Source organism: Gossypium hirsutum, chromosome A09, assembly GCF_007990345.1.
Source record: "Gossypium hirsutum isolate 1008001.06 chromosome A09, Gossypium_hirsutum_v2.1, whole genome shotgun sequence".
Lineage (NCBI taxonomy): Eukaryota > Viridiplantae > Streptophyta > Magnoliopsida > Malvales > Malvaceae > Gossypium > Gossypium hirsutum.
This window is the reverse complement of record NC_053432.1, coordinates 83,928,968-84,061,849: the sequence shown is the minus strand read 5'-3', so window position 1 is coordinate 84,061,849 and position 132,882 is coordinate 83,928,968. Positions and strand designations below refer to the sequence as shown.

Below are 132,882 nucleotides of genomic sequence, written 5' to 3'. Positions count from 1 at the left end.
TGGCAAAGATGTGTGATCGAGGAAAACGCCCGTTTGAACCTTAGGAATAGATTAGGATACAAGTGACATGTCACTAAGATGTTTGGGCATCCGAACTCGTTGAGTTGAGTCCGAGTTCACTTATGGATGCGAATGTCCGAACTCGTTGAGTTGAGTCCGAGTTCGAGAGATGTAACTAGGCATCCGAACTCGTTGAGTTGAGACCGAGTTCACTTATGGATGCGAACGCCCGAGCTCGTTGAGTTGAGTCCGAGTTCACTTATGGGCGGGTTACATGGTAGCTTGACTACATGTGTAGCACTTATGTGCAAACTTTCCATGTATCCGAATTATATTCCGATGTGTTCAACGGGTAAAATTCTACTCAAGCGGAGGAATACTCGAGATGAAAGGGACGTATTGGTAAGTGTTGTGAAACGAATACTTTGAACAGGTATGTACTTAACCTTCGCGTTGAAAACTCGATATAACAACAATATGGTAAGATGATAAATGAAAATGTGATATGAATGTCTCGGTGATGATTATGCAAATGATGTTTTATGTTTGCTTATATAGTTATGTTACTTGCTATTTTCATGTGAACTTACTAAGCATTTATGCTTACTCCCTCCTTTTCATTCCTTGTAGTGTTGACAAGCCAGGTCGGAAATCGGAAATGGTCGGAGGCACACTCACACTATCCGTATACCATCTTGGCATATGGCTTGTATATTTTGAGTATGGCATGTATAGCATTATAATCATTTTGTATATATGGTCTTATGATATGGTTATTGAGTGGCATGGAAATGCTTGGTAATGATTAGCCATTGGAATGGCTAATCATGATCATATTTGGTGTTATGTATGCTAAATTGCTAGTTAATCTATGGAAACCATGAAATAGGTAAAATTTACCATAAAATAGATTCAGATAGCAACAGTGATATGAGTTTGAAAAATCATTAAAAATAGTAGAGATACAATTAGATGATGAATAAAATATAGAATTGAAGAATTATGAGTCTATTTTCATATGGATGGAACAAAACAGGTATATGAGTTATATTTTATGAGATGTTTAAATTTTTGTGAAACAGGTCCAGAGTGATTTCTGGATCCGCTGTTTTGACTTTGGAAATTCACCATAAATTGTTCAAAGATAATTATAAGTCATGATTTATATGTACAGATTCCTTATTGAGTCTAGTTTTATTAGAAACAAACAGCATAGTCATTGAAACTGTGTACAAGAAGATATCTGATTCGTAATAGACAGAGGTCAGAGCAGTCGAACCCTGAAACAGGGGAGACTTTAACTAATAAACTGTACTAATTTGATCGACCAAAAATTCTAGAAAAAAATTAGTAAATATATATATGAGTCTAGTTTTAGGGAAAATTTACGGAATTGGATTTCGAGTTTTGGAACTCGAGATATGAATTTTTAAGCGACTGTGACGCAGATTGCTAGTTTGACTAAAAATTTTAAAAATAAATTGTTTGAGCTGTTTAAGTAATGAATTAAGTCTGTTGACACCTCGTGTTCGACTCCGGCGATGGTCTCGGGTACGGGGCGTTACAGTAACAGCCAAATTTTTCAGTAGTGTCAGAAACAGTGATTCGAGATCACTAAATCCGACGAGTAAGTTTAGAAATTTTAACAAATAATAATTATAGGCCAAGCGCGAACTTAAAAGAATTATTTTTAATTTGTGAATTTTGCGATTTTAAAAGAATTAATCAGCTAAATTAGGTTAAAAACTAGGTATCGAGACCTCGGATTCATAAACCGAGCCATAAATATTTTTATAAATACTTATGGAGTGTTATTAAGTTAGTATTAAAGTTTCGTTAGAAAATTTTAACGTTTGGTTAGTCAATTAATTAAAAAGGACTAAATTGAAAATAGTGCGAAATTTATTAGATTGTGATTAAATAGTTTAAGTGATTAAAAAGGAGGGATTTAAAAGGCAATTGGACCCAAATTGTATGGGCTGGACGGTTGGGCAAGAAAATCAACAAAAAAAAGACAAGGGGAAACAAGGGCAAAATGGGAAATTTTATAAATTAAACATATAAAACAAGACAAATTTGAAAATCTAGAGATATCATCATTTTTCTTCAGCAAAAACGCCATGGGAGGTCTGAAAGCTGCTGATTTTTCATACTTTGACATATGTGAGTTCAATTCTTCCCCTTTTCTTTGAGATTTTTATGTTTTTGTGACTTCTACAATTAGGTCCAAGTGTTTAATTCATTAGTTTTTGATTTTATGAACAAAATTAAAAGCTATCATTGATAAGCGTTGGCTGTTTATGATGAAATAAAATGAATTTGAAGCTTTGATTTTGTTTTTTTTTGATGATTTTATCAAGTAATTTCAATAGAAATTGATTTTAGGACCTAATTGTGAAAAAGTTGTGAATTAAGGTTTAGTGTTAAATTATGATTTTCAAAGGTTGTGTAATAGTTTAGAATGATGGAATAAAATGTTAATTGAGAAAAATTAGCTCAATAGATGGGCTAATTGAGCAAGGACTGAATTGTATGACCTGTGAAATTTAGAGGAAAAATGGTAATAAACATTTTGAACTAAAACAGTTTTGGACAGCAGCAGTAGGTTGACTTTGAAAAATCACCATAAATTGTAAAAATCGAATTAGAGGATGAATAATATATGAAATTAAATCTTATTGAGTCTAGTTTATCATAGAAAAAACGGTGTAAGCAATTGAATTGTAAATTATGAGATATAATGAATTTTGTGAGACAAGGTTATAATGAATTCGGGTTCCTGTTTTGACTTGGAAAATCACCAAAAATTGGAGAAAATTAATTAGAGGCTCAAATTTATATTATTAAAATCCTTAATTAGTCTATTTTCAATAGAAATTAATAAGAACATTATCCGAGTTCTGTACTATGATATAATTAATTTTTAGTGAAGAGAGGTCAGAAATGTCGGATAGTGAAATAGGAGAAATTTAAATGAATAAACTGTACTAATTGGCTAAGCTAAAAATTCTGAAAATTTTATGGTGGAATGATATGGGAGTCTAGTTTCAGAAAAAATTTACGGATCTTATTTTGGAGCTCTGTATCTCGAATTATAAATAATTGAGTGACTATGACTCGTGTGAACAGCTTGATGTGAGCATTAATAAGTAAATTGTGAAATTGTACTCACAAGAATGTTATATACATTAAGGATGTGGAATGGAGAGGAGGAGGAGGAAAGAAAATGATATATGTTTATAAGAAAACAGTATGAGAATGATACATATCATGACATGTATATATATGACTAGTTTCAATATGATGCTTGTTGGGTATGAAGTTGGATTGAAATGTCTAAGGCAAGTATTTTATTCCGCGCATCTGAAATGTGGTATTTTATAAAGATATGATCTAGCTTTAAATATAAATGCTTGATGATTAAGCTGAAAATATTTGGTAAGATGATAATCATGGTATAAAAGTATAAGTGGTACCATAATAGACAAGGTAAAATGAGTATGAGAGACACATGTATGATGACATACAAATGCTATGTTTGTAGTTTAATTGAGAATGTTTAATCATTAAATGAATACCATGTTATATGCTTTTGATTTTGTATAAGTGTGAAAGAGATTAAGATTGACCAAGGCTTGGAAATAGCTTAGATATTGACCACACAGGCAGAGACACGACCGTGTGTCTGAGCCGTATATGGAACATGACTTTAGGACACGGGCGTGCGATGTGGCCGTGATCCCCTAAATTGATGATGATGTCATAAACAGAAAGCTCCACGGACAAGGGACACGAGCGTGTCCCAAGCCACACGGGCGTGTGGAATCCACACGGCCTAATCACACGGGCGTGTGGGTATTGTTCACAAGTAAATTTTTTTAAAAAAAAATTAAGCGAAAAATTTTATGAGAAATCAGTTCAGCTCCGACTTGATTTTAATGTTCATGTTGGGCTTCGAGGGCCCAAATAAAGGTCGTTATATATATGATCTCAGAAAGTGAATAGTAATGTTTCGATTAATCTGTAAATGTTCTGTATGTATTGGTAACACTCTGTAACCCTGTTTCGGCGACGGATACGGGTTAAGGGTTTTACAACCTTACCAATGGCTCAGAATACAAAAGGCACCTTACTTAACAGCTTGCTTACATACCTGCAACATCTCACTTAACACATGAGTACTTTTTCATAATATAGGCATATTGCCAATCATGTCATAAAGTGTCACAAGCATAACTGAAAACTCATCACTTACGTAATACTTGATAATCTCAATTACTTACAATCTCAATATTAAATAAGCCTTAAATGCATACCTGTACTCTTTCTTCATGTTCTCACCTTGTCGTTTCTTTGACTTACTCTTTGGATTACTCGGGAACCTTTTCCTTTTTAAACTTACCATTGCCATGTCTTGATATGGTCTTGCGTGGTATCATTGCCTTATGAACTCACCAATGCCATGCCTTGGCATGGTTTTACATGAGACCTTTGCCTTATAGTAACTTATCAATGCCATGTCTTGACATGGTCTTACATGATTTCCTTGCCTTATAGAACTTATCAATGCCATGCCTTAGCATGGTCTTACATGGGACCTTTGCCTTATAGTAACTCATCAATGCCATGTCTTGACATGGTCTTTCATGATTTCCTTGCCTTATAGAACTTATCAATGTCATGCCTTGGCATGGTCTTACATGATATCCTTATCTTACCAAATGCCATGTTCCAAACATGGTCTTACATGGCATCCTTGTCTTACCAAATGCCATGTTCCAAACAAGGTCTTACATGGTATCCTTATCATAGTGCCAATGCCACGTCTTGATGTGGTCTTACATGGAGTCCTTAATCAATGCCGATGCCATGTCTTGACATGGTCTTAGACGGGATCCTTGCCTTACCAATGCCATGTCTTGATATGGTCTTACATGGTATCCTTAACCGTCAATTCCTCCTTAAATGACATGTTATGAACATGGATTTTTCCGTCAATTCTTCCTTAATTGCCATGGTACAACCATGGACTTTGAGATATCAATGCCTTGTCAAGTCATAGCTGAAACATACTTGCTCAAATTCCCAAGGTTAGTCGCATAACTCAATAATAACAATACTAATAACAATAACTGCATAACAATAAAATGCTACTCAACTTACATACTTACATTCTCAATCTCATCATATCATCAACTTAACTTATTCTCATCAAACTATGCTAGTCAATACTTTCTTGTTATCATACAAATCCATAATACAAAATATGGTCTTACATATAAATTATACAAGTTCTCTTTCCAATATCGAATTATTATCGAACATTAATTATTATATCTGAAACTCAATACTAAATTATTTATGGCCAAAATATCAATTTATCATTCAAATATGCATAATTAAATGCTTATTAAACATATGAACTTACCTCGATACCAAAACGACCATTTTACCAACTTTCCTGATGTTCAGTTTTTCTCTCGTTTTAGGTTCAAATCTCACTTTCTGGGATCTAAAACATCATATTTTAATTATTTAATTAATGTAATATTCAAAACATTCTCTAACTCAAACTTTGGTAAAATTACAATTTTGCCCCTAAAACTTTGCAGAATTACGATTTTACCCCTAGACTCGGAAATTAAAATTTATCCATTTTTCTTATGTTTTATGACATGCTGAACATTTTTTTCCCTTCTATAGAAACATCAAATTCCCACTCTATCATGTACTTATGAACATTAGGTATTTTTACCGATTATGTCGTTTTACTCGTTTTCACTTAAAATCGCTTAACAAAAGTTGTTTAACATAATTTCAAGCTTCATATTCTACCATAAAACATCAAAATAAACACATTTAACCTATGGGTATTTTTCCAAATATGAACCCTAGCATGAATTATTGCTAGAATAAGCTAAATCAAGTTACCGGGACTCAAAAAACGTAAAGAACATTAAAAACGAGGCTAGAACGGACTTAGTATTGAGCTTGGAAAGCTTGGAAACCCTAATCATGGCTTCCCCCATGCTATATTTGGCCTCCATGAAGAAGATGGACCAATTTTGGCTTTATTTTCCCTTTTAATTCTTTTAATTACTAAATGACCAAAATACCCTTAAAGGTTTTTCTTTCAAATTTGTCATATTCTGGCCCATTTTTGTCCAAACTTAAATATAATGGTCTAATTACTAAATCAATTAAATTCCCTTTATCATCTAGAACACACATTTTGCTAATTTTACAATTTAGTCCTAATTATCAAATTAGGCACTTATACATAAAATTTCTTCACGAAATTTTCACACAATTATTCAATCAATAAATAAACCTTAAAATTTAATCGGAATAAATACATTTTTAGGCTAAAGGGCATCCTATGAAGATTGGAATGCCAAGTCTCCCATAATCTTATTCAAATTTTTATTAAATTTAAAATTAAATTGGATAATTTTTTTTAATGAGATAAGTTATTTTTTCCATTTAAAAAATTGAAATTCAAAATTTTATGTAGGATAAATTGAATTTTTTATCACTTGATTTACGAATTTGATAAAAAAGAAGAAGATAAAATTAACATTTATTTTTTGAACTTGATAATTTTTTCACCTTAGCCCCTAAATTTTTTTTTATTCACATTAATCTTGAAACTTGGTAGCTTTCTGAATTTGCTCCCTAAATTTAGATTACGTTAAGGTATAATAGTGTGACATTTTACCATGTCATTACCTTTGTTAAAAAATTTTAAATGATTTTAAAAAATATATTTATATTTTTAACAATCTGTAATAAATTTTTTTATATTTTTTAGGTGATGATATGACACAATCTCAAATTTTAACAAAGGTAATGACATGGTAAAATGTCACACTATTATACCTTAACGTAATCTAAATTTAGGGAGCAAATTCAGAAAGCTACCAAGTTTCAAGATTAATGTGAATAAAAAAAATTTAGGGGCTAAGGTGAAAAAATTATCAAGTTCAAAAAATAAATGTTAATTTTTTAATGAGATAAGTTTTTTTTTCCATTTAAAAAATTGAAATTCAAAATTTTATGTAGGATAAATTGAATTTGCTATCACTTGATTTACGAATTTGATAAAAAAGAAGAAGATAAAATTAACATTTATTTTTTGAACTTGATAATTTTTTCACCTTAGCCCCTAATTTTTTTTTATTCACATTAATCTTGAAACTTGGTAGGTTTCTGAATTTGCTCCCTAAATTTAGATTACGTTAAGGTATAATAGTGTGACATTTTACCATGTCATTACCTTTGTTAAAAAAATTTAAATGATTTTAAAAAATATATTTATATTTTTAACAATCTGTAATAAAATTTTTTATATTTTTTAGGTGATGATATGACACAATCTCAAATTGTCACATGTTCAACTTTAATAAAAATCTAAATTTAGAAACCAAATTGAACAAAATTACCAATTTTTAAAACTATTGTCAATGAAAAAAATTCAAAGATGAAATTATGAAAAAAATACTAATATTTCTTGAATTATTACACTATTATTTATTTGGCCAATTCTAAAAAAAAAAAATAAAAGAGATTGAAGACTCAAATGCCTAAAAACTTGTACAATTATGACCACTTTTTTTTTCTCCTTTGGAAATGCAGTGGAACTAATAATAATAACAATAATAATTATACTTTAATTCTTGATGCCCTCCAAATTTGCTTGGAGAGAAATAGAATGCTTTAGATCCCCAATGTATAAGCTATGTTGACCTATCGGAATCCTTCGGATCCCGAATTCATCGACGACACTAAGGTGTTTGCAAGCATGAATATCGATCTTCACTCGTTGTTTTAACCCAGCAACGACATGAACTCTATGGAAACTTATCAATTGCTTGTTCGGTGACCATTTTACAGAAGTGGGCGGTTCGGAGAAAAGGAGCAAAGTGTGAGTCCCATCCATGTTGCCAATGTTTTCAACATCAATGTGGAGGGGTAATGAAAGTGAATCACAATTAGTATGTTTCACCTTAATGGCATTGCTTGATAATGTTGAGTAGTTTTTAGTGGCAAATAAATTGGTGTTAATGAGCACTGAGAGATCAGTTGGAGCTAAGGCTAATGATTGTTTAAAGTTTGTGTAGCTCAAGCCGTGACCGAACGAAAACACGACTGGACCTTTGTAGAACCGGTAGGTTCTTCCGGGATAGCCTGGGGATGGCCTCATTCCCATGTTTGTCATTGGTACTTTAGCTACGTAAGATTGTGGATACCATGTCATTGGCAACTTCCCACCTGTGGAATTCATTGAGTTAGCTTCAAAAAGTTTGATATTTTCGACATTGAGCAAGTGAATCGAATTTACCGGGATTTGTTGTTCCAAATAGAATATCCGCAATTGCTGTTCCTCCAGCTTGGCCTGGATAACCGGCCCATAAAATGGCACTTACTCGACGATCGTACTTGGCGAACGAGACATCAATCGGGCCACCCGACATTAATACCAAAATAGTAGGGCCTTTCGATGCTTGAGCCACCCTGGTAACTAGCTCTTGTTGGTATCCAGGCAAGAGCAACCCGGTCCTGTCCTTGAATTCTGCTTCTATCGATTGGTCAAGCCCCATTATGAGAACTGTCGCATCAGCATGGCGGGCAGCGACCTCGGCGAATCCAAACAGATTGTTTGCTTTGCAAGCAACGTTTGAACAGCCTACTTGATGAACAGTCCTCACGTATCTTGAAATGCCTTTCAAGGGACTCGTGTAATCGCATGCCACCCCTGCATAGTTTCCTATCATTGTTTCCGTGACATCTGAATTCGGCCCAATAACCGCGATGGTACGATGACGTGAAGTAGACAACGGCAAAGACCCAGAGTTCTTCAACAAAACTATGCCTTGCCTAGCAGCTTCCAAGGCTAGTTGTTTATGATCCGGGGTACACACATGTCTCGGACCAAGATGCCCATACGGTTGAGCCGATGGTTCACCATCGAACATGCCAAGCCTCATTTGGACAGTAACGGTATTCGCTAAAGCCATGTCAACATCAGTTACAGTTAACAAACCCCTCCTTATAGCCAAATCCGTATATATGGCCAAAAACGGCCCGCAATCCAAATCCAAACCTACAAATCAGATTCAGAACATACGTAACAGTTCAAATCTCGGTATCTACGATTGTATTAAAATCTCGAATATCGGGACCGAACCTGCTTTAATAGTAGCTGCAGCAGACTCTTCTGGTGTAACAGTGAAATGTTGAGTATCATACATTACACCAACCGAATCACAATCTGATACAATATACCTAATGCAAATGAAATCAAACATCAAAAACATAGTATGTATGTATGTATGTATGTATGTATGTATGTATGATAGGAACGAACCCATTAAGGTGCCATTGGCCACGAATGGTGCCTTTAAGTAAGTCTGGGTCAGCACAAGTGGGCTTGCCATTGACTTGATTGTAAGAACACATAACACTTGCAACTTTCCCTTCCACTACACATGCTTTGAATGGTACATTATATGTATCCGCCAGGTCTTGTTTGCTAACCTGCATTCATTTATCCATTTTTTTATATGTTATCGAACTTATTTTTCCTTGAGTTTAATTTAACTTGATCGAGTGATTCTGAGATTGAGTTGAATTTTTTTTTATTAATTCGAATAGGACTTGAACTTAAAATAATTAAAACTTTGTCGAGCTTGAATTAAACTTTGAGTCAGAGGTGAAGCAGGGTTTTTTTTTAGGGACATCGAGATAAAAATATAAATTGATTAGGGGCAAAGTTAGAAGTTTTATACTAGATAAAAAACTTAAATTTAATTATTAATTTTTAGAAGGACTAAAAGTAAGGTTACACCATTTTATTCAAGGGACGAAACACCAAACAGTTACAATGTACTTTTTATATGCTTTTAGGGGAAGAAACAAAAAAAGAATTAGAGTTAAGTTATGTATTTTTATGATTATTAAAAAATAATTTTGTTATTATATTAATTGATATATTTATAATTTTATAAAGGGTTAAAATAAAATTTTATTAATTGAGAGGTAAAGTGGTATTTTCCCATCTTAGGACCTAGTTGTAGGGGTGTTCAATCGGTTAATCGACCCGAAATAACATTAACCGAATTAACTGACCTTTTAAAATTTTTAACCGTTAACCAAACTGAAATTCTTTTAAAAAAATTAACCGAACCGAAATTTTTTCGGTTAACCGAATTAACCAAAAATTATATTTTTTTTAATTTTTGGTTAAAATAAGTATAAAATAAACTTAATTAATCGAATTAATCGAATTAATCAAATTACCCGAATTACTCAAATTAACCAAATTATTTGTATAAAATTATATGTTTTATTTTTATTTTTATTTTTAGTTTTAGTTTTAGATTTTTATTTTTATTTATTAAATTATTTGTAATTTTTATGATTGGATTGGGTTGGGTACTTGGGTTAATATATATTAGATTGGCTATTTGGGTTTATATTAGATTGGGTTTAAGTGAATAGTGGGCTATTTATATATTATAATTTTATTTATTAATTTTTTCAGTTAAACCGAAAAAATTTGGTTAATCGACCGGTTTCGAACCGAATTAACCATTAACTGAAAACTCAAAAAATTATTAACCGACCCCTGACTGAATTAATTTGGTTAACTGACCGATTAACCGATTTTTTTTTGTTATACCCGAATTTTGCACACCCCTACCTAGCCGAGAGACGCCCTTGTTTGGTTTAGAGGTTAAACAAATTATTTAATTAGATTATTGGTTAAAATATGGTACAATATAGACTTTGTATATTCGGAATTTAGTCATCAGTTATTTATTTTTAAGAATTTAACTCCTGTTTTTTTAAAATTAAAAATGTAAGTTTAATTGTTAGCACTTTTAAAATTCTTGTGTTAAATTGAAGTTCATTATAATATCATTTTTTGTTATACATAATACAGTTATTAAGTGACTCTTTTTTTATTTCAAAATATCATACCGGTAATTTTAACAAAAAAAATTTATATGTTAACAATTAGATCTCAACTTTAAAATGTATAATTTCAAATGAAAAAAAATATAGGGATTTGAAGAGAATCTTAACCTAATTTATTTGATCTACAAAAGCTTGTAACAAAAATAGTTGGGCTCTAAGTTTCTTACCCTAGCATTGAAATGGAATCGATCCACACCCTTCCAATTATCAAGATCATAAGCAGTGTAATGTTTACAGCAGGCGGCAACTTTAAGGCGGTTCCCGGTGGCACTTTGGAGGCCGCTGACGTAGCTGGCCGCATATTTTCCGGCAAGAACGGGGTCTTCGCCGGGAGTTTCTTGGCCTCGGCCCCACCGTGGGTCTCGGAATATGTTCACGTTGGGGCTCCAATATGTCAAACCAGCCATTCCTCCATTATACATTGCTCTTGCTTCATCGGAAACCACCTGCAGTCATCCCAACAGTATATAATTTATCAAACAGTAGAAAGCAATGTTGTAATAACTGGATCCATAGTCAAATTGGCCGGAACATTTATTTTCAAAACCAATTTAATCGTCAAATTTTTTTTTTGTCTCGATTTCTAATTTTTTATCGATTTTCAATTCCTATATTCAAACCAACGTATCAACATTAATTTAATTAATTTATAATTGAATTCTAAATATTCAAATCTATTACCACAAATTAATTTTATTTAAGATAGGATTATTGGTTTTAACCAATTTATAGAATAAATTTTTTTTAAATTCGGGTTAGATTCAATTCTTTTTTAATTACTATTTATTAATTAAAATGATTTTAATAATTAAAAATGAAAAAAGATAATTTGAGTTTTCAATCAAAGACAGAAAAATAAATTTATTATTGAGCGCTTGTAAATTGACATGAGTAGTTCAAATTGGATTCTTAATTATAGAATAATAAAAATGATTGAATCCAAGTAATGGAAATATGTTATTGACCTCAAAAGTCACTTTCACTCTTTTTTATTTTCTACATGCTAATTTTCGCACTCAACTTTTATATATTGGAAAATTTGAGTTCCAATGGTTGGCCTTTGAAAGCTCTTTCATGGAATTTTTAAGTTACAGACAAAATAGATAAGAAGAAACGACAGCAAATTAAGAAAAAGAAAGCTTACCACTTGTAACAATATTTATTAATTACGTTTCTTTTCAATATCTATAATTTTTCTAATGTCACCAAATTTAATAACCCTTTTATTTGTTTTTAATATTGTTACACTTTTTGTCCAACTTTAAGCTTTCAATATTTAGTTAAAGAATATGAGCTCATATTTTTTAAAAAAAAAATTAGTTTTCGGATTAAAATATGAATGAGTTAAAATTATATTTGAATATTCTTTCTTTTTGTACATATATTCTTTATTTTATACGCTTTCGTCCAAAATCATGGGTCTATATAAGTTAACGAAATGAACTGACAAAGTGACAAAAGCTTACAATCCTTTTAATTCGGTTGGTTTATTTTCTTATTAGGAATAAATGATAAATTAAAATTGTTGAAACAAGTTCAATATTTTACCTGTCCGATACGTTCCCAGAGCGATTCGTTAAACGAAGCGGCCGTGGTTATAACTTGAGGGAAGCTAGTGGCGCCCGGGAACGAACCACCGAACTTAGTCCCGGGACCCACATTGGACACCCCATGAAGCGCCTCGGACCACCACTCGTACCCTCGAATCCCAAGCCTTGGCACATCTATCGCATTGTTAACCAATAACCTTATCTTCTCCGGCAGCGTCAACCTCCCTAACAAGTCCCTAACCCTCACGTGGATAGGTAAATTCGTCCGGCAAAACCGTAAACTCCTCGTCAACCCGTTTCTCGGGTCGCAGGCGAAAGGCGGTCGGCCAGACTCCACCGAAGAAATGGAGAGGATAGCAATGAGAAGCAGTAGGAGAAGTATAAGAGAATCATGTTTTGTTCTAGACATGTTTTCGAAAGCTTATTCTGTGAGTGAAATGGGTGAGGGCCTTAATGGTGTTATATAGAAGTGAAAAAGGTTTCGGGGTTTATTGATTGGATTTCCACGTCAATGAAAGCTAAAGCTAAAAATACCATGAAAGCTTTTTGCTCTTTCAGAAAAAAGAGAATCTAGTTTTAAGTTCAACTCTATTTTGCAGTTATCTTTTAAAATATATAGCTTCGAATATTTTAATAATTACCCTCTTTTTTTTTATAATTATATCTATAAGTAATACAAAATGAAAGAAAAACTGATATATAGTCGAACAAAACGTACGAATTATGTATGATTTGATTAAAGAATGAAAACCATGCATGCTGATTGTAATTCATCTGATTCCAATTAAATAATTAATTAAAAATTCATAAATATATATATATATCCCCATTCAATAACCCACATAAACTATTTGCTTTATTTTAAATTAGTGTAGTGAATGCAACCAATTTAACTTTAATAAGATAAAACTGTAACCTAAAACATGAAAAAGACAAAAGCAAAATATAAAGTGGGGTGGGGGATAACTATATCTTACTTAGTTATTAGAGCTTTGAGATGCTCACGAGCTATGCCACTGTCAGAATTTGTGTTTTCTTATGCTGGAATGGGCAAATTAGTTAAATAATTCATTTCTTTATTAAAATTAATATATTTAAATAAACTAATATATTACTAATTATAATTCGGACTGAAATTTTAATTAGTCCGGTTGAAATTAAAATATATATTTTATTCATCATCGATTTATATTTACCATACCTACCAAACCAAACGAGTAATATTTTTTAATATATTAAATTGTAAAATGATTTGATTTTAAAATTTTAAAATTATTCAAATAAATAAATTGAAATGTTTTGATCGAAAAATTTCAATTGATAAATCCAAGTCATCTTAACATAATTAAATTTTATTATAATATTAAAAAAATAATAATACAATTTCACTGTTTAATAACTTATATCGTTATATTTTTTATTATTTTTAGAGGTCAAAGTATAGTTTTACCATTATTAATATAAAACTTAATAAATTATAAAGGGGTTTAAATGAAAAATTTTCTATTTTTTCTCTTAGCAATTTGTGGCGCTGTCTATTTATTCTGTTAGCCACGTTAATTTTTAATAGTACAAAGGGTTAAATTTATTAATAAAAATGATAAGTTTACTTTTTAATTTAACGTAAAAAATTTATATATTTATTTTTTAAATAAAAATAACAAAATATAATAAACTAGTATTTCTACGTAAATTTTACATATTAAAATGGAGAGAGTGGGTCACGGACCAAAGAATCTTTTATTTTTATTATTATTATTATTTTTTCTGAACTTGGCCATGTAAATCGCACTTTCAATGACTGAGATTTAGGGGTATTTACCTTCTTGTTTAGTTGAGGTCATAAAAACAAATTAATACTACTTATTATAGGGTTATGAATTTTTATAATACATCCAAAATTAATCCCTTTTCTAGTCTTAGCTTTTCGTGTTATACATATTAAATTATGAGGTAATTCATAGGAATTAATTATGCTCTTGTTTTGGTTACACAAAAAACGATGTGTGAGTAAATTAATATAAAATACAAATACGATAAAATTTAAATTTGGATATTCAAAAATTCGAAGATAAAGTTTCAAAAAGTTGTAAGAGAATTAAAAATGATTTATGAGTTTTTAGAATGGTTTACATTACCTTGTGATTATGGAAATTTTAAAAGGATTAATCTATAATTTTATTATTTTTAGAGAGTTAAGAGGACAAATTTTAATTTTAAATATTAAGAATGGAGAAAAAAATAATGAGAAAGTAGAGAGTTTACCTCTTGTTTAGAATTTGATTCCAACTCAATTTATAACTATTAAATATTAAAATATCTCGTAAAAATAAAATAAAATAATTTTATCCCTAACGACATAAATTTTTTTCCTCTACAATTATTAAATAATCACAACAATTGGTGACATTTCGTGTAATTAACATCTCTGACTCTTACTGAATGATCCGAAGAAAAAAATCATGCAATTTGTCTTTGGTTTGGTTATCTTTTAGGGTCAAAATATATTTATTTATTAATAAATATATAGTTTCCATTCTTACCTAATAAAACATTAAATTTTCTCATCATTTTATAGACTTTATTTTTGAAAGTTCTGAAAAATTATATATGTTAAGAAGTTTAATTATGAATTCCAATTTTTTTATATAAAAATTGAAAACTTTTCATTACTTTAGTTTATACTTTATGAAAATTGAAAAGTTAATAAATTGAATAATATTAGTAAACCTTACCTTAAACTGGTAACTTAGAAAATAAAAATTCAACAAATTATATACAAAGAAATAAAAAAATGAGGACCAATTATAAAATTAATATAGTTGTATAAAAAGAATAAGTTTAAGGTGGGTTCAATATATCAATTATTCATGTCATGAAAGTAAGTATTTTAAGAGGTGATCAAATATTTTCTGGATATGGTTGGTGACGTATAAGATAATATTGGTTTTGGGACCCATAAAGTTGAAGAAAATTATGAAAAGACATAATACCAATTAACCTACGATTCGCTCACATGCTTTTACGATTATTAATTCATGCATATAATTTAGTTTCGGCTTTTTATGGAATATTATGCGTTTTTCAAATCCAGACTGTTTTTTGGATTATAAAATTAATTAATTATTTTAATTTGATATACTGGATTTTCTTTTTACCTCACTAGAAATTACACGTGTTTTTTCTCACATTATCAAATCTAATCTAATCTAAATTTATAGTTTAGCAAAAAAATTAAGTGATTTCGTTAAAAGATAATCTTTAAAAAGTTTCATGAAGCATTAAATTGAGATTTATTATAGTTTCAACTGTTCAGAGGTTTGTTGTGTTAAAGACCCTTTTAGTTTTACATTAATGGACTATTGTTTTTATTTCATTTATGGCCATGGTATGGAGAATAGCGCACAGTTGAATATAACCAACATGAATAGCTATAAACCTCACCAATTCCAAATTAATTCCATTGGTATGGATTGCAAATAATCTGTAATATTAGATCATCTCTCTTATTATATACAGCGATGAAACCATAAATTTTATTTAGGAGCCTGGGATCAGATTATAAAATTTGGGGATTAAAGCTAAATATTTTGTATTAAAAATGTATTTATTTATTTATTTTCATATGGGCTAAAATTAATAAAAACTAAATTTTAATCTTTTAACTTTGAGAAAGGGTTATAAAGCAATTTTTCCATTGAGCAAAGGGGCCAAAGCCCCTGTCTGCCCATTTTAGCTACGTTACTGAGAATGATAGTAGGTTGGATATTTGTATTTTTTATAAAATCTGAATAATGGATATCTAAATATAAACCCATTATTTGCAAAAGTAAATTAGATTCAAACATATGCGGGAATCGGGCTCTTAAATTGAAATTTTAACTATTACTCCTTTAAATTTTATAAATTTTTATGTTTGTATCTAGTAAAATTACATTTTTTTTCTAAAATAATAAAATTTTAATTTTGTTGTTTAAAAGCATTATAAAGATATAAGCCATTAAATAATAAAATTACATTTCAACTCTTATAATACAACTTAATTTTAATACCCATTTTTTAAAATTTTATCCTTATTTGAAAATCATTATTTACATACGATCAAAATTTATTACAAATATTAATTTAAGTATGAATACCCAAATATTATTCAATCAAAATTTATAAAATATAAAAAATATATCAAATATCCAAAAATATCTAAACTGGTGTTAATCATGATCATCCTCTTGCTTTCCCAAGGATGAAAGGCACCCTTGTGAAATGGAACTTCTTTGTGGACCATAATGTCAACAACAACATCAACCAGCACTTGCAACTTGATTGCCAACCAAATATATCTATATTTAGAAAAGAGAAGAAAAAAGAAAATTCAAAGTTTATTTTTTACTCATTGAGCTTAAACACCTAAAAAAACCCAACAATTTAGATGGTTAGTACGTGATGTCAAATATTCCAATACTATTAAAGTTTTAATGCATTTAAATTTACGTTTTTTACACTAATAACAATATCAATACCAATACTAATATTATTAATTAATTCTTTTAAAATTATCATAATTTAAAAAAAAAACAACAACAACTCAATTAATTCATTCGACGATTATCTTTAAAAATTAATATCCAACACATATTTCCAAATCCTTTTAACTTGTCAAATCTCTTCTACTTCCTCTTTTTGTACTATTGAACATGTGAAAACGAGGTAATTTCTAGAAAATTCATGTTTTATTAAAAAAAAACCCACCAAAGTTGAAAAAGTTAATCAAACATATACACATTGGACATGTTTAAAGAATTTAATGCACTTTAACTTATAAGGAAAAAATCATATTCATTGTATTAATCAAAATTGAGTTAATTTTGGTCAAATGCAAGGACGAAAGTGGTTATTACAACTCAATTCTTTCAAAAAAGAAAGTTAAAAAGGGGATAAATCCAAAGAAAACAATTCGAATTTCCTCATTCCATGTACAAAAAATCCATATATTTCTGCCATAAAGATTCTAAAACAAAACCAATTTGCAATACCTGGGTTAATATACTATTTAGTAGCTGAAATTAGCTTCGACGTTCAATTTTTTGCTTAAATTTAACTTTAGTGTTCAATTTAGTACATAGATCAAACAATCAAATGAATGTATTATGCATGTACTCTAATAAAAATAAAAACATAGGTACTTAATTGAGACCAAAAAACATAAAATAAAATAAAATAAAAAAACAAGAATCCTTGGGTATCAAAGTAAGCATTGAAACAAAACTTAGATACTAAATTAGGACAAAAAAGAATTAAATATCAAATTAAATATTAAAATCAAACTCATATACCAATTAATATATTAACATGCAATAGTTCAAGAGATTCACAATATTATTTTTTTACTCTTTCGAGTCTAGCTTTTTCTTTCAAATTTGGGTAGATGAAAATAGAGTTTGGATAGGTCTAGTCCAAAATAAAGCATGTGATATTCTTTTAACCCTTGATTTAATATCACGAGTCAAGTGAACATTAATTTAATTAAAAAATTATTAAAATATCATTATATGCAAAATAATTTATATTATATTAAGAATGTATTTCTCTTCTTTTATATTTTCATATAATATCAAAACATTTTGAAATATATATTTTTACTTAGTTTTTTAAACTCATATTGTGAATATTCTGTGAAGCTGCAGGGTGGCAAGGTTTTAGTCTTTCTAAAAATGATTTTTTTTAGTTTAGTCCTTTTAAAGTAATAAATTTACAAATTAATCAATAATAAAATTATATTTTGATAAAAGAATTTATTTAGAAAACAACAAAACTATAAAATAACATTTAAAATTTTTATAATTCAATTTATAACCTCTAAAAAATTTGTGAGATAATAGGTGATATGAAGGTATGGTTTTGCAGACATTGGCAGCCAATCCCAGCTGTTTTCTTGCTAACATCAAACTCTAATATCCCAAAAACATAATTCAAAGCAACATGTATTTTATGGATATTGTGGGGTTTAAATAATTAGGTTTTAAATTAACACCCCAAACGTGACACTTGACAATTTGCATGCAAAAGAATGGCTAACGATTGGTTCTAAATGGGACCGGCATTGGGTCTTTAACTACCCTAGAAAATCTGAACAATTTTAGGATGAGAATGAATATACATACTTTTATTATAATATTTAATTAACTTATCCAACATTTACTTTAGGGTTAAACATCCCCAATTCAGATTTTAATTTTTATTCTCACTTTAATTGGATTTCCGATGTCTAATGTTAACTTAAATTTAACATCTACAAATCAATTATTTATATTTATCGTATAAACAACTTGAATTTATCTTCTTAGATTTGTTAAGATTAATTATATTTAATTTTTTTAATACATTAGACACAAATTGCCTATGTAATAAACATATATATATATTAAAATTTTGATTTACGTGTTGTAAATATACTTCATATTATATTTGAGTTGACATTTAACTTCCAAACAATATTAAGTTGATAAAAAAATCTAATTAATATAATATTTACGTTTTAATAACTCAATTAAAACGTTTCAAACTTCAAAAATTAAATTAAAATTCAAACCATAAATTGAGGACATAAGGTGTTATTAACCCTTTATGGAACTAAAATCAATTTAGATGGTATCATCATTTTCCTTTCAATTAGGTGAAAGATTGATAAAAATAAATGTTTTGAATTGAAATTTGGGGAATTGAGATCGACAATAATATTCACATAAAAAAATATAAATTATATAATAATTAATAAATAGAACATTCTTATCCTTAAAATAATAATAATTAAGTGACGTACAGAAATGGCACTCTTGACTCTTTGAGTCTTTGTCTGCTTATTTTCATCAATTCCTATCTTATCTATTCTTTTTTTCTCTTAGAATTTTTTATAATAAAAAAATAGTTTATTAATAAATAAATTTAATCGTATGAAATAATAATTCATATATTTTATACACTGTTAATCGAATTTATGTTGTCGTCTGTGTGTGGCTTTTTTTCCTTTTATAAGTAAACATGATAATATCCTAAACCTACAAATTGAGTGTTTGCTTAAATTATAAGCATACTGTTCTTTTTTAACATACATAGCCACACGCATGGTCATTTGTTAGTGAATTAAATTATTAAAATTTTTAAAAATAAACAGTGATAAAAATGGTTAAAATAAGTCATAATTTTTTATATTTTTGAAAATTAGGAATTTAGTTAATGTATTTATATTTTATGGAATTTATTTTTTTTACTTTTAAGATTTCAAAATTAAAGTCTAATTGTTAAGAGTCTTTTTTTTTTGTTAAAATTGTTGTTATGATATATTTCAAATAAAAAAATACATATACTTGGTAGCTATGTAATTAAATAAATGACTTTGTAATTAAATAAATAATAATAATAATATTAACAATTGAATATGAATTTTGAAATCTGAAAAAGTATAGAGACTAAATTTTTAATTTTCAAAAAAATACATAACATTGTTATTCATTTTAGGTTTAAACTCTAGATGAAAATAAAAACATTAAAATATAAAAAAAAATATGAATATGATATAAATATACAAAAACCATATCTACAATTATATATATATTATATATTTTATATTATTTTCTTCTTTATCCTTTGGTTCTACTAAAAGTTAATGTGAAAATGAAAATAATTATTAAACTTGACATGCCACGTCTGCTTGTATATATCTTTGGCAATCATTAACAATATTTAGTTAGGCCATTGAGTTCAACAGATTTTTGAATCAGATCTAAGTAGGAATATAACGGTAATTATTTTTTATAAAAAAATCGAAATCATAAATTTTCGAGAATAAAATATGATTTAATTAAAATTTCAGTTATATATTTGAAGTAAGTTATTTTTTGAATTAAGTAAAATGAATAACATATTGTATATGTTATATGTAAAAGTAAACAAATGGTTGAGCATTAACATTCTCCTTTTCTTTGAATCCAAAAACCGTAAATTGAATATCCGTAAATATTTGAATTTGTATTCTCCATTCTTATCTTTACTTAAATTTTAGCTTATAACTCGAAGTTAGATATTCAAGTATTCTTAATATGGTTAAAATATGTCATAAATTTTTTTTCTTTCGAAAATTAAGAATTTAGTCTTTTATATTTATATTTTATGGAATTCATTTTACATGTTATCAATTGAATTTTTATCATTAAATCAAATCAGAAAAGGGATTAAATTTATTAGATTAAAAGTAGAGGGGCTGAATTTTAAATATGCAAAAAATAAAAAAGTTAGGGATTAAAATAATAATTAGACCTATTGCTATAACATAAGTGAGAAATGACAACTAGAATAAGATTCTATCAACAAGCAAAACTTTCAAGCAAAACTTTGTTCAATTTGCGTACAAGTTTAAATCTTATCAATTTTATCTTTCTTCTTTTCTTAATATTATAATGATAAAGAAAGGATTATCGGTGGGGGCAAAGCTAGAAATTATTTTTGGGGATAAAATTGTGTTATGTAATTTTATAAGAATTAAAATGTAATTTTATAATTACATTAACTTATATCATTATAAATTTTAAATGATTAAATTAAAATTTTATCATTTACTAAATTATAATTTTATAAAATTTAAAGGGACTAATGTGATATTTTTCCCATTTAGGGAAGGGCCGACCCCTGCCGCCCCTGGTTACGGGCATGGTCATTAGAATCCGATTCAATTGAAAATCGGTGGTCCAATTAGTTCAATCGGTAGGAGGAAGATTGAATTGCTTCAATATTTGTATTGGCCTATAATGTTTGGGCTTCAAATGAAAAGCTTAATAAACATAAAAAATAAGCCCGAAAATTTGAGGGCAATTTCGTTATTAAACATAAAAAACTAGGGTTTCGAATTTTTTTCCAAATGAAAGGGGCAAAAATTTATTTCTTTTGTTTCTTTTCCATTCAAAAAACCCAGTTAGTGCCGCAGCTTCTCTTTACTCTGGTAAGCTTCTTATTGCAATTTAATGTGAAAAAAATAAAAGCATTAATTTCTCTACAGAAATCAAGTTAACAACATCTTCTTTGTTTTTGGATATGGGGTTTTGCAGTAATGGCGAAGTCAAAGAATCACACGGCTCACAACCAATCTTACAAGGCTCACAAGAATGGAATCAAGAAACCCAAGAGGCACCGCCACACTTCCACCAAAGGGGTATTTATTTAGCTTTTTTTAATTGATTTATGTGAAAATTTTGGTTGATTTCCATCAAATTTTTTAATAAAAGATTGTTTTTTTTTCATTTATAGATGGATCCTAAGTTCTTGAGGAACCAAAGGTATGCAAGGAAACACAACAAGAAGAATGGAGAATCAGCCAATGAAGAAGAGTAGGCTTTTAGTGGGGTAAAAGAAAATTCTAGCCTGGGTTAGGGGTTTCTAATTATGGTTGTTTTGTTTGTTTCAATGGAAATTAGGGTTTTGTTTTTTTCAGCATTAGCACTATTTTGATTATTATCTTTGTTATAAAATATTTGAAGCTTTGAGCTTATCAATATTGAGAACATGTTTCGAGTTTACCTACTGTTTTTTTTTCTTTTAAATGTTAAAAAGTACCAATTCATTGAATTGGCATTGGAATTTGGGTTGTTTTAGTTGTGGATGATCATGATGTTTGGTTTACTCTTCAATTTTAGTGGATATATAAATTTCATTTCTGAATAGGGGTATGGGTTGAAGTTGTTGAGTCGAAAATTGAAGATCAGTTTAACTAATATTATAAAATTGGAGAGAGATTGAATCGGAGTAAAAACCAGTTGAATCAAGCAAAAATCAATTAAGATCTATTTTTAATAAAATGAATAACTATGATGTATTGATAGGATTGGGAATTAATGGTTTGATCAATCATTCTGATTGATTAGAATAATGTTGTATTGTTTAAATCCAGAAGTTGTTTTATCAGCTTCACTTAATAACATGGTTAAGAGATATGAAACTAGGTTGTTGAATTGATTTGGAAAAAAATTAATTTTCAAATTAGATGGTAAAAATTGAGTTGTTTGAATTTTAGAATCAATTTGAAAAAATGATTTGAGTTAATGAATTGTGAGTTGTAATCATTTAATTGGAATACTGGTTTTCTTTTTTTTATGATTAAAGTATTTTTCATAATTTTTTTGTGTGATTAATCTTTTAAAGTTATATGGTTGTTTTTTCCAATAATATTTACATGAAGACTAATTCTTTTTATATTTGTGATTGTCGTTTCTATTATCTTATTGAATTCATAAATTTTTCATCTAACAATGTATCTTTAAGATTTAAACTCAAACCCTCTTACTCCAATATATCTTATTACTATTGCAACCAGCTAGCAACTCTAATGCAACTTATATCTCGTGCATTGTACATTGTAATATAGAGAATTGACATTTATGGTTAGTCGCAGGCCATGAAGCAAAACAAAACAATTTTTGTTGATTTCTCAATACAATTAATTGGATCAATTGAATTAAAAATTGATTAGAGTACTGAACGAAGAAAAGCATTGAATCAATTAATTTAAAAATCAATATGAATCTACTAAACAAAAAAAAAACCAATTGAATCGAGCAAATTGTATTTTTCTTTTTTTATCTTTATGAACAATTTAATAAATAAACTAATCAAACCGATTGAATTGGCAAAACAATAGCTTGACCACAAGCTTTTCAAAGCATTTCATTTGTTCACCAACACAAATTAGATTTAGAACCATTTGGTAGAATTGTGCATGGCATGAATGCAGGCATTAGGTTAAATCAAATGTTAAAAAGGCTAGAATTAATTTGCAAAGACATGATATTCAAATAAATTGTAAATGCAAAAATCCTTTCAAAATGAAAACAAAAATTTAAGTATAATTTATTTCACAAACATCAAGGAATAAAATTTTCCAAAACGGATAAATAAAAAATATCGGCACAGCTATATCTGCATTGCTTTTGAAAATAACTTAACAAACGACGAGACTATGTTGTAAAAAGCTTCGGGCACAACGATCATCTTAGATTTATAAGTAAATTCCTCCATGATGTTTCTTGACAGTCCCTAATACAAGCAAAGTTCTTCAAAAAATTTATACCTATTTTTTTTAATCCGAAAACTGTCGATTAAGGGTTTAGACTGCAACCGGTTCACTTACTGGACCGTGGCTCGAAGCAGCAGCTTTAACCTGGTTTGAATGTGGGGAAAATATGAACTTGCCGTGAAATTGAAAATGGTTAACGGGAAAAATATATATCAGAAACTCACTGTGGCTGATTTAAATAGTTCGTCCAGAACTTCAGAAAGTGTTGGATGTGCGTGAACGGCGAATTTTATGTCCTGCGTGATGGGAGGAAAGGATCTTAATTACAAGATCGAATGTGGTTTAAAAATGAGTTGGTTTTTGTACCGAAGACAAACCTGGATACGTGTTCCTAAAGCTATGGCATTTGATGCTTCATGGATGAGGTCTGCTGCATGTAAGCCAAATATATGAACTCCGAGTATCTCGCCGTTGTCGGGTCTGTATATCAACTGCATGGATATATAACATTGGTAGAAGTGAGCAACTGTATTGATAGACAACGATGATGTTTAAGAGAAAAGAAAAGGATGCAGAGAAACCGTGTTTTTTTATCGTTTTAAAAGTTTGATAAGATATTTGTTTCAAGCAATTTTTGTAAAATCTGGAGACCAACTTTTGTACAACAGACGGAGAACCTCATGGACTAAAAGAAAACAAGTCAATTTTGATTATTGGTTTAGACAAGTGTGAAGAGAAATAACCTTAGCAAGTCCCTCCCCTTCATTTTCGGCAAGTGCCTTCGTGTTAGCCTTGAAACTTGTTTTGGCAACGCCTACTTCAAATCCTTCCTTCTGGGCTTTCTCCCTTGCTTGAGGCTGTGAATTAAAAGCATGTCAAGATTTGAACACCATGCACACAATCTTTTATCCAGCAATTTAAACTTGATAATGAATAAAAAGAACAAGGGTGTTTGTAATGCTTACCTCTGTTAACCCAACCATACTTATTTCAGGGTGAGTGAAGCAGGCTGCGGGGATGCTAAGGTGATTAAGCACATGATCTCGTCCTGTCACTTGTTCCACCACTGATAAGATAGTTTTAAGGGAAGAAAAAATGAGGTGGATCTAAACGAAAATATTGTCTTGAATTAGTAAAGAATAAAGTTAGCAGGCACTTACCTGAAATTCCTTGCGCACTTGCTGCATGAGCAAGCATCATTTTACCATTTGCATCACCAATGCAGTACAAATGAGGAACCTAACACTCAAATGCAAGATTAGCATTAACTAGAAGTCATACGGGAGAATATATAGCCGGAACAAAGTTTAAAACTAACCAGATTGCCGTTTGTGTCAATTACTCGCAATCTCTCATCAACAGGCACGAAACCCCTTTGTGTTACTACATTAACCTGGAAAAAAAAAGATTACGAAAATTTTAATCCACTTCCTTTTAGTGGACAGTTTCATATTACAGTATTCATCAAGAAGACCTACATTCTCCAAGCCGAGACCATTGGTGAATGGTGCCCTTCCGGTTGCAATTAGGGCTGCATCTACCTGGAGTAGAACCGGGAAAAATGTCACTTTAACAGATGCCATTGAGTAAGGCCAAGCAGGTATGCTACTTAAAAAACAGGAAAAGCATCATAAGCCGACAATTTTTGTGCATGATGGCATTGTCTACAGAGGAAATATGCTGCTATAACTAGCAAACAAGAAAAGGCAGATACCGGAGTTTCCATTGAAAAGTGTACAATGGACATACCTCCAAGGTGTCCTTGGGCTCCTTGGTCTTGGCATCAATAAGCTCAATAATGACAGGTTTTCCATCCTTTGCAGGAGTGATCTAAATAAAAACCAAGGAAACTCAGTAATCAATTAATCTAAAAGCCACTCAAAGTACACACAAATCTAAACAATATATTACCTTTGTTGCAAATACTCCTGTATGATAGTCAATTTTCCTAGGGTTGATCAACACCCTTTGAGCTAGCTTACCAATCTCAGGATCAAATCCAGGCATAAGTTGATCTAGAGCTTCAATAAAGGTGACCTGCATAAACCTGTTATGTAAACTTTGTTGCCTTGGAATAAAAGAACAAGGACATATTGCAGTAACTTAGGAATTAGGATAAAACATAATGAAGGTCTGTAACTAGGATAAAACAGATGGTGTGGAAACTTAATGTGAAACATAACGTAAATTTACAGTATTTTAATCCTCAAAGCAAGATTCCTATATTCATTTCATATAAAATAAGAAGAAGAAAAAAGAACATGGTCTCACCTCACTTCCAAGTGCAGTGTATACATCACTGAATTCAAGACCAATATAACCACTTCCTACAATCGCAATCCAATCAGGAACAGACTCCAATTTCAGGGCATGGTCACTGGTAATAACAGTCTTCCCTGCAGGTTATCACTGAATGATTAGAAAAAATCCTAGAATACAAATAAACAGAAAAGCATTGCCATATGATCACATCCTTCTATAAATGTTAAATTCAAAAAGTTTATTTCCGGCTGGTTGATAAACTCAAACTACATGTATATTTGGCAGATGCAAATTTCCATCGGTTTGACTGTAATTGAATAACTAGGAGTTTGTTATCTAAACTTTATACTCACATTTCACTTAATAAAACTGATGCACATGTCTTTGTTATGTGACATATGACCATCCAAAAATCTCATGCAAATTGCTTCATCAAGGGAGAAAAGTGTAAAAGAAGATGATGACAGACAATAAAAGGAGTATCATGGGTAGTAAAACTCTAACAAGTGCCTGAGCAGTCTTGAACACCCAGATTTCTTTTGATCAAACATTTAATGAAAAAGTAGACCATAGAGACAGATTAAAGAGAAGAAAATGAAAAAATCTCATACCATCAACTTCAATGCCCTTGGGAACAAAGGGGACAGAACCCGTGGCAATGATTATATTTTTTGCAGTTACTATGTTATCAGGAAAACCAACCTTCCCATATTTCACTTTTTGAGGACCCTGAGTACACATACAAAATGTAAGCATACCAGAGATTACAGAAAACTGCAGAATACACATTTAGTTACAGGATATATATGTTAGGCTTTACCACAATGGTACCAACACCGGTCAATATGTCTACTCCAAGCGCCTTCATTGAGTTAGTCAAATTGCTTCGAATCTTCGAAGCAAGATTATTTGCATGGTCAGCAACTCCCTGTCTGTCATACCCGGCAGCAGACACCTACCAAGTGTAACATGAAGATCAGGAGAAAAGGAAATGATAAGAGGTTATTACAGAATGTGAAAATAGTCCAGAAACCACAGTTTGCGATATTATAGCTTAAGAAACTTCATGACATGGAATCTTGTTGGTCAGCAGCAGAGATACATGTTAGTCATTTAGTTGCACCATAAACACATGCTGAACCTAGAAACTAATTTTAAATGCAAACGCTAATTTCTTTCAAACTAATGTTGTGTGCTTCGGCTTAAGTTCTCAAATAACCGATCACAACAATTCAATCCTATTACCTGCAAACCCAAAGCCTTCATGTGATGCTCACTCTGGAGTTCACGCATTTTACCACTCACAGCCAAGAGAGCTTTCGAAGGAACACAACCTCTGTTCACACACGTTCCTCCCACCACATCTCCTTCGATAATAGCAGTTTTCAATCCCTGCAAAAAGCAAAGCAGAAAAAATAAAAATTCCATTTCAAACATTGAGTACAAACCGCATATTACTACAGAATAATTACACTCAAACGAAATCAATGTTTTCTAAAAACGAGTATTAATTGCTTGAAAGACCGCTATAAACAATACATTCACAAGGAAATCCACCATTGATCTTCACTTAACGCAAGTAAGCCAACGATTAATAACTAAAAACTAGGAAGCTTCTTTAGATTCTGAAGTAAAAATTAAATGACAGAATAAGCAAGCCAAACTTGAATAATTACCCACTTCTAGAAAAAAAGACAGAAATATGATCTCAGTAAGTTTCAGCTGAAACTACAAGGATAAATAGTTTCAAATTTAAGTGAAAAAAAAAACAAAGGATCAAACTACCTTCTCGACGGCATGCAACGCAGCTCCATGTCCACCGACGCCGGCACCGATGATAATCAAATCATAATCGAACGATTTTGGAGGACTTCCGTTGCTTTCAGCGGAAGCAGAGACTTTCTTAGAATGTCCACGACTCGAGAAATGAACTCGGCCAGAACTCGAGTGAGTCAAACCAGAGAAACCGAAGGCTTCCTTTCTAAGTCCGCAGAAACGGAGATTGATCGGCTTGGATATAGCTAAAGCAGGAGAACAAGAATCGAAAATGTAATTCGATCCAGGAACTCCAGTAGCTTGAAAGCAAATAGAATGCATTTTTTTAACCTGTTTGGCAAGAGGGAAAATGAGAGAGAAATGGAGAGAAAAAAGAGGGAATGCTTTATTTGGGTGAAAGAAAAAAAGAGAGATCTGAGGAGAAATATAGAGACAGTGAGAAATGTGTTTTGCTTTGTTAAGTCCGTTGGCAAGAAGAGTTAGGAGAGGGAGGCGGATTTATCAAAGTCTGGGTTGATAAACCACCTATTTTTGGTTTAATTATAGTTTTAATCCCTCTAATATGTTGAAATTTATGAGTTAATTATAATTTTAATCCCTCATTACTTTGAAATGAAATCTTTTTTACAATGTTTCGATGCTCGAACCAGCCAGAATACTAGTTGAACCTTTGGTCCAATAATAATTAAACAAAAATAAAAATTCATAAAAATATTTATATATTTATATCTTAGTTCATCGGTCAATTTTTTTGTTTTAGTTTCCATTTTTTATTGGTTTTGAGTGGTTCATTTAAAGTTTAGTCCAATCCCTTGTTCAGAATTAGACTCATATATCAATTGATTTTCGATCCAACCGATGATTTAGTCATATTCCAATAATACTTTTTTCGACTATTTATAGGTTGAGTGTAATGTTATCGGTATTGTATCAATAAATGTATCATTTTTTTTTAATGTAGATAAGTAACAAAACCATTGTATTTTAATATGTTGTTTTGAATTCAATCAAAATATATAAAATATATTAAATATATAAATTAATAATATTCATTTGGCTGAATTAATCGAAATAAAACTACAAAAAATGTATTATTAATTATTAAGTTTGTTTAATTTGCTTCGAACAGAATTAAATAATAACTGAGCTTTCAAAAGAATATTAACTGACTTTCACTGAATTAAATTAATAAACTTACCGATTAACCAAATTAGATCGATTTGATGGGTTAATTTGATGTTAATTGAAATTTTAACACTCCTACCCTCCACCATCCCATCCGCGGTGATGTTTGCTGTGGGTTGGGGTCCTGCCCGAAAAACTTTTTACTCTCCATGCTTGGCACCCTGATTCTTCTCCGTGGAAACACCTTCCTCCAGAATTATCCGGTGTGTATCCAAGTTTGTTATCTGTCTGGTCCTGCACTGCTCTGCTGCTCGTTCTCAACTTTGATGAGGCGGCAAGTGTTCCCGACCAATGGTTTGCTAATATCGACGAACATCGCGCTGTTTACTGCTGCTAACGCTGGTATATGCCGTAATTTTCTAAAAATGTAAATATTTGGAGAACCTAAAACTGGAATAGATTGAATCTTGACTTCGAAAACATTAAACTGAAAAATTCGAGCTGCTGAATCTAAAGTTTCCAAAGTAAAGATTCAAGCTGTTATAATTATAGTTTCTCTGAAAGATTCATTTTTAGAAAATTACCACATATACCAGCTTTAGCATCAGTACACAGAACGTCATGTTCGTTGATCTCAGCAAACCATGTGTCAGGAACACCTGGTGCATGATATAGACACGCACTGAATGATGATGGCGGAAAGTGCTTGCAGGAAGAAGAATCGAGGTGCCGGCCATAGACAGTTAAAAGATTCTCAACATAGGATCCCAACCCAGCACAAACATCTACACGAATGGAATAGTCGAGGGCAAGAAATCAGACACCAGCGGGGATGAATCCTGAGCAAAAGGCCGTATATGAAATGTTGTTAGCTAACAACCACATAAGCTGCAGCAACAACGTAGGAGTAAATAATTAACGCAATCCCCACAATCATTTTATTGCTTCAAAAAGGAATTAAGAAACAAGATTAGATAACAAAGCGATTAAAAAAGAGAGCACATTACGATTAAAAAAGAATAAACTTAATAACAATAGCCTTATGGGTATGGTAAAGATCATTGTGTCAAAAAATACAATTTCAAAATCTAATTTCTATAAATTGAATCCGTAAATATAAAATGTAAAGATTAATGAAATTATTATGAAAAAATATTAAAGTTTAGTTAAGTAATTTAATCAAAAAATAATTAATTAATGTTCAGAAATTAAATTATAAAATTCAATCGATATTGAATATTGAATAGCACTTATCTAAAAGGTCAAAATGATTATTTAACCATTATTTAACATGAATTAATGGATGATGATGGTTAATTTCATTGAGATTGAATTATAATTAAAATAAGCATGATAATTTCTTAATTAACTAATCGATTAAGATTAATTATAATATAATCTAAGAATATAAGTTAACTTAGTGGAGATGACAACATATCATCTTCCTCTTCAAGTGCTCAACCGTCAAAACAAAGAAAAATCACCATTTTTTAAAGCTCTCATTCCACCATCAATTTGTAAGTTAGTTAAGTCATTTTTCTTGTAATTTTCATAAATTTATAATTATGAGTGCTTGATTTAACTAGTTTATGTATCAATTTTTCAATTATTAAGTTTTTAGCAAATTACCATTAGAAAGAAATTTTTAATTTTGGGCTTAATATGAAGGAATCGATAGTTATTAGGCTTAGATGGTGATAAAGACTAACTTAAAAAGTAAATTGAACTTATTAGAAAACTTTGTAATATTATGGACTAAATTAAATAAATTAAAAACCTGTTATAAAATTATGCTATGAATAAAAAATATAAAGTCAATAAAGAAAGAATGTGAAATTAAATTTTGATTCGATAGGTATAAAAAATTTTGTTTCTCAATCCATTGGATGGAATAGGAAGATGATCGCAGAGATTTTTTTTCTTTTTATATTGTTGCAAGGATAAAGCCATTAAATTCTTTTAGGGAGTCCGAAATTAAATTATAATTTTTATGATAATAAAAATATAATTTTATCATTTTAGTAACATATATTTTTATAAATTTTAAATAATTAAATTAAAATTTTATTATCTTAAAGAGTTAAAGTGTAAATTTACTTTTACTAAAAAATTTAAATGGACTCCAAGTGGCTCTTGCCAACCCCCAGCTACACCCCCGAGTTGTTGCCACATCTTGGTACATCCATTTGATAGAGACTTTTGCTTAGCATTCATCTCAACTATGCGTGATTTTCTATCTCGACTATTTTAATCATGATGATGCTTGCAAGGAGGCGGGGTCCCGAGTTGAGAAACTTTTTACTGTCCATACTCGACACCTTAAGTCTTTTTGTTCGAAAAATTGATTTTTTGAATAGTTGTTTAAATCTACAAAAATAAAAAACTTACTCAAAGATATAAATTTAATAGGTAACAATAAATAATTTTTTATCCACAAACAAAGACAAATAATAACTTTATTTATATGGAACGAACCCAAGCTATTTTATGCAGACCCAATTTATGGATTTATCTTTGAAAAATATTTAAATTATTTTAATTTTAATTTTAATAATTATATATTTTTTCCTTTTATAAAATCATATCTATATGTAACTTAACATTGTGTTTAATGCTTACATATAGTACTACATATTACTATAATTTAAAAAAAAAGTATTTTAAATTACAAGATATATAAAATTGAAATAATATAATTATAAAAATAGAAAGGATGGATTCGAACCTTGAGCTCATATTTTAGATAGTTTTAATTTTTTTTCAATATTCTAATTCACAAAATTTGAATAGGTATTCAAATTCCTAATTCGAATTATCATCTAGACAAGTCTTTTTATTATAAAAATGGGATCAAAATAATCATTTAATTATTATTTTTTCTTTCACACTTGAAAGTTGGAAGGAGAAAAATAGAAAAAATAGTTAGTGAATTGAAGTAATCTATATTAAGTTGATTCGATTCAGATAGTTAAAATTTAAATCGATCGATTAATCAGATAAAATATATGATTAATCAAGTAAGTTTATTTTTCATTTTTAATTGTTGGAAGTCACGAATTGCTCGTCAACATGAAAAAAAACCAATCTGAATTAAAATATTTGTATAGTTTTGAAATACAATTAAAAAAAATCATAATTATGGAATTTAACAGTATTTTCTTTTTTATTTAATTTATAATTAAATTTAACTCTTTATCATGAAAAAGTAAATATTTGTAATTAAAATAGTAAAAATAAGTCAAAAAATTTCATATAAAAACATATTATTAAAAAATAAAATATAAGAAATATTTATTATTTATTTGATAAAATAAAATAAAATATTATTAAAATAAATTTAAAAATCTAAAACTTAAAAGTAATAGAAAAATAAATTGAATTAAATCGATTTTTTAAAACTATTAAAATTAAAAAAAACTCAGTCCAAACTTACTTAAGAAGGTGACGTTATTAAAGAGATATTTTGCATCTTCTGTACTTCGGATTACGTGTCAAGTAATGATTGGGTATTAAAATAACACGTGTTTAGGGAATCTGTGTGTTTTTTATTGGATGGACGAAAGAAAGCGCGTGGATATAGCAGGGAACCAATGGATCAATGGCGAAAGCCGTAATTAAAATGAAAACAAAGCCCTTTAATTAGAACCCCATTTGTTGCAGTAGCTTGTTATTAAGTTCAATTCTCCTACGAGTCCCTATATTTTTTGAAAATTTAAAATTTAATCCCTACATTTTCTGATTTCAAGATTTTGATTTTTTCACTCACGTTGAATATGAGTACGTGACATTTTATTATTATTTAAAAATTTTTATTAATATAAATACTGTATAATTATGAGTGTAATATAAACATATGCATAATTAATTATAATATAAAATTTAACTAATACAATGCGTAACAAATAAAGAATTAGACAAAATTGGACCTAAAGAACATGGCAAAACCTACCTATGACGTATGCACATGATAAGACTTCTTCCTTACCCGATGAACCAATGCCTTATTCGATATTATGTGAAATTTTAGCATTGAAAAGATATGATTTTAAAAAATAATTTTTAATTAATAAATATATTTAAATTTAATAAAAAATCATTGATTTAGTTTTATTTTTTAAATCAATTAAGTAAAGAAATTAAATTATAAATTAAAGATAGAGGGATTAGATTTCAAAAGCTTGAAGCTTATAGGGACTAGGACATAATTAAGCGTTATTATTATTTTTGTTTTCTTTCACTTATGAAGGTCGGGGGTGAAGTGACAGGCACTTGCGCAGAAAATTGAAAAGAAAAAAAATAGCCAAATTGAAAAAAAAAAGAGAGAGACGAAGGTTTATTCAGCTTCGTTAATGGCGGTTAGGGTTTTCTTTTGATCTCCTTCTAGAAGGAACCTTAATCTCTCCCGCGTAAATTTTTTCAAGAGCCCGCGCTTTTTCTCTCTTATCGTTTACCAAAAAAAACCCTAATTCAAGGTTTTTCCCCAATCTCTCTCAATTTCAACTTCGTTTTTTCCCCCAATTTTTACGACTTCTCGGGGTTATTTGGGGATTCGTAAAGTTTTGAAATAGGAGAGCGAGAAGCTACGATGGGCGCTCAAGAGAAATCGCAAGGGAACTCCAATTCGATGCAGGTCAGCTTATTTCTCGGTGTTTTTTTTTTTTCCTTTCAGAAAGTCTTTTGGGAGCCATAAGACCGGTCTTATTTTTTTTAGTTCACTTGCATAAGATAAGCTAGGTGTTAATTTACATAGTAAGTTAAGTTACTATCTTCCAATGAATTTAAATATGTTTTTGGCTTTGTAGGTAGAGATGCCCTTACTTTTATTTTTACTCTCTTGTTCCACAGTTTTATTAGTTAAATATGACTTAGGTTTTTGTTTGAGGCGTGCGGTGAAGTGAAATTGGCTTTAAGTGGGATACCAGACAATTCTCTTCTTGGGAAGTTAGATAAATTGGTCTTAAGTTAGTATTTTTTCAGCTTTTTCAAATTTTTTTGTGATTATGTTGTTTAATATATGTACGGAATGTGGACAAGGGTGTGTTTTAGTCGTCAAATAATGGTTAAATTATATTTAATGAACCCTTTTTAAGTAACTATTTTCAAGCAGTCGTCATTACTAACATGCTATTTATATTAGTAATTGTTTACATTTTCCTGAGGAGGCATTGGAAGTATGATCTTTGTAGCATTTGCTAGAAATTTCTGTGTTATGGTGAGGGTGTTGCTCTATGGGCGAGTTATCAAATCTAGAATGCGAAAACAGCATCATCATCGATAGAAACACCATGTGGTGAATGGAAGCCTATAGGCTGCCAAATGTTATGATAGGAAAATAATTAGCTGGGAAATTTTTTTTTTGGGGGGGGGGATCATAAAAGTTATTTTGGTTGTTAGTGTGACAACGGACCAAATAGCTGCTCAAAGTTCAACTTCATGTCAATGCATTTTCTGTCTGCATTGTTTATTTCTTTGAATTTAGCATGAGTTTTGAGATATCTATCTAACTCCTCTTCCTTTATGTTGGGGTCAAATTCCTTATATGCAAATTCAGCGAGTAAAGGTCTATCGTTTGAATGAGGATGGTAAATGGGATGATCAAGGAACTGGGCATGTCACTGTTGATTATTTGGAGGTCTGTTCAAATCTTTTAGCTGCTTCTACAGTTCTCTTTTTTCAGTCTGGATTTACTTTTGAAATTAAACTATTTAGGCAAAATTGTGTTCTTGCTTTTAAATGAATGCTATATGCTATACTTCAGAGATCAGAAGAGCTGGCTTTATTTGTTTTTGATGAAGAAGACAACGAGACGTTGCTTTTGCACCGCATCAGCCCTGATGACATTTACAGAAAGCAAGAAGGTATATTTCTGCCTTGGCTAATAGCAAATATGCTGTTCATAACTGGATCTTTGCCATTTTTGAATATTTCAGTTTGATTGAATTATATATGCATATATCTTCAGATACAATCATATCATGGAGAGACTCAGAATATTCTACAGAATTGGCACTTAGTTTTCAGGAGAACACGGGATGCTCTTACATATGGTAAGTAACTGTTTTTTTGGTTATTCCTTGTTGAGTGATTTCTATCTCTATCTTTACATCCCCTTTTCTTACTGTTCTCTCTCTGTTGGAATTTTATGGCTTCAGTTTTTCAACTCCTATCTGTTTTTCTTTTTATTCTATTGCAGGGACCACATTTGCAATGTGCAAAGAAATATGCATTTCAGTTCTCTTAACAGTAAGTACCTTAAATCCGATTGAAACTATTAAATCTTACTCCCTAAAGTAATCAAACATTGCATCCTTGTAAATGTTTTAACTTTCTTAGTGACTCGTCCAAATGAAGACTAAAGTTCCAGAAAATCTTTAAATATGTTAGCAGTTATTTTGGTTAATGTAATAATATATTTAGCTTTTCTGCCTTATAGATAGGACAATCTTAATTAAATGTGCTTCATTTGTCAAGTGGCTAACATCTGCTGCTTCTTATCCACTGAAGATTGTTTTTTTTTCAGACATGCGTGCAACATATCATTTGTGCAATTTTGAAATACAATAATGGATAATGGTTTCTCATATGATTACTGCAGACGAGATATTTCACACAATGAATAGCGAGTTGAGGGAGTTGCCAGCCGTGGAGCTTTCCACTCTTCCCATAATCCTGAAGGTTATAATGAATGACCGAGTCCTCTTGATTGCATTTTATTTAGGGTTGTTTTTGTTGCTTGCTGTAATTTTGAGGGTTTTTTGTCAAAAACATTTGATAATGCTTTTCTTCCTCATTTTTTCTCTCCTTTATTTTTAATGAAGTTAATGGTTTTTATGCTCTCATGTTTTTCGATCATCTTATTTTACCTTATTTAATAATTATTTCTATTATAGCCCCATGATTTCTTGCCTTGATTAAGTTTTCTTGGAAAGGTCTTCAGATTTAGCCCGCTCAGGTAATGCCTGTTTATATGATTATTCATTAAGGTGATCATTTTTGTCCTGCAGACTGTGACTGAGAGTGGCATTGCCGATCAGATGCGGCTGACGGAACTTATATTGAGTGATGTATGCTTTTCTTGAACTTTGTTCTTGCTAACAGTTTCTGTTTGTTAATTTTTTCTATATATAGATATTATGTAGTTTAGTATTCTGTAATCAACTACTGCTCTTCTTTCTATCTTAATATTGGTATATCTGTCATATTTTCAATTGTTGCTGTGATATGAACTGAGGATTTGGTTTTCCACTGGTTTCTCAACTTTCCGAGGTTGTCAGCTCGTTGATCTTCCGTCATATGGAGAGAGATTAAATATCTTTCTTCAATATGTTACTACGAGCTCGAGTACTTGTTCTTTTATATTTTCCCTATGATGTCATGGCTTTATCGTTTGTTACTCTGCTTCCTGGTTTCTTTTATTTTTTCTGTTTTAACTCTATAGCTTAATACCCTTGCGTTGATTTTCCATCCATGTTAGTTTCTTAATATTTTTAGACCTGCTGAATTGAGTATGCAGCAAGATTTCTTCCAGAAGCTGATGGAGCTATTCAGAATTTGTGAAGACTTGGAAAACATAGATGGTCTTCACATGATATTCAAAATAATTAAGGGGATAAGTTAGTACTCTTTCTAACTTGGATGCTCTTATTTCTTTGTTATAAAAGCTTATATTTTACAAGTAATTCATGGATATGTGATTTATGTTGTTGGCTGTTTTACAGTTTTGCTTAATAGTCCTCAAGTTTTCGAGAAAATATTTGGGGATGAATTAATCATGGATATTATCGGTTCTCTTGAATGTAAGTCCTATACTGTTTGTTCGTGGATTTATTATTGGTGACTATTGTTGATTGAATTCAATGTCTAATTTGAAAATGTACTTATATTATTGGCACGATACTTCTTTATGCAAATAACTTTGTTATATTTGGGGATTTTCTGAGAGTTTGTATGTTTCCTGTTTGTTTGCTTTCTCTTTTCAAGTACATTGTTCTTTGTGTTATTTTTTAATTCAATTTCTAAATTATGACCTACTATATCTGTAACTAGAGTTTTAGCTTCTACATAATAACTTAATAGTCTTAAACTTTCACAGAACTGCCAATATACTCGTACTGTCATGGTAAGTTTTTGATGATGTGAAATTTTATGTTGTTATTGAGAAATAAATCTCAGCTTTTGCAAGTGATTGATAATTCAAGTAAATTTTTACATGAATCTTTAGGCAGAGCAATCCATCTTTCATTGGTAATTAGGTGAAGCTTGTTTAAACCTGTGTTTGTTGCTTCAAAATTGGTTACTTTTCTGAGATGCATGTTGGTTTGCCATTTAGTATCTGTTGCATTTTGTTAAATTCTGGATTTTCTGCTTAGTGTTCATATGATGTTCTTGTCTACATGCCCCTGAATTGATTATTTGCTTGATAGTTTATACCATGGTTTCATTAGGACTGAAGACACTTTCTTCCTTGTATTCAGATGATGCTGATGTTCCTCAGGTGCAACAATATCGGCTTTTTCTGAAAGAACATGTTGTTTTTAAGGAGGTATTGTATTCTTGAATGTGTCTTAATGAAATGATGGAGGTTTAGACTTGGAAGAAATTTAGATCAGGAAGAAAATCCAGGATCTTTTAGAAAGAGTTCATTTTATGATATTTGATTTTTATAGGCTATTCCAATTAAAAATCCCCTTGCCCTGTCAAAGATACACCAGACATACAGAGTTGGTTATTTGAAGGTATGCATGTTAAAAACTTTATTTATGAGTCTCACTCTCGTCTTTGATCATGTAACTGTTGCTTTTGATTGTTTCTTTCAGGATGTTGTTTTGGCAAGGGTATTAGATGAGGCCACAACTGCCAGTCTCAATTCTATAATTCATTCAAACAATGCTATTGTAAGACTTTAGTGTCTGTTGTGAAATACATGTGCCCTTTTGTTTTCTTTTGCACTAATTGCAATAATGTGTTTTAGGTTATTTCTATATTGAAGGATGATAGCACCTTCATTCAGGAATTGTTTGCTAGGTTGAGATCACCCACCACATCTGCTGAATCAAAGAAAAATTTGGTAACTGTTGACATTGGTCTGAAGTTTTATTGTTTTATTTTTCATTTGGTATATGAATATTTGTTGTTCAAGGTTCTTTTCATGGGTTTGAAGTATGGTTTAGTCTGTTTGATTTGTGCCTGCAATAATTCTTCAGCTTATTCTTTCAATAGGTATATTTCCTGCACGAATTTTGTAGTTTAAGCAAGAGCCTTCAAGTGGTGCAGCAGCTTCGACTATTTAGGTATTGTTTTCTACAAGTTAGAATCTGGTATAAGTGTTGTTTTCATGATGTATCTTCATTCTGAAAGCTAAAGTTTCTCTGGAAATATCATCTAAACAAATTTTTTTTCTGCATCTTATGGCTGAGTTTCCATTTTTCTATCATTTTAGGGATCTTATCAATGAAGGTATTTTTGATATCATCACTGATGTTCTGCAGAGTCCAGATAAAAAGCTTGTACTAACTGGGTAATGGGGGCATTTTGTAATATTTTTCTTCAGTCTTTTATATTTTCTTCCCTTGCTTTGCGTATAAATGTTTCGTTTCCTTAAGTTATGATGAAGGCCTAACAGTAGGTCTCCATACTGGTTGCAGGACAGACATTCTCATTCTGTTCTTGAATCAGGATGCAAACCTTCTGCGGTCTTATGTTGTTCGCCAGGAAGGAATTCCACTTTTTGGACTTTTGGTATGTGTTCTGTTCAAGTTTATTGGTAATATGGTAAAAAATTATGTGGAAATAAAAGAATGGGATGAACTCAAAAGATCTTCCTCACCTTGGTATGTGCTTGCCTGTATATAGGGAGAGAATTAGAAGAACTAACGTAGTTGTACACTTGCAGGTTAAAGGGATGGTAACAGATTTTGGGGAGGATATGCACTGCCAATTTCTTGAAATTCTTCGTAGTTTACTGGATTCATTCACATTATCAGGAGCTCAGGTGCCTACCTTTGATTCTTGATTTCTCCGTGCAAGTTTTATATTTTGGTAGATGGGAAATTTTATAGACTTATGCTCAACCTAAATACCCAAATAACTGGGCCGTATTAGCTGGATCCTTTTCTTCTACTCTTCATAGTTTAAGATCATGACTTTTGGATCTAGCTTAACCTCTTTCTAACCCTTGTCTTGCTTTACTGCACAAGAATGTGGTGCTGTTCTTATTGCAGTTTTTAGAGAAGCAAAAACATTTTTCAAATTTGAATCCAGGCACGGTTGCAACTTGCAAGACAAGAAAGTTGCAAATAACCTGAATTTGGATCTTCATGCATAGAGATATAGTTATTGATTAAGCTAAATATTGATAAATTTGCTTGTGTTTGTTTTCCCTATCATGTCTAACGAGCCCAATCAAAACTTTAGCTGATCTCTTTGTTTTGTTGATCACTGAGTGAGTGTTATGAAATAAGATGCTAGAAATCACGGCTGAAGAATGCTTGTCACTGAGTGCTTCTCAGTGATTTTAATATCATATACTAATCCTTCTCATGTGATTTTCATACCTTGTATCTGTGTTATCTTCCCATTTGGTGTCCACAACAGTTTGGAGTTTATTTATGCAGGTGTAAAAATTTTGGATGTTGATTTGTGATTTATTATATATATGTCTGCTGATTGTTGGAAATTTGTCACTTAAACTTCACGTAAGATTTAATTTCTCTTTCTCCATGCGAGTTTTGGTTGCTACTTCAAAGTTCTTTCATGCAAGTACTTGACCGTGTACTGTTCTGTTGCAGAGAGATTCAATTACTGATATTTTTTATGAGAAGCATTTGGGCGAGCTAATTGATGTCATAATATTATCATGTTCTTCTGATGAGGCTGACCAGTCTACCAGTAACTTGGCAAGAAATGCCGGAAAAGTTGAAAGTCAAAATGGCGCAAAGCCTGAAATTCTCTCAAGCATATGCGAATTGCTGTGCTTCTGTGTTTTGCACCATCCTTATAGAATAAAGTAATCTTTAGGATACGTGTTCTATTAATGTAAAATTGGGCTTATTAACTGAAGATGTTAATTACCTTATCTTCATTGTTTGCAGGTGTAATTTTATCCTTAACAATGTTATAGAAAAAGTTTTGTTATTGACTCGGAGAAGGGAAAAGTACTTAGTAGTTGCTGCAGTTCGCTTTGTTCGCACCATTCTCACTCGTCATGTAAGTTTATTCAGTTTAGGCTTTAAAATAAATGTAACACCCCCACGCCGAAACCGTCACCGGAGTCAAGCTTGAGGTGTTACTAAACTTATCTTACCTTTTAAATAACTCTAAACCACTTATTTTAATTTTCGGAATAAACTGTTTTTCTGCGTCATGGTTGCTTAAAAATTCATTTCTCGAGTTTCAAAACTCGAAATTAAGATCCGTAAATTTTTCCTGAAACTAGACTCATATATATATCTACTAATTTTTTTCTAGAATGTTTGACTTATCCAATTAGTACAGTTTATTAGTTAAAGTTACCCCTGTTTCAGAATTCGACTGCACTGGCCTCTACTTACTACGAACCACCTTTCTCTCTGTAAAAAAATCATATGACTATACCGTTTGTTTCTATTAAAAATAGATTCAAGTATCAGAAATAACAGGATTTTGAAAAATCACAAGAAATTGTAGAGACATGGGTTGATGGTGAATAACATATGAAATTAAAGCTCATTGTGTCTATTTTCATATGGAATAAGCAAAACAGGTAAAGGTTTTGTATTTTATAGGGTATCTGAGTTTTGGTGAAATAGGGCCAGAGCGATTTCTGGATCCCCTGTTTCAACTTTAGAAATTCACCATAAATTTTACAAAAATAATTAGGTGGTGTAATTTATATGGTTAGAATCCTTTCAGAAATGTCATTGAAGATAAAAATGAAATTAAGCTGAAGCTGTTTTCTATGTGAATGACGTGTGAACTTTAGTTCCATAAGGAGACACATCTCTTAAGATATGGGGGGATGTGTATGTTGCTATATCTTTTCATATTTTCCTGTAGTATTTGTATCAGACACTTGTCTTACATAGGCTTGATGTCTAGAGTCCTAGACAATTAAAATATAATAAATGCTTACCATGTGCAGCACTTACTGGAATACGTCTAAAGTGGTTTGCTGGATTATGGCAGATTTCCTGCCATTGGTATCATTTAAGACGACTCACTTGTTTAACTATTAAACTGTTATGTTTGTTTGCACCATTGATATCCAACTCGGAAGTGTATAAGATTATTCTGGGGAAGAATGGACATATTTTATCTCCTTTCTAAATCCCTTTTTCACTCGCTAGGCTTGCTTGCTATACCCGTTGTTTTTATTATTTCTTTTTTCATTTTTTATGCGCTTGCAGTTTCTTAAGTCTGGTTATTTCCCCCCTTATTTATAAATAAGGAAAATCAATTCTTTTTTTTTATATAAATAATTTGTTATACTACTTTTTGTTCTCTAAAACATTTGCAGATTAGCACTTTTTCTGGTTGGTTGATTGAGTCTGTTACGTGTTTTAACTAGTTAAACTATGCTGTCGTCTTGCAGGATGAACATCTGATAAATCATATTGTTAAGAACAACCTTCTTAAACCAGTTATAGATGCTTTCGTTGCTAATGGAAATCGATACAATGTGCTGAACTCTGCAATTTTAGAGCTTTTAGAATATATCCGCAAGGTACATGTTACTTCCGCACTATATTTGGATATTATACGTTTCTGGAAGATTCTGTCTTCTAATAACTTTGTTTCGTGCAGGAAAACATGAAATTATTGGTTAAGTATATTGTTGATTCGTTTTGGAATCAATTGGTTAAGTTTGAGAATTTGGCTTCTATTCACTCATTGAAAATTAAATACGAGCAGGTATTCCTGTCGCCGACCAATTTTACAACCAAGATTTTTAGATATAGAACTTCTGTTCATGTGACTTGTCTGTTTGTAGTGCTTGGAGAATTGTGGAACAAAAATGGATGTTAATGCACCAGACCCAAGAAAACGAATTGATGAGCGTGCTTTGGAGAAAGAGGAGGAAGATTATTTCAACGAGGATAGGTATGCTTTCATCAATTAGATGAGTTAACACTTCTCTATTAAACCATTTTGTTTCCCCTTTTAATGATTGAATGTGAATGCATACAGTGATGAAGATGATACAACCTCGGCATCTCATCCTAGGAAAGTACAGCCTCAGCCTGTTCCATCCAATGGAGTTGTGGCCAACCGCTCATCATTAAGGTATTTTCACGGTCTCATCCAATAGATAACTAAAAATGCATTTCAGTGTGTTTTAGGTTCGTAATTTATATAATTTTGTAGCCCGAGATCTGGTGGACTGGTTGACTATGAGGACGATGAAGATGATGAAGACTATAAGCCACCGCCTCCGAGGAAGCAGACTGAAACCTCGGAGGAAGATGAGGGAATGTTGGAGTCCATTAGGTCAAAGCGGAAGCTGAATCCCAAGGAAAAGGAGCATGAGCTATCCAAGAAGCAACGTTTGGGGAAAAGCTCTAAATCGAGAGATAGTGTATTTGCAGCTTTATGTTCAACGTTAAGCCAAGCAGTCTTGCCTAGTAAGAAAACTGCAAACACCATACATTTATCCACCCGATCAGCTGAGGGAAACGAAGGCTCAGGTGAGGAAAATCATCTAGAGAAGGAATCTAGTAGTCCGGACGACAATAGTTCAGAAGAGGACAACCATAGAGACAAAGGATCTCCTAGAAACTGTTCAGACAACAGACAATTGACTGGAGAAGACTCCCCGTTGATACCGCCAAAATCATCACCCGAAATGGCTGTAAATGGATCATGAGTTATACAGATCCTATAATAATGGTTTGTTTTTATTCAAGGATGTGCTTAGTGATTAAACCAGCCTTGGGCCAACCAAAGAGATAAAAAAAAAAGTGAACTTGGATTCCGAGAAAGCGGATGAGTTGTCGGAGGAGGACGATCGTGTATAGTGCTACCACCCGGGAAAGACAAAAAAAAAAAAAAACCGGAAATCATGCCCAAGTAAGTCTACAATGCCTTTTCTGATGCTGTGAAGCTGCCTTCAACTGTTTGCATTTGTGAAGACATTACCCATTTTATCCTTTTTTTTTCTTCTTTGAATCTATCCACGTGGTATTTAGAAAAAGCCTTTATGATGAAAAAAAAACTGATAGAATAGGGGTAGTAATATTTTGCCCCATTGTTGTTCAGTTTTGTGGTGGGTGTGTGGCTGACTGTGTTATACTCTAGGATGATGGGTTAGGGACAGTCCAAATTTTCTTTAATTGTAGTTTTAAAACCTCATTATTTATAGAGCATTTGTAAATTATTATAACCTTTTTTTTGTTTTACTTTTAAAAATAGGGTATTCCTTCTTCTTTATTAAAATCATAAAAAAGTCAAAATTTGTTCCCAATTTTATGCTCGTTGTTGTCAAGCTTAAACTTCAATTAATTACTTTGTTCTTTTTTACTCCTCTCTTCTCTTTGCTTTCTAATTTCTTTTCTGGGAGATTTAATGGATTGAGACTTTACCTTGGTGCGTAGTATTTTCAATTTGGGTCTGTTTGGTTTTGTAGTTATTTATATTTAACTTTAATTCTTAATATATCAAAAAATTAAGTACAAAATAATTCTTTAATATTTCAAATTTTAAATAATAATAAAAATTTGACTAGAATTAAGCTTGAGTTAAAAAATGAACAAAAAAGAGAGCTCAAGTTGTAATTTGGTTTGGTCCGATTATGTCTGGTTACTTAGGGATAATATTAATAATTCCCATTTAAAAATTTTAAATATCAATTAAATTAATCTGACTTATACAAATTAATATTTTTGAGAAAGTATACGAATTGATTAAAACGAGTGATTCACTCCAATTCAAATTTAATTAAATTTGAAATAGTGTGAATAAGTGAAATTAACTTTTTTTTTCCAAAAAATGAAGAAATGAACTTGAATGGATAATTTAAAATATCCTTAACTGATCATAATCATGAATGATTCAAATTTGTAATAATTTATTTTTATCTCAAGTGCGAAAAAGGAAAAATATTCTCTGAAATAACTCTATGGACTGAATTTAAATCTAAATTAAAGTAATTTAAAAATCAAAATTCATCAGATCCAATTGCAGTAAAAGAACATTGGGCTGTGGCTAGAGGTTATCGGCTACAATAGGTGGCGGAAAAGGGAAATGGCCACGAAGACCTGCTAATCAGCTTCCCATGCAGGAGACATGCAAGCTCTGAGGAACACATGTCCTTTCACCTCTTGACTCTCTCTACTTTTCTTTCTTACTCTTATCTCTCTCCGCCATAACATCCTGCAAAATCACACTTACAACTTCTTATTATCGACTTAAAACACACACGCACACACAAATAACTAGCCATGACCACTAATTTAGAGACTAGGTCATTGCTCGATGAGCTACGCAGCTTCGACAAAGGAGGCTTCTTCGATCTCGGTCACCCTCTCCTTAATCGCATTGCTGAGAGCTTTGTCAAAGCTGCTGGCGTACGTATGCATATGGTTATGCCTTTTTTTTTTTAAACAAAATCAATGAGAATATGATTTTTTTTTTGGTGATGGTGGTGGTCTAATTTAACTTGTAGATTGGAGCCATTAAAGGTGTTGCCAGAGAGGGTTGTTATCTAGCTCTTGAAGGCAAGCATGTCTCTCTTCTTTTTTTTTTTTAAATTAATTTCTTAATTAAGGTGTTATTGATTGATTGTTTGCTTTAGTTTTTTTAGAAATTTAATAGTAATTTGGTAGCAGGAACTAAATCAAGAAGTAGTTCCACTGATATCAGTGCTAAGAACAATAAGAAGAATCCATTTCCTTATCTCAGAGGTATTTCATCAAAAACTTTGCTTGCTATTAAAATATGGTATATCGTTCCGTACCAGTTAAATCTTCCGTTTTCGAATTTGGAGAGTGTCAAGTTTAAGATTAATTTGGGCATTGATTGCTGGTTATATGTGGATCGCAGGAGAAACCAATCGAAAATCGCTCGAAGCAATGGTGAGTTCCTAAATTTCCCTAACGATATCATCAATTTTTTTTTCACAGTGGACCTAATGCATTGTATACTGAATGAAATGTTTAATTTATTCTATATATATATATATGCTGCCTAAAAACAAAAGGCAGGTTTTCTTCGAGTTATTGATTCAATTATCTAGCCTGGGACTTCTTCAGCTAAGCTCAATCTCAGCATTGGACTATCTTATATGTTTCCGACTCGGATTGAGTATTAACTAGATGCAAATATGTCTCTCGGATTAAGTGTTAGATATAAGTACGTGTCTTGCTTAAGTACCTATAGTTCTTGTATCCGTGTTCTTACATGTCCTTTACCAATTACCAATACGTATCCATCTCCATATCTATACACTGGTGCACCGTTTTTCATGTAACCGGAGCTTTGCATCTTCATGTCCAAATGCTCTGTGTTGGGATACTTGTTCCATACCCTTTTCATAGAAGGGTCATACTTCTTATATGTCCATATCCAAACACGATGGGCCATTTTTCATGTGCATGTGCTTGGACCATTGCATCTCCATGTCCAAATACCTCTGCATTCAGGTACTTGTCTCATACAAGTGTGAGAAAACTGAAAATTCTAGACAAAATAGCATATTATATATATACGCCTGCGCACTCACATATGCATATATATATTGCCAACTTATTACTTGTTACAATCTTATACAGGTGAAGAGCACTGGAAAGGAATCTCTACAATGGGGTGAGTTCTTGTTCTTGCAAGTCCCAATAGGCATTTGCTTGCTACTGTTTTATAGAAGGTTGATTTGCAAATACTTTATTGGCTTAAATTCAAAAGCAATAATTGATCTTAAATTGTCCACCAATCCAAAATTGTACATTGCAGGCCTGGCTGCCGGCTTATATTCGGGTATCACATACGGCTTACAAGAGGCTCGTGGCGCTCATGATTGGGTATGATCAACTTCTTTACTTGCAAGAAAATAGATTGGGTATCTTTTTTTTAACAATTCATAGTAGTCAACATCGACGCCCTTGTTGGTGGCCGATATTGTGTGTATGCAGAAAAACAGTGCGGTTGCGGGAGCACTTACAGGGATGACAGTGGCACTCACATGTGAGAAACCTTGCCAAGAACACGTGTTGCAATGCGCCATCACCGGAGCCGCCCTTTCAACGGCGGCCAATCTTCTGACAGGAGTGTTTTAAAACCTTTTGTGTCTTTAATAAAGACATCAAGAAAAAACTGGTTGTCTCAGTATTTAAAGTTGTTCCACAGCTTAAGACTATATGACCATGAAATGTGTTAGTATTCTCTTATTTTGCTCATATCATGTTTCTTTCTAAATGGAATTTTATCATCTTGAATTATTGGCCCTAGTTTAAGCTTTTGAATATGGAGGCATTTTATTATTGTTAATATTATTATTATTTGAATTTTCAATGGCAGAAAAGAAAAAGTAGGTTTCTGTTGTGAAAATTTCAGGTTCTTCTTTTATATAATAAAAAAGTTTTTATTTCAAGTCTTTAATTTTTTATCTCATAATTTATTTATGATTAATTAAGCATGGAGCATTGTAATATTAATTTTGATTTAATTTTTATTATGATTTTATGAATATATTTTTGTTTATATTTTAATTCGTAATTTCAAAAAGTATAATTCATAAAATTTTAAAATATAATATAGGTTATTAAAATAAAATATTTTTATTATCGGAAAAATATATAATTTAATTTTAACTTTTTAAAAAAATTTTAAAAAAATTCACAACCGACATCTAAAATACAAAAAGAAAATCTTCTTTACATAATATTTTATTTCTTATTTAAAAAATGTCTTATATAAACTTTTTTTCATTAAAGATTAGATCACGAGTAAAGCGAAAAAAAATTAAGTAGAAATTTAAACTTCATATGACCCAGACGATAAAAAAAAAGAGCATAATACTTTTCTTTTAATTTCTATTTTAATTCTATTTATATAAAAAAATATAGTTGTTAAAGACGAAAAGGCCCCTCTCTCAAATAATTATAAAATTTCCCTCTTTTCTTCTTTCTTGCATCTTCCCCTACGTGAAGAACTCCCGGTAAGCTTCAATTAATTTCTTGATTTATCTCTTTTTTTTTGCAAAACAATGTTCAGTTTAGGATTTAATATGAATTATTTACATTTTATTTTCAATCTTTCGTGTTTTGAAGTTGGTGTTTGCTATTGTTTTGTACGTCGAAAATTTTTCCCCAATTTTCGTTGTTTTGAAGAAATTTCGCTTCTTTACCTATAATTTCTTGGTTGTTAGTTGGCAAATTATGCAAAATTATCTTCTTTTAGTGTTTCTGCTGAATTTTGAGTATATTTCATATTTTAATTTAAAGTTAAATGTTGGGATTTTGTTGTGAATATTGGGTCTTTTAATTAATTTGTTTAGCGCTATTTTTTTAAATAAGGAAATTACGCCTTCATCCAATGTACAAGTGAAATGATCTAATTTCCTTCAAGATTGGCCATCTATTTATCTGTAAAAATAGAGAATTTGTTGTAAAAAATGGAATTCTTTTTAGTAATTTAGTTAGCATTATATGTTTTAAATGAAGAAACTGGAAAATTTGAATGTGCTGAAGGATTTAGGTTGAATTGATATACAAATATATATATACCGATTTTTTTCTTTTTGTCATTTGATAAGATGTCCGGTAAAAAAGAAGAAAAACTCAAGTCGCGGCCGAAAGAATCAAGACCACAGCAATGACAGCTGCAAAAGGTCGTGCTCAAGCTGAAAGGGCGGCGGCAGCTGCAGCCCGTAATGTTAATGCTTACGGGTAAAAAGAAGAGGGACTGAGTAGACGGTAAGAGAAAAGGGAAGCAAAACGGCTCATGTATTTGATGAGTAACGAAAAGGCGTTTCGATCAGGTGAAAGGAAAGACAATACGACAATGTCTACGATAGGTGCTTAGCAGTGCCTCAAGCCGGACATTGGACATACGAATGTAAGAACGAACGGGTCTATATGTCACAACCCTCGCGTACGTAGCAGCTTAAGAATCCAAAATTGAGGATGAAACTTTCAATCTCGTATAATTTGGATAACCTGGATGTTAAGGATAGGAATGACGGTAATAGGTCTAAGAAAAGCAAGAGGAAGCATCGGCGAGATTCTGGGGCAGATTCTGATAGTGAGGCTTCAATTTTTAGGACTGATACTGGTGCCTCATCGGATTCTTCTTCAGCCCAGAGTAGTACGGATTACAATTCATCATCATCCTAGTCCGAGGAAGAGAGAAGGCAAGAAAAGAGGAGGAAGCAGAAGGGGAGGCATAGTAGAAGGTATAGCTCATCTTCGGAGTCTTATGATTCGTATTCCATTGATAGGAGCAAACGGAGGAAGAGTTGAAGGCATTGACATCTTGCGTGTTCGTTGCTGGACGCCGGTGATTGACCCTTCGGAAATAACTCCGTATATGTCTTCTTTCCTTTTTCCGATGTTTATAAGTTACAATAGTTCCCAGTAGTTGTGGAATCCCTTTATGAAATCATTGTAGCTTGAACATGTGTCTCTGGATTTTTCGAGTTCCCGGCAAGCTTATCTTCTCTTTGAACTTATGATTTTACGAGTTTCCAGCTATAATTCTTTTTTGGAACAATTTGAATAAAAAATTCATCCTTGACAAACGAGAGATTTTGTTGAATGCATGGATCGAAGTTCAATAAGAAATGAATCCGAAGTTCAGCTCAGTTGATCAGTTGATTATGCAATGTTTGATTCACTGTACTCGAACATGCTGGCCAAGGCTCCCTGAATGTTGTTACCTCGGAAAGTTAGAAAGCAGATGACCATCAGGAGGAGGTTTGCGATATTGGCCAATAACGCCTGTACTTATTTTCTCCAAATCGACAAGACGCGCCCAAGACAGTACCTGAATAACAAGACCTGGATAAAAGCTGTAGAAAATTCTGTACTATAGAAATCGGTTCAAATCAATCCCTCTACTATTAAGTTGATAAATTTAATCCCATATTAATAAAATATTAACAAAATTAAAATTTACTACTTAAAAGAATTACCGTGAAAACAAGCACATAAAAACACAGAACTGCAACTATAGAAGAAAGCCAACATTGTTGTAATAAGAGCATTTCCTCCGATGGAAAAAGAATACCTTTGTTCTAAAGTTCAACACATATCTTCTTCACTCTTGAGGTTGCCACAGACATTACATTCCAACATTTTAGACTGAACATCATTGGATGGGGGCAACGGCGCCAGCGTGCCCCAACAGTTTTCGCGATTACACATGTATCTCACAAAGAAATAAGCATGGGGGAAATCGGCTTCTCCTACTTCATCCCCTTCAGAGGCTACCATTTGTTCATCGTTGTCCTCTTCCATGATCTCCTCATCCTCATTCTCTTCGATAGTCCCGTTATCATCTATAACGTCAGTTTCGTTATCGGACCAATTAGCCTCAACTTTGCAACGGTCACAATTGCAGGTAAAGCCATAATCCTCGGCCAATCTCTTCTGTCGGGCGGAGTAGTTGAGATTGACAGGGAAATAACTCAAGCAAATCTCTCTACCTACAGGGACATCATGAATCATCCTAACAATCATGTCGGTGTTCTGGTCCAGAGCTGAGTCGAGGTAATCGAATCTGCAAGCATTTGGAAGACAATCATGGTTGAAGAAAGAAGCTTTGGGATAGATCCCGTAAGCACGGACGGATCTCTCTCCGTCTTGTTGTAGAGAGATAGGTTCCATCAAGCCAAAAGCATTCAGCTTATCTTTTGCCAATAAAGCGGCTATGAGTTCGATAGAAATCGATAACGAAGGCGGAGGACAGACCGACGAAATGAGGGAATGTAGGAATTCAGCAGCAGGAGCATCGGAAGGGGAATATTGACCTTGAAGAGAAAGTAAAACCTGGAAATCCGAAGGGGAAACAAGGGCTAGATTATATGCAGCTATAAGAAACCGAGCTTGCACTTGCTGTTCGAGAGGTTGAGAAAAAAGAGAAGGGCAATCCCGAAGACGACTAAGAGCCTGGCAAACCCAAGGCGAATGAGAGGAAGCTGTTGCCGCGGTTAGGCAATTTGGACCGCAAAAGAGATGATGAGAACATAATGGACACGGCACTACATTTGCCGATGAGAAGAGTATCCTAAAGCAATTATCACAATAAGATGCCGAAGATTGAGGTTTAACCAACGGAAAAGCGGAGTAAACAACGATAGGAGAATCCTGGAGAACAATTTGCCCTGCCTTCAATGGCTGCGATGCAACGAGAGCCCTTCCTCTTCCTTCTATCTCCACTAACCTTAACACAGAACCCGAATCAGCTGTCAACATCCTTTTACTTCCCACTCTGCAAACATTTAAAAAAAAAAAAAAACCTTCAAACAGCATTCATAATTCTAAATGCTGCAATTTTTCTAAGGTTAAAATACGCCATCAATAATTGTACTTTGACAAATTTGAGATTTAGTCCCAAAACATAAAAAGTTAAAGTCCGCTTACTATTTCTATTTAACAATCCCAGTCCAATCATTAACATCTTTAGTAGTTTTTGTCAAAATTTGCCTACTTGGCACATTAATTAGGCTGCCCTCGTATCATGTGGCATACAAACTGTGTTAATGACTGGATTAGGATTTTTAAATTGAAAAATTGAAAAAGTAAAGAGGATTTAATTTTAACTTCTAAAGCATAGAAACTAAATCTTAAATGCTGTAAAAGTACAGACATTGACCTATTTCTAATACCAACAGGTCAAAAACACAATAAATTCAAATTCCATCTCACTAATGCCAAATCATGTGGGAAAAAAACATAATTTAGGGTTTAGGTTTTTTTTTCCATTTTTCTCTTCAAGCCAACCTCTAATTACATCATTATCAAGCTATTAACCCAACAAACAAAAATGGGGTAAAGTAACTAAAAAAATTCAGCCAGAAACATATATGCAAAAGAACCCTGGAAATTCACTAAATCCAACAATGAAAAATAATCCATTTTGCTTGAAGGTTAGAATCCTAAACAATACTAAAAATCGTAGTAAAAAAGAAACAGTAGGAATCAAACCCAAAAAGGATAATAATTCTTTTTAAAAATGAAAAATTGGGGAAGTTTAGTTCTTACCAAAGTGTTTGAGCTGAGACCAGACCCTTTTTTTTTTTTTGCTTTGATGCTGAGACCAGACCTTTAAAAGATAATTGTTCAAGTTTTCAGTTGCAGAGAGCGGCCATTAATGAATGCTTGGTTCTTCTATCTAGGTTACAGAGAGAGGTTTAAAGCACTTTTATTCGAACTCTTTAATTGATGGGTTTGATTAAAAAAAGGCCTAGGATTCTATGAATTGGGCTGGGCTTTATAGAAAAAAAATAAAAATTATTAATAAATAAAATTTATTCCACTTATATTAAATTTATATTTATAAAAGGATTATTTAAAGGTCGAGTTATAGATGTAGTAAAGTAATTATGTACGAATGTTTATTAATCTCAAGTTCGATTGTTATAAATTTAGGGTTTTTAAAGAATTAATTTTTAATTATTTAATTTAAACATTTTGTATGGTTAAAAATATTTATTAATAATTTTTAAAAATAAAAAGATTTATTAGTCCCTCCGTTTACTACGGCACTCATTATTCATATGACAAACTTAACCTTCATTTTATCTATTTATTTTGATTAAATCCATTGTATTCATATTGTTTAGTCACGAAAAGACAAAAAGGTAATAAGAAGTTCAAAATTTCAAATCATTAATTAAAAGTATAAAATGTTAGTATTAAAATTTTACATGTTAATAATTATAAATTACAATCGATGATATAAAAACAAAATTACAAATGATGCATATTATTGTTTTATTATAAAATTATAATTTTAGAGAAATTATTATATAGGCTTAAATATATTCAATTTTTTTTCTTGAATCACCAAAATATATTGCAGGAAACAAAAACGGAAAACTTGATTCCACCAATTTTGAAAACCTTAGCTCCACTAATCTGAAAACCTTTGGTAAGGTTACCTAATCCAATTCTGACAAACCATCACCATATAAACAACTTCATATATAGGCGGAAAAGAAACAGAGTCCATAACTTCTAGGTACGTTTATGTATATAGCAAACCGTTGATTTAACAATATATGCACGCAACCTTGTAATGTTGGTGCTTATGATATATCAAGTTCTGCGAAAGGTAAACCATGCAGCTCAGTCTCGTAGATTCAGGTTCTTCCATGGCTCATGTTCCAGAAATCAACTTCGTGTTCAAGAACACGCAGGAGTGTCGCTTCAGCTTTTGTGATGACATCATCGGACGCTTTTTCTAGCTGTCGATCGACAATATTCCGGAGGGAATTACAGTACTCTCCGAAGCTTTCATTGCCCCATCTTTGGCAGGTTTCCTTGAGTTCTGGAGGGGTTTTACTGTCATCTTCTAAGCAGTGTGCGAAACTCTCCTGATAGATGGTTTCGATAGCCCAAAAAGCTACAGCCGCGACGGTGTATTCGACTTCTGGGCCTATTAAGCTCTCAAGAAATCTGCAATACCATGTAAAGTCAAATATATGCTGCTACAAGTTCGACGGGCACAGCCCAGAAATGCAAAGAACATTTATGCACAGCTCAATGCTATCGACAAATCTATGCCGCTATTGTCATGGGCATTTCAAATGCAAAGAACATATATGCACAACACGTAATCGACACAGCTCAACGCACATATATGAACAGAGCCTTGAGTTATTATTTTGCAAATGTAAGAATAGAGCGACCATACAAGGCTTGGCCCGAGCTTTTTCAATAAACCAACAAGCCAAGATTATAGCCATTCGAGTTTCATGATCAATCCGAACTCGATCTTACACCAAGCTGGTATGCATTTGCTTGATAGTTCGATTTCGGCTTTAAAGCTTTCAAACTAGTTGACCAAGCAACTGGAAACTAAGAAGAAAGCTAAGAAAATACTTAATCAAGGATCTTAATATTTATATTTGATCTGAAATAACATTAGACATAAACCCATAACAATGATCCGAAAAAAGGTTGACACGTTACACCAAGCAAGCAACTATTCGAACCCATCGAAGTCCGAGTAACATGACCACCTAGCAATGAGCTGTCCTAATCTATATTGATCCGGAAATCGAGACTTGTGTTCGTATATTGAGATATGACCCTCCAAAGATCCTTAAAATTCTAGGAAGAACATACTCGAAATCGGATATATATACCCTCATTGAGATACGGCCCTCCAAAGATCCTTAAAATTCATGGAAGAAGACACTCAAAATCGAATATCGAATATATAGAAATATATACCCGTATACAACACTTACACCAAATCAAGAACAACATAGGTCCCAATCATCCACATTCATGAGGCAATCAAAACAACAAACACTTGGTAAACACACACATATGAAATTACCGGCAGTATTCTTGATTTGCTTTCTGAGGAACAATACTTGAGAGCTGAACACCCCACTTAAAAGCTTCTTTCTTAAACCAGGAAATCTCATCATGTAAAGCAGCTACACCTCCTAATATCACTTCTACATCACCATTACCATCATCTGATCCTTTATAAGCTTTAGTCAAAACACTTGCTACAAACGGCACAAAAGCTCTAACAAATATGTAATCCTGCCCCTGAAATTATATGAATCCAAAACAATCAAGTTTTCATATAAAAAAACCCAAAATTTTTCTGGAGCTGCATGCAATTTAAGCATAAAATAGCAAGAAATTTAGGATCAGAAAACAAGAACCAGCCATGTTTTGAAGGCGGAGATATTGATGTTCCCATCTCGAATGCTGCGGATAAAAGGATGTCTGGTGGCTCCGTCGTACAAGTGGCGGTGCTTCCTCAGCCATGTCTCCGTCACGGTGATCTTCGCCTGCATTTGTATGCCACTGTGTAACCAATTTCTACAAAATTGCTGCTTCTTGAACTGTCTTTTAAAGGCCGGCTTATTCCCTTGGTTTCCCCAAAGTGTCACACATGCAAAATCAAAGGTTTTTCGTACGTGTCAACTCTGGAACACACGTGTAAGCATTTTGAATTGGTAGATTTTTTTCAATTGCTCGACTTAGATTAATTTGAATCGTCAAATTAATTTGAAATTTGAAAATTTTTTGGTTATTTAGGTTATCAAATTAGTTTAACTCCGGTTGTAAATTTATAATCGAATCGAATCACACATGCATGGATTCAAGTCCTTGAACACTTTGAGTATGGATTCCAAGCTGCATGGTTGGTGTTACTGTGTGTCAGAGCGAGAAACGGGAGCTTATAACGACGGTTTCGTCTTCGGTTATGTCGAACATGTCTTGGTTTATGTCTTTAAGGTGTGTTACCATTATGGTGTTGAAAGAAAAGGGTATGTTTAAAGCTTGTGCAAAACATGACAGCCTTTTACCTGTTTGTTCTTCCATCTTGGTCCGTAATGTTGTGCCGATGGCTGTTATTTTGAGACGCTCGATTGGGGGATTTTCGTGTGTTGCTAGTGCTTGCATCAAGGATATGCATTGTGCTCTGCTTCGGATGGCCAAGTCGATGGACTTTTTTCGAGCACGAAATGCTTTCAGTGATCGCTTGTAAACCGGTAAACTGTGTTTCATGAATGAATGGTAACTTAAAATAGATATTCACAACTGTTTCATCAGGGTGGTGTGATGGTTTATTATCATCGATTACTCCGCTGATACTCTCCCGGAGACCTTTACTGAAATAATAGATGATTCGTTGGATCGCGGTGCCAGCATCGGAAGATACGAACTTGCATAGGTTGTGAAACTTTCTCGCATGATCCGGTTGCCAGGCATTAACCTTTTTAGCTGAAGCTATAAAAGGATCATGAGCTTACGTCTTTGATCTTGTCACCCGAAAGATTATAGCATCAGCCGTTGAAGGACTCGTTGAGCTCCGAGAGATAATCATCAAAGGATTCCATGCATGGATGAAATCTTGTTGAAGCTTGATCTTGCAATTTTGATAAGACTTGCAGCTGATGAATTTTGATAACACTTTTCACTGTTGAACAGTTAAATGAAAACACCAAGGAATGGTAATGTTTAAGACATTAAATCCAGAGTTTAAAGAAACTTCCATACAATGCACCGGAGTTCCCTTCCATCTGACGAGCAAGCATTTCCCATTCATATCGAGTGTGCAAAATCTTCCGCACGCAAAAGTTTTTAGAACAATACATGCTTGGTACAAAGATGACATACTTAATTCCGCCTCCTTCATTCCATACCGAACGAAAAACGCCCTCCAAACAAAGAACTTCACGTACCGGACCCTCCTTTCCTCGCCTTCAGCAGCTACCATGTTCCTAATCCCCTCTGCAAAGTACACCAATTCTACAATCTCTCTGTTTACGCAGTTCCGTTTCATGCATGTCACAAGGCAATCAAAGTACACACTGAAGAAGAAAAGAGCTTCAACGAAACGGTTTGCAAACATCGAGGAGTTTTGATTGGCCTCGATATCAGGTACCACCATCAAACAAGGGTTAATAAGTTTAATCATTCTCATTATATGTTCGAAACTGGTTCGGTATTACAAGCATGCTCCTAAGAGTTGTTGCGGCATAGACAGCAACCGTTTCTCCTGTTGTTCCAATAGGGTCGGAAGCGTGTAAATTATTGTACTAAAAAATCACACAAAGTTCAATTCCCAGGGAAGAGAGGTGGATCACAAGGATCTCTTAAATACCAAGTCTTTCCTTAGTCAGAATATTCCTTCTAACGTAATTTAATAGCACAATTAAATACTACTATTATACCATCAAATATTGAAAGAAAAATAGGACAAAAAGAACATAAGAGTTTTAACGAGGTTCGGTAAATTATACCTACGTCCTCGGGCACTAACACCAGATGATAACTTTACTATCTTCAAAGTATTACAAACAAATAGAATTCCTTAAGAATTCTCAAATGAGAGAAGAGAGAAAACTAAGAGAGAAAGTTTGGTTGGGATAAATTGAAATGAGAAATGAGAAGGCCTATTTATAGTTGAGGTTTAAGGACCAAACAATAAATAGCCCATTATCTCAAGGACCAAAAAAAAATTATCCCATGCCACTTTTTCAAAGTCAAATTTAGGGTGCTAAACTTGCACCACTTTGTATTGTTTGCCATTAATGTTGTCTCCCATTAATGTTAACAATCTCCACCTTGAAGATTTGATTAGGATAATCACATCTTCACACACTTCCTTCAACTCCCCAAATTCGATAAAGCTATCTTTTGTAGTGCCTACAAATGCGCTCTCGAGCGCCATACACCTGAAGGTGCTCAACTTCTCAGGATGTTAATCAAGTTCAAACAATGATTAAACTTGATTGTTGTTACCACCCTGGTCATCATATCCGCGGGATTATCTGCTGTCGGAATCTTCTGAAGTAGAATTTTTTCTTTTTCAAAGACTTCCCGCATAAAGTGATATCTTACGTCGATATGCTTGGTTCTTGAATGATAGACTTGATTTTTCGCTAAATGGATAGCGCTCTGACTGTCACAATATAAACTTATGTGACTTTGAACAACTCCTAAGTCTTTCAACAATCCATTAAGCCAAATAGCCTCCTTAACAGCTTCTGTAACTGCCATATATTCTGCCTCTGTAGTAGACACAGCTACTGTAGACTGTAAGGTAGACTTTCAACTCACTGGGGCTTTCGCAAGAGTAAACAGATACCCCGTAGTTGAACGACGTTTATCTAAATCACCAGCAAAGTCGGAATCAACATATCCAACTACAAACTGACCAAGTGCTTCATCCTGTTCAAAAATTAAACCAACATCTACGGTTTTTCAAAGATACCGTAGAATCCATTTCACAGCTTGCCAATGTCCTTTTCCAGGATCATGCATATACCTACTCACAACTCCAACAGCTTGTGAAATGTCAGGCCTCGTACACACCATCGCATACATCAAACTCCCAACTGCATTAGCATATGGGACTTTCGCCATATATTCTCTTTCATCTTCAGTCTTCGGAGATAATTGAGCACTAAGTTTCAAATGAGAAGCAAGTGGGGTACTTACATGTTTTGTGTTTTCATTTACACCAAAACATTGTAATACATTTTTTAGATATTGCTTCTGATTTAAACAGAGCTTGCCTCTCGGTCTATCTCTACTTATCTCCATGCCGAGAATCTTCTTGGCCTCACCTAGATCTTTCATCTCGAACTCTTGATTCAACTGAGCCTTCAGCTTATCTATCTCATTTTGGCTCTTCGAAGCGATTAACATATCATCAACATACAAGAGTAGATAAATGAAAGATCCGTCATGCAGCTTCTGCAAATATACACAATTGTCATATTTGCTTCTTGTGTACTTCTGCCTTCTCATAAAGCTATCAAATCGCTTGTACCACTGCCTCGGGGATTGCTTCAATCCATATAGCGATTTGTTCAGCTTACAAACCCAATTTCTACCACCAGCATCTGTGTATCCTTCGGGCTGAGTCATATAGATCTCCTCTTCTAACTCACCATGCAAGAAAGCCGTCTTAACATCAAGTTGAGCTAGCTCCAAATTCAACTGTGCTACCAAGGCTAACAAAATTCTAATGGAGGAATGATTCACAACAGGGGAAAATACATCACTGTAGTCAATTCCCTCCTTCTGAGCGTAGCCTTTAGCTACCAATCTTGCCTTGTAGCGAATATCCTTCTTGCTAAGAGATCCATCTTTCTTTGCGAATACCCACTTGCATCCGATTGCCCTTTTACCTTTCGGTAATTGCGCCAACTCCCAAGTATTGTTCTTCCGGAGAGACTGCATTTCTTCATCCATGGCGCTTTTCCATTTATCACTTTCTAAGCTTTGCATTGCTTCTTGATAAGTGATAGGAATATCATCAACAACGGGAAGGGCGTAGGCCACCATATCAGTAAATCGAGCAGGTTTACGAATTTCTCTCCGTGGCCTTGCAACTGCAACTGGTTCTGGTGTACTTAGTGGTTCTTGGGTCAGAACCTCTTCAACCTCTAATTCCTCCATTGTGGCTGGAGAATTAGACTTATTAACTGGGCAAATCCCCATCTGCTCAAACTCCACCTGTTTTGGAGTACACTCTACCTGCTGTGGAGTATTGCTCGTCTGAATATCTTTATCTGCTACCTTTTTCAATGTGGCAGATTCATCAAAGGTAACATCTCTGCTACAGATCATTTTCTTTATGCTTAAGCACCAAAGACGAAATCCCTTCACTCCAGAAGTGATTCCCATAAAGAGAGCTTTCTTTGCCCTCGGATCTAACTTTGACTCCTTCACATGGTAATATGCAGTGGTTCCAAACACATGTAAGGAATCATAATCTGTAGCCGATTTTCCAGACCATACCTCCATAGGAGTTTTTCTTTCTAATGCAGATGATGGTAAACGATTAACAAGATGGCCAGCGTATGTCACAGCCTCAGCCCAAAATTGCTTGCCCAACCCAGCATTGGACAACATACATCGAACTTTCTCCAGCAATGTTCGATTCATACGCTCTGCCACTCCATTCTATTGTGGTGTATCCCTAACTGTGAAGTGTCGAACAATACCATACTCTTGGCACACATCGAAGAACGGATCACTTTTATATTCCCCTCCATTGTCCGTCCTAAGCCGCTTGATTTTCTTGCCAGTCTGGTTTTCGATCATAGTTTTCCATTTAAGAAAAACTCCAAGCACTTTATCTTTAGTTTTCATGGTATACACCCAAACTCTTCTGGAAAAGTCATCAACAAAAGTAACAAAGTAGTGTTTTCCTCCCAACGAAGGTGTTTTGGAAGGCCCCCACACATCTGAGTGAATATATTCCAAAATACCTTTTGTATTATGGATAGCAGTGCCGAATTTCACTCTCTTTTGCTTTCCCAGAACACAATGCTCACAAAATTTTAATTTGCAAGCCTTTGCACCTTTCAACAATCCTTGCTTTGCCAGAATTTGCAAGGATTTTTCGCTGGCATGTCCCAACTTCATATGCCATAACTGTATTGAGTCCAATTCTTTGTTGCCGGAAGCTGCAGCGACTGCTCCAATAACTGTACTACCTTGGTAGTAATACAAGTTATTTTTCCTGATGCCCTTCAATATCACAAGTGCGCCAGATGTCACTTTCAAAACCCCATCTCTCATAGTAACAACTGAACCATTGGATTCCAAGGCTCCCAATAAGATGAGATTTTTCTTCAAACTGGGCACGTACCGAACATCAGTCAAAACTCTGGTTGATCCATCTTTATTCTTTAATTGGATTAAACATATCCCAACAGTTTTACAGGCATTGTCATTGCCCATATAAACAACTCCTCCATTTAGTTATACTAAATCAGAGAACCACTCCCGGTTAGGGGACATATGATAGGTACAACCCGAATCCAATATCCACTCATCTGAATGGAACGACGATGATGATGCAACCAGTGATAGTTCAGAGTCACTAGTATCATGCTTAGCAACACAAGCATCTACAGCAGCTTTTCCCTTATTCTTCAGCTTTGGACAATTTTTCTTCCAATGGCCTTTCTCATGACAAAAAGCACATTCATCTTTCCCGAGTCTGGACTTTGACTTTGATCTCCCCTTTTGAGTTTTCTTCCGAGTGTATGAACGACATCGGACTACTGAAGCTTCTGTATCTCTGATTGAGTTTTTCTGTTTGTCCTTATTTCTCTGTTCATAACTGTATAAGGCCGCACAGACTTCACTCAGAGATATATCACTCCTGCCATGAAGTAGAGTAGTTTCTAGGAACTCAAACTCCTCAGGAAGTGACCCCAACAGCATCAAAGCCAAATCTTCATCTTTGAATGTCTCATCCATATTCAGCAAATCAGTGACTAACTGATTAAATTTGGTGATGTGATCATTCATTGTGGTACTTGGGACGTATGTGAAGCGAAACAGTCTTTTCTTCAAGTGGAGCTTATTTTGACCGTTTTTCTTCAAAAATTTTTCTTCAAGTGCCACCCACAACTTATTTGCAGAAGTCTCCTTTGAAAAAGCATACCTCTGCTCTCGAGAAAGGCATGATCAAATTGTGCTACATGCCAACCGATTGATCGCCTTCCAATCTTTCTCTTGTACATCATCTGGTTTCTCTTCATCAATGGCAATGTCTAGACCCTGCTGAAAAAGGGCATCTAGAACCTCACTTTGCCACATACCAAAATGGCCCGTGCCATCAAAGATCTCCACGGCCAATCTTGCATTTGCAATTGTCGGTCTTGTCTACATGGACGATGTTGAAGCTCCTACACCGACCGTTTTCTCCATAATCTTTCAATATACCTAAGGAAATCTTTTCTGATGTGGAAGATCAGTTTAAACTGCAACCACAGAGCATACTACGATTAACCTTCGGCTCTTGATACCACTTGTTGTTCCAATAGGGTCGGAAGCGTGTAAATTATTGTACTAAAAAATCACACAAAGTTCAATTCCCAGGGAAGAGAGGTGGATCACAAGGATCTCTTAAATACCAAGTCTTTCCTTAGTTAGAATATTCCTTCTAACGTAATTTAATAGCACAATTAAATACTACTATTATACCCTCAAATATTGAAAGAAAAATAGGACAAAAAGAACATAAGAGTTTTAACGAGGTTCGGTAAATTATACCTACGTCCTCGGGCACTAACACCAGATGATAACTTTACTATCTTCAAAGTATTACAAACAAATAGAATTCCTTAAGAATTCTCAAATGAGAGAAGAGAGAAAACTAAGAGAGAAAGTTTGGTTGGGATAAATTGAAATGAGAAATGAGAAGGCCTATTTATAGTTGAGGTTTAAGGACCAAACAATAAATAGCCCACTATCTCAAGGACCAAAAAAAAATTATCCCATGCCACTTTTTCAAAGTCAACTTTAGGGTGCTAAACTTGCACCACTTTGTATTGTTTGCCATTAATGTTGTCTCCCATTAATGTTAACATCTCCAACATCGACTTCGAAGAGATTTTCTTTGAGATCCAACATGTCTGAGACCACAACCACCTTAAAAGAAAAGGGTAATCCCAAACTTTGAGCAAAGCTTAATAGCCACTTACCGGTACCCTCGATTAACCGTTTCCCGTTAGTTGCAACTGCGGTTACTTTAAGAATCTCAATTAGACACTCGTACCGAGACACGAGAGCTAGCATTAGAACCGTCCATTGCACCCCAGTTTTGATTCCAAGATCAATTATGTGAACCTTTTTTGCCTTTGAAACATGTTCCACAATGGCTTGAATCCCTACAAATGGTATATTTCTCCATGGCATGCTAATATAGCTGGATTAGGCCTCATCATCAATTCATCTAAGTTAAACACCGATTTACTTCTCGAACCCTTTCCCGTATCTATCTTGATCTTCTCTCAAAGAGCTTTGGAGAAATAATAAACTACTTGTTGAACCAGATTCCCAATTCTCGACGACATGAACTCGCATTGTTTCACCAACATGCTCGTACACTCGAATTCTCGATACCCTACTTTCTCCGCAGCAGCTAGGAGTAGCAAAGCAAGTTCAACATCCTGCGTTTCCTTAAGGGTAAGTCCTGAAAACGAAAGATCAATACTTCGCCTCGATGAATGGATAAACATCTTATCTGCAACTCCTCATGACATATTCGGTCGACAAGTTCCCCTCAACCCCATTTTTTAACACGGTTACGTCATCGACTTCCTCAGTTTTCCTTCCCGTATGCAATCGTTCAAATTCATTGCCATAGTTGTTTAGCAATCCATAGCATCTATCAGTGGCGCATCCATAAAAACTCTCACAAACATTATTACAAATACTTCGCTTGTCAGGGAATCCACCAACGAAAGACAACAAAACATCATTCGACATGGTACAGATCAAATCATATGTTCTTAACAAAAATTTCAGCTATTTGAATAAATATATACACTGATATTATATTAAATTCATAAAGCAATCAATTTTTGATATCATTGTTGAGGAATTTAATCAAATAAGATAAACAGAACAAGACATAAAATTTTAGATATAAAGCATTTTGAGAATGACAAAAATAAAAGAACATATAGTAAACAGACATTAAATTAAACCTTGATTAACACATGAGAAGGACATATTACAATGCAGCCTGCAAGAAAAAGACTCAACATTGCCATTTTTAGATTATTTTGTCTTTTCAATTTGTTTCCATTGCCATTTTTCTCAGTATTATTGGAGAAAATTCAATTTATCATCAACTATGATGTTGGCCAAGTCAGCAATTAAAGGACTAACGGAGGGTAACTTGGCAACTTTTAAAAATGGTATAATAGCAAATTTAACCCTCAACATTTATATATTGTGCCAATTTAGTCTTAATTCCAAAAAAATTAACCCTCAACATTAATTTGGCTTTTTTGCAGTTTTACTTTTATTTGTAACATTAATGATTAATTTTAAAAGAACGAGAAAAGATGAAAATTATTATATTAAATTTTGGGTTGTTTTCATTTTTGATATATTTTCAATCAAATTTAGTTGATAAATTTGTATTTTAAGCTTTTTAGTGAAAGGGTCACAAAGAAAAGAAAAACTGAAGGTTAATTTTTCTAAAATTAAAATTAAATTGACATAATGTAAAAATTCTAAGGGTTAAAATTATTATTATTCTAATTTTAAAAGATGTTGGATTATATTTCTGTTAACCATTTAGCTGCCAATGACTAGAAAAGAAAAAATAGAATAGTTGGGGACCAAAAAAGAAAGTTAACAATACTTGGGTGACTATCAGTGGAATTTACCCTAAAAACGAGTATCACGCGAGTATCCCACGGTACAAAAGAACTTGATCTACCGAACTAACACCATGTTTGGTTGGGTGTATTGGCTATGCCAATACACCCTTAATCAGTGGGCCCCACTTAATCCTCCTTTAATCGGTTGTTTGGTTGGTTGTATTGTCATTACGTCCCAAATCTGTTCCTTCCCTAATACACCCGGTCCCGTAATAGGTATTCCCCCCATCCAGCGCCGATTAGAAAATCCTTACCCTTTCTTATTTTCGTTTCTTTTTTCTGCCCTCATAGATTTCTGCTTCTTCTTCCATTGGTTGAATCTCACCTTGCTGCTTTCACTTTCTTTTCTACCATATTTCTCTTCTACTTTACCCAAACTCTGTTGAATCTCACCTTCTTTCATGGCTTCTTCTTTTTGTGACACCGCCTTGAGATTGTTACTATCCTGCGCTAAAGCTATTGAAGTTGGGGATCTGAAAAGCGCCGATGCGTTCCTTCACGATATCTTGATTCTTGCTGATCAGAGATACTACTCATGTCATACTTGGAAGTATGGGTGGAAGTGCAACATAGATGCAGGGGAAAGTAATAATACAATTAGGCGGCACCCAGCTTTGACAGAATGGCAACATCTCTTTTCAATGGCTGGTTTTAGTCAAATTCCATTAAACCACAGCAAAGATAATCTTGGCGTTGAGGATGATATTTTTTAGAAATAATGGGGGAGGAAGAAGATTGTTTGATTTTAGGTTACGAGGGATGTCCAATGTTTTTCTTATCGGCATGGAAACCCAAAGTTGAATATGGACACTTCAACTCCCATTCAGATATTTAATTTTCTTTCTCATGATACCATTGTTGACGTAGCTTTAATTTTAGTATTTCTTGTTGTTTTTCTCTCTTAGAAATTGAAACAGAGAGTTTAGGATTTTGAGAGGTTTGGATTCTGGTGGAAGAGTTGATGTCAGGTTGTTATGTTGTTTGGTTCTGTGTTTTTGCTTCAATAAGGTAGAGAAGAAAATGGTGATAATTGCTGTTGAGTGAGAATATCAGATGAAAACTGGAATAAGAATAAACTTTTAATCCTAACAGGATTTGTAGTTTTATATCTGTAATTCAACACTCGTTTTTCGGTATCAATTCATGGCAGAGTGTTAACTGGTGCAAAATTGTTGCTTTAGATGTTTATGTTTCTTTACTTTGTTATGCAAAGTTCTCATTTCTTTTGTTTGAAGTTTCAAATTGTCTGCATCTCTTTAAGTTTGTGAATTTAGAAGATGGCAGCAGCTTTAGATTCTTTTGTTGACAGTCACTAAAATGCTTGGTTCTGAGGTTAGCAAAATTACATTATGTTATTGTTTAGCTATGTGATATTTTTTTCAGCGTCTAGACTTGCAACTTTTATTTCTTTTCCCGAAGTATTCATGGCTGGCCTTATTGTGATTATATCTATGGCACCGGCAAGGTAATCAAGCAATGCATGGTTACTTTTTTTTTCTCTTTGATTTAGTGCTATCAGCTGATAGTTTAATTTGGTAACAAATTTCTTTCTTGTGTGATTAGGGCTATCGATACCATAAGAAGGTCCTAAGGAAGGTAAGTTGCCCACTTCTCTTGTTTGTGTCCTTTGCTACTTGCCAAAAGCCATCATTTCAACTTTGGTTTAGCAAAAGGGAAATCATGATTATCTAGAAAATATACTGTAATAGGATGTGAATGGGTTGATTGGTTTAAACCGAGCTATTTCTAACTTGCTTCTAAGGATACTGATATATCTTTGGAGGACGATATGGATAAAAGTTAAAAATAGTTTACTCTTAAGCATTTGATGGTTACTCATAGAGCTTGACTGAAAGACAAGCATCATCCAGTTCAATCATCAAAAATTATTTTTCATGCTTACTATATACTTCACCTAGAGTCCATTTTGAACGCATGGCCTTGTGTTCTGTTCCTTAGTTATTGTAATGTAATCACACATCATGATTTCCAAAATGAGAGTTAGACATATACTTAGCTGGTTTCGAATTTGATTTTGTTGTTCTTGGATTGCCTATTATCCTGCTAGATTAGAATTAATAAGTTTGGTAAATGGGAAGACTGGATTTGCACTTGATCTGATGGAAAATATAGATTAGAGTCCAACAAATGTTTTTCAATATGTGTTTGAATTATACATGTATAATTAGTTTTGTTTGAGACCATAGATGATAATATAGTTGAAACTGGGATTCCATAGATCTGTTGGGAATTGAGATCATAGGATTGTATTGTTCTGTGACAATTCATTCATTGATCCTTTTAGTTTAAAGTTTCTGAGTCAAAAATCTTTGAAATTTTTTTGCAGTGGCTACTCCAAAGCAGATTAGGGAACTTATGCAAGTAGATAGCTTAACCAATGATGAAGTTAAGAGTCATTTGCAGGTGAGGGTTATTTCTTGTTATTAATGGTTTTCTTTTCAAGCTTTGATATCGAGTATTGATGTAAGAACTTCCCTGATTTCCAGAAATACCGGCTACACGCACGAAGACTTCCAACTACCACAACAACAACAACCCCTGCAAATCAATCAGGCCTTGTTTTGGGTGGTGGTCATGCATGGATGTGTCAAGATCAGTTTGGAGAATCCTCGAAAGGGAGCAGTTCACAGTCGGGTTCCCCTCAAGGTCCTCTCCAGTTAGCCACAAACACCGGAGGGACCTCCACTATAGCGTGTGAGAGCATGGAAGATGATGAAGATGCAAAATTCGAGTGCTATAGTTGGAAAAGCCATGTTCAGAAACCCAGAAAAAATAATGTATAGAGTTTACCCACCATGAATTTGCAGATAACAAAAAAACGAAAGAAAGTATACATGGGAGGAAATCATTTATCTTATACAACCACTGTATTTATACATATAAAAGGAGAAGGATCTTGAGAATTGAGAGAGACATGTAAAATTTTTACAGGATTTAGCTTTCCTTGGATATCGGATTCATGTTTTTGTTTTATTGCAACTAGTAAAGAATTCCTGTTATCATCAATTTGGACACTTTGGCTGGAGAAATTTTCATTTCTGAATTGAAGGACTGCAATTATTGTTTATAGTGGTATTCTAGCAATTAGTTAGAAGATGAAGGGCATGTTGATGGTAACCAAGATGAGAACAAACATTTGTCAACATTAATTATTTAATATTAATTATTTCAAATTACATTTTATAGTATCATATATTATGATTTTAATAAATTCATATAAGAATATTAATTATTAAGAATTTTATTAAATTATATATTTTAATTATAATATATTTAATAATAATTATGTTAAATTATCTTTTATAGTATCATATATTATGATTTGAGTAAATTCATATAAGAATATTGATTATTAAGAATTTTATTAAATTATATATTTTAATTATAATATATTTAATAATAATTATGTTTAAATATGATTAAATTATTTATTATTAATATTAATAATCTTATTAAAATTTAAATAACAATAACAATAATCATTTACCAAAACAAATTTATGCTAAGGGTATTCTAGTCATTTTAGTTTTTTTCCATTATGCTATTACACCTCTATTCCATTCAACCAAACACAAGATTACTATTACGCCTCTATTCCATTACATTCAACCAAACAGTTGATTTGCTATTACACCTCTATTCCAATACACCTCTAATCCATTACACCTCTAATCCAATACACCTCTAATCCAATAGAGCGAACCAAACGTGCCCTAAGAGTGCAACAAAACTTGATAAAAAAAAAAGAGTGCAACAAAAAAACAATTTCCACTCTTCCAATAAACTACGCCACGTGGTGAAATCTGTAGCCAATGACGTGTTAAGTCAAGTCAACCATTAAATTCCCAAAGTCCGAAGCACTTCTTCTCCTTCTTTTTCTCAAATTCTTATCCCTTTTTATAGAGAGACACTCGAAACAAAATTATACGTATTTATATACGGAGGTGATAGCGGCGGCGCTGGTGGCGGTTGTACAATCGGAATTCAGATCGGCAATCTAATGGCTGAAGACAAGTATAACCTCAAGAATCCGGCGGTGAAGAGGATCTTACAAGAGGTTAAGGAATTGCAATCCAATCCTTCCGATGATTTCATGAGCCTACCACTCGAGGTAAATTTCTCTAAAATTTAGAGGGGCGGGGGGTGTTTAAATAATTTTCACTGCTTTTATAATTCGGGTTTGTCGATGGAACAGGGGAATTAAATGAATATTTTAGGGAAAATTTTTATTCAAGAGATTTATTGAGGATCTTACATTAAGGAGATGCAATCGTAAACCTACCTAATCTCAAAATTTTAGGGTTTTTCTTTTAATTTCTGAGTTTGATGAATAGGGTTTTTGGAGGGAACAGGGACTAAATTGAATATCTTAGGAAAATGTTTGATTTGGGGTGAAATTAAGAAACAAATTGTTTGTTTGTTTAAGAGATTATTGAGAATTGTGATGATAATTTTTCGGTTTTTTTTTTTTTTTTGCAGGAGAATATATTTGAATGGCAATTCGCAATTAGGGGTCCAAGGGATTCTGAATTTGAAGGAGGGATTTATCATGGAAGGATTCAATTGCCTGCTGAGTATCCATTTAAGCCCCCTTCATTTATGTTGCTCACCGTAAGGGCTTCCTTTACATATACATTTATACATGTATATTGGCTCCAGTTTTGGTAAATTACCTAATTTGATGTAATCTGCTCAAATTTTCAGCCAAATGGACGTTTCGAAACGCAGACTAAGATTTGCTTGAGTATATCGAATCACCACCCGGAGCATTGGCAACCATCTTGGAGTGGTGAGTACCATTTCTCTTTTTCAAGGCAAACACAATGCAAATTTTGATATAAATTGTTGTACGGAACCCGGAAAACGAACAACTTTTTCTTATGTTGTAATGTTTATTCCACTGCTGTTTGATGAAGCTACTCAAAATCAATGATAGTGGCACTAGTGAATTGATATGTTAGCATTTGTTACTTTTTGATGAAGCTATGTTACTTTGTATTGGGTGTGTGTGTTTGGATACGGGTAAGTGTCTGATAGAAGTTGGGCTAATTTGGTTGTTGGTGTTGATAGTTAGGACTGCTCTAGTTTTGATATGTTAGCATTTGTTACAGTTTGATGAAGCTTTGTTTCTGTGTATTGGGAGTGTGTTTTTTGGATACGGGTAAGTGTCGGAATACACGGATAAAAGTTGGGCTAATTTGGTTGTTGGTGTTGATAGTGCGGACTGCTCTAGTGGCATTGATTGCATTCATGCCCACCAGCCCAAACGGTGCCTTAGGTTCTCTAGATTATACTAAGGAAGAGCGGCGTACCCTTGCCGTCAAATCTCGTGAATCACCACCTAAATACGGGAATCTAGAACGTCAGAAACTTATCGATGAGGTATGTTTCTTGCTTTGACTACCGAATACATTCTTTGATTTTGGCTCTTTACTAATGAAGCTTTTTTCTTCATGGCACAGATACATGAATATATGTTAAGCAAGACTCCCAGTGTTCCTCAACATAGTCCTTCACAATCCTCAGAAGAACACCCAACCGAAACCAAAACTGAAGCCGAGGCAGAGGCCAATCAGCAAGATTCTGTTACTGTGGGTGCCGGGTATCCCAGAATCCCTAATCCAACATTAAATGAAAGGGTTGTTGAAGAACCTCCTGTGGCTGCCGCCAAGGCTTATCCATATCCTGTTGCCACGAGGCTAGTGAGAGAGATCCCTGGTGAGGGACCAAGTAACCAACCACTACGAAGGCCGGAGATGAGGGTTCAACGATCCGTTGTTGATGACCGCTTATTTACGTGGGCTGCCGTCGGACTTACCATTGCAATTTTGGTTCTTTTGTTCAAGAAATTCATCAAATCTAGTGGACATGGCGCTGTTTTCATGGATGGTTCATAGTTCTAGCAACATCAGCTCAGTAAGGAAGAAAGAAATCTATCAGTATATTTGTTTAAATCTTAGCATGGGATTAATTTGAAAGTATAATATTCAGCTTTTTGTAATTAACGGTGTGTTTAATCAATCAATTATCTTATGTAAGCATGACCAATACAATTATAAATTTGGTTTTAAAATGCAATATTATAATAAAAAAAAGTATATAATAAATGTTAAATTTATTTGTTTTTTTTTTCGTTTAAAAAACTCTAAATCAATTATTGATATTGTTGGTATTCTCAGTTAAATTTTGTTATCAATAAACTCATGTAATCAATACTTAAGGGAAGCAAATGTTAAGCCCTTCAATCAAATTTAGTTTTTGAAGCGGTTAAAATAGGTTGTCAATGATCAATTATGAATTTTCATAAGGTGACTAAATTATTAGCTTACGTGTTGTTGGTGAATAAAATTCAAAAATTTTTATTTAAGTTATTAGGTTAAATTATCGATATATGATTTTTCTGTTCGTATCTTTAGTATCAACTCGAATCTCTCCTTTCTCTCCTTTTGATGGTTTAATATTTTCATGGAACAGCTTTGAAAATCATGAATTTGTAAACTAAAATTGAAATAGTTTTTTCCTCTAATTTTTGACATCAACTATCATATTTCTTGAATTTAAGATCTGTTTTATTTGTGGATGAGTACTATTCTACCCTATCGATCATCAAAATAAAATGGCTAATTTAATTGACTTCTAGTAATATATATTTTTAGAAACTTTTTAAGTATATTTTATTATATAATAAAAATTAATTTAATAAATTTAACCAACTGAAGTAATTGGTGTTAAGTTTTGTTAGATCAATTAAGACCAAGTATGAGATTGGTCAGATACATCAGTATTTCGAATTTTATAATCGAACTAATTGATTGCCTATTCTCTCCTTTATATCAATTTTAGAAACGGATCATTAGGAACATTGTAAAAAGGGTTGATAAAGCAAATTTTGACAAAAAAAAAATATTGATTCGATGATTGCATGAACCGTATCAAAGTATCATACAAACAAAAAAAGATTTAAACTTTTCTGAGTTCAAATGGAATTGAAAATTAGTGCAATGTTTTTATCGATTCAAAAGAAAACCAAACACTCATGCTCCAATTCTTGTCCTACAATTTGTGTCTAAAAAACGAGATTACAGAGAACAAAGCACCAACAAAGACAAGGACGATGAACAAAACAAGAAGGACGATCACGATACGAGGCAAGGGCCGTTGAAGATAACCAGGTTTAAACGGTGGCGTCATCGTCTTCAAGCGAGGCTTCCAACTGCTCTTTTTATACTCTTTCACTTGCTCGCAAAGCCCATTGTAGTAGAACTCGTCATCGGCATTCTCCATTACTTTCATCTCTTCACAAAGACGATGAAACAATGTCTCGACCTGTTTCTTATCATTCACATCATAGTTTGTAAGAATTTGCTTTCTTTTCACTAGTTTCACATCTTTGTTTTCGGGGAGAAGGGTTTTCATCAGAAATACGTAGGATGAGATGTGATTAGTGGTCCCGGGACCGGATTGTTCAATGGCGATGAGGTTTCGGAGAAGGGTTTCGGTGTATTGATGAACATTGATAGGCGGAATTTCAAGTACTCCTTTGACGAATTTTATATCTAGTAAATCCTCTGTTGTTGCCTTCTTGAGTTTAATTCCAGCATCTTTGAGCTTACTTGCCTTATAAGGCAAACCTCTAACTTCTTCTTGTTGTTTTGCTTTGATTCTCGGAACCGTTGGGAGGAAACAATGGCGGATTAAGTCGAGAAAATGATTACCTTCTTGTCCGAATTTCGCCAAATGAAGTCTGTGATCTCCTGGGATCATGTCTCTGAAGAACCGGAATGCGAGTTCGGTGAGGGACAGTTTGCAATGGTTTGGAATCGGGACGATTTCAAACAGCCGTTGAAGGATGAAATAAGGGATCTGATTTTCCAGCAGTAACATGTCGCACCTCAACTCGTACAACAACCCGGACGTGTTGAACACGTAATCACCACGGCGTTTTAGACCCTTTATCACGTACTTGAGGAAGAGTTCAATTAAGAAACCGGCATCAGCTAACATGATCTCAACTAATTTGTCACTCGGAACCTCGTCCTGTTTGAGATCTTTGTAGCACAGCCTTGCCTTAAGCTCCAACTCTCTTAAAGACTTTACACACTTGTCCAATGTAGCTTCAAGGTGAGATTTCCGATTCAGGAGCGAATACAGATACCGCCATTTATGTTCTTCCATGAATTTCGTATTGTCCCGACCGTGATGGAAAAGACCGATGGAGACAGTTTGAGGGAGATAATGTTTTTCATCGATCTCTCGCAGTTTCTCATCGACTTTGAAAATGCAGCTCGCAGTCGTCATGGTTTCCATTTTTTCTTTGAGGGGAATTACAAGAGAATCATAAGACCCTTTCGGGATTTCAATGGCGACATGTTGTAGGACATCTGTAGGTTCCGACATTGATGTAGCCATCTATAACTGAAACAACAAGCTTTAAACAAGCAAATAAAGGTTTTTCATTACAATCTGCAATGGCATTATCATCATCATTAAAGGAACTGAGTTTAGAATAATTTTTCCCATGAATTTCTTCTTTTAAATTCATTTCCAAAGTTCTACCTCGGTTGAAACTAAAAACCGAAATTACTCAGTCTTACTCAATTAAACTCATTTATCTAATAAAAATGAACTTGATTCCCACACTCAACTTCAAACTAGATCATTTATGCTTGCAAGCTACTCAATCAAGTAATAAACTTGGAATTCAACCCTCTTAATAAGTTCAAGCTAAACAGCAATCAAGCCAAATTCGAATTTTTCAAACCAAACCTAAATAGCCTTCAAGCATAAGGGTATAATTTGTCTCTAGTGTGCATCACCCATATAACCTTAATGCATTGTGTACAAGTTTTACAGAAGAATTTGAAAGCTATACACATATATATTACACAAAGAATACCCAATTTGAAAATTTTTAAACAAAAATAGCCACTAAGAGTGTTTTTTCATATGTATGGGTATATATGAGCTTAGTATACCTGATTGTGGAGCCAATAAATTTAGCAAAAGAATACTGAATACACTATAAAACAACTCCCTCCCTAGCACTGGGGAATTAGATTAACCTAATAGCAAAAAACCAATTGAACCCTTGCCATCTTAATTTATGATCACTTGAGTCAGATTTTGATGGTGATAGGAGGGTAAGCAGCTATATATCTTTAAACTTGAAGGAATCTAAGATGACTTGGGAAGAGTGGTAAAGAGCAAAATTAGAAATATTATTATATATGTGTATATATATGCAGTGCTAAATATAAAAAAGAAACCAAGAATCAAACTCGGGTTTAATTAAGTTAAGTTTAACCCATAATTTGGTACTTAAGTTTGATAATTTTTTAACATAATATTTATGTTATTTTTTTATTCAATTTAATATTTGTAGTTGACAAAAATTATATATTTTGATACATAAAAATATGTTAACTTTTAGTATTTAATTCGGATTTTAAAATTAATTCAATGAGAATTCATAATCAACTAATAATATTAACAATCAGCTTTCATTAAATCAATTCTAAAACTCAAATTAAATCATATCATCAAATTGTATTTGACGTAAAATTAAACAAATTTACAATTAACACTAAATTTATTTTATTAATAAAATCATAAAAAAATTCAAACCTAATAATATTAGCAATTGACTTTCATCAAATCAACCTTAGAATTCGAATTAAACATTAAAAAGTTAATGTTGTTACCTTTGGGTATCAAAATATATATTTTTTGTCAAATATAAATATCATATTAGACCAAAAAATAATACAAATACTACATTTTAAAAAATGTCAAATTATATATTACACCTAATAGAATTCAAATCAATAATCAATCCTTGCATATAACTAACTATAATCAGAAAACTCATACATTTATTTAAGATACCACTTAGAATCTGAAATATTATAAGTTTCATGATAGCTTTACTATCCAGCCAAAACTGTTTGTATTTTTAAGGAAGGCTTCGTTATACCAAGAAAAATAGATAAAAGAAAGTAAGAGAATCTATTCAATACATGATTTTTCTAAGTAATGCAGTCTGAAAAGGCATTTCCAGCCCATCATAGAAACTCCTGCACAAAGCATAAGTAGTCTTCCTTATTACAGCTTTGTTGCAAGTAAAAAGCTATTACTGCCAAAAAAAGCTAAACTGATTGCTTAAGGAAAAATTCAAGAATTTTTTAAGTGTGTAAATGGGTTGTTGCAATGTCCTCTGAATAACGTATATGAATAGCATTATACCAATATGCATGTCCTAGCTTTACGGAAGTAGAAGCCAAAAAAGGGCAACTGCTATATTCATGTGTCCAACATAATATATTCAAATCTTTTTCCTAAATTAGAAGGAACATACATGATCATTAATGCAAAAAAAACAAAAAAGAGTGAAAGTAAGCAATTATATATATTGCGTAAAAGAGATCACGAATTAAAAATAAGAAAAGGGCAAATTTATTAAAATTGATCAAACTTAAACTCAAATTAAAAACAAAATTACTATATGCTAGTACTATTTATTAGCTTTATTGCCAAAAAGGGAAAAAAGTACTATTTACTAGCTCAATTGTTTAGCATTAGAATAAAGTAGACATTGTCTGCACTTTGTTTATTTTACTTTTTGTAAATAAAATTATTCTCTAAGAGTAAAGCGTCATGACCTGCTGCTGACATTGGTTTCTACAAGAGCAAGTTATCTATCCCCTTCCTGATCTTCCTGTACTGTTAAATCAATATTGCTAATGAAGATTATAAATGATTAGATTAGTCAATTCTAACCCATACTTTAAAATTTTATCTCAAAAACTTGATTTAATCATAAAAAATACTTAAATTAGAAATAATTGAAAATTAAATCTAAAACTACTGAACCCCAAAAGAACATAACTCAAAATAAATTGAATAAATAACTCAAGATGACCAAATCTAAAAAATTATAATTATTAAAAAAAATTGGATTACCAAAATATAAAATTCAATCCAATTTGAACCAATTTAAAACCAACCTGAATTGACAAGTTTAATACCTATACTACTTGGACTCAATTGTGTAGGATATAATTGTGTCAAACAAGGGTAAGTAGATTTTTTTTTCTAAGTTTTCCTATAAATTTAGAAGATAATTTTAGAAAAATACCCATACCATTATCATGATATACATATATTGATTACATTATAGAAACCAAAATCGAATTAACGTAGATAAATGCATTACAACATTTTAGTAAAATAGATACTGATGGTGAGAATAAGACTTCCAAAATGTAATCCCCAAATTCAAGTTACCATGAAATTGCACACGCACATACATTTAATATATATTTATATATTACTGCGCATATTTATCAAAGCCATGTAGCAGTATAAAAGGAGAACCTTAGCTTCCAATATTAAACCTCTATTCACACTTGAGTGCCCGGGTGATCTCCCATGAAACTGCATCAGCCTCCGGGGTTTGACTGTCGCGAGATCCGTGCACTGCCTGCCGCTTGCAATTCACTAATGCAACAATGAACCGCTCATTCTCCAGTGAAGAAGGATACATAACTTGCTCGTCCTGAAATTTATAGGATCCAGCAAAATTGCAAATTTAAGATGGTAAATGCACTGAATATTAAAAACCGTACGTTCATCGTTTATCACATTTATGTCTTCGAAAGTAAAACCAACATAAGTTCATCATTTTAACAAATTGACTTCATTCACAATAACACAGTATTTGCATACCTATGAATAATAAGTGTTAAATGATTTGAAGTATATCCCAACCCTGGCTTCAATGAATCCCCTATTTCGAGGACTATGTAGTTGGTCAATTCGACTAAAATAAATTGAAAATCGACAGAACCAATCATCAAATGGAAATTAATCGAAACCAATCAAGTTTAGCTTCATAACCAAAAAATAACCGAGTCAACTTAATTCAGTCGGTTCAATCATGCATCTTGGTTATTTCAATTAATCGAGTTGAGTAGTATGGATAATTGGTTAGGGTTTAAAGTCAATCAATTCATTAGTCATTCAGCCAACAGACTTGCATTATAATCAATCTAACTGCCCTAATTTAACGGACCAACAACAATCAGTCAGGTAAGCCAGTTATAACTGACTTCTGCATAGCCCTTACCTATTCCTTAATATTATTAAATGAACTTGAAAATTTTAGCAGTTTGATGCTAATCATGATTATATCCCTAAAACTAGTAACTGCTTACCTCAGACAGCTCGTAGAATTCATCGGGTGATATTTGCAGTAACTCCATAGCAGTTTGACCGGTACACCAAGCAAAAATTTTAGTGTTCTTGTCGGCAAGGGTGAGTTTCAGGTAGAAAGCACGCATGACAACTTCACTATCACAATCACAGTGACAGAAACTGCATTCAACTGCTCCGCTTGGCATCTCTTTGACAAAATGCCCACAAGGAGCATGTGAGAATCTTGTAGTAACATGACAATGATCAACTTGGTCAATCCAAACTCGACATATCTGAACATATGTTGGAGACAGGGAAAGAAAAAGGGTTAGCACATGGAAAATTAGGTTTTGAAAATTAAAACATGCCTACCTGCGAGGTGCTAATGATTGAAATTGATCATTTCCATTTTTTCAAAGAAAAAGTTACATGGATAAACTTGGCTGTGATACTCGGACTCAAGTGTCAGTGTTGGATATAGGTTTGTGTTCCATATGAGTGAATTTAACATTTAAAAAAAGATCATATATTTGGGGGTACTTTAAGAGTCACATCTCATACACATACCACACATGCTTCAGATATGGATACTTCAAAAAAAAAAAAAGGTCGGAACAACATTGGTAGGGAACTGTTAGAAAGCATTAGAGAGTTGAAATGGTATTCATAAATAACTGTTTAGAAAGCATTTGATCCATACATGCATTGAGTTCCTCCTGCTGGAGAGGTCAGAAAGGCGTGATAACTTGTGAAGACAGGATGAGTTTACTAATGCTGGTAAGCAACTGAGGTTGATAAAAGAAGCTCCATCATCTGTCTCACACCATGATAGTTCAAAGCTGTTAAGCAAAACAAGCACCCACGTCATCAGATGTTCACAAAGTGCTTTTAAAACCTTATGCAAGTGGAAAATTCGCCATGAGCTTCAGATCAGGAAAATGAGAACCATATATGTACAAGGTTCAAGCTACCACTTAACTGAATAGACATTATTAAGGTGTATTGATAAAACTCAAATCAATACTTACCGATCTTGTTTTGTCTTAGAGCACGTCAAGCCAGAAATATATGCTGTGTGACCAACGCTTACTCGTCCTAATGACCTGAGAAGTGTATCATGATTATCAAGCTAAAAAAAGCAGAGAATATAATGAGTGCTAAAATCCATAAAGTTAAAGTTAACTTATGGTACCAAGATTGAGAAAAATGTAGCTTTGCCCAAATTGATCCAGTAGAATCCTCGAGTTTCAATAAAAAAATAACTCCTGCAGTTTCTCTTTCTCGAAAAACATCTCTAACCACGCCATAAAGGCTGATACCGGTCATCTTGCCATGGAGATCAGCTACAAATAACTGCAGAACTTAGAAAATTTTGGAGAAATAGTATTAGTGTAATTAACTGCAAAATTAAGCAGCAACAAAAGGAATTCAAATGACCTTATACCAATTTTTTAGCGTAAAAAGACAACCTTTTGAGGTTTCTGAAATACAAGTAGAATGAAATGCAGGATTATAAATGAACTTACCTGAAAAGGATAATTACTGAAGTCAATTGACCCTTGGGAATCACAAGGCAAGCTCACTTGAGAAACTTTGGGACCTTGTGTAGGATCAGCTGCAGCATGCAACTTTGATCCTTGAGTTCGATTTTGCGTGGATGATAGGCATACCTGAGGTAAATATAAACTAACTATATATTTCAAATGGCAATAAAACCATTCACTTGATAAATTTTAACTCACTTGTTCCTCATGTTGAACAAAAGGCACCAAGTATAATTGTGTTGCAGTTCCATACTCTAGACAAAACTCATCACTTGTTTCAAGGGCACTCTCTGCGGCAATAGCAATATATGGTCTATCCAAGGCAAGCATGCTTCCAACACTGCAAGGGATTGTGTCAGACTCTCATACCTTAAATGCCAAAACAAGAGAGAGAAGAAACACAAATGTAGTTTCCAATGCAAGAATTACCTGATAAGATTGGCTAGGATTACCTGCTCATTCCACAAGAGAAATCTTAGTTTTACTCCATCATTATCAACAAGAGTGATTTGCTTCCTCTGTAAACCTCCACATTGTTCCAGAATTTCCAGTGAACTGATAGATTCAATCCTACAAAAGAAGAAGAAAAAAAAATGGATATCTCACAGAAAAAATTGCTATAATTTAAAATCCGGGGATGAAATATTAGAGCAATTAGCATGATGCAATCATACTTCATTTGTTAGAGATTGCTTTGGTGAAAAAAAAAAGGAAAGAAAATCCCAAAACAGATAGGAATTAAGTCAAACCTATTACAGCACTAAACTTAGGATACAGCCAAAACCAAACAAAGAAGAATAGAAATTATATATCCAACCTAGCATACAGCGAATATGAAACACCATTCTTGACTCCATCATGAGAAATGGAAGAGAAAGAATCTGAGCAAAACTGGGCTCCTATCAAGATTGCATCGTCATCCAGATCCTGCAAAGAAAACAAAAGAGAACTTGTTACATTCCTGCAAGTGGAGAAAAAGAAATGTTGAAAGCAAGCAAATGTATTTAGTATCAGGTATTATTGAGAATTTCGGAATGCTTTGACCTTACATTTTCATTGATAGTAATTGATCATACATAGCAAGTTACCTCATCCAATAATATCACAAGATATTCTGTTGGCAACAACCGTGGGCTACCACATCCTTCTTTGGCAGTTCGAAGATAGCAACCTGTAAGGAAAATCTCCCTTGCTTTCTTCAAAATCCCATTCGGAGGATCAACCAAGTCATAGTATCTACAAAGAGATAACATCAGAAACTTCTTGGTGGAATACAAAGACAACAGCTTTATCCTTTCCATCATTCTAGAATGGTTTATCACTTCCATTTTGCAGTAGAAAAAAGCTGTACTTAGCAATGTCACACAGACTTAATTGAAAGAGTTGGAAACGAGTATGTTACAAAAAGGATATGTTGAATTTTTCTATGTATTTTAAGGGTCCCTAGTCATATCCTTATACACATATTCAAGTATCCAGCAGACAAGGGTGTCAAGGGCTACTTCAAGAAAAATGAAGGGTTGGAGAAACATACATACATACATGGGTAAGAATGCATATGTCCAAACGAGTAGTTTGATTACCTTCGGTGAAGATAAAGATCAATGGTATTGGAACTCCAATAATCCCCCAAAGTAAGCATGTAAATGTTCGTACCTAAAACAAAAAGATACAAATTTAGCAACGAAAACAACGACACAAAGGCATAATTACTCATCAGAATCATCAACATAGAGCAAAATCTGTATAGCAACCCGGAAGAACATGAGCATCCACAACCACAGCTTCCAAAACACTACTCAAGGACAAGAAATTCTTCTCGTATATTGAGTCGATTGTAACTGTGTTAGGAAGCTTTGCTCTCCTATGTTTCCTTTTCATCTGATCTATAATCTCTGGCCTTTTCTTTGAACCGCCTACCCTGCGTTGCTCACTCCACGCCTGGGAAACAATCAGTGGATTAGAGATCTAATAAAACAAACAGAATAATAGAATATATTTAAAAAATCAAAAATAAACCACGATTGCAAATACGAACTTCTGAGAATGCCGATTCTTTTTTCTTGAACGCGGTAATAGACTAAAATAACTAAAAATACCGAAGTGAACAGAAGAGAATTGAGCCTCTGAACTCTAATCGATCATTCTAGATTCTTTTAAAAAAAAATAAACAGTGAAATAGCTCGATAATTTCAACCGAATATATCAAAGAAACAGTAGAGAATTGAGACTATGAACTCTAATCGATCATTCTAGATATTTCTCAGAAAAAATAAGCAATGAAATAGCTCAGAATAAGATTGGTAAATTTAACTGGAAATATCAAAGTAAACAGAAGATAATTGAGACTACGAACTCTTATTCAACCATTCTAGAAATTCATAAGCAAGTTAAACGGTTAAATATCTCGAAATAGCACGTCCTAAACTAAGCAAATCAGTAATACTGATAAAACCGCACAGCAAGAGTACATTACCTGAGAAAGATCGGAGAGCAAAATAGCAGCAGTAACTCCACTCGAGTAAGAAATACAAGTTTTGAGGATCCGAGACGCGATCCAGCTCCACCCCGCTCCATTATAACCTTCTTCATTTCCACTCGGATCTTCGTCTTCTTCAGGAGATATGACCGACCTGGCGTACTCGATAAATGCGAGAAACGGATCTTCTTCTTCGTCTTCTCCTTCGCCTTCTCGTTTTTTATGGTTATCGGTTTCCATTAGCGAACCTCCATTGGAGAAAGCCATCGTAGAATTTCTAGAGAAGCCGGAGACTAAACGGCGGCGGACTGCGGAGTTTGTTACAAATGATTTGGGAGGGAATTTTGAGAATTTGTGAAACTTTTTTTTCTTGGGAATGTATTTTGGCGCGGTGCCAAAAACAAAGGCGAGAATTTGTTAGGTAGAGTCGAGCGTACAAAGCGCTTTGTAAGCTCGATCGACAACAAAACACTCGGGATAGGCTTGGATAAATACATTCATAAAAGGCTTATGATAATGGGGCTAGGCTTGCTAACGGTCTTTTTTATTGAGCGAGTATTGACCCGATTAAATCATCGGTTCAATGATGACTAGATAAAATAATCATAAAAAAGTAAAAAAATTATATAAAAAAATAAAGATTTTCAAAATGGGACAATAAATATGGGCCAATGTCACACAAATAAGAAATTTTCATGCTACTTTAAAAAAATCATAATTATAGTGTTAATTCTTCGAATTAAACTTATTTGGACTACTCACTTAAGCTTAAAGAGCTATTTTAAATTTGAAGGAATTTGGATAAAAATATTAAACTAAAAAAATGAATTTGAATAAAAAATTAGGCTAATTTAAAAATGGTCTAACTTAAACTTAGTTTAATATTTTCAACTATGAAACACGTCTTGCTACGAGACAACACCGCAACAAGTTAGTAAACCTTATAAGTCATCAAACTTATAGACTTTGCTCAAAAAAATTATCGTCATCTCTTACTCACATACATTACAACCACGTCTCATCATGTCACATTATTGGTTTAATGAGAGAATCTCGAACTATAAAACTTAATGAAAACCCACAAATCACAGGAGGGCATTTAGCCTATAGATATTCTCCTTAAATATATTGTAGACACACGATCGATGTAGATAACCATTATATTCTCTAATTCATACCTTAATCATCACTAGAGGTGTGCATGGGCCAGGCTACCTGGCTCGGCCCGAAATGTGGGAGGGTTTGGACAAAAATATAGGCCCGAAAAATGGGCTTAGACAAAAAAAATTGCATATTTTTTATTTTTGAAAGTTATTTTCTTGTTGTTTTCTCCCTATTTTGCTACCATTTTACTATTATGTTGCTATTATTTTGTTGTTATTGTTTGGATATTGTATAAAATTTATTTTATTATTAATTTTCTTATTATTTTAAAGGCATTTGTTAATTTTTTTATTATTTTAAAAGCATTTGCTTGTTAAGTTGCATTTATCTTAGAGTTATTTAAGTCTACATATTTTTTAAAATTTATTTTTAATTTGTTGGAAAATATTTATTTTGATATTTTTTGTATTTTTGATGTATTATATATTTTTAAAAATAATATAAAAAATTAATACGAGCGGGCCGGGCTAGGCCTGAGTTTTAGTATTTTTATCCGGGTCGGACTTGAACAAAATTTTAGGCCCATTTTTTAAGCCCGGCTGGCCCGAACCCAATAAATAGGCATAATTTTTTAATTGAGCCCAGCCCGAAACCTGACCCAGCCCGACCCATAAACACCTCTAATCATCACTCTCTCAAACTCTTTAAAATATATTTCTGACTTTTGATACACCAGATAAATTATCTACAAACCTCATTCCTTCTTGTTGATGCCACAGGTAACTGAAAAATATGTCATAAACTTATTATTATATGGACCAACGCAAATTTTGTTTTTTTTTTCCTTCACGTTTTCTATTTTTTGTTTTTGTTTTTGTGTGGTGAGGGGAGATAGTAGGCACCCACTACCTACATGAAATTGTTGCAATTTGGACCATGAAAAAATCATTGAATGATTGAGAAGAAAAAGCAAAAAAAAAAAAAAACTTGACAAGGAATGAACCTAAAAACCATAAGCATTGCCTATCTCACGACATCAAAATTTATTTTATTTTATCTGTTTACAAAACATATAATTCCATAAATGTTAGCATTAAATGGCACAAATTTGATGCATGCATTTTCCTTGGTCAATAAATTTGACATTATTTTAATTATCTATATTTATATTAATCGATATAACGAGATAAATGAAAATCAATTTAATTAAAGAATAATAAAAATACAAATTTTAAATAATAAATTTTATTACTAAGGTATTCATGTCTTTAATATATGTATATATTTTACTTTTTACTTAAATATATTAAACTATAATTTAAAAATAAATCTTAAAACTAATAAATGATTAAGTTGGAAGATTTAAATTTTTTGAATGGTGACTTTATTTAAAAGATGAATAAACAAAGTAATAATTTGAAAAATCTTTTGTATTTACTATGTAAAGTTTTATCTTTATGGTACTTTAAAAATAAAGTTTCAATCATTCACCAAAAAATAAAAATAAAGTTTCATCTATAAATTATTATTTAAAAATTTATATTAATTTAAATATATTTTTACTATATTTATTTTTATAATTATTGTTTATTTCTTAATCGTGATAATACAGGGTTTGAATTTTTATCATTTCTACTCGAGATGATAGGTCTAACATTGACCCAAACAAGTTTCTTTTTCAAATATTCATTAAATTTTAATTACAATTAGTTTTTATAAAAAAATATATAAAAATTTATTTCATATTAAAATAATTTAATGTCCCTAATATTTTTTTTTTACATCTACGACCACCCTTACATTTCAACCCAAATAGATATTTCACTAATTTATTGTCCAATCTATTGTTATTTCCAAGTACACCAAAATTAATCATATAACCCACCCAAATATACTCTTAAAAAATAGAAGAAAAAAAAAACTAATGTATGGGTGAGGTGGAAATCTCCCACCACCACTTGTGTCTATTATTATTAACCACCGATTAAAGTAAAGAATTAATATGTGTAAAATAAATTAAGGTGAATAAATTATTAGTAAGTTTATATTTTAGTTACTTAACAGTGTTCATTTAAGTATAGGGATGTTAAATTGTATTGTATGGTATTTTTCGTTTCTGTACCAATTAAAAGAACTCACCCCATTTTCTTTTAAAGTTAATTTTTTTACAAAACAACCTTGAACATCACGAATCTACAAATTAAAATTCAAATAACTTTATTCTTCAATCACCGACACTACCTATTAAATTAACTCAAATCTAAAGTATATTATTCTATTTACCGATGGGCTCTGATCCATCATACCAACTGTTGAATTGTCTTTTGAAGCTTACTAGCTATAACTTAAAAAAAAATTGACTTAAATAAAAGGTTTTAAATAATTTGGTGAATTAAATGAAATCATTCGAATACTTTAATGATCATTTTATAATTTTATAAAGTTAAGTGACTAAAATATAAATTTATTAATAGTTTAATAACTTTAGGTCCAAATTACCCAAAAAATTATATGGACAAAAATAACGACGCTTTGTACAATTATTATTTTTAATATATATTTTAGAGGGCAACAACTTGCCACTAGGTTCCAAAGCTGAAACTGACCCCCCCCCCCCACCCCTAAACTTTAAAAATTGGAATGCTTATGCCCATCAACCTTATCGCTTTATAGACAATGCAAAAACAATAACCCCAAATAAATCTTTTATTTTCTACTTTTGCTCCCATTATTTAACTTTGTCAACCTATCACGTATCTTCAATATATTCAACAAACTCCTCCATGTATATAATATACACATTATTAAATTTAATAAAAAGTTTTATCTATTAAAGAAATACTAACTTTTGGTATGGATAATTTATTTTTAAATATTCTCAGATAAAAAAAAGTTCACATATTTAGAAGTTTTTAGAAAGGAGGGGAAGACCAAATAATGATTAATAAGATAAGTTATAAAAAGTTATTTGAAATGAAATTTAAGTTGATATTAAATTTAAATTTTTTATTAAAATATAATTTTTTTATATTGAGCCTCAAATTTGAAAAAAAATAACAATTATTTTTAAAAAAGTAAATTATATTCAAAATTATTAAATTATTGTTAGGTTTATAGTTTGATCACTTAATTTTAAAAAAATACAAAATGATTATTAAATTATTTAAATGTTTTTATTTCTATTATATAAATAAAAAATTTTAAATAATGAACATTTTTTAACATTTTAAAATTGAACTTATTAATAATTTAATAATACTAAAAAATAATAATACTTCCCTCAAAGGAAAAGTTGGAAGCATACTTTCTTCATTTAGACAAGCAGCCACCCAACTTTTACTTTTAATTGGCTAACAAAATTGTGGACTTCAACTTGGAACTATAAAAAGGAAGTTGGTTAACTAATTCTAGATTTAAAATTCGACTTTTCATGTTGTTAAATATATATATATATATGTGTGCGCGCTTTTCATATATAATTTTGGTTTAAGTTTAATTATACGTAAATTTTTTTAAATTTATTTCTATGAATATATTTATATTTTTAATCATGTAATAATTGATTTTAGTTATAATTATTTTAATGATGTATTATTTATAATTTCTATTGTGATTTTTAGTATTTTAAAAATAAATTTTTTGGGTACATATTGAGTTTTTTTATATAAATATAAATATAATTAAAAAATGTTAAGTTGTGAACAAATATGTTATAATATTTCTTTGATGGGTAAGGGTTGTCCAAATATTGTATTTTGATTGTACCATTAATATAAACTTTCAAAAGAAAAATCAAACCCAAATCTTTTACTAATGCACTTGTGCAAGGGACTAAGGGAGTAACCAAGGGTCATATCCCTTGAAAAATTTCATTTTAAATTTTATAAAAATTATAAATTAATATATGATAAAATTATATTTAAATTTTTTTAAAATATTAATATTTTAATTTAATCTTAAATTTTATAAAAAAATAAAATTAATATAATAATAGATTTATTTTTAATTCTCATAGAAAATATATTTAACTTAATTTTTACTGCCATAAAAAATTTTCTGAGTTTGATTTTCGTGGTCGTAATGTGAAAAATAATAGGACGCAGAAATTATCACGTTTATCTATAGAAAAAATATTGAAAGCCGGACAAATTTCTGAAAATTAAAGATTGTAAAAGAAAAAAGCCGAAATTTGTCTAAAAGGGGAAGCACCAAATGCGCGTTTGTAAACGCGCGACACTGATTGGATAAAAAAGTAAAAGCCACCACTTTTATAGGCTAATAAGTGCGACATGAATTAATAGCGCGTGGAAAGCAAATCCCTTGTCATTTTGTATTTAATGATCTAGTTTAAATCACAGTTGATAATAATTAGAGAAATTAAAAAAAATTTCTTCCCAAAATCAAAATTGAAAAAACGTATAATTTTAAAATTTATCATTTATTTTATTAAAATAAAAAATTTAGTATTTTTATTTTAATTTACGAGAACATAATTTTTGTACAATAAATATTGAGTTTTTGTTAATTTATTATATATAAATTGTTGAACTACTAATTTTTACTTTTTCTTTTTGCATATATAAACTGTTAAGTCAATGATTCTCGAGTTAATGATTTAACGAGAAGGTTTAAGAATGTTACTAATTGTATTAACTTTGAAGTTATAGTAGGTAAAAGTAACATGGAGACTTTTGTTTGCATTTTATTTTTTCTATTAAAAAAAAGTAAATTAGTCATTTTGTTAAAATTTCTATCAATATTTACTGTTAAAAATTGATTATTGTATGTCAATATGAGGTACACGTTGCATGCCACGTGAAATTATTTGGTTATTCATCACGCCAGTTTTTTAAATATAAAAAAAAAGAAAATTTTAACAAAAATATCAATTTACTCTTTGATATAATATACAATGGTTAATTTTTTTATTTTTTAAGTAGAAGGGAAAAATGCAAACTGAATTCTAATACATGGGCCTCCATGGTACTTTTACTGGTTTTAATACAGAATGAGACTAAAGTTTGATAAATTAAATTAAAGGACCAGTGTATCAATTTTTATAAAATAGAGGGTTGAAGTTTAGAATTAGACCAATAACAAAAAAGTTGTTGTCTTTTTGAGTCTTGGACCTCTTAAAAGAGACGAAAGCTTCTACAGAGAAAATATTGTGAAAATCTTCATTTATCTTATCAAAGCTTTGAATTTTGATTGGTTTTTTTTAGAGGAAAAGCGAAAAGAAAGTAAAAGGGAAAAGCGTATAAAATGGAAACGCCGCCGGCGGAGGAACTATTGAGAAAGATTCAAGAACTAGAAGTGGGACATGCGAATCTCAAGCAAGAAATGTCGAAGTTAAAGCGATCCGGCGGTGAGTCAAGGCTCGATTCGACTCGTCAAAGATCCCACTCTATTTCCCCTCAGCGCCCTCGATTCCCCGGGAACGCCGCGGCTGCTTCGGCGGGAGGGACAACGACGGCTGCTGCTTATTGGAAGAAAACTTCGGGTCCATTTCGACATTCCTCGCCGTTGCAAAGAGAGAGCAGAAGCAATGACACCTTAAATAGCGGCAGCGGCGGCTGCGGCGGCGGAGGTAGTGGAAGAAAAAGTGGGGATACCGGACCAGCTGCCGTTAATTTCACTAACAGCCAGTATTTAAAGATATTACAGTCTATGGGTCAATCTGTTCATATATATGATCTTAGTGGCCGTATAATTTATTGGCAAGTAAAAGAAAAAGGGTTTTCTTTCTCTCTTTATTTTTTCAATTCTTCAGTTCCAAAGTTCAAATTCTCAAATCTAATTCAATGAACAAGTCTACCATTATCATTTTTGCATTGGGTTTCTTTTTTCAGGAATCGAACTGCTGAAAAACTTTATGGGTATTTAGCAGCAGAGGCTTTAGGGCAAGATGCCATTGAGCTTCTTGTTGATCATAGGGACTTTTCTGTAGCTCATGATATAGTTCATCGTGTTATGATGGGGGAAAGCTGGACTGGGCAATTCCCTGTTAAGAACAAAATGGGGGAAAGATTTTCAGCTGTTGCAACCAATACTCCATTTTATGATGATGATGGTTCTTTGGTTGGAATCATTTGTGTTTCGACCGATACTCGGCCTTTTCAAGACATGAAAGTTGCATTGTCAGCTGAAAAGCAAGCCGATGGTGATTCGGCTTTTAGCTGGTCTAAAAACGCAGTCTCGGCTAAACTCGGTCTTGATCCTCAGCAGCCGTTACAAGCTGCAATTGCGTCGAAAATAACGAATTTGGTATTAGTTCCTTATGTCTCGTGTCTATTTACTTTTGTTGTAGTTTGGTGTATTGGTTTGATTGTTACGAAATGCAGGCGTCCAAGGTGAGCAACAAAGTGAAATCAAAGATTAGGACGGGAGAGAATTGTTCTGATCGTGAAGGGGGAAGTGGAGATAGTCATTATTCTGATCATGGTTTGTCCGATGCTGTTCTTTCTGATCATAAAGAAGATGCAAATTCCAGTGGAGCTAGTACACCTAGGGGAGATATACACCCATCTGCTTTTGGTGTGTTTTCGCCTTTTGATGAGAAATCCCCGGCTAGAACCTCTAGAGATTTTGGTGATGAGAATGAAGGAAAACCCGCAATCCAAAAGATTATGACCTTAATGGGTAAAAAAGGGATAACATGGCCTTGGAAAGGGAATGATCGAGAAGGACCCGAGACAAGGACTACACGTTTTGTATGGCCTTGGTTGAGTAACGATCAAGAGAATGAAACGTTTCAACCGAAGATCCCATATTCTGGTACAAAAAGTGAAGGACATGTTAATGAGAGTAACAGATCTGTCAATAACGAGGCAGCATCAGGTTCTTGGTCGTCTGCTAATGTTAACAGCACAAGCAGTGCCAGCAGCTGTGGTAGTACCAGCAGTAGTGCTGTTAATAGAGTTGATCTCGACACTGATTGTTTAGATTACGAAATCTTGTGGGAAGACTTGACAATCGGAGAGCAAATCGGGCAAGGTAATTGCTTTCGAGTGAAGGAATTGTCAATGGCCGGAGAACTCGGTCATTGACTCAAAGCACTGTTTGTGTTTACCTTGTTTGTGCTGTTTTTTTTTCTTTAATATGTATAAGTTTAATACTTTATGTATCTTTGCTTTCATTTGCAGGTTCTTGTGGAACCGTGTATCATGGCCTGTGGTATGGATCAGTACGTTCTCTTGCTTCATTCAAAGCCTTCACTTTTGATAGGATTTACGTTTGCATTATGGATGAATATAACTTGAAATTTTGGTTTAGGAGTACCGTGATTCGTTTCGGGACACTTGTGGTTAAATACCAATTCATGGAAGTTGCGAATGCATTGCAATGAATTCATTCTTGTACTCATTAGTTATTCATTGGTATTATTAAAGAGCATGCTCGTATGATTATTTGTGTTAATTAACTGTATTCATGTTATTGCAGGACGTTGCTGTCAAGGTATTCTCGAAGCAGGAATATTCAGATGACGTGATAGATTCCTTTAGACAGGAGGTGTGCTTTATTCATAAATTCAGTTTCTTTTTGGTGGTAACCGTAAAATCACATGATGCATGCGCCATCCTAACTTTGCATTCGCTGAGTCCAAAGCCACTGCATTTGTTATTATTTCGAGTTCCTTCCTCTTTGGAACGGTGGTCACGGTTTTACTTTTGCTTTTAAGGTATCTCTGATGAAAAGACTTAGGCATCCGAATGTTCTGTTGTTCATGGGAGCCGTGACTTCGCCTCAACGTCTCTGCATTGTCACGGAGTTCCTTCCACGGTTCGTTCTCTTCCTTTTTTCGTAACTTTCACATTGCATATTTATGGCTCTGCGGAATCCTTATGTTTACGTTTCTTTGTTGCAGTGGGAGTTTGTTTCGATTACTACAGAGAAATACTACCAAACTCGATTGGAGACGGCGTGTTCATATGGCATTGGATATTGTGAGTATTATGAGTTTTAGCTTTTTAATTTTTATTTTCATTCTTTTTCCAGTTTCTCTATGACTCCCCGTTTTTTATGCATATATAGTGCCATCATGTATTCGGTTTTCTTTCATCCTTGCATGCATTACTGGATTATCCCTTCCCTATGTCAATTCACCTTATTAATTGAGCTTCAACAGGCACGGGGAATGAATTACCTTCATCATTGCAATCCACCTATCATTCATCGTGACTTGAAGTCATCAAATCTTCTAGTTGATAAGAACTGGATCGTGAAGGTTTGCCTCTAGTTATGTACTCCCTTTCTAAATGCAAATCCAGTTATAGTTTACTTCTCGGTTTTGAGGATGCTTTTTCGTTTATTCGATGTAAAATAGGTTGGCGATTTTGGTTTGTCACGTCTCAAGCACGAAACATATCTCACAACAAAGACCGGGAAGGGAACGGTATTTTACTGAAAATTTCATTTGCTTCATCAGAAATATTTAAATCACTCATAAGTACACCATTTCTTGCAGCCTCAATGGATGGCACCAGAAGTTCTTCGTAATGAACCCTCTGATGAGAAGTATGTCATCCCCTTTCCTAAATCCCGCAACCCCATTCCATCACATTCAACTTTTCTCTGGCCAATAACTTTGCATTTCTTTTTCTTTCCGACTTAGGTCTGATATATATAGTTTTGGAGTCATTTTATGGGAGCTTGCTACTGAGAAGATACCTTGGGATAATCTCAACTCAATGCAGGTATCCTTTTCATTTAAAAGGATTTTAACTCATTCGTCTTCACGGCTCTGCATATACGAACAAAAGTTCTTTTAGTATATTCACAGGTAATTGGAGCTGTGGGGTTCATGAATCAACGGCTAGAGATACCAAAAGAAGTAGATCCGCGGTGGTCTTCTATAATTGAAAGTTGCTGGCAAAGGTGCTTTTTCTCCTTATAATGTTCACATATTTTCGAATGCTTTAGTCTGTATAATTTGCAATCGTCACCTAATATGTGCAACCACAACTTTTCCAATCCAGTGATCCACAATGCCGACCAACGTTCCATGAACTATTGGACAAGCTTAGATATCTTCAAAGACAATACATGATCCAACTTCAGCAAGCTCGTAATTCGGCCGGAGACGGTTCTCAAAGGGACTCGTGAATCAAATTTATGACTTTTATCGATTCCATTCTATTGCCTTCAAGCAAAAAAAGCACAGTCAAAGGACGAAACCTAGACAATTGTTGGCACTATGTGAGTGAGTTTTTGCCCTGAGTTGTGAGATGTCTGTTATAATCTGACATCATAAAAATCTTCAAAAAATCTGTTTGACAGTGCTGTGTGATTAGATTCATGTCAACTTGTGATTCTTTTTCTATAAAAAAAATATGTAAAGCATGTTAGAACCACTAATGAAAGTTGTATATAATACAGAATATATATATCTACAATGGAGTAAAATAGAGTGAAGAGATCAATGTCTTCTTGCATTGTTTATTACAGGATTATTATTCCATTTAGTACTTGAATTTGGTATTAATGTTCAATTTGGTATTAAAATCTTATCTGTTCCAATTTAATATTTGGGTTTGGGTTTAATGTTTAATATGGTATTTAGATTAGATGGCAATATGACTTAATTAATATTTGACATGTGTGCTTTAGTAAAAAATATATATATAGGTACTTAATTGAGATAAAGCAAAATTCAAGTACCTAATTCAACATTAAAATTAAAATTAAATTCAAATACTAAATAGCATATAACTTGTATCTAATTATAAAAATGAAGAAATCCAATTCTATTTGTACTAATCATTCTTTTTGAAAAAAAAAATAAAAAGTCACCTACTTTTGATGTCTCCATTTTATTTTTCACAAAAAGGCTTAGGCTTTAGTGGTTAAGAAATAACTCTATTAAATACAGCTGGTCTATGGGTTTCATTTTAATTTAATAGTTAATAAATGTGAGTGGAAATTTGAGTCAATACCGACTATTACAATGAATTCCATTTATTTCTCACTTTTCCCCCTATAATGATATTTTACTCTCTTTTTTTCCTTTTAAAATTATTTTAATCATCAACTTTCAAATTTTAGTTAAATTAGGCTTTGAATTTTATATATTTTTAAAATTTTATATGAAGTATATGTGAATTGCTACACGAATTACTATGTTACTGCCTTTGAAATAGACTAAAATTTGAAAGTTGAAAATTAAAGTACAAAAAAGAAAAAAAAACTAAGGCTAATGTGATAAAACGAGATAAATGTTAGGGCTGAATTTTTCATTACACCTTCATTTTACTTCAGATTATCTTTGTCGTTTCCTGTTTTGTACGCTTCCATTTCTCTTACCAGACAATATTAATATTAGCTGATATGAAGAGGCTAAGGTTAATATATTATTGGTTAATCCATCTTTTTAATCACACTTTGTGGAGGGTCCACAATATTTGCCAGTGGAGGACATGAAACTCGGCACTGCTCGTGGCGGCTGACTGATTCAGACGTAAATATAAAAATATAATCACCCCTCTATATAACAACTCTATTTATCTCCTTATAAAGAGGTAGTTGTTACTATATTATTATAAACAGATAACCATTATAAGTTTATCAAAGAATTTAGATCATTTATTGTTATAAAAAACTAATTTAATAAAAATATATACTTCATAACAATGTATGTTCTTGTTATAAGTAAAATATTTTTATAGAGTGTTAAAATAAAGCATAAAAATCGATTCTTTTAAAAATTTGATTGTTATAGCGAAATGCTATTATAGTAGGTAACTATAATAAAAAAGGCTGACTATCCAAGGTGAAGCCAAAAAAAATTTTTAGGGGCCGAAATTAAATTATAATTTTTACAATAGTAAAAATATAATTTCATCATTTTAATAACCTATATAATTTTTAAAAAATTAAATCAAATTTTTATACTTTTAAGGGGGTTAAAGTACAATTTTACCTTTACTAAAAAATTTAAATGGCCTAATGAAAAATTTTCCATTTTACGGGCCAAGACCCTCCCAAAACCCTTAGTTTCGCCCCTGATGATTGTATACTTAAAAATAATAATATTATATAAATACGTAAATTTGTTAAAACTCATGCAACATAGAGTTGTAGCCTGCGTTTTAAATATGATTATAATATGCGAAATTAAAACAAATGAGATATGAATACGTAGATTACTATATCTAATTTAACATAAGTATCTATTACTGTTACGCAAAACATTTCACATGTCGTTATAGTTTGTGTAATTGTATGATATTTTATACAATTCGTGTCATATAAAACATTACGAATGTTGCAGTAATTTATGTAATTGAGTAATGTTTTTGTGTAATTCGTGCTACATAAAAAAAATACAAATGTTATGTTAATTTATGTATTTAGTGACGTGCTTTCAGGTAACATTACGAGTGTTATGATAATTTGTGTATTTAAGTGATGTTTCGTATACTTCATGTTATAATAAATGTTATGAATATTGTAGTAATTTGCATACTTGAGTAATATTGTATTTAATTATAAAAAATATTATAAATATTATAGTAATTTGTGAAATTAAATAATATTTTGTGTAAAAAAATATTATAATGTAAGTGCTTTTTAGTTACAAAGCTTGGAATGGATTTATTATCTTTTGGATGCCATGCCAACGCATTTATATGCATCTCCACATCAACATAAAATATAGAGAACTTGAAACTTACTTTTGTTATTCCATTTAAAAAAATCATGTAATTAATTATTTTAAAAATTAAAATATATAAAGATTTGTTGTTATTTGAATTTTGGTCATACAATCAAAGTTATGTGAAATTTTAATTAATTATTTTTAATAAATAATAAATTTATAATGGTGTTCTATAAAAAAGTTATACGTAATCACTTAAAACATTGTTATCAATTTGGATTAGTGGTGTTCACATGTTGGGCTGATGTCAAATTCTAAAAATTTAAACCCAAGTTTGTCTCGCCCAAATGACTTGTTTCACTGTTCAAAAATAATGAAAAATTATTATTATTTAAATTTAATTATAAAAATTAAAATATTAATATAAAATTTTTATATTTTTATTATTTTTAAACATTAAAATGGATTGAGATGAGCTAACTAGAGGCAAAAAAAAAAAAAGACTAAGCCCATCCAAAAGGGAAACAAATAGGATCGAGTGAGCCACCAACCCATAAATACTTTTAATTTAACCTCGGATCAAATTATGATAAATTAAAATCGAACCTCTCATCCAGTTTCAAGCGCATTTCTTGAATATAAGAATTTAATTGATCCAATAAGAGGAGTTTGAGTTCATTGAGGCCCATTTTCGATTTACAATTATTGGGCCTTAAATTGATTTGATTCGAAAATTTATAATTTTATTTTTATTCATAAATTAATAATAGTAAATCAAACCAAAATTTATATTTATTTAATTTTAATCTTTAATATTTTACAATATAAAATTAATATATAATTTTTTAAGTTAATGAAATAATCTTACAAATATTGTATAATATTAGTGGTGATATTGACCTAGTAAAATCGAGGTAATGTATGGTGTTAACACCGTACATATATAGTTCTCAAAGCTCTAAACGGTTTGTAATATGAATATTAAATTTTGTTTAAATCTATCCATATTTAAAAATAATTAACTTAAGTTGATTTAAATTTATTCACATTTTTTTATAAAATTATATTATTTTTATTTGATATTTACTAATTATATATTTTTATTAAAATTTTTAACAATTTATTTTAATACTTACATTATAATATTATATTTTTAATTTTTGTAGGATATGAATTACATCACACACACACATATATATATAATTAACACATTAAGAAAATTGAAAAACGAGTCGATCACCTTGAATATTATCAATATTTTAAATTGATCTATTTTTTTCTTAAGCTCGTTCTTTTTGGTTTAATATTTTTGTTAAAACCTTTTAAATATTGAGAGCCTTCGAGCTTGAGCGGGTAACCCTTAATCAAGCTTATTGTATAAAAAGATATTTTTCCTTCAATTTTAGAGTTAATTGCATCATATATCCCCAAATTTTAACCTTCATTCTAAATTGGCCATCAAACTTTAAAGACGTTCTAATTATATATTCAAACTATCAATGTTATATCTATAAGGTATTTTCATTACTAAAGTCATTAATTTAACTGTTAAATTAGATGTTAAATCTTATGTAGCATAGTTTAAAATGATGTTTTAAAAAAAATATATTGTAAATATTAATTTTGGAGTTTTCAAAGCTTTTAGAAAAGTCTTAATGCTCTCTCTCTCTGTAACACGCACACTCTCTCGTTTTATTTTATTTTTAGATTTTATTTTTTAAAATTTATGCAATAATATTTTTTTAAATTATGCTATATTAAGATTTGATCTATACATTTTGATTTGAAATCATTCAGTATATGATAGTCACATTAAACTCCGACTAAATTCCGAGTGGATACTCAAATTAAAACCATACAAATTGAACAAGAATTAAAACATATCACATGAGCCACCGAGTTAATTAATGCAAAGGTTATATATCTTTAAATATTCAAATTCAAGTTTTACCTTACATAATTACGATATCTAAAATTTCAATCCAATTTTATTCGATTTTCCACGGATTATAATAATATCATATTTGAGAGCAAAACATATCACATGGGATGGGTTTACTTTTTAAAAAAATTTCATAGCAATATTAAAGGCTGCAGGAGGAAGTTATAAATGTGTTCAAGTCTTCCCAATAAGTAATATATATTAAGCATCATCATCTTCACCTTCGTACACAAACATGTTCATCGGGTCCCATATCACGACCACTCAACGTCAATATTGCAAAATTAGGATATGCGGTATGCGTAAATGCTTCAATTCTGCTCGATTATTAAAAAATTTTGTAAGCTAAAATAAGAATTTTTATATTAAAAAAACGTAAAATTAAATTATTAATTTTGAGAGACATCAAAGTACAAATTTTCTTTTCATTTTAATTAGAGAGTCAAGACTCTTGCATGGTTTTTTACATCTACTCCTAATCCTAACTCAAGTATGAGTAATTTTATTATAGATTTTAATCATATTTTTTTTTGACACGATACTTAAAATTTTTTATAGTCTCTCTCTAACTGATAAATAAAAAGATAATACACTGTAACATATTTAAACTCACATTTTTTTACATTAATAACAATATTTAAAATTAACTCATGTTTTGAGCTTAAATTTCTTTAAATTCTTAATATCCTCTACTAGAGACATAAATATTAAAGATACTAATCATGGTTAATTTAAATAACGTATTCACCAAAATTGATCGTAACTATGTTTATTACAATACAAACGCAATATAATAACAAAAAAACGCGTTTATGATCATAATTTAAATCCCAATTTAAATGATTATAAATATATATCGGCAGAGAGTACAATCAGTCGTCTAGATTTTTTAGGGTGCTGGCCTAGCTCTGGCAAGCGTCAGCGAAATTAGCCAAGGCTAGAGGTAGTTGAGAAGACGAGACTATATTAATTGCTATGTCACCGTCCAAATTAGGGTTTTTCTTTTTATATTTAATGCATCATTTTATACTTGAATTTTAAAAATTTTCGGTATATATATATTTTTATATTTAATAAAAGTAAAATATTTAGATACTTAAAAAGTGATTGTATTAATTTTTTAATATTAATCCATATTTTAGGATTGATTTGATGAAATATAATTACTAATGTTATTAATTTTGAATTTTCATGATATAAATAATAAAATAATTAAGTGTTAATTATGAATTTGTTATTAATAGGTGTGATTTTTTTTTTTTGATTTTAGGATTTATTTGATAAAAATTAATTGCTAATATTATTAATTAATTATGATATTAATCATATCAACCCTAAAAATTAAATTAAACTGTAAAAATTAACATGGTTTACTGTTAGTACCAAAACGTATTTCTTTAATAAAAATACATGTATTACATTGAAAAGAAAACTCAAATATTCACGTTAAAAAAATATAAAACCCGAATACCAAATGATGTAATAAATTTTTTTTCAAAGATATTTGAAAATTGAGCCATTAGGTTAAACGTAGATATACATTATGGAATATATTTGCATATTTGCTTGCAAATCTAAACATCTTCAACTAATCAACTGCCTGCATTTATGATATATGTGTATATATAGGAGGTTGTTTGCTAAGTTCATATGCTCAACATTTATCGAAATTAAGATTTGAGTGTTTTACTTTTTATCTTCTTGGAAAATGGCCGGGAAATTGATTTCCAAGAGATTAGGAGTGTTTGCATTGATGTTTGTGTTTGCCATAGGGATAGCTGAGTGTAGAAAGTTTGAGAAGGAGAATTTGGGTGGTGGTTTTGGTGGTGGTGCTGGTGCTGGAGGAGGGCTTGGTGGTGGTTTAGGAGGTGGAGCTGGTGGGGGTGCAGGAGGAGGGCTTGGTGGCGGCGGTGGGGGTGGATTAGGTGGTGGTGCTGGAGGAGGGCTTGGCGGGGGTGCCGGTTTAGGAGGTGGTGGTGGTGCTGGAGGAGGGCTTGGTGGTGGTTTAGGAGGAGGAGCCGGTGGAGGTGGGGGTGCTGGAGGAGGGCTTGGTGGCGGTGCCGGTTTAGGAGGTGGAGCTGGTGGTGGTGCTGGAGCAGGTGGCGGTCTTGGAGGAGGGCTTGGTGGTGGGGGTGGTGCAGGTGGTGGAGTTGGAGGAGGAGCTGGTGGAGGAGGAGGAATTGGAGGCGGTGCGGGTGGTGGAGTTGGAGGAGGTGTAGGTGGAGGTGGAGGTGGTGGATTCGGTGGTGGTGGTGGTGCTGGTGGAGGAATTGGAGGAGGATTTTAATGTTAAAATGTGCATGGTACATGGTGCCAACCATGCAAATTATCCATATGATCCGCGGCATGCTAGTAAGCATATATGGTAATGTTTTAGTATTAGTAATTAAAAAAAAGGTGGAAATTAAGCTTAATGCTGGTTAATTCTACCCAAACAAAAGCTGCAAAATGCTTCTTGGATTCTATTAACCACGTTTTTGTTTTTCTGCCTTTATTACTAGGATTTATTTACCCAACAGCATGTACTTGTTTTCTATTAATTATAATTCAAATCAATTCAATAATGGTTGATTCTCAATAATTTTTACTTTTTGAAATTTAAAATATTTTACTTTAACAACAAAATACACATTGTATACTAATTAATATGAAAATTATATGTTCATTAACTTACTTTTAATTCAACACTTCAATTTTTATTGGTTGATTTCGATTTTAATGAATTAAATAGATCATGCTCATGATGATCATATGAAAAATAAGAAAAAAAATTCAATTGAGTTTTAACTCAATTAGTATCACATTGTTGTACGTAGGTTCAAGTGCACTGAAGCGCATTATTTTTCTATTTAAGAGTTAAGTAGAGACTATGAGTAGTTTTAAACATTGTATAAAAAAAACACATGATAAAAACCTATAATGAAATTAATCTTAAAAAAACTAATAACAACAAGGAAGAATTCTAAATAAAAGTATTCATGAACCATAATTTTTTGTTTCACGTTATCCAAATTGACTTAACTTCAAATATTATATTATTGTTCAAAATATACTTAAAATTTTCTTGAAACTATTTTTATATTATTATTTATATAGTTAATTGCACTATACATATTCAAACTATCACTTTTATTTTAAATTAGTTTTTAAATTTTAAAATATTTTAATTACATCCCTATATTATCAATTTTATATCAATTAGGTCCTTCAATTATTAAAACCATTAATTTAACCATTAATTTTGAAAAACTAAAAATAAAGTAAAACTGAAAAAAAAAAAAGAGTAAGCGATAAAACTTTTGTAAAAATTTTGAAAACCTCAAAACCAATATTTTTACAAAGAAAAGCAAGATTGCAGAAAGGACTAAATTACACAATGTGAAATGTTGAGAGTTAGATTTATTTATAAGCAAAACTAAATTGACACAATGTATAAATGTTGTGAGTTAAAGTTGTTATTGTGACAATTTTAAAAGCTAATAACATTAGCCAACTGATGTCAAAAAAAGACAAAATTGAATAGTTGGATGACCATTTTGTAATTTTTTATAGTTGGGTGATCAAATTTTTTTTTACTAATAATTGAGTGACCAATTCGTAACTTTTTATAGTTGAGCGACCAAAAAAGAAAAAATCAAATAGTTAGGTGATCATTTTATAACTTTCTTGGTTAGGTGACTAAAAAAAAATACTAATTGTTGTATGACTACTAGTGTAACTTACGCTTTGTTTATTTGTGTTTTATTTATCTTTTGCCTAACACATCCGGTGCACAGGGGAGAAGGGAGGAGGAGACAAGGGTTTGACGCTCTAAAATGAGAAATTGTTGTTTAAATCCCTTAAATTTTTAAAATCTTAAGTTAAATTTATAGTTTAATTTTTAAAAAATGCTAAAATTTTAATTTAATCCTTTTAAAAACTATAAAAATGTAAGCAGATATAATAATAAAACTTGCTAGTGCATATGCATTAATCTATGTAACATGTAATTTATATTGGGTTTTTCATGGCATGCTACTTCACATTCTAGCCAAGTGTCCGAACTTAATTTCATGTCTAATTAAAGGGTTAATTGACGCCAAGCTAAATCTAAAACTTAGACAAAGACTAATTCAAATCCAAGAAAATTGTGAAGGAAAAAAAGCAACACCTTTTGACATGGGAAACCTTTTTATAGTATAAAATATAATATATAAGCATAGATTAAGAGTTTTGTACCAAACAGATGGATTTGAAAGTTGAGAGTGTTTTACTTTTTTTTTTTTTGGAAAATGGTCGGAAAAATGATTTCCAAGAGATTGAGAGTGCTTGCATTGATGTTTGTGTTTGTTTTAGGGATAGGTGAGTGTCGAAAGTTTGAGGAGGATTTGGATGGTGGTGCTAGGAGAGAGCTTACTTTTGGTGGTTTTAGTGGGGGTGGGGGAGCCAAAGGAGGATTTGGCGGCGGCAGCGGTTTTGGAGGTGGTTTTGGAGGAGGGATTAGTGGTGGTGGTGGTGCTAGTGCTAGTGCTCGAGGTGGAGCTAGTAGAGGTGCTGGTGCTGGTGGTAGTGGTGGTGGTGGTGCTAGAGGAGGCGTAGGTGGAGGAGCTGGAGGAGGTGCAGGTGGAAGAGCTAGTGCTGGTGGAAAATTTGTAGGTAGTGTAAGTGGTGGGTTTAGTGTTGGTGGCGGCGGCGGTGGAAGAATTGGAGGAGGATTTTAATTCCAAAATGTGATAATATTTGTTGCAACCATGAAAATTATCCGCATTAGTAGCAAGCATAGCATTAATAGTTAGCAAAATAAAAAGAAAAAAACAGCAGCAAAATGCTTTTTAGTTACTAAACTTTTATACTAAATATTAATTAAATTTTTGTTTTCCTATTTTTATTAGTGTTTTGGTATTGTTAAGAAAATGCGAATTTTGTAAATAGTTAGAATTCAATATTAAATTTAAATCAGTTCAATAATTTTTGCTTGTTGGGTACCATATATATTTACAATCTTGTCAATAATTTTTTTATTCATTTTATTGTTTGAAATTTAAAATATTTTGTATACTAATTATTATATATATTTAATATGAAAATTATATGTTCAATATTTAAATAACTTTTATCATTTTTATAGCCTATATGTTTATAATTTTTAAATGATTAAATCGAATTGTTATTTTTTTAAGAGGGTCAAAGTATAATTTTACCATTTACCATTATTAATTTAAAATTTTATAAACTATAAAAAAACCTAAATAATATTTTTTTTATTTTAAAGAGGACCGGAACCTCTACCATAGTCTAACTTCGCCACAGGATAGAGCTCTCACCAATCATTTACAAAATATAAATTTAAATCCTATTATCCTATGAAAAAATTTAGTAGGATCAATTTAAAAGGGAAAGAATCTTACCCTAAACCTTAAACTTATCAAAATAATTGTTAAAACTCTTAAATACCATTCTAGAATCAAAGTTGTGGTTTCATAATTTTTTATTTTTTTACTATTAATATTTTAATAATTTAACCATCAGATTTCATATTTTATTCATATAGAGTATGTACGTTAAATTTGTTTCATATAGAGATATTGGATCAATTCGAAAATTTACCATTAATATTTTAATGATTTAGCCGTCATATTTTGTATGCTACTCATATAGAGTTTGCACGCCAAATTTGTTTCATATAAAGATATCGGATTAATTTAAAATTTTTCATGCATGACAAGTACAATTATATCAATAAACTCAAAGGTTGAATCGTTAAAATATTAATTGTACAAAAAATTATGCATTTGTGTAAGTGGATCCTCCTTTTAATGCATAAAAAAAAAGAAAAAGAAAAAGAGAAGTTGCTTGATAATAGTGTTGGCCTTTTAAATCGTACATGTTTAAAGGATTAGGGGTTTAAGATTTAGTATTTAATGTTTACTTACTTTTTAGATGATATTAGGAATTAAAATTTAAAGTTTAGGTTAAATTACTTTTTAGGGTTAGGAATCAAAGTTTAAGGGCTAGTGTTGAATTATTATTAGGATTTAGGATTGGATAAGAGTTTAAGGATGAGGGTTTAATTATTTTTTAGGGTTTAGGGTTATTTAAGGTTTGAAGGTGAGGATTTAGAATTTATATTTGTAAAATAATTAATAAATTTTAAAATTTTAAAATTGAAAAAAATATATTACATAAAAATAATTAAATTAAAATATAGAAACTAAATCTACCCCTTAAACATAATACAAAGATTAATATTCCTTTAAAAAACTACCCATAACTAACCTTAAGCTAAGTTGCTTTAGCTATGCTTTCAGAAAAAGCGAAGTAGCTTTAACTACAAAAGATGTTTGGTCAATCATGCGTTTAATTTTCTTAGGCAATGAAACAATGCATAAACATTGATGATTTCACAGAGTCCGACATTAATTTGGATCAAATGGTCGAACATGTTTTTGGAATTCCCCGAGTTATGTTTCGAATTTCAGCATCTTTAATCTTCTTTTTGTTCAATAGTATGTCAGCTGAGAAGATTCCGACGATCTTCATATTCGGAGATTCCATAGTTGATGTCGGAAACAACAATTACATCAACACATTAGCCAAGGCAATGTTTCCAAATGGAATAGACTTTTGCAAGAACTGTCTCTCTGGGAGATTCACTAACGGTAGAACGGTAATTGATATCTTAGGCAAGTTTCTTCTTCTTCAATAACTTTTTTTTTTATGATAAATATATTTTTTATGGTGTGATGTTTATCGTGATTGAAACTGAAATAACAGAATACAATTAGAAAACTTGAAGTGTACAATATATATATGAATAATTATCCGTTTTTATCCATACTTAAAAAATTTTATGTAATTAAATTAAATCCATTTTGGCCCAATCCAATTTGAGTATTAAATGGCAATAACCAAAACAAGCCTAACCCAACTCAAAAAATTTATTTCAACTCTAAAATAATCTTAACACATAAGATGGCTCGACTTGAAATCAGAGGCAAATCTAAAAGGAGCATGCAAGGGTCTTGGCTCAAAAATGAAAAATATTTATTTAAGTCATTTTATAAATAAAGAAACTATAAATTAATATATAGTAAAATTGTACTTTGTGCCCCCAAAATCAATTCAGTCCTCTTATAAATAAAAATAAGTAAATTGATATATAATAAAATTACAATTTAGTCCTCCTAAAAATGAAATTATAAATTAATATAAGATAAACTTATATATTAATCTATAAAAAAATTATAATTAAATTTTGGTTCTCACTACAAAAATTTCTCAATTCACCATTATTTGAAATCCTGATTGTCAATCCTGAATGACTAGAATTTAAAAAAAATTTGAATAAAAAATACCCAAACTTTAAAAAGCCCGAGCAAAAAATTAATCCACTCAAGATAATTCGACCGAAAAAACTCAAAGACCAAAACAAAAAATGATAGGAAAATTTTAAAATCCGAATTCAACTATTCCAAGGCAAATTCTACCAGTTCATTTGATAGATCTAATATATATAGAGAGAGAGAGAAACTTACGACTATACTTATGAGACGGAACTGTGAAACTTTCGAGCCGAAGCGGATAATATCTCATAAGAGGATACGAATTAGATTGAGAATTTTTTTTTGTTTCAATTTTGTTTGTGGCAGAACAGCGTTTGGGTGCCAAAGATTTCAGGCCTCCATATTTGGCTCCTAATACCGCAGGCGACGCCGTTTTAAGAGGTGTCAATTACGCATCTTCTGGTTCTGGAATTTTGAACGACACTGGATTAATCTGGGTAACATATTTTTCCTTCTGAAAACGCTTAATACCATGGTCAAATTCTACTAGTAGTCATTGAATTATATTTAAATTATTAATTTAGTCATTATACTTTAATTTAGTCAATTTTAGTCATTGCATTTTTTGAATTTTAAAATTTCATTATTGATTCAAATGATAGCTGTAGTATGATTTTTTGTGAGTATTATTATGTGAAAATAATAAGTTGATATGTCATTTTACATTTGATAATATATTTGTTACATATATAATATTTTAAAAATAATAAAATTTAACTTAATAAATTTAATATCTATATTGAGATCAGAATTAAAATTTAAAAATTCAAAAAATACAGCCTGTATAGACTAGAAATTACCAAATTAAAGTGCATAAACTAAATTCACAATTTACATATATCATAGGGACTAATAGCATTATTTAACCTTGAAAATTTGATGCAAAAAGTTGCTATAAGATCTAATTCGATAACAATGATTTTTTTTTTTAATTACAGGGTGGTCGTATTAGCTTAGATGAACAAATCAGTAACTTCGAGGAAACTAAGGCAAGAATTGTCTCAATAATAGGCAGACGTGAGACTAAAAGGCTGCTTAAACATCAATCATTGTTCATCGTTGTTACTGGTTCAAATGATTTCTTTTTGGGGAAAGAAACGATATCCAATGGATAGCTTTTAAGTTCGAAATTTGAATCTCAACTTAGAGTAAATATTATTATCTTAAAAAATTTATTTCAATTGTATTGAAGGGAAATCGATTCTATTAGAATAAGTTGTTAAGTATTATTCATTGAGAATTGACGGATCTCTGAATGAATCGTTATTGTTCTTGATATGGTTTTGTTTTCTGACTCTACCAAGTATCCGAGTGCCTGAGAAGGCGATGATATTGGTTCATAGAATAGGAGTGACTCAGTCACTAAAAAAACCTCATATTTGTGCTTGTTGAGATTTGAATCAGTTAAATCACTTTTTGGAGCATCAACTTGGCAACTATTCCTATATTAGGGTTTGAACTTTTTTTCCAAGTTATGCCTTGAACTTAACAATCGTTCTCACGTTGGGGTTTAAAATTTTTATTTGGTTCAAGTTAGTCCCTGATATTTCTTTGAAAACCCTAATATAGAAACAATTGCCTAATTCAAGCCCCAATGTGAGAATGATTACCAAGTTTAAGGCCTAACTTGAACAAAAAAAATTTAGGCCCCGAAATAAGAATAGTTACCAAATTTAAACTCTAAATAGTGATTTAACCCAATTGAAACCTTTATACCATACATACATATATGGCATTGTTCCACTTTATGAAATTGCTCTCTCTTTAAAGACATGAGTTATCGACAAAGTAATAAGACAAAAATTTTACCGAAAACAATACTAGAAGTGTTGAGGAATCCATTAGTTTCAATCGAACAATACTACACAAACTTCTCCTAAAGAGTGAAATCCTCAACAAATTTAATATATATATTAGAAAATCTTAATGATTTTTTTTTTAAATTATGCAGAAACTTTATTATTTGGAAGCTAGAAAAATTATTGTGACAAATATTCCAAGATTTGGGTGCACACCTTTTGAAAGAGACAAAAATCCAAATGCCAAAGGCTGCATTGCTTCGTTTAACGAGGATATCAGTTCATACAACAAAAGATTGAAGAGGCTACTTACGGATCTTACTGCCAATCTCACTGCTTCAACCTTTGTTTATGCAGATATTCATGCAATGCTTAAAGATATCCTCCAGAATTATGGATCTTATGGTGCGTATATCGCATTATCTTTATATTACTCTTAACTCTTTATTTATTTATTTTTTTGAAAATATTCATATTTGAAACTCACACTAATTAAATATAAAGATGTGAAAAAATAAAGAGAGCACAATTTCATATGTATACCTTAAAAATTCAAGTGTGAATAACATAAACGGTACGAGTATCAAGGGTAAAGTCTGAAAATATTTTTGGGAAGTCAGAATTCAATTGTATCTTTATAAATCTTACCATTTTAATAGCCTATATTTTTATAAATCTTAAAAGATTAAATCAAAATTTTATCCTTTTAGAGGCTAAAGTACGATTTTACCATTACTAAATTTAAATTTTATAAACTACAAAAAGAAAAAAAAAACCTAAATAAATTTTTTTCCATTTTAAAGAGAGTCGAGTTCCTACCAGCCCCAGAATTCACCACTGATTGAATATATGGCATTTATGTTATTGAGATTTTTCTAAAAAATAATGTATATATTATAAATTCACATATGAGTACATGGGTGCAATCCTTTTGGAATTCAAATACATATGTGAATTAGAGTCAAGTAAATTTGGAATAAATTATTTTGGGTTTAAAATTTTTAGATCTAGTTTATTTTGAGTTAAGGTCATTTAATTTTGACGTTTGAGTTTTCTGAGTATAAACATTATAAGTTTGAATAATTTCTAGTTTGGATTGTTTTAGGTTGAAGTTAGCTTCGGGTTAGAGTCAATTCAAGTTGTTGAATTTTATGATTAAGTTGATTCAAGTTTGAATTAATTGAGAACTGATAAATCTCGATTCCATTATTAAAAAGAATTAAACATATTCATCCTCAGCAAATATTCATATCCGACAGTGAAATATGAAATCTTGTTTTATTTTGTTTTTCCACAGGATTTGAAAACGCGGACGATGCATGTTGTCACAAAGTCGGAGTTCATGGAGGTCTACTCCCATGCTTTTCATTATCCAAAATTTGTTCAAATCGAACCAAATATGTATTTTGGGATGCATTCCATTTGACAGAAATCAGTAATGTGATCGTAGCGAGCCACATGATGGACGGAGGCCTGAAGTTCATGTCCCCGATGAACATCCGACAATTAGTGTATTCTTCAACTGTTCATCCCGATGATTAGGGTTTAAAATCCAATCTATTTTTTTTTTCACCCATTAATTTTCAACACTAATCCTCACCATTCAAATGATTTAGAAGTAGCCAATTTTAATCTCTAAATCATACTTTAGTCCTACATATGTTTGCTTTGTGCCATTAATTTCCAGCTATTAGTGCTCTGATAGTCATATATTTCACATTATGTATATTAATTTTTTTAATTTGTTATAATTATGTTTGAAATGTTATAAGTTTCCACGTATTAATAATTTAATATAGATGATTGCTTATAGATCCTATTTTTGAAATTTTTTAAATAATAGAAGAAAGGTCGTAGCAGCCTTTCCGTTAAGAGAGATGCTTATTTAAATATATACATATATATCCATTAAAAAATAAAAGTTCAAGCAAGGAAAAATAATATATCGAATAATAAATTCAAATAAAATAAAGGGTAAACTATCAAAATAGTCACTTTTGTTTCCTTCAGATTACATTTTAGTCACTTATATTTGAAATATTACGTTTTGGTCACTCATGTTATTTTCTTGTAACATTTTAGCCACTGAGTGTTAATTATCATTAACGGTGTAACAGTAAGCTGACGTGGCACGTTAAATCATCATTTCAAATGAAAATTTTAGGTTAAATTATACAATTCGTTTTGAGAAATTATTTTCTTTTACGTTAAAAGAGATGGAGAAGGGAGAAAAATAGAGGGAGAAGCAAAAGAGAATGAAAAAAAGAAGAAGGGAAAGTTAAAAGAATATAAAAGAAAAAAAGTGCTTAAAACAAAAAAAATATAGGGACCGATTGTATAATTTAACCTAAATTTTTTTTTTTGAAATGGTGATTTAACGTGTCACGTCATCTTACCGTTACATTGTTAACGACAACTAACGGCTCAGTAACTAAAATGTTACGACATGTTAGCGTAAGTGACTTAAACGTAACATTTCAAACATAAGTGACTAAAATGTAACTTAAAGAAAATAAAAGTGACTATTTTGATAGTTTACCCTAAAATAAAATAAAAAGCTCAAAAAATTTGAAAGAGGAATGGTTGTTTATAAGCTTATTTTTAAAATTAATTTCTAATCTAGAAATTAAATTTATTTTTTTAAATACGTAGGATAATAAGATTTTGAAAGTATTTATCAAATTCTAAATAATAATAAAAAAATATAATCAATCTTTAGTTTGAGAAAGAATTCAAAATTCATTACGAATTTTTTTAATTTAGTTTTTCTTTCAACAATTTCATTGTAAGTTCTGATTATATTCGTTTTGATACAATGTTTAAAACTACCTATAGCCCCTCCCCAACCCATAAATAGGACGATAATGCACTTCAGCCCACTCGAACTTATATCCTCTTACATTGACAATAATACTCATGTCCAGGGGCGAAGACAATAAATTTTTTTAGGAAGGGCCGGATGAAATTTTAATTTTTTATAGTTTATATTTTTATAATTTTTAAAGAATTAAATCGAATTTTTATAATTTTAAGGGGGCCAAAGTGAAATTTTACCTTTACTAATTTAAAATTTAAAAAAAAAATTAAGGGCCTTACATTTTAGGGAGGCCGGGGCCCATGCCAACCCCGTGGCTATGCCTCTGCTCATGTCAATCGAGTTAAAACTTTTTAAAATTAATTAAATTCAAAAGGGAAGATAAATTCTAATATGTTTTGCGATAGAGATTTGAATCAATAGATTATAAATTTAACTAAATAATTAAAAATAATTAACTATATACTTTAAAACTTGGGATAAATATTTGAAGGTAAAGTAGATAATATTCTTAAATATAAAATTATTTTTTAATAAAAAATAAAATTAGATATAATAATTAAAATAAACTTATCCTTGTCAACGTATCAACTATGCTATTAGACGTAATTTACATGTTTATATTTAATAAAATAATAGAATTTTATTTTCTGTAATTAACCTAAAGATTTAAATTATTAAATATAATTAAATTATAGGTAGAATGAATTTTATTAGTTTATTAAACTATTAATAAATTTATATTTTAGTCATTTAACTTCAAAAAGTTACAAAATGGTCACTGAAAACTATTTGGAAATATTCATTTAAGTTATTGAACTATCTAAAAGTATTTATTTAAGTCACTAGTCTGTTAAGTTTTTTTTTAAACAGTCCAATTAGCGAACTCTAAGCGACGATTTAATGATTGATATGGTAGACTAACACCTATCGGCTAGTAGAAAAACATACATTAGATTGAACTCAATCTAACTTTCAGTTTCGGAGATTGAAAAAAGTTGTTTGGATTTTAATTTGTAAACTCGTTACTTTCAAAGTTGTTTTATTAAAAAAAAAATCTAATTGATAGGAAAGAAGCAAAAGGAAAATTTTCGATTGGTGCAAACAAATAAATAAAGCCATACAACAACTATTTTAATAGTTTAATGATTTAAATAAAAACATTCAAATAAATCAGTGATTATTTTGTAACTTTTTTAAATTTAATTTCCAAAACATAAATTTACTGAAAGTTTAATGATCTTGCGTATAGTTTACCCAAATATCAAATAATAACCATAAACACAATTTTTTTTTCAATTCGAAAATTTTCCAATTTTCATATATACTTTAAATTCCATATATATAAAAATAATAATTATATCTAACCATAGAAATTAACTTCTATTAAAACTCTTGAAAACCCTAAACTTACCCTATTGAAAAAAAATTATTTTCTTTTTTCAGTCATGAAAGAGAGATTTTGAGTTATTATCTTCACTCTTACCTCTCTGTATCACTCTGCCGCTGCCGCTGTCGTTGGCATTGACGCCATTGAAAACTAAATGGCTTTAGGTACCTCTTTCAATTCATTCCACTCTTAAAACTCAGGGTTTTTTTTTATGAAGAAATTTTGGTTAAAATCATATGCATGTTCTTCATGTTCATAATTGCAGGGCACGAGCAAGTTGGTGTTAATAAGTTCAAGCAATTCGATTGCGTTGTTGATTATTCAGATCATTATTATTATCATCAATCCAAGCCGAACCAAAAGAGCAACAGCCATGGAACGATGATGATCAATAACAGGAACACCATGAAAAGGATCATGAAAGAATGGGAAATCTTAGAAAAAACTTACCAGCATCAATTTTCGTTAGGGTTTATGAAGGGAGGATTGATCTTTTAAGAGCCGCCATTATTGGAGCTTCAAAAACACCGTATCACAATGGGCTTTTCTTCTTCGATTTACAGTTCCCTTCCGATTACCCCAACAATCCACCCAAAGTATATTACCGTTCTTTTGGTTTGAGATTAAACCCTAATTTGTACAATAGTGGGTACGTTTGTTTAAGCTTATTGAACACTTGGGGCGGTAAAGGGACTGAACGGTGGTGTCCCGATAAATCGACGATTTTACAAGTCTTGCTTTCGTTACAAGGACTGGTTCTTAACGAGAAACCGTATTACAATGAACCGGGGATTAAACCGGCGTGGTCTTGGGAATCTTACAACGCCGATGTTTTCGCTTTGTCTTGTAAAACGATGCTGTATTTGATGAAAAAACCGGCGAGGAATTTCGAGGGTTTTATCGCCGCGCATTTTAGAGACCATGCGAGTGTTATATTGAAAGCTTGTGTTGCTTATCGGAACGGCCGGGTTCGGGTCGGGTTATTCGACGGTGATGCTCCGGTTGGGTCGAAGAAGAAGAAAGTTAATGTGTCGAAGAAATTTAAGGATTCCATGAATGAGCTTTACCCTGAGCTTTATAAAGCTTTTAATCGCATTGGTGCTTCGATGAAGAACTTGCCGGAGAAGTTGGAGGATGACGGAGACGGAAAGCCGGCGAATGGTATTATCGGAAAACTAAAAAGGTTTTGGGAAGCCATGACAGCTTAGATGAAAGAACTGGTAGGCAAAAATGGTATAATCTTTTTACACTTGGATTTTAGTTTTATTATTTTGCAGTACTAAGCTTGGTTAATCTCTCTTGTGGAGTTTATGCATTTTGATGTGAAATTTAGTTTTTCTTTTTTAATTTTAATTCCAACTCAAAAATTCTTATTGGTGAATTCGAATTCATCCCTCAGAGCAAAGTCAAAAAAAAAATTTGGGTCGAGATTAAGTAAATTATATATTTTTATGGGAGTGCAAACGCAATTTTATTATTGTATTAATATAAATAATTATAGTTTTTAGCAAGATTAAATTAAAAATTTTAATTTTTTAGGGTCAAATTATAAATTTGACATTTATATACTTAAATTTTATAAAACATCATGGGCTAGAAGCATAATTTTCTATTTTAGGTAGAACCCCTGCTTTAACCAATCCGATCCTAAAAATAGTTTACCAGCAACTTCTTATAAAATCATACAAATTTAAAAATAGAAAAAAATTAAAGTTAGTATCATTAAATTTCATGGACCCACAAAATTATTCCATAATAATGTTTATACATAAAGTATCATTAAAATTTAATAGAAATTTCTACTCTTGAATAAATATATTTAGGTGAAATCGATAGAAAATATGTTTTTAAAAACCCTACTCTTTAAATAGGTTTAATTGAGAGCAGTAATAAAATAATAATAATTTAAATTACTAAGATCACAAAAGTCATTAGTTGTATCAGATTATAAAACTGCTGAAAGTTATGTAGGAATTTCAACAAAAACTAACACATCAACCTCCCTATCAGATATCATATTAGCTATATAGTCTGCAACTAATTCTCTCCTTTAAGATATGTCTTATACGTTGTAAGGTCTAAATGATCTTCCTGATCAAAGTAGAATTCGAAACATCTGAAACCCCTTTCTAAATTGCTTTAACCACCTTTATACTATCAGATTGGATCAGTACCCTATCACTCTATCGTCTTTGTAAAAGAATTATTCCATCCAAAATATCCCAAAGTTTAACATTAAAAATTTATTTAAATGTTTTTTCCAATATATATTAAAATTGGTCTTTTCCATTAAAAGTTCCATTTACTTTTATTGTTATTTTTTAGTAAATAAGTAAAATATAGTCTAATTTTTTATGTAAAAAACTTTCATAATACTTTCACTTTTTTTTTCCTCTCCAATAAGTACATAATATAAAGTAGTAACATAACTTTAAACGTTATTAAAAGAAACCAATATCGACTTTAAAAAATTTAATCGGAAAAAAGAAATCCCTCTTTTAGGACAACGGTGACGGTGACGCACAGTTCAGCAATGCCTTAAAATTTGAAAAATTTTCAATAAAAAGAAGGCAGAAACACCCAACAAGTTGTTTTGTTATTTAGCTAAAAACAACAACTTTTAGGACTTTCATAAATAAAGCCTACTTACTGTGTGCTGATCAGATAAGGTCCTACTTGGTGTTATTATTTACCATTTTAGTCCACTTACTTTAAAAATTCACCTCTTCATTATTAACTATTTGTCCTTATACTTCAAAAGTAATTAACCTTAATTATAAGGCACTTTTTCCACAAAAGAACTTGGAACTCACAGAGAAAATATTGCAAATAGACTTGAATATCAAACTTATTGACATTAATTTTTAGGGTTAATTGCACCTAATATCCTTAAAAAATTGTTTGGAATCTAAATTAGTTTCTAAACTTTAAATCATTATAATTGAGTTATCAAAGTATCGGTACTGTATCAATTAGATTCTTCTATTAATTTAGTTGTTAAATGTCAGTTCGGACTTGACATGAAGCATATTTGAAGTACGTGGATCAAATTATAAATATGTATAAAGCTATCGCATGAATGTTTGAATCTGATATGTTAAAAGTAACAAAAAATGCCAACAAAATTTATGAGGGTTATAAATACACCATATTTAAATTGTATCTGCAGTAAATGCATAGGTGTTTATAATTTGATTCATGTACTTCAAATTTGTTCCGTTAAAATAAAGTTTGGGAACCAATTTAAAATTTTAACCATAATTTGAGGATGTCTTACGGAATTAACCCCAATTTTTAAACTAATGGAGGTTGTTTTTTTGCGGCTACCCCATGTGATACATGCTTCTGAGTTTTGAAGGTCACGTGAACTATAAAGGTCACAAGAACATTGCCCTAAATTGCCAAGAAAGAGGTTTAATTTTAAATTCCATCCCTTTATTTATCAATATTAAGGAAGTCAGTCCCTTTAATTTATTGAAATTTAGTCCTCGTATTTTATAAATGATATATTTGACAGAAAAAAACTACATAGTCATATATTACACACATCCTTTTACACTGAAGATATGTATTCTTGGAGACATGTCATACGTTATTATACATATAGATTTTTAAATCCCATCATATATTGTTGACATATGTGAATTTTAGTATAATTGGTCAGTTTTAATCCACATTATTCTACTTCTTAATTTATTTATTTGGTAATATTTTGAATTTACTATGTGGTTACTAGAACGTAATATTTGAGCTCGTTGAGCACCTCGTACGATAGAGGGTCGACCGAGCAGTGGTGCCCCAAAAAATTGGCGATCCTCTAGGTCTCGCTCTCAATCCAAGTGTTGTTCCCGATGAAAAAACCATTTGAGCATTATTTTGAGACCTCATGTGTTTATCGAGACGGTAAAGTTCCTGTCGGATCCTTTGATGGTGACGTGTCGATTTGTTCACTTAATTGATATAATGATATGATGTTTTGAGAATTTAATTAGAATATTTCAAAGTTCGAGGACTAATTTAGAATGTGAATCATTGTTTGAGAACCATGTTATAATTACACCCAAGGTACGTACATTATGTATGAAAAACACATGCTTCTGAGTTTTGTAGGTCACGTGAATTATGAAGGTAAACTACCAAAGAAGGTATAATTTGACTATTATCCTTCTACTTTATGAAAATTTAGACGTCAGTCCCTCTACTTTAGTTTATTAGAATTTGGTTTATTTTACGAAAACGGAAAAATTAGTCCAAGAGTAACACTGATAAAACTTATGCTAAATCACTAACCTAGAAATCAAAAATTCAGTAATTCATATAAATGGAATTAGTAAGAAATCAATAGTTCAACAAATTATGTAAAACAAATTAACAAAAAAAAATTCAAATCATGTGTTCAATAAAAAATGTACTAACTTCTCAGTTTTCATAAGTTACGATGACAAAATTTGGAAAAATTAAAATAAAAGGATTAACTTATTATTTAAAAATTTTATATATATTTTTTAGATAATTTTTTAAAATCAAGACTAAATTGGTTGAATATGTAAACATTAAGAGATCAATTTATTATTATATCAATCAAAATTATCTACAGTTGACTTAAAACATTAATTTTTGTGATTAATTACATTTAATTGCTCACTCTCAAAATTGACAATAATTAAATTTATTTCGATTTTTAAGATGAACTAATTTACTCAATATAAACATTTAAGGGGACTGTTTTTACCTATTATATTTAATCCTCTACTGGGTATTTTTAATATGAACTAATCCGGATTCTGCTATTAGAATTTTTTTAATTTCTTAAAATATTCATATTTAATATATATATATATATATATATGAATGGGAGAATATTTTCATTAAACATTTTTGAAAAACATAAAGAATTTGAGTATATTTATATCGAATTTATATATATTATTCAACTTCAAACATAATAATATAAATCGAGACTGATCAAAATCGATATACAATACTATTACATACATGGCTTGTAGGCAAATTTAATCTTAACAAATAAGACTATATTTTTAATTAAATAAATCGGATTAATTTTGGTTTGAGTTAATTCCCATTTAAAATACTATTAATTTACTATTAATTTTGTTTTGGTTAATTTTGAGTATGGTTTTTTTTCCCTGTTTGAATTAACTCTAGACTGGAGTCGTTTAAGATTTAGGTTATTCAAATTTGATCATTATAAATTTAGATTATTTTGATTTTTTATCACTTCATATTTAATATTTTGAGCTTAAATTATTTTGAATTTAAATTATTTTAAGTTTAAATCATTATTTGAGTCTATTTATGTTTAAATTATTCTGAGTTTAGATAGTTTAGGGTTAAAATGAGTTCAAGTCTAAATTAATTCGGGTTGTAATGGGAGAAACAAACCGCTAAATTTTATATTAATCGGACGGCTCAAAATTAACACACACGAAACCGCGTTCCTGCCGAATGTTTCCCACGCGTTTTGGTGTCAATGGAATAGATCTTCTCGCATGCACGCGTTTAGTCTTCCCAGCACGTAATATATATGGTACATTCTACTATCAGTCCCTGTAATATGCTTATGTAGTGAATTTAGTCCTTATATTTTGTTTCGTCCATTTTAGTCCATGTACTTTTTGAATGGGTCAATTGTAGTCCTTGAAAATTTTGAGCTTTAATATTTCAATTTTGATAGCATTTAAATTCATTTGGTTAAATTATACTTTTAACTATGCGTAAAGTTGTAAGTTTAGTACGTGTTTTTTTTATTTTATTATTTTTTATACTTATAGTTTTCGAATTTAAAAATTTAGTCATGATATAAAAGAAATTCATTAAATCCTATAACTGGCTTTTTTTTGTGATTAATACTTAAAAATAACATACCGACATGATATTACACATGTGATAATATGTCTATCACATGAGATATTGGAAATAAAATAATGGCTACCATTTGCTCATGATTGGAATTTCAAAAATTAAAAACTACAATTACTGAAAACGACCAAATTAAAGTATATAAATTAAATCTAAAATTCACCTAAAGTTTTTTTTTTTTGTAAAAATTGACGATTTCATATCATTTTATCCCAATACATGATACTAGCTAATAAGAACATGGCATGTGCCATGTTTTTATAGTACGTTACACACTTTTTAGGAAAATATAAGACAAAACTGATAGCACTTTTAATTAAAAAAAAAAACTTCAGTTACCTGAGTAAAAAACATTGGTATAATTAAAGGGTTAATTTTATAGTTAAGCCCTTGATAATTTATATTAGGACATGTTTAGGTATCTTAATTAGATGAAAACTCGTTCTCAAAAGTACCAAATTAGAGGTGGCTCTATTTAATATTCTTATAGTTTGGTCCAATTTAATAGACTTATACCATAAACATTGATTTTAGTTGTGTGCAAGCCCAAAATTAAAATTGAATTAATTCGATTAATCGAATGATGATTGAAATTAATTCGATCGAAAATCTGTTAAATTTTTAAAAAAATTTCAATTATTATTCAATTGGATTTAAAATTGATTAATTAATTGAATCCACCACTTAATTAAAATTAATAATATATATAATGTCAATGGACTTAGGAAGGTTAAATCCAAATTATATAAATAGTAAGACAAAGAAAAATAAGTTGAAATAAAATGTGAAATATCTAAAGATTAACAATAACAAAACTCAAAACCTCAAAAACTGTCATTCTAGTTCGGTTAATTGAAAACTGAACAAATTAAATGAATTTAATTTAATTTAATTATTTATTTTTTCAAAAAATTATTCAATCAACAGTTAAATATTTTAAAATTTTAATTAATTCGATTAATTGAATCCGTCATTTCAATACTATACTCTAGATAAAGATGTAACAAATTTGCACGAATTAATATTTAATAATTGTAAAATTTATTTGAATTTAATGATAAAATTATATAAATATTAATAAAACTTAGTCAAAGCAAATTTGAGTAAAGAAAAAAAAAATCTAAATATAACAATTAATTTTAAATATAAAAATTTTAAAAATATTTGCATCAAATTGTTGGTATTAAATATTTATTATTGTTTCAAAAGCATTGTTTCTCTCTTTTTATTGGTATTTATGATTAAAAATATTTGCATCAAATTGTTGGTATTAAATATTTATTATTGTTTCAAAAGCATTGTTTCTCTCTTTTTATTGGTATTTATGAAAAAGCTCGAAATGTGTTTGATTTTGAAGTATTCTTTTTTGAATTTAGTCTCGGTTTGATTTGTTTAGTAGTAGATTTTAGCATTAAGTTTTAGAGGATTTAATTAAAAATTTTAAAAACTTTAAAGATGGATTGATAATTGATAAAAAATTTGAGTTTCACTCTTTACAATAAACGACACTCAAGGAGCTAATAAGAACTTGACCCCTTTAAAATAGAAAAATTAAGTTTTAACCCTTTAAAAATTTTAAAAATTATAGATTAGTACAAAATAAAATTTATATTTCGACTATTTTTAAAATGATAAATTGTGATTTAGAAATTATAAAATTTTAATTTTCATAAAAAAATTATAATCTAACTTCTATCGGTCCAAAATAATTTCCTAGGTCTTCACTTGGTTATTTTGGGTTGTTATAGCCGTTGGTTATGTTTGAAAATATTTATTTCGAAATATAAATATTATAATTAAAAAAAAAGTTAGTAAAAAAAAAAAACTTGTAACTTCAAAGTGTAAGTAAAGTAAAATAAAATCATTAACTTAATAATTAAGTATTTCTTATTCTCCATTTTTAGAAATAAAACATGTTAGTAATAATTTGAATGAACAGAGTAGATTAAATTTCAATAATTTGATTCTGTAGAAACATAGAAATTTACTTTAAGAATTCAAAATGTTAGGTTTTTAAAGAAAAAACAAAAGAAGCCTACAAATATGAATAAACAAGAAAACTGAAAAAAACAAAGAAAAAACTACAATAAAGAGCTTGAAAAATAACACCCCAAAAAAGAAAACCACCCAAGACCACCGACACCTCCGCCGATCATCCACCGCCGACCACCACTACTTCCATTCACTTCCCAACTGGAAAGATCTTTGGGTTTTATTTTTAAATGTGTTTTTTAATTGCAATTAATCATCATATCATTCTTTGATTCCTCAGTTTTAGGGAATTTTTGGGGTATTTAAAAAGACCAAAAAGGGGTTCATATTTTTAAAAAAAGCTTAGATCAAATCTTAAAAAAATGGGGATTATACGGTGGATTTAGGATTTTGAGGGGGCTTTTGGGTTTTGTGAGGGTTTTTTTTAATGAGAGATGTCTGATGCTTCAGGGATTAATGAATCTGCTCTCGGTTTGTTGGAACCCATTTGGGCATGAAGTAGAAAGTCACGAAACAAACGGCGTCCTTGGCGGCGGCGATGGCGGTGGTAGTGGTGGCTCAAGGGAAGGTAAAGATGGGTTGCTTTGGTTTCGTGATATAGGGAAATATGGGTCCGGTGAATTTTCCATGGCCGTGATCCAAGCAAACCAAGTGCTCGAGGACCAAAGCCAGATCGAGTCCGGCCAATTTGGTACCTTCGTTGGGATCTATGACGGACACGGCGGCCCTGAGGCGGCGCGTTATGTTTGCGATAACTTGTTCAGCCACTTTCGAGGTCCGTCCTTTTTCATGGATCTAAAATTTTTGCCCACAATTCCACTTATAAAAAAAAATAATTTCAATTTCCATTTGTTGATTTTCAGGGTTTTGCTATTCGGTACATGTGAACTGTATAGTATTAATTTTCATCCATTTTATTTTTATTTTTTAAAGAAATTTGACTTTTGATTGGTGGTTTTATTGAATTTAGAAAATTTAGTAGCCAATAAGATTACAATTTAATTGAACTTGAGTGTGATTATTAGATACTTGTATAGTTCTGATAAGGTTATATTTCGAGAGTCTTACGAAGATCATTCCGAAGAATCGGAGTAATGTAGTTTTAAATGGTCTTAAGTTCATTTGTTGATCTCTGTGGCTATATGAAATGCATGATGTTGAATGGTATGGAAGCCCCTGAATTGGGAGTTAGAATGCATCTTATCCCTCTATTTAGAAAATGACAAATTAGTCCCTATACGTTAGATTAAAGAGTAACTTGGTCCTTTCTTTAAAAAATTTCATCCTTTGTATTTTGAAAAACTAGTATACCTGACAGAATAACCAAGCAGTGATACATGGCATGTCATGTGTACCTCTTGCTAACATACAGAGACTAATTTGCCTATTTTTCAAATATAGACGCCAAAATGCAATCTGACTTTTAGTAAAAGGGCCTTCATGGAACTTTAGTTTTGAGTTTTCGGGAGAGACAGATCTTAGTGCGGCATTGCGTTGTTGGTATTCTTAAGCTTTGTGTTTATGCAGCCATAACAGCCGAATCGGAAGGAGTTGTCACCGCTGAGACCATTCAAAGAGCTTTTCGACAAACCGAAGAAGGGTTTACGGCCCTTGTGTCGGAGTTATGGAGTACTCGACCAAATATGGCAACGGTCGGGACATGCTGTCTGGTTGGGGTAATATATCAGCAAACACTTTTTATTGCAAATCTCGGTGATTCACGCGTTGTGCTCGGCAAGAAAGTTGGCAACACCGGAGGAATGGCTGCTATGCAGTTGTCAACTGAACACAATGCTAATATCGAGGCTATTAGACATGAACTCAAGGAATTACACCCGACTGATCCGCAAATTGTTGTTCTCAAGCATGGAGTTTGGAGAGTAAAGGGCATTATTCAGGTTATGATATAAACACTTGCTTCTTATCTTCTGAAATTGAGCGTCTTAATGGTAAAAGTACTATGGTGGTCCTTGTACTAAGAGTTGGATCGTATTTTGCCTCTCTACTCAAAAAATGGGTTAATTAATCCCTGTAATTTAGATTAAAAAGTAAACTAGTCTTCTTGTTAAAAATTTTATCTATTTCTACTGTTAAAAATCAATCCTTTTTGTCAGAATGAGTATATGTGGCATGTCATGTTTAAATGTTTAGTTACTAGTTTTTAATAATAGAAATTGATGAAAATTTTAATATAAATGATCAATTTGCTCTTTAAACTAATGAATAGGGATTAATTTCCTCATCTTTTAGTAAAAGGGGTAAAATATAATTTAGCTCTTAGTATAAGGGCCTCCATGGTACTTTTACCGCATATTAATGCACGTATACATCCTTCAATTTTAATCTTTCCCGTGTTTTGAAAGCTTCAGCTTCATTATCTGTGGAAACCGGCAAATTTGGCCTAGGTGTCATTTGTCATATTTCTTTTATCATTTATGTCTGTTGTTCATTAATCACTGAACATATCTTTAATCCCGTGATTGTATGTGGTGCAGGTTTCTAGGTCGATAGGTGATGTTTATATGAAACACGCACAGTATAACAGTGAACCGATTAATGCAAGATTCAGGCTTCCTGAACCGATGAATATGCCGATATTAAGTGCCAATCCAACTATTATTTCCCATGCTCTCCACCCAAATGATTCTTTCCTTATATTTGCTTCTGACGGTCTATGGGAACACTTGAGCAACGAAAAAGCTGTGGCTATTGTCCATAGTCATCCACGTGCGGTAAGATTTTGTCCTTATTTCCATGTTCATCGAATACATAAATTCTCGCATCAAAGCTTGTGTTTTCGCACTATTTGCTGTTAGGGATTAGATGACCTCCAAATTTGAAATTCAATATAGGTGTCTTCTGGTTGGTGTCGATATAGAACTTCAGGTTTCTGATCATTTTTGTAACCTATCCCCTTTTTCCGAGTCTTTGAACTGTTTTATATCGGTTATTGGTTGACAGCATGTTGTTAGCTCCCCCTTAGTGTATTAGCATTTGCGGTTTTTGTTTCGTGCAATCAGCTGGTCGTATTACTGTGCTCACGTATCTCTACGAATGCAGGGCAGTGCCAAAAGGCTAGTCAAGGCTGCCCTACAAGAAGCAGCGAGAAAACGAGAAATGAGATATTCGGATCTTCGTAAGATCGACAAAAAGGTTCGACGCCATTTTCACGACGATATAACTGTTATTGTGTTATTCTTTAATCACGATCTTATCTCCAGAGGTGCCGTTCAAGGCCCTCCGGTGTCAATTCGAAGTGCATTAGAACACAATTAAATTCATATGGCCGAATAGATTTCTACTTCGTCCGGGTTTCCCCCCCTACATACACATGAAACTGTACCAACAGACGACCATTCCCCGATGCTCCGGCTCGTATACTGATTATAGGGAGAGAATTCACATCTGTAAAATGATTAAAAAAAGTTTGGCCAACATTTACTGCAATAACTTTGTTAACTCATCAGTGTATAATCTAATTGAATGCTTGTGGTATTTGCATTTGATCGCATTTCATGATAACTTCTGGTGAGAGGTCCCTGGAATTTGATCTAAATAACCCTCCTATTTTTATATAAATCAACCAAGTAAGTTTAAATTGAAACAAAATTTGAACTTATTTGTTTCTTTTTAATAATATACATACAATAAAGCTGGTATAAGAGAAGATTGCCCGTGTCAGTGATTTGAATCCGAGACTTAATATAATTAGTAATTTATGATTTAAGCCTTGAATTATATATTTCTTTTTCTAATTTTCGTAATTAAAATTTCTTTTATATCTAAATATTTTAGTTTAAAAGTTAACAATATGGTACAAACAGTTAATTAGAACACGCCATTTGGCGCTTCTCTATAAATGTCATTTGATGATGTAACATATTTAAAGAATATTTATACATATACAAATTCATAAAAATTAAAAATATATATAGACTATATAATATATTTCAAAAAATGAATTCCTGAAAGTTTTTAAAATTATATATAAAAATTAGAAAGGGAAATTTTTAGAAATACTAATTCCTAAAAATTCTAAAATATATATTCTTAAAATTCCTAAAAATTTAAAAGAAATTTAAAAAATTAGTTAAATATTTAGAGAATTAAAAAAATTCAAAAGATATATATATTTTCCGGTAACAAAGTTATATTCTAGAAAAATTCTTAAATTTCTTTTTTTAAAAATTGAAAATTTAATAATATATAATATTTTAAAAACAACTCTAAAATTCAAATTAAAAGTTGACCGATCAATGATTTAAAAAAATGATCACAAAAAAAAATATCACGTACTAGTCACATCTTTTTAAAAAAATTATAATAATTTAAACAAGATTTTTCTTTTATAATATCTAGAACTACTCAAAACTCCTCTTCAATTCGTAAATTAGAGAATAACGCACCTCAGTAAACTCGAATTCACGTATTTCTAAATTGACAACAATATTCATACCAATTAAACTAAGACTCAATCAACTAAACACGTTTTTTAAATTTATATAAAATATGCATTAACAAATATAAAAATTATATCGTCATTTTCATATGGGAATTGTAGCAAGTTTGATTACTTGGTTATCAAGTGAGCCGTGTTGACTCTCCGTTACTTTTTTGTTTTTTTTTTCATTAAAAACAAATTTAACTATAGAATGTACTTTATTTTAAAATAATTTATATAAAAAATAACCCCTAAAAAATATAGTGATATTAGAATTTGGTCGGATTGACTAAATAAATTGAATTTAAAATCGATGATATATAATTGAGTCTAAAGCAAATTATCGTGAATCGATAAAAAGTTGAAAACCAAAATAAAAAAATTAAAAATTAAACCAATTGAACTAATTTTATAATTTATTGTAAACATTTTTTATTTAAATATTGTGAAGGTGAAGTCATGAATTTTGTTTCAAGATTAAAAATTTATGTTAGAATGTATAATTAAATTATTTATTTTTGAGAGGGGTCATATTTATTTATTTTTTTCATTTAGGTTAAGGGACACACCCTCACCTGCAAGGAAAATGTTAAAAAATTGTTTTAGGGGATGAGAGATGAATTATAAAATATTGAGAGTTAAAAATATAATTTTATAAACATTTAAAGCGCTAAATAAGAAATCTACCAATTTTTAGGGGATGAATGACCCTGCTGCTTCCTTGTCTCTTCCTTTGCTTACCTGCTCTAACTAAGCTTGGGAATTGTTGATCGCACATCCTCGATTGTCAATTTTTTTCTTAAAAAAAAGAGTCAAAATTTTGTATTCTTTGTTAAAAAGAAAAACAATTTGAGGGGCTCAAAACTCTTCAATAATAGAAGGCCAAAAATGAACACTATAAATATCCCCCACGTGACCTATGACCACAACCTACCACTCAAATCTCCATAAAAGAAAATCCATCTAAACCTAAAGAAAAAATATGAGATAATTTTACTATAACCCCCCAAATCATGCTTCATCTTTCAAATTAGCCCCTAAATTTCAAAGTGTTTCAATTGAATCCTCAAAGTATCAATAATAGTATCGTAATAATCAGGTCCTACAATCAACCTAATGTCAACTTGGTCATTACATGACAGCTGGGATTTGAAATGAAACATTTTTAAAACACGAGAATCAAATTTTAAATATGTATATACTTATTTTATGGACAAATTAGATTTAATATGTTAAAATAAAAAAGAAATTGTTATTAAAATATAAGAGGGTTAATTCTTAAAATGTCAAATCTAAGGTCTTCATGCAATAAGAGCATACTATTTAAGACTTAATTCACGTGTTTTAAATACACTTAACCTGATTAATATTATATCGATTTTATAAACTTCACTTTACTAACAATATATCAAATTATTTTAATAATTATATATTTTGTTAAAATATGTTCCAAGTTGTTGTACTCTTTGTACATTTAGGATTTAACCCTCTATTTTTATTTCTAAAAACTTAATTATCTCCTCTTTAAATTTAAAAATCTAAGTTCAATCGTTAATACCATTAAAATAAAAAAAGTAATAATTTTTTAACCATGTAAAAATATGACATTGTAATGGATCAGAATTTAAAAAAAGAAGTATAACGATGTTAACAATTAGACATTTATTTTTAATTTTGAAAAATAGAGGAATTGGACTAAAGTTTAAATTTTAGAAAATTTTAGAGACTTGAATCAGAATTTAACCTGTTATGTCATAACGTCACTCCATACGAATGATCGAATGGCAAATATCTTAGGTGGCATCTTCCCTAAAAAAAACACTCGTGTGTTGACAATTCTAAAAGAATCTCCAATTTTACGGGGGTCCCACTTTCGTCCCTCTATAAATATGGCTTGAAAATCAAAGCCAAATTGTTCAAGTTATTTGCCAGTAATCAAACCCTTCCCCCCAAAAAGACAAAACAAAAAAATGTGTCCGTCGGAAAGAAACTTGAGACGGCTGGAAAATCGAGTTCCGGCACCGGAAACCGATTTCAGATCGGCATTCGAGGTACTCGACGCGGATCGCGACGGGAAGATAAGCAGAGACGATTTAAGAAGATTTTACGCTGGATTTTCGTACGGTTCCGAAGATGCCGACGAAATGATCGGGACGATGATTTCGTTAGCGGATTTAAACAGCGACGGATTCGTGGAGTACGACGAGTTCGAACGCGTTTTAGGAGGGTATAATAACAAAAAGAAGGTATCAAGTTACGGTGTAATGGAAGATGTTTTCAAGGTTATGGATAAAGATGGAGATGGAAGATTAAGCCACGAAGATTTGAAAAGTTATATGAACTGGGCTGGGTTTTCGGCTTCAGATGAAGATATTAAAGCGATGATTAGATTGGGCGGTGGTGATGATAAAGGTGTTTGTTTTGATGGTCTGCTTAAGATTTTAGCTGTTGATTTTTCTGGCTAATTTTAGAGTTTTTTTGGTGAGGATTGAAATGATGAATCAAATTGAAATCAATAATTGTTGAAAAAAAATGCTAAGAATGTGTCTTTGTTCATCATTTCTCTTCTGCAAGAAATGTAAGATCATTTTTTTTAATGCAAAAAAAAAACCCTCTTAAAAAAAAATCTCTAATAGTTAAATTGTTCATCATTTTAGATGTTACGCTAGTCGTATTATTTTTAGAGCTTCTCATTCACTTGTAATTCAACAAAAAGACAAAAAAAAATTATGACTTTAATGTTTAAACTTTTCATTCATCCGCAGTTGAAGATATCATTTTCACCTCATTTTATTTGAAAATTTATGTCGTTTTTATTTTCAATTTTTTAGTTTAAATTCTGCTATTTGTCCTTGTCTTTAGTAAAAGTTGTCTATTTATTCTCTCTACTTTTATTTGGTCATTTTAACTTCTTGAATTTTTCAAATTTTAAAATTTTCGATTATCATCAAACAATAATTGTTAAATTCATTAAGCTTTGTTATTTCTAAAATTTAATGCACTAAAGGTATTATCATATGAATAATGTTATGCCAACTTGTCATTTATATTGCGACTATAAGCATAGTACAATACGAGTAATTAAATTTAACTAACAGATTTATTTATTACTATTGGAGTCAAGACTAAAATTTCAAAATTTGAAAAATATTACGACTAAAATTAACCAATTAAAAAAATAAAGGGACTTCAATTGATAAAATAAAAATATGGGACTAATTACAAAATTTAACCATTTTCATTTTAGGAGTAATTTAAAAAAAAACTAAAATATTAAAGTCAATAATTCCAAGATTCTTTTTCGCATTTATTGTTGGCCTCACTGGATGACTTGTGGACGAGAGAACCCAGAAGAATATATTCTATAAAGATAACAAAAGAATAAAATAATAAAACCTATCAAGCTATTTGTATTTAGGGTAAACTGCAAAAATAGTTATTTTCGTTTGTCTCATATTACATTTTAGTCACTTATGTTTGAAATGTTACGTTTTAGTCATTATTATTTTGTTATGAAGTAGCCGTTTTACCGTTGAGCTCCATTACTTCTCTAATGGCGGTCCTATGTGGCAAACCAAAAGGGTTTTAAATGCCAACTTAGATGACATACGTAGCAGTCCAAATTAAATTTATTTAATTAAAAACCTATTTTCATCCCAGCAACTGGACATCCAAGTTGAAATTTAAAACCCATTTAGACTGCCTTATAAGACTACCATTAGGGAGGTAACAGAGTTTAACAGTAGAGTGACCACTTTGTAACAAAACAATTACGTAAGTGACTAAAACGTAACATTTCAAACTTAAGTGACTAAAATGTAATTTGGGCAAACAAAAGTGACTACTTTTATAGTTTACCCTTATATTTATTCCATTCTATTTTATTCGATTAAATAGTTCAGTTTTAATACATTTCTTTGAATTTTTATTTTATATCTGATTAAAAAAAGGTGATAAATAAAATAAAATTATTAATTAAATTTTTATTTGATTATTTAATTCTCACATAATTTTTAATTATTAAATAAAATATAAAAAAATAAAAGTATTAAATGTCCAAAAACTACAAAGATTTAACACCCTTCATGCATGATTAAATTGTAAAACACCCTTTCATCAAAAAAAAAAATTGTAAAACACCCATTAATTTTAGTCCAATTAATTCGAATTTAATTTTGACTCATTCAAATTTAATAAAAAAAAATCAACTCAGAACTCCAATTCATCTAAATACAAAATAACTTAAATATTAATAGATCAAATCTCAAGATAATTTAAATCCATAATACCAACAAAATAAATTAACTTTTATATTTTAATCACTTAAACCTAAAATAATTTAAATCTAAAATAACTATCCAAATACAAAATAACCAAAATTATATAATCTCAAAATTTTAAATCCCAAATTAATCAAAAAAAGAAGAGCTTAATAGTCACAAACAACATTTGCTGCTTGTTAACCCATAGTAGTATGAGGATTGCAATTTCTTGTTTGGAATACGACATCCATAGGAACTGCATGGTATAGACAAATTTTTTAGGTAAGTTAATTATAGAGATTGTATTTGTAAAAAAAAAAATTCGGAAGCGTATTTTACTTTAACTCCAGGATGAGTCTCTATTATATGGCGGTATATAGGCATGGTGTACACTCGTCCAAATCCCGATATCGTCACCTACTTGAAAAACACATTCATATTTTTTGCATGCAAAAAATACTATAAAATTAAGAAAAATAAGAAGATAAAGTTGAATTATCAATCACATATTTAATAGTGGTCACACCCACAGTTGGTGACTCACTGATGCCAAAAATGACATCCAATATAACGCCTACAACTGCAGCAAAAGGCAACAACCACCCATGTGCTTCATAGATGGCTTTGTATAAGACTTTGAGCATATTATAACTTTGAGCATGTGTAGAGAGGGTACAAGACTTTGAGTATATTATAACTTTATATCATTAAATTCAGCTATTAGAATTTTAAAATATTAATCAGTAAAATTCATTGAAGTATATAAAACTTTTTGGTAAAAAGACCTCTTCAGTCTCTCTTAATTTAGAAATTGAGCTTTAATTGCTCACTTTCAAAATTAACACAAATTATATTGTTCCAGCTTTTTTGTGAGGGATTAATTTGCTCAATTTATAAATTAAGAAGGTCTAGAAAGGGATTTTTACCAAACTTTTTACACTAATGTAAGTATTTAAAAACCCGTTTTGTGAGTACATCCAAATTTCATTTAATAATAACTAATACTTCTTTAACAACTGGGGATCTAAACTTCAACTTCTTCGGTTGTTTTTGCTTCTTTTCCCAAATTCTCTCCCTTCACAGTGTCTGGTTCTTCTGGAAACATAGAAACATTAAGGACTTAAATTTAATCAGTGAATCCATTAAAAAGAAGTAATAAAATGCCATCTTCAGTTAATAATTATCACAATACCATTTGCAGTTCCTTCTTTTGCATTATTTTCTTCTAGTTGCTTGTCCTCCAAGGTATCATCTCCTTTAGTTTCTTCACCAAGTTTCAGCTTCTCATTACCCTCATTTTGCTCTGCATTTTCAGTTATGCCGTTTTCATTATCTACAATAGCTTCAGATTTGCCTGCAATGGAATCTTCCCCTCCCTCTTTCGTTAAGAAGCTCATGTTTTCATCGGGTTCGCTTGTTTCTTCAATGGGTTCCTTCGATTCTACGCTATCGATCACACCGTTTCCATCAACAATAATCTCGGAATCGTCTGCAACGGAATCTTGTACGACACCTTTGCCATCTTCTTCAATTAACTTCAAGCTCATGTTTCCATCAACTTGGCTTGTTTCGAGTTCGACTACACTGTTTCCATCAACGACAACCTTGGAATCGTCCGCTATAGAATCTTGTTCGACAATTTCGCCTTCCTCTTTCCTTAACGAGCTAGTTTTTCTATCAAGTTCACTTGCTTCGCCCGAATTTTCACCACCCATCTTGTTTTTAACCGCGTCGCATTCCGTTTCACCGCAGCCCGTTTCAATATCTCCGTTTCTCTTCTCTGTTTTTACCCTCTTGAATTCTGCTTTCGAAGTCTTCCTACTAACAACAATTTTACCCTCCTCTTCCATTAATGAGGTAGCATTTCTTTCAAGTAATTTACTTGATTCTCCGATGCCGATTTCCGGAGTTTTGCCCTTCTTCGATCCGGCTATCGAATTTTTACGGCTGATCGTGTTTTCAATCGCGACGTGTTTCGATTTACCGCAACCCATTTCTGCTTATTCCGATTTTAGACAACAGAACCACACTGCTACCCTTTTTAATACAGGGAAAAGAAAAACATAACAGTAATTTACTTCTTAATTACAGTTTTTTATTTATTTAAAAACAACTTTTATGTTAATGGAACAAAAGTAGCAATGGTTGTTATTAAATAGCTTTAACTAATTAACTGAATTCAACAAGAGGATGTTCGATGATATTTCTTGTTTTACATTAGTTTGAACTGGCTTGGATTATCGTAAAACAATGATAAATCACGGTCGGAACTTCAGAACCACCTCGTTTTATAAGCATTGTTTCGGATCCTGTAATTTTTTTTTTCTTTTGTCATTTTAGTCACCGTTATTTGAGATTTAATCCTTTTAATTTAGAATTATTCAATTATTCTAATTTTATAATGCTATCAATAGGTTTAAATTTATATAAAGTTAATTGATGCCCTTAAATTGATGAAGATAATTTTTTAAAAATAACTTTTAGTATTCTATTGACATATTTTTTATATCGTCAACATATTTTTATTAAATTTTCAAGCTTTCCAAATCACAATCATAAAAAATTGAATTTAATATAACATTATAAAAATACATAACTTAAATAAAGTCAAATTAAACTAAAATGGTTAGATATTAAATTTTAGCATAATAAAGAGAATAAAACCATAATTAGTAAATAAAATGAAGGGTAAACTATAAAAATAGTCACTTTTGTTTACCTCGTATTATATTTTAGTCACTTATATTTGAAATATTATGTTTTAGTCACTTACATTATCGTTTTGTTACGAAGTAATCACTTTGTCGTTAAGCTCCATTACCTCCCTAACAGCAATCCTACGTGGCAGTCTAAATGGGTTTTAAATGCCAACTTGGATGTCCAACTGGGATAAGAATAGTTCTTTCAGTCAAATGGAAAAGAAAACTAAAATAAAAAGAGACAAACAATTTTTCTTTTCCCGCTCAAGGTGTAATCAATTTAAAGTTTTCAATTAATTAAATTTATTTATTTAAAAATTTATTCTCGTCCTAGTTAGACATCCAAGTTGACATTTAAAACTCATTTGGACTGCCACATAGGATTGCCGTTAGGGAGGCAATGACAGAGTGACCACTTCATAACAAAATGATAACATAAGTGACTAAAATATAATTTTAGACAAATAAAAATAACTATTTCTATAGTATGCCCTAAAATAAATTATTAAGCATGTCAATTTTTTAAGTAAACTTAGTAATATGTCGGGTGATGTTGTTTTTTACTGTTACAAGCTTATAAATTGAAAGACAGGAAGTAACAATCAAGCAAGACTTGAACATTTAATCTTGAGGTGTCAATATTAATTAGTAATCACTTTTGCTTTGTGTTGGAGATAATATTATTGAGAGGAACAATTATAAACTACGAAATGATTAATCCTTATAGATGATGAATTTTTTTTTTAAATTTCACATAAAATGAATTACTATAGTAGAAAAGTTTTAAGTCACATTGTCCGTTGAATTATGTATTTTTTTTAAATTTTGATATCTAAATTTTTTATTCAATTGTGATGATTGAATTATTGTTTTCGTCCATTTTATTAAAAAAAAAATTTACCGGCATCCAACAAAGTTATCACACCTAGCACGTTTTTATTGGCAATTTTGAGATAAAAATGATGTTACAAGTATAAAGTGGAAAAATTATTAAGTATCAAAATGAAAAATAATATAGTTCAAGGGTTAAACCATGAATTATGCTTAAAAAAAGTGAAAGGTCCATAGAAGACCCCAAGGAAGTAAATCCTTCCTTCTTCCCTAAAACCCTGAATCAGCCACTTCCAGAGAAAAGAAAAGAAAAACCCATACGAGTTTTCGTATATAAACCCGCCGAGTTAACCCGCTTCATTACCTGACTCAGCTACCACTCAGTCCCAACGCAAAAGAAAAGAAAAGGAAAAATAGAAAGAAAGATGCAAGTCCTTTCGAACGCTCGCAATCTCGCTAGGGTTTTAGGATCTCGAACAATTCTTTTCAATTCTAATCAACTTTACCTCTCATCTTTGATTCAATCTCCTAGCTCTTCTCTTCAATGCCAACTTCACAGTGACGCTTCCTCAGGTACCGTCAAAATCTCTGTGTTTTTTTAGTTACTTCGTTTGGATACTCAAATACATTACGAAATTATTTTGGTTATTTAAATAATTTAATTTAATTTTGTTATTTTTTCCCTGTTCGTTTCAATGCTAATTGATTACGTTATTAGCTAAGTAGTAGAAAAACTCACTAGTTCTCGCCTAGAAAGAAGATAAATAATTCAATATTGTTTATGTATTTTTAATTTTTAGTTATTGAAATTTACAGGGATTAATGGAAGCTGTTATTATCCAATGCCTCTGCATTCAATTTATCCGATGATTTCAAGGACATTTTTTTCGACAGAAGCTGGAACAGTTAATAGCAATCCAACTGGTACTTGATTTGCTCTATCTTAGGTTAGTTTGATATCATCTTCGAAGCTTTTTGTTTTATGTTTAATGTTTGGATTGTATTGTCGAATTCAGAGGCAGTTAAGGAACTCTATGATGACATGCTTCAATCTGTAAATGTTAAACAAACAATGCCTCCGAATGCTTCTCTATGGTCAATGATCGGAAACTGCAAAAATCGTGAAGATATTAAGCTTCTTTTCGATGTTCTCCAGAATCTCCGAAGATTTGTATATTCCTTATCTTTGTTTCCTTTGTTTTGTTAGTTTTAAGCATTTGTTGTTTATGGATGTACCGTCTGGTTTTTGGTTGCAGCGATTATCGAACCTACGGATTCATTCAAATTTTAATTGCAATCTCTGCCAACAAGTTGCCAAGACTTGTGCTCGTGTGGGAGCCATTGATTTTGGTATGCCTTATTGTTCTTCATATCTTAAGCCTATATTAATTTAACTTGAGTGGGAGTTTGGCATGCTGATATGTGTCAAAGACCAATTTTTTTCAAAGTTTTTCTACACATTACGAAGGTTCTTGGATAGTGCTTCAGACACGGGTACTTAAGAAACCTAAAGAATCAGTTTGACCAATTTAGTCTTTTTATAGACCTCGAACAGTTCTCTGTAGTTTTAATGTTAGTTCTTTATTACCAGTTAGCAGAAATTTATTTGTTATTTAAAATATATACATACCGCCTGGTTTATTTAATGTAATTATATGAATATGATTTAGCTTGAATGCTTATGCAGGAAAGAAAGCTTTGTGGCTGCACAATGTTTATGGGCTGACTCCTAGTGTTGCATCTGCACATCATTTATTGGTATAATTGACTCATCAATCAAGTTGTTCAATTTTCAAATTCTTTTGAACTTATAATTAATTATTGGAGTGCAGTCGTATGCTAAGGCTCATAATGATGCTAAACTCATGGTGGAAGTAATGAGGCTTTTAAAAAGGAACAACTTACCATTACAAGCTGGCACTGCGGATATTGTTTTCAGGTAAATCAGTCTTCAGTTATGTCACATGTTTCTCTTTTGCATTGCTAAATGCCCTAAGAATTCCTGTTTTAATAACATTTTTTTCCCTATTCGCAATAAAATTTTAAGTCTATGAAATAATTGACATTGCATGAAAGACTCATTCTCTTTCAATTCAAGTTTGATCCTTGTCCTATTTGCTCTCCTGCACTAGGACACTCAAGACAATCAAATCCGAGATATTTGAATGTGATGTGTGTCTATATGACTTTGCAGTATTGGATATTTGTTCTTTGAATGAACAAGCTATATATTGGTACGAATAGATGACCTGCTATGCTTTTGCTGACTAATTTTCTAAAATATTCGATTTTGTGTTCCAATAAGTGCCCCAAACTTAACAGATTAGTTTTCGCAGTTGTTTTCTTTTTTCTTTTTTTTTTGGTTGAAGGGATGTGTAATTATTTTCATGCTTCCTTTAAGTTGATTTAATATTTATTTGGATTAAATGTTGCAGCATTTGTTACAATACAAATGATTGGGAGTTGATCTCTAAGTACTCGAAGAGGTTTATGAAGGCTGGTGTTAAACTACGACAGACTACATTTGGCACTTGGATGGAATTTGCCATCCGAAGAGGTCTATAATCTCTGAGTTTTTAGTTCCTTTCTTTTGCATCTCTTTGGATCTTCTCTGTGATTTGCATTTCTTTTTAAAACTGTCTCACTTAGTGGTGATGGTCGGTAAGAATATATTCTGGTTTTTGACTTGTGACCTACAAAGCTACTCAGCTTTCTGAATAGACTTAGATAGTCTTTGGCAGTGAATTTCTAGCCCAGGGTTAGAAAATTAGAGGGAACTGATAAAGGGAGAGAGAGAGAGATAAAGCGAGAGCCAGATGAATGATTTTCTCTTTCCTTGTACTTGCAATTAATCTATCATTTCTTGGTAATAGGAGACACAGAGTCACTGTGGAATATTGAGAAACTGCGATCTGAGTCAATGAAGCAGCATTCTCTCACCACTGGTTTTGCATGTGCCAAGGTGCTTTTTGATTCTATGCCTGTATGAAAATTGATTTCAGTAAATAAAAGAACATGATCATTTGATGACCTATACATGTTATTTCTGCATTTTCAGGGTTTACTACTAGAACGCAAGCCCGAGGATGCTGCAGCTCTTATCCAAGCCCTTAATGAGGTAAATCCGGTATCATATCAAGTTATGCCTTCTTGTGGTTTATAATTTAGGTCATCCTCCCGTGGATTCTACACCCGTATCGAGCATGCTGAGGTAGGGGAAAATAGAACAAAATGGAATTTAAAATAAAAAGGAAGATAATTGGTAAAAGTCTTATGGAGGCCTTTGTACTAGGAATCAAATTGCATTTTGCCCCGTTTACTCAAAAAATGAGCAAATTGGTATTTTCTATTAAAAATTTCATCCATTTCTATACTTAAAAACTGGCATGGTTAATAGAATAACTAGACAGTTACACGTGATGTGCCCTCAGAAGTTCATAAAAATTTAAAAATTATTAGTATGATATTTTGAGGTTAGTTTCTATGTGCCCTTGAATGTATTTTGGTCTTATAATGTTTATGAGATGAACTTTATTCATGCCAGACTCTATCCGATGGAAGGAAGCAGAGCATTACAGTTGAAGTTGAAAAGCTGGTAAACGAATGGCCTTCAGAAGTTCTTAAACATCAACAAGAGGAGGATAAGAAGGTAATAATTTTTAATTGTACCATGAATTCCCTCGTAAAATTGAAAACCTTGTCATTTCTTTCAGAATTGTGTACTGAAGAATCTAAAGCTAATAGTTGTCTTTCATTGAATCAATTTGGTCAGGCATTGGCTGCATCTTTGAAATCAGATATTCCTACCATGGTTGCTAGTCTACTAAACATTGGTTTAGCGAGGGACGTAAAATTGGAAGACTTGACGAAAAACGAAATTCTATCATAGGGCAGGGAAGATCGGAGTCAAAAAAACCGGAACTATGTGGTACCTTTGTCTCAACAAAGCTTCCTTCAACAATGTTAAGACATTTCTGAGAATTGTTGTCACATAGTAAGCACTTTTTTTTATCACTTTAATGTTCAAGAAATCCTTTTGTTCATTTAATTTTACAAAATAAAATTTTTGAAAATTTTAAGATTCAGGATTTTATGTTTTAGTTAGGAATTAATTTCTATCAATTTTTAAACATGCGTACTTTATGGAAAATTTGGATCTAATGTTTTAAAAATAATAGTTTTTCCAAGTTTTATTGATTTTTTTGTTAATATGTCAAATTTAAATTGCTAACACAATAATGTTATGTTTAAAATGTTTTGAAATAGACCAATCTAAAGTTTGGTGGAATTAACTATTTTATTATTTCCATTAATAATATTATGAGTTAATTGCACTAAATATCTTTAGTTTATGATACTCACTTTAAATTGGAATTTTAAACTATTGATATTATATCAATCAAAATTTTCTATTATTAAAACAATTCATTTAACCATTAAATGTTATGAAAAATTTTATGCGACATAATTTAAAAGGAAAATTTAAAAGAAAAGTAAAATATTATCATATAACTTTTAAAATTGAATTTAAAAATGCAGTAAAACCAACAAACAGAGAGAATGAACAATAGTTTGTTTAAAAGCTTCAAAGTTAAGATTTCAGTGACAGAAAGGTTTTATTGATATAACCTTAGGAATATAAGGATGTAATTAAAATTTTTAAAATTCGAGGGTCAACTTAGAATAAGGGTGATAATTTGAAGATGTTCAATGTAATTAATTTTAATATATTTCAAATACAATATTTAAAATACTATTACCTTTTCAAATTCTTAAATCAAAAGATATTACAGTTTAAATATATTTATATTTACAACCTTCAAATTATTATTTTAACAATTATATTAATTGAAGTTTTATAATTATTGGATAAATTATTATTATTATTATTATTATTATTAACGTTTAACATTTCACGAGTATTGCATAATATTCAATATCATGTTAATAAAATAAAATAAAAATTGTGAAAAAATAATAATAAAGAGTTTTGGATCCTACTCAAACTTGAATTAAGGATAAAGTTTTTATAACATCACTTTCAAAGAAGATTAATTAATTTTGTTTGCAATTTCAAGCTTTTTCTTGATCTGCAAATCATCAATTAACATATTCAATACTTAGAAGATTAAATAAAAAGATAACTAAATATCGTGATTTATTATTAATCAATAAAATAAATCCGTTGGCTTCCAAATTTTAATTACCTAACAACGTGACTTGGTCCGTTGGTCTTATCAACATATGATATTTATGATTTTTGAGCAATTAATTTCATTGGGTAATATATTATTTTTTGAGTCCTTGTATTATAAGAATTTGATTAAATTAATTTCTCTAATTATTAAATAGATCAATTTAGTTTTTTTACTATTAAAAATTAGATAAATCTAAATTATAATAGAGTTAACTTTTATTATTTAATGGAGTTAATATCTTTAAAGTTTTTACCATTTTGTAAATGAAATCTTCTGCTCATAATTGAATTGCAATTGAAAAGAATAATTTTCAAGACATTTTTTATACGGTAAATGTTAACTCCGTTACAATTTAGACCTATTTAATTATTTTTAATTGTATAGGGACTAAATTAATCCAGTCTCTGTAATACAGGGACCTTCCAATTACTTTAACCTTTGTTTTTCATTTAAATAATTAAGAGATTAAGACCCAATTAGTGTTCTTTAATGGTATAATTAAAAAATTTAAAAGGCTTTCCCTTTCGTTTTTGTCGTGTAAATTTCATATATAAAAATTCTTTCATTAGTTAATATACCATTTCTCCTTCACAATATATGAATACTTAAAATACCAAAAAAATGCTTCAATTTATTTGACTTTTCAATTTTTTTAAAGTAAGTTTTTATATATTTACTGGATCTAAGTAAACCTTTATACTTTGAATTTATTTTATCCAAAAAAAAAAGTTTGATTTCAAAGAAAATATTAATTTATGTAATGATTTGTTATGGTATAAATAATATTTAAGTTTATTTTGGTGCAAATTAATGGTTAC

At 31.3% G+C, this 132,882-nt stretch overlaps 18 protein-coding genes and 2 pseudogenes across 26 annotated transcripts; 13 read left to right on the top strand and 7 right to left on the bottom strand.

Annotated features, from left to right (window-relative positions):
* Positions 1-7,486: 7,486 nt before the first annotated feature.
* Positions 7,487-13,288, bottom strand: LOC121206411 (beta-D-xylosidase 1). Its single transcript, XM_041077333.1, has 6 exons — positions 12,529-13,288; positions 11,148-11,426; positions 9,368-9,537; positions 9,188-9,285; positions 8,342-9,103; positions 7,487-8,271 (listed from the first exon to the last, which is right to left on the bottom strand). The coding sequence occupies exons 1-6, from the start codon at positions 12,937-12,939 to the stop codon at positions 7,670-7,672; spliced, it is 2,322 nt and encodes a 773-aa protein (XP_040933267.1). The 5' UTR covers positions 12,940-13,288; the 3' UTR covers positions 7,487-7,669.
* Positions 13,289-21,370: 8,082 nt separating this feature from the next.
* Positions 21,371-22,096, top strand: LOC121206410 (60S ribosomal protein L29-1). The gene is made up of 3 exons (XM_041077332.1): positions 21,371-21,522; positions 21,629-21,732; positions 21,828-22,096. Exons 2-3 carry the CDS (start codon positions 21,631-21,633, stop codon positions 21,909-21,911), a joined length of 186 nt encoding a protein of 61 aa, XP_040933266.1. The 5' UTR covers positions 21,371-21,522; positions 21,629-21,630; the 3' UTR covers positions 21,912-22,096.
* Positions 22,097-23,464: 1,368 nt separating this feature from the next.
* Positions 23,465-28,111, bottom strand: LOC107943359 (dihydrolipoyl dehydrogenase 2, chloroplastic). Its single transcript, XM_041077331.1, has 15 exons — positions 27,637-28,111; positions 27,097-27,243; positions 26,672-26,806; positions 26,463-26,580; positions 25,861-25,985; positions 25,501-25,626; positions 25,339-25,419; positions 25,068-25,130; positions 24,908-24,982; positions 24,750-24,828; positions 24,555-24,655; positions 24,333-24,446; positions 23,967-24,080; positions 23,814-23,885; positions 23,465-23,733 (listed from the first exon to the last, which is right to left on the bottom strand). Exons 1-15 carry the CDS (start codon positions 27,946-27,948, stop codon positions 23,680-23,682), a joined length of 1,716 nt encoding a protein of 571 aa, XP_040933265.1. The 5' UTR covers positions 27,949-28,111; the 3' UTR covers positions 23,465-23,679.
* A 4,882-nt stretch (positions 28,112-32,993) lies between these two features.
* Positions 32,994-43,108, top strand: LOC107943362 (serine/threonine-protein phosphatase 4 regulatory subunit 3A). 3 transcript variants are annotated; one of them, XM_041077329.1, is made up of 24 exons: positions 33,015-33,382; positions 34,304-34,384; positions 34,511-34,610; positions 34,715-34,799; positions 34,946-34,995; positions 35,348-35,427; positions 35,757-35,816; positions 36,266-36,365; positions 36,471-36,548; positions 37,227-37,294; positions 37,419-37,487; positions 37,569-37,646; positions 37,724-37,819; positions 37,972-38,042; positions 38,192-38,269; positions 38,397-38,490; positions 38,645-38,743; positions 39,540-39,757; positions 39,843-39,957; positions 41,321-41,452; positions 41,533-41,640; positions 41,720-41,829; positions 41,917-42,012; positions 42,094-43,108. In XM_041077329.1, exons 1-24 carry the CDS (start codon positions 33,338-33,340, stop codon positions 42,590-42,592), a joined length of 2,610 nt encoding a protein of 869 aa, XP_040933263.1. In that variant the 5' UTR covers positions 33,015-33,337; the 3' UTR covers positions 42,593-43,108. The 3 variants fall into 3 exon arrangements, with proteins under 3 accessions (XP_040933262.1, XP_040933264.1, XP_040933263.1); XM_041077328.1 differs by having other exon boundaries at positions 32,994-33,382; positions 37,419-37,646; XM_041077330.1 differs by lacking the exons at positions 39,540-39,757; positions 39,843-39,957; positions 41,321-41,452; ... (2 more) ...; positions 41,917-42,012; positions 42,094-43,108 and adding an exon at positions 39,366-39,452 and having other exon boundaries at positions 33,012-33,382.
* A 919-nt stretch (positions 43,109-44,027) lies between these two features.
* On the top strand, positions 44,028-46,154 carry LOC107943364 (outer envelope pore protein 16-2, chloroplastic). 2 transcript variants are annotated; one of them, XM_041077327.1, is made up of 7 exons: positions 44,028-44,291; positions 44,390-44,441; positions 44,553-44,627; positions 44,767-44,798; positions 45,495-45,528; positions 45,673-45,740; positions 45,807-46,154. In XM_041077327.1, exons 1-7 carry the CDS (start codon positions 44,166-44,168, stop codon positions 45,993-45,995), a joined length of 576 nt encoding a protein of 191 aa, XP_040933261.1. In that variant the 5' UTR covers positions 44,028-44,165; the 3' UTR covers positions 45,996-46,154. The 2 variants fall into 2 exon arrangements, with proteins under 2 accessions (XP_040933261.1, XP_016732601.2); XM_016877112.2 differs by having other exon boundaries at positions 44,069-44,291; positions 45,852-46,154.
* A 1,287-nt stretch (positions 46,155-47,441) lies between these two features.
* Positions 47,442-51,082, bottom strand: LOC107943363 (histone-lysine N-methyltransferase ASHR2). 4 transcript variants are annotated; one of them, XM_016877109.2, is made up of 3 exons: positions 50,922-51,082; positions 48,946-50,148; positions 47,442-48,702 (listed from the first exon to the last, which is right to left on the bottom strand). In XM_016877109.2, the coding sequence occupies exon 2, from the start codon at positions 50,130-50,132 to the stop codon at positions 48,960-48,962; it is 1,173 nt and encodes a 390-aa protein (XP_016732598.1). In that variant the 5' UTR covers positions 50,133-50,148; positions 50,922-51,082; the 3' UTR covers positions 47,442-48,702; positions 48,946-48,959. The 4 variants fall into 4 exon arrangements, with proteins under 4 accessions (XP_016732598.1, XP_040933260.1, XP_016732599.1 ...); XM_041077326.1 differs by having other exon boundaries at positions 47,442-48,716; positions 50,922-51,079; XM_016877110.2 differs by lacking the exon at positions 47,442-48,702 and having other exon boundaries at positions 48,758-50,148; positions 50,922-50,941; positions 50,978-51,080.
* Positions 47,488-48,388, top strand: LOC107943366 (zinc finger CCHC domain-containing protein 10-like; annotated as a pseudogene).
* A 750-nt stretch (positions 51,083-51,832) lies between the features above and the next one.
* Positions 51,833-53,773, bottom strand: LOC121206408 (probable bifunctional TENA-E protein). Its single transcript, XM_041077324.1, has 3 exons — positions 53,567-53,773; positions 53,227-53,447; positions 51,833-52,337 (listed from the first exon to the last, which is right to left on the bottom strand). Exons 1-3 carry the CDS (start codon positions 53,699-53,701, stop codon positions 52,022-52,024), a joined length of 672 nt encoding a protein of 223 aa, XP_040933258.1. The 5' UTR covers positions 53,702-53,773; the 3' UTR covers positions 51,833-52,021.
* Positions 53,774-66,393: 12,620 nt separating this feature from the next.
* On the top strand, positions 66,394-68,695 carry LOC107926538 (ubiquitin-conjugating enzyme E2 32). Its single transcript, XM_041077323.1, has 5 exons — positions 66,394-66,692; positions 67,061-67,192; positions 67,286-67,370; positions 67,800-67,963; positions 68,044-68,695. The coding sequence occupies exons 1-5, from the start codon at positions 66,582-66,584 to the stop codon at positions 68,476-68,478; spliced, it is 927 nt and encodes a 308-aa protein (XP_040933257.1). The 5' UTR covers positions 66,394-66,581; the 3' UTR covers positions 68,479-68,695.
* Positions 68,696-69,475: 780 nt separating this feature from the next.
* Positions 69,476-71,894, bottom strand: LOC121206406 (UPF0481 protein At3g47200). Its single transcript, XM_041077322.1, has 2 exons — positions 71,557-71,894; positions 69,476-71,009 (listed from the first exon to the last, which is right to left on the bottom strand). Exon 2 carries the CDS (start codon positions 70,988-70,990, stop codon positions 69,635-69,637), a length of 1,356 nt encoding a protein of 451 aa, XP_040933256.1. The 5' UTR covers positions 70,991-71,009; positions 71,557-71,894; the 3' UTR covers positions 69,476-69,634.
* A 1,835-nt stretch (positions 71,895-73,729) lies between these two features.
* On the bottom strand, positions 73,730-79,213 carry LOC107926376 (uncharacterized). Its single transcript, XM_016857219.2, has 13 exons — positions 78,794-79,213; positions 78,072-78,258; positions 77,901-77,973; positions 77,406-77,553; positions 77,135-77,244; positions 76,747-76,887; positions 76,516-76,657; positions 76,300-76,443; positions 75,966-76,126; positions 75,802-75,876; positions 75,474-75,612; positions 74,794-75,066; positions 73,730-74,135 (listed from the first exon to the last, which is right to left on the bottom strand). Exons 1-13 carry the CDS (start codon positions 79,061-79,063, stop codon positions 73,977-73,979), a joined length of 2,022 nt encoding a protein of 673 aa, XP_016712708.2. The 5' UTR covers positions 79,064-79,213; the 3' UTR covers positions 73,730-73,976.
* Positions 79,214-84,988: 5,775 nt separating this feature from the next.
* LOC107926508 (uncharacterized) lies at positions 84,989-89,319 on the top strand. Of its 2 annotated transcripts, none has more exons than XM_016857378.2 (13): positions 84,989-85,617; positions 85,750-86,164; positions 86,242-86,893; positions 87,043-87,083; positions 87,341-87,409; positions 87,579-87,679; positions 87,765-87,843; positions 88,026-88,124; positions 88,224-88,292; positions 88,365-88,414; positions 88,512-88,593; positions 88,680-88,774; positions 88,876-89,319. In XM_016857378.2, exons 1-13 carry the CDS (start codon positions 85,163-85,165, stop codon positions 89,000-89,002), a joined length of 2,334 nt encoding a protein of 777 aa, XP_016712867.2. In that variant the 5' UTR covers positions 84,989-85,162; the 3' UTR covers positions 89,003-89,319. The 2 variants fall into 2 exon arrangements, with proteins under 2 accessions (XP_016712867.2, XP_016712865.2); XM_016857376.2 differs by having other exon boundaries at positions 85,059-85,635.
* A 5,824-nt stretch (positions 89,320-95,143) lies between these two features.
* On the top strand, positions 95,144-95,722 carry LOC107926377 (glycine-rich cell wall structural protein). The gene has a single exon (XM_041076250.1). The coding sequence runs from the start codon at positions 95,144-95,146 to the stop codon at positions 95,720-95,722; it is 579 nt and encodes a 192-aa protein (XP_040932184.1).
* A 1,984-nt stretch (positions 95,723-97,706) lies between these two features.
* On the top strand, positions 97,707-98,135 carry LOC121206062 (glycine-rich cell wall structural protein). Its single transcript, XM_041076249.1, has one exon. The coding sequence runs from the start codon at positions 97,707-97,709 to the stop codon at positions 98,133-98,135; it is 429 nt and encodes a 142-aa protein (XP_040932183.1).
* An 848-nt stretch (positions 98,136-98,983) lies between these two features.
* Positions 98,984-104,305, top strand: LOC121206405 (GDSL esterase/lipase At4g16230). 2 transcript variants are annotated; one of them, XM_041077320.1, is made up of 5 exons: positions 98,984-100,097; positions 101,064-101,194; positions 101,696-101,746; positions 102,709-102,961; positions 103,854-104,305. In XM_041077320.1, exons 1-5 carry the CDS (start codon positions 99,788-99,790, stop codon positions 104,096-104,098), a joined length of 990 nt encoding a protein of 329 aa, XP_040933254.1. In that variant the 5' UTR covers positions 98,984-99,787; the 3' UTR covers positions 104,099-104,305. The 2 variants fall into 2 exon arrangements, with proteins under 2 accessions (XP_040933254.1, XP_040933255.1); XM_041077321.1 differs by lacking the exon at positions 101,696-101,746 and having other exon boundaries at positions 98,987-100,097.
* A 2,476-nt stretch (positions 104,306-106,781) lies between these two features.
* On the top strand, positions 106,782-108,142 carry LOC107926447 (putative ubiquitin-conjugating enzyme E2 38; annotated as a pseudogene).
* Positions 108,143-114,583: 6,441 nt separating this feature from the next.
* LOC107926507 (probable protein phosphatase 2C 42) lies at positions 114,584-118,128 on the top strand. The gene is made up of 4 exons (XM_016857375.2): positions 114,584-115,408; positions 116,161-116,531; positions 117,129-117,365; positions 117,694-118,128. The coding sequence occupies exons 1-4, from the start codon at positions 115,075-115,077 to the stop codon at positions 117,907-117,909; spliced, it is 1,158 nt and encodes a 385-aa protein (XP_016712864.2). The 5' UTR covers positions 114,584-115,074; the 3' UTR covers positions 117,910-118,128.
* A 2,852-nt stretch (positions 118,129-120,980) lies between these two features.
* On the top strand, positions 120,981-121,821 carry LOC121206403 (calcium-binding protein CP1). Its single transcript, XM_041077319.1, has one exon. It carries the CDS (start codon positions 121,045-121,047, stop codon positions 121,537-121,539), a length of 495 nt encoding a protein of 164 aa, XP_040933253.1. The 5' UTR covers positions 120,981-121,044; the 3' UTR covers positions 121,540-121,821.
* A 2,352-nt stretch (positions 121,822-124,173) lies between these two features.
* On the bottom strand, positions 124,174-125,329 carry LOC121206402 (uncharacterized). The gene is made up of 2 exons (XM_041077318.1): positions 124,529-125,329; positions 124,174-124,431 (listed from the first exon to the last, which is right to left on the bottom strand). Exons 1-2 carry the CDS (start codon positions 125,184-125,186, stop codon positions 124,361-124,363), a joined length of 729 nt encoding a protein of 242 aa, XP_040933252.1. The 5' UTR covers positions 125,187-125,329; the 3' UTR covers positions 124,174-124,360.
* A 1,710-nt stretch (positions 125,330-127,039) lies between these two features.
* On the top strand, positions 127,040-130,951 carry LOC107944813 (uncharacterized). Its single transcript, XM_041077317.1, has 11 exons — positions 127,040-127,439; positions 127,683-127,790; positions 127,883-128,037; positions 128,123-128,216; positions 128,554-128,624; positions 128,699-128,805; positions 129,302-129,423; positions 129,740-129,828; positions 129,925-129,984; positions 130,411-130,515; positions 130,639-130,951. The coding sequence occupies exons 1-11, from the start codon at positions 127,292-127,294 to the stop codon at positions 130,753-130,755; spliced, it is 1,176 nt and encodes a 391-aa protein (XP_040933251.1). The 5' UTR covers positions 127,040-127,291; the 3' UTR covers positions 130,756-130,951.
* Positions 130,952-132,882: the final 1,931 nt, after the last annotated feature.

What these genes read in the sequence shown, in the direction of transcription:
- LOC121206411 (XM_041077333.1), bottom strand. Translation starts at nt 12,939, where the DNA reads ATGTCTAGAACAAAACATGATTCTCTTATACTTCTCCTACTGCTTCTC. An exon ending in TGCAGCTACTATTAAAGCAG is followed by an intron (nt 9,104 to 9,187) that starts GTTCGGTCCCGA and finishes TCTGATTTGTAG; the next exon opens with GTTTGGATTTGGATTGCGGG. An exon ending in ATTTGGAACAACAAATCCCG is followed by an intron (nt 8,272 to 8,341) that starts GTAAATTCGATT and finishes TGAATTCCACAG; the next exon opens with GTGGGAAGTTGCCAATGACA.
- LOC121206410 (XM_041077332.1), top strand. Translation starts at nt 21,631, where the DNA reads ATGGCGAAGTCAAAGAATCACACGGCTCACAACCAATCTTACAAGGCT. An exon ending in GCCACACTTCCACCAAAGGG is followed by an intron (nt 21,733 to 21,827) that starts GTATTTATTTAG and finishes TTTCATTTATAG; the next exon opens with ATGGATCCTAAGTTCTTGAG.
- LOC107943359 (XM_041077331.1), bottom strand. Translation starts at nt 27,948, where the DNA reads ATGCATTCTATTTGCTTTCAAGCTACTGGAGTTCCTGGATCGAATTAC. An exon ending in CGTTGCATGCCGTCGAGAAG is followed by an intron (nt 27,244 to 27,636) that starts GTAGTTTGATCC and finishes TGCTTTTTGCAG; the next exon opens with GGATTGAAAACTGCTATTAT. An exon ending in CTTTAGGAACACGTATCCAG is followed by an intron (nt 23,886 to 23,966) that starts GTTTGTCTTCGG and finishes CCCATCACGCAG; the next exon opens with GACATAAAATTCGCCGTTCA.
- LOC107943362 (XM_041077328.1), top strand. Translation starts at nt 33,338, where the DNA reads ATGGGCGCTCAAGAGAAATCGCAAGGGAACTCCAATTCGATGCAG. An exon ending in CATTTACAGAAAGCAAGAAG is followed by an intron (nt 34,611 to 34,714) that starts GTATATTTCTGC and finishes ATATATCTTCAG; the next exon opens with ATACAATCATATCATGGAGA. An exon ending in TCACATTATCAGGAGCTCAG is followed by an intron (nt 38,744 to 39,539) that starts GTGCCTACCTTT and finishes GTTCTGTTGCAG; the next exon opens with AGAGATTCAATTACTGATAT.
- LOC107943364 (XM_041077327.1), top strand. Translation starts at nt 44,166, where the DNA reads ATGACCACTAATTTAGAGACTAGGTCATTGCTCGATGAGCTACGCAGC. An exon ending in AAAGGAATCTCTACAATGGG is followed by an intron (nt 45,529 to 45,672) that starts GTGAGTTCTTGT and finishes TGTACATTGCAG; the next exon opens with GCCTGGCTGCCGGCTTATAT. An exon ending in CTCGTGGCGCTCATGATTGG is followed by an intron (nt 45,741 to 45,806) that starts GTATGATCAACT and finishes AATTCATAGTAG; the next exon opens with TCAACATCGACGCCCTTGTT.
- LOC107943363 (XM_016877109.2), bottom strand. Translation starts at nt 50,132, where the DNA reads ATGTTGACAGCTGATTCGGGTTCTGTGTTAAGGTTAGTGGAGATAGAA.
- LOC121206408 (XM_041077324.1), bottom strand. Translation starts at nt 53,701, where the DNA reads ATGCAGGCGAAGATCACCGTGACGGAGACATGGCTGAGGAAGCACCGC. An exon ending in CCGCCTTCAAAACATGGCTG is followed by an intron (nt 53,448 to 53,566) that starts GTTCTTGTTTTC and finishes ATATAATTTCAG; the next exon opens with GGGCAGGATTACATATTTGT. An exon ending in GCAAATCAAGAATACTGCCG is followed by an intron (nt 52,338 to 53,226) that starts GTAATTTCATAT and finishes ATGGTATTGCAG; the next exon opens with ATTTCTTGAGAGCTTAATAG.
- LOC107926538 (XM_041077323.1), top strand. Translation starts at nt 66,582, where the DNA reads ATGGCTGAAGACAAGTATAACCTCAAGAATCCGGCGGTGAAGAGGATC. An exon ending in TCATGAGCCTACCACTCGAG is followed by an intron (nt 66,693 to 67,060) that starts GTAAATTTCTCT and finishes TTTTTTTTGCAG; the next exon opens with GAGAATATATTTGAATGGCA. An exon ending in GTCAGAAACTTATCGATGAG is followed by an intron (nt 67,964 to 68,043) that starts GTATGTTTCTTG and finishes TTCATGGCACAG; the next exon opens with ATACATGAATATATGTTAAG.
- LOC121206406 (XM_041077322.1), bottom strand. Translation starts at nt 70,990, where the DNA reads ATGGCTACATCAATGTCGGAACCTACAGATGTCCTACAACATGTCGCC.
- LOC107926376 (XM_016857219.2), bottom strand. Translation starts at nt 79,063, where the DNA reads ATGGCTTTCTCCAATGGAGGTTCGCTAATGGAAACCGATAACCATAAA. An exon ending in GGATGCTCATGTTCTTCCGG is followed by an intron (nt 77,974 to 78,071) that starts GTTGCTATACAG and finishes TTTTTGTTTTAG; the next exon opens with GTACGAACATTTACATGCTT. An exon ending in GCAGGAGGAACTCAATGCAT is followed by an intron (nt 75,067 to 75,473) that starts GTATGGATCAAA and finishes ACATATGTTCAG; the next exon opens with ATATGTCGAGTTTGGATTGA.
- LOC107926508 (XM_016857376.2), top strand. Translation starts at nt 85,163, where the DNA reads ATGGAAACGCCGCCGGCGGAGGAACTATTGAGAAAGATTCAAGAACTA. An exon ending in AATGAACCCTCTGATGAGAA is followed by an intron (nt 88,415 to 88,511) that starts GTATGTCATCCC and finishes TTTCCGACTTAG; the next exon opens with GTCTGATATATATAGTTTTG. An exon ending in ATTGAAAGTTGCTGGCAAAG is followed by an intron (nt 88,775 to 88,875) that starts GTGCTTTTTCTC and finishes TTTCCAATCCAG; the next exon opens with TGATCCACAATGCCGACCAA.
- LOC107926377 (XM_041076250.1), top strand. Translation starts at nt 95,144, where the DNA reads ATGGCCGGGAAATTGATTTCCAAGAGATTAGGAGTGTTTGCATTGATG.
- LOC121206062 (XM_041076249.1), top strand. Translation starts at nt 97,707, where the DNA reads ATGGTCGGAAAAATGATTTCCAAGAGATTGAGAGTGCTTGCATTGATG.
- LOC121206405 (XM_041077320.1), top strand. Translation starts at nt 99,788, where the DNA reads ATGAAACAATGCATAAACATTGATGATTTCACAGAGTCCGACATTAAT. An exon ending in GTAACTTCGAGGAAACTAAG is followed by an intron (nt 101,747 to 102,708) that starts GCAAGAATTGTC and finishes TAAATTATGCAG; the next exon opens with AAACTTTATTATTTGGAAGC. An exon ending in CCAGAATTATGGATCTTATG is followed by an intron (nt 102,962 to 103,853) that starts GTGCGTATATCG and finishes GTTTTTCCACAG; the next exon opens with GATTTGAAAACGCGGACGAT.
- LOC107926507 (XM_016857375.2), top strand. Translation starts at nt 115,075, where the DNA reads ATGCTTCAGGGATTAATGAATCTGCTCTCGGTTTGTTGGAACCCATTT. An exon ending in CTTGTTCAGCCACTTTCGAG is followed by an intron (nt 115,409 to 116,160) that starts GTCCGTCCTTTT and finishes GTGTTTATGCAG; the next exon opens with CCATAACAGCCGAATCGGAA. An exon ending in GAGTAAAGGGCATTATTCAG is followed by an intron (nt 116,532 to 117,128) that starts GTTATGATATAA and finishes TATGTGGTGCAG; the next exon opens with GTTTCTAGGTCGATAGGTGA.
- LOC121206403 (XM_041077319.1), top strand. Translation starts at nt 121,045, where the DNA reads ATGTGTCCGTCGGAAAGAAACTTGAGACGGCTGGAAAATCGAGTTCCG.
- LOC121206402 (XM_041077318.1), bottom strand. Translation starts at nt 125,186, where the DNA reads ATGGAAGAGGAGGGTAAAATTGTTGTTAGTAGGAAGACTTCGAAAGCA. An exon ending in AAAAGAAGGAACTGCAAATG is followed by an intron (nt 124,432 to 124,528) that starts GTATTGTGATAA and finishes CTATGTTTCCAG; the next exon opens with AAGAACCAGACACTGTGAAG.
- LOC107944813 (XM_041077317.1), top strand. Translation starts at nt 127,292, where the DNA reads ATGCAAGTCCTTTCGAACGCTCGCAATCTCGCTAGGGTTTTAGGATCT. An exon ending in TCCAGAATCTCCGAAGATTT is followed by an intron (nt 128,038 to 128,122) that starts GTATATTCCTTA and finishes TTTTGGTTGCAG; the next exon opens with CGATTATCGAACCTACGGAT. An exon ending in TGTGGGAGCCATTGATTTTG is followed by an intron (nt 128,217 to 128,553) that starts GTATGCCTTATT and finishes ATGCTTATGCAG; the next exon opens with GAAAGAAAGCTTTGTGGCTG.